Below are 144,179 nucleotides of genomic sequence, written 5' to 3' on the forward strand. Positions count from 1 at the left end.
ACAATAACAGCATCTGGATCCACTCAGCGTTCACAGGCGTATTAATCGATCCTGGAAGTGGGGTAAGTCTCCTTGAATCCCACTCTACTGAGTACGGGTTATACAGCACTAAGTCTCTATCTACCTTTTGAGTACAAATAGTTGGATAAGTGCATAATGCCTATGAGTCTGATAATATTACTGTGGTTTCTTTCGCTCTGGACCTGAATACAGTTAAAACTTTTATAAGGTAATGCAGTAATATGTTTCTCCTACATACTTGAAAGTTATGTGTAGTTGATTATGTGCTCATATTGCTTATTATACTAATGTATAACATGTGATTGACTGCTTGTGTGATTGCTGACTTTACTATAATTCTGTCAGTTTTTTTCTATCTATTCCGATCCTCAATGCTGGTGGATAGCAGGGTAGGGGCAGATTGTATGCCACTTTAACGAGTCTTAAAGTGATTACATTCACAAATTGTGTAGTACACTGTGTAAGTGTTGATTATTTATCATGTCTGCAAAGGTGAGGAAGATACATTCACACCAACACTCATATCATGTTTGTCTTGCAAAGCTGGGTTAACCTCTCATTATCTGTTCAGGATGGTTTGTGTGCAAATTATTTTAGCTTTCACCAAGGTCTCTTGAAAAGTACAAAACAGATACAGGTGCAAGTTGATCCCCCTTGGGCTATGTTTGCACAAACATTATCCAGTATAGCTGAGCGGATAATACCAACTTCTGTACCAGGCATAGGTTACACGATTAACCCTTACATGCAGCAGCCTCTCAAAAGAAACAGGTTGAAAAGCCAGTGGTAAGTAAATCTACATCACAGTCTACACATTTTAGATGAGGATTCATCAGAGGATGAAGGCTTATTAAGCTCTGGTTCTGCATACAAAGAGGAGGAGGTAGGTCTCAGCTCAGTGGACATAGCCGAGTTAATTGAGGCAATGAAAATCATTCTATCCTTAGAAGAATCAGCAGAGCCTGTGTTAAAATCCAAGGCACCTGTGTTTAAACATCCCAAAACAGTTAAGACAGTTTCCTGGGTCAGATCGGCTGACAGAAAGCATGGAAGAGGCTTGGGCTTCGCTCACTAAGAAGTTTAGAATTCCTAGAAAATGGAATTTCAATTATCCTCTTCCAGCTGGGGATTGTTTAAAGAGGGAAGTGGCCCCCAAAGTAGATACGCATGTTATTCAATTAGTGCGAAAATCTACATTACCTCTGCCTTCAACATCATTAAATGATGTCATGGACAGTAGAGTGGATGGTTTTTTTTAAAACCATTTTTTCCCTGTGTGGGGCAGTCATAAGACCAGCCATGGCTTCAGCTTGGATGGCAAAAGCATTGGCTGCCTGGGAAGATCTTTCAATGGCAACTAGAGAACAAAAATCCCATATGGCACATATAAAACAGGCTGCAATGTTCTTGGAAGCAGCAGCTTTGGATATGGGTACAATTGCCGCCGGGGCATCAGCTTCAACAGTAGCCGCACGCAGAGCAGTTTGGCTATGTACAAGGAAAGCGGGTTCAGAATCTAAAAAGGTTTTGTAGTCTTTACCTTTCTCTGGAGATATTCTTTTTGGTAATGAATTAACATATTTTGGAGGTAGAAGCAGACTCCAAGAAGGTAAAGTTTCCTTCCACATACAAATTCAAACCTAAAAGTTCCAGCTTTTTGGTCTCAAGGAAAAGCTAAAAAGGAAAAAGTGATGGCAGACAGTCCCAATACAAGAAGTCTGGTAAGACTAAAAAGCATTGTGGTACCAGAGGACCGGTTGGTAAAACAGAAAATAAGCCATCAGCCTGATGGAACGGGCCTCCACTCGGGAGATTTCGGGGGGGAGGGGTCAACTTCTTCAGTTTGCTCAGATCTGGCAGCAGTCTACAACAGATGCCTGGGTGCAGGAAGCGGTATTTCTCGGTTATGCTTTTGCCTTCAAGAAACACCCTCCTTGAAGGTTTTTCTTTTGTACCAGCCCGTCTCGGGTAGAGACAAAGACCAGGGCTTTGCAAGAGGCAGTTTTCTTAGTTGTCTTAGTGCGTCTACATTATTTTCGCTCAAAGGAACGGATCCTAATGTCGGTTCGAGACTCCCCAGTGCTCGACTTCCGGGATATGCAACTGCAGGTCTTCCAGGATCTAGCCCCGTCCACTATTCAGAAACGATGAGATCTCCAGCCCGTTACTAGGATACTACGGCAGCATCAAATATGGTACAGATGGGGATTTCCTTTTATGTTACAGATTACAGTGAACAATTCCACCCACTCCGTTAAAACTTTAGCTCAGGGTCAGGATTTGTTGGCTAAGCTAGATCTCCTCCCTGTACCATCGCCCGATAGCGAGACTGCCTCTTCCTCTGGTCCACGATGCCCTCGGATCCCACTGCCTGAATGGACAAGGGTGACCCGTCATCGCAATGACACTAATGACCCTCCCTGATCGTAGTAGACACTCTTGATTACAATAAGATAGTTCTCACTATTCTAGAGATGCGTCTCCTTCTCATATGTTCTTTGTTGACAGGTGGGGGCTACAGCCCCCGTCTTACTTCTTTCATTCAACTGTTATGGCTTTTGATATGGCTCACCGGGCTTTGATGTTTGTTATATGTTAAGCCTAGCGTTATGTTATTGTGCTGGGCTGGCTTTGCTTACCCCGATTTTCCCTTGTCTCCTTTTCTTTCCCCTATCTCCCCCCCCCCTTGCCCTTGTTCCTCTCCCTCTTTTCCCTTATTTCCCCCCCCCCCTTTTTTTTGTCCCCCCCCCCTTTTTTTTAAATTACGACACAGTACGTTTTTCTTTCTTTTGTGTGTGTTCTGGGTTATATAGCTGAATTTTCGGCTGTTGCCGACTTAACTATTGCGGTCCAGAAGGACCTGTTTTTTCTGCTCCCACTACCCCCCGTGCTCCCTCTATTTGTGATTTAGTATACAGGTTGAGTATCCCTTATCCAAAATGCTTGGGACCAGAGGTATTTTGGATATCGGATTTTTCCGTATTTTGGAATAATTGCATACTATAATGAGATATCATGGTGATGGGACCTAAATCTAAGCACAGAATGCATTTATGTTACATATACACCTTATACACACAGCCTGAAGGTCATTTTAGCCAATATTTTTTATAACTTTGTGCATTAAACAAAGTGTGTGTACATTCACACAATTCATTTATGTTTCATATACACCTTATACACACAGCCTGAAGGTCATTTAATACAATATTTTTAATAACTTTGTGTATTAAACAAAGTTTGTGTACATTGAGCCATCAAAAAACAAAGGTTTCACTATCTCACTCTCACTCAAAAAAGTCCGTATTTCGGAATATTCCGTATTTCGGAATATTTGGATATGGGATACTCAACCTGTATAATGTCTATTACTTGTGTAGCGGTCCTTGATTGGGACCCTATGTTTCAGGGTTTTTTCCCGTATGGGTTTTCTATCACTCTCTCTTTCTCTATATCTCTGCTCCTTGTTTCTTGCTGTCCCTTTGCTTTCTCTTTTTCTTTTCCTCCCCGGGATGGGTCTCCGTTGATCCTTTTCCATTCTTTGGTATCACATGGCACTTAAGTTGTTCTCTGTAAATGTTAACGGGCTTAATTCTCCCAAGAAACGTACAGTGATGTTGTCCGCCTGTAGGAGAGAAAAAGCTGACATAGTCTTCCTTCAGGAGACCCACTTCACTGGTACACACTCTCGACTTCAAGGTAAGCAGTTTGCACAAACCTTTTTTGCTTCTGCTGATTGTAAGAAAAGGGGGGTGGCTATACTGATTCATCGTAACATCCCATTTGTACATACCGCAACAATAGCTGACCCCGCAGGCAGGTACATTGTGGTAACTGGTACACTTCGTACAGAAACTCTAACACTTGTGTCTGTATATGCCCCGAATCAAGACCAGTCACGTTTTTTCCGCACGCTCTTTCAGCGTCTTAATAGAGTAGCGCAGGGCCACATCATTCTAGGTGGGGATTTTAATACTGTGATCGATCCCCTCTTAGATAAATCTAATCCTCCTAAAAATAAGAAAGAAGCATCCCCGACGGAGGCCTCTCTCACGTTAATTTCCTCCCTCGCACAGCTTAATCTGAGATACCTGGCGTCTTAAACACTCCACTGCTAGGGGTTATACCCACTTCTCTGCACCTCACCAAAATTATTCTCGGATCGATATGATCCAAGTGTCTCAATCACTCACGACCCTGATTTCTGATGCAGGTATAACTCCTTGCTCATGGACTGACCATGCCGGGGTCTATAGCCTCATAGAAATCTATAGAACCCCTAATAAGACACGTAAATAGCGTCTAGATGACACCCTTCTCTCACATCCCTCCACTCTTTTAGACACCAAATCAACTTTGGAATTTTTTTTCAAGGAAAATGCCTCCCCAGAAGTCTCTCCTAGTCTTGTTTGGGAAGCGCACAAAGCCACTATTCGTGGTCACTTCATGTCCAAGGCCTCCGCTATACGTAAGAAAGCAGCACAGGAAGTTTCCTCATTAGAATCAAAAATATCTGCGCTCTTAGCCCAACATAAAAATGCCCCGAGCGACTCCCTACGCTCCCAGATTGATAACCTCAGAGGTCAGTTAAATGCTCTTTTATCGCGACGCGCAGCTGCTATACTACAGAAGCTCCGTCAGAAATTCTATGATAAAGCGGCTAAAATTGATAGTCTCTTAGCCAACAAATTGAGAAGCAAACGAGCTACAGGAATGATAGAAAAACTACACTCCAATACATTGAATATGCCTACTTATGACCCAAAACTGATGGTAGAGGAATTTCTGGAGTTTTATAGCTCTTTATATAATCTTCCTGCCCCTCCTCTCTCCTCTGACGGTCCAGATGGTATATGCCCGTACCTATTAGACACCCCCCTGCCATGTCTGACAGAGCGACAGATCTCTCTTCTTAATGAGTCCATCTCGTTGGAAGAGACGGTTGCCGCTATCAAATCTATGCGATCGTCAGCCGCACCTGGCCCAGATGGCTTCACCGCTCAATATTACAAAACTTTCCACACAGAATTAGCCCCTTATCTTACCTCGCTTTTTAATAAAGTTTTGGAGGGGGCATCGTTTGCGCCGGCAACTGTGCATGCTGACATTATTGTGATCCCGAAACCGGAGAGAGACCCCACACAATGTTCCAATTATCGCCCGATCTCATTACTAAATGTTGATCTTAAGATCTACGCAAAAATTTTGGCCAACCGATTAGCTCCCCTGCTCACGCAACTGATACACCCAGACCAAGTAGGCTTTATTTCTGGCCGTCAAGCCTCCGATAATACCAGGAGAGCTATAGATCTGATATGTTCTATTCATAAACAAAAACTACCCTCATTGTTACTAGCACTGGATGCCGAGAAGGCTTTTGACAAGATATCTTGGTCCTTCAGCTTCTCGGTACTCCGAAAGATGGGCTTCTCTGGCAAATTTCTGGATGGTGTCTCGGCGCTTTATAGATCCCCGACTGCCACGGTTTCTGTCAATCGCCTCACCTCCACAGTTTTCGGAATCACTAATGGCACCAGACAGGGATGCCCGCTCTCCCCCCTACTATTTGCCATGGTTATGGAACCGCTGGCAGCAAGGATCCGAGCTAATACATATATAGCCGGAGTGCGGGTAGGCCCTTCTGAGCATAAAATTGCATTGTACGCAGACGACATCCTCTTGTCCCTTGGATCCCCGACTCACTCATTGCAGCCGCTCCTCTCTGAAATTGACCTCTACTCTAAGCACTCAGGTTATAAAATCAACGCGAGTAAAACCGAAGTGTTGAATTTTTACATTCCTGGCCCGGTTAAGCTCTCTTTAGAAAAATCCTTTCCATTTCAATGGCACAAACAAAAGATCAAATATTTAGGCATTTTCCTAACACATAGTCACCACCAACTATACCAGGCTAATTTCCCTAGACTTTTAGACTGCATTAAATCGGATTTGTCTTCTTGGTCTAGCCTTTTTATCTCTTGAATAGGCAGAGTGAATTCAGTGAAAATGAACGTGCTCCCTCGGATACTATACCTATTCCAAACTCTCCCGATATTTATCCCTCCATCTGCCTTTAAATTCTTACAGTTTCACACATCACAATTTATATGGGCAAATAAGCGTCCCCGAGTCCGACTGAAACTATTACAGCATCCCTCATGTAGTGGCGGTTTGGGCATCCCAGACTTTAAAAGATATTATTTAGCCACGCAGCTTTCGCATTGTGTGCAATGGTGTAATCCAGAGTCTCAGAGGGTCTGGGTATCTATAGAAGCTGCTGAATTAGGTCTCTCTACTCTTTATTTATTTATTAACAGTTTCTTATATAGCGCAGCATATTCCGTTGCGCTTTACAATTAGAACAACAGTAATAGAACAAAACTGGGTAAAAACAGACAGACAGAGGTAGGAAGGCCCTGCTCGCAAGCTTACAATCTATAGGGAAATAGGCATAGATACACAAGGATAGATGCTACCTATTGCATAATGGTCCACCAGATTGCTAGGTTCTTAATGGGTTGTATGATGATACCCCACAAAGTTATCCAAGTGTCAGGAGGGTGTGAGACTAAAGAAAGACAAGATATGTGATGTTATGAATACTCTACAGAGGATGTAATTAGATAGGGAAGTACTGAAGGTTATGTGGGTGGGTCTGGAATTTGATAGGCTTGTCTGAAGAGGTGAGTTTTCAGGGAACATTTAAAGGTTTGGAGACTAGAGGCGAGTCTTACTGTGCGTGGGAGGGCATTCCACAGAGTGGGTGAAGCCGGATAAAGTCCTGTAATTTTGAGTGTGAACAAGTAATGCGTGTGGATGAGAGACGTAGATCTTGTGCAGAGCGGAGAGGTCGAATAGGGAGATATTTTGAGATGAGTGAAGAGATGTATGTTGGTGCAGTTTGGTTAATAGCCTTGTATGTGAGTAAAAGTATTTTATATTTAATACGGTAGAATACCGGTAACCAATGGAGGGACTGACAGAGCGGATCTGCAGACGATGAACGTCTGGCAAGGAAGATTAGCCTCGCAGCTGCATTCAAAATGGATTGTGGTGGTGAGAGCCTATGTTTGGGAAGACCGGTCAGGAGACTATTACAATAATCAATGCGGGAGATGATGAGAGCATGGATTAGAGTTTTTGCTGTGTCTTGTGTAAGATAAGGGCGTATTTTGGATATGTTTCTTAGATGTATGTAACATGATCTTGAGACAGATTGAATGTGGGTAACAAAGGACAGTTCAGAGTCAAGAATGACACCTAGGCAGCGAGCTTGTGGGGTAGGGATGATTGCAGAGTTCTCAACAGTGATAGAGATATCAGGTTGGAAACTACTATTGGCCGGTGGAAATATAATTCTGTTTTGGAAATATTAAGTTTGAGGTGGCGAGATGTCATCCAAGATGAAATGGCAGAAAGGCATTCAGTGACACGGCCCAATACAGATGGTGACAAATCAGGGGAGGATAGGTAGATTTGAGTATCATCCGCATACAGATGGTACTGAAATCCGAAAGAGTTGATTAGTTTGCCAAGAGATGTGGTATAGATAGAGAAAAGCAGAGGACCTAGGACTGAGCCTTGCGGTACTCCAACTGAGAGAGGTAGCGAAGGAGAGGTGGAATCAGAGAAACGAACACTGAAGGAGCGATTAGATAGGTAGGATGAGAACCAAGAAAGGGCTGTGTCCTGAATACCTAGGGATTGTAGTGTTTGTATGAGAAGAGAGTGGTCAACAGTGTCAAAAGCAGCAGAGAGATCAAGGAGAATAAGTAGAGAGTAATGTCCTTTAGATTTAGCAGTGACCAAATCATTCACTACCTTAGTCAGTGCTGTCTCTGTGGAGTGTTGGGCACGAAATCCTGACTGAAGTGGGTCCAGTAGGCTGTGAGTTAAGAAAGTGTGTGAGGCGAGTGTAGGCAAGTCTCTCCAGTAGCTTGGAGGGGCATGGGAGCTGAGAGATGGGACGGTAGTTAGAGAGAGAGTTCGGGTCAGAGTTTTGTTTTTTCAGAATGGGAGTAATCACTGCATGCTTGTATAGAGAAGGAAAGATACCAGTAGACAGGGAGAGATTACAGATTTTCGTTAAGGTTGGGATGAGCACAGTAGACAGAGCTTTACTAATTTGTGAGGGTATAGAGTCAAGGGGAGAGGTATTAGAGTAGGCAGATGAAAAGAGTGCAGATACTTCATCTTCATTTCTAGGATCAAAGGAAGAGAAGGTGTTAGAGGGTTCAGGCAGGGAATTGAGCAGGTCACTTGCTGTGGAAGAGCATACCATTTCATTTCGGATCTTGTCAATCTTGTCCTTGAAATAGGAAGCAAGATCTTGCGCACTGACAGTGGCTGGTGGGTTAGGTGAGGGAGGGACAAGAAGTGATTTAAATGTATTAAAAAGTCGCTTGGGGTTAGAGGCTTGAGCAGAGATGAGAGATTGAAAATATGTTTGTTTGGCAGTGTCCAGAGCATTACGATAAGAGTGGTAGGTGGTCTTATATGTGAGAAAGTCACTTGAACTACGATATTTACGCCACTGGCGTTCAACTTTACGTGAGAGTTTTTGTAAGTGTCTAGTGTATTTAGAGTGCCACGGTTGGCATCTAAGTCTACGTGGAGTGTGATGGGTAGCTGGAGCCACTTCATCAAGTGCTGTTACTAGAGTTTGGTTAAGGTGTGACACAGCAGTCTCTGGAGAGGTGAATGTAGAAATTGGTGAGAGCAGTGGTTGCAGAGAGGTAGATAGTTGTTGAAAATTAATAGCGTTAATATTTCTGCGGGTAAGAGGTGTGCTTGTAGACTTTAGGGACATGGAGTTTGAAGTAATGGAGGAGAGCATGCATGTGATAAGGTTGTGATCTGAGAGAGGGAAAGGAGTGTTAGTGAGTTCAGAAACAGAGCATAGTCTGGTGAATACAAGATCAAGGCAGTGGCCCTCCTGATGAGTAGGGGAGTCAGAACATTGGGAGAGGCCAAGAGAGGAGGTTAGAGAGAGTAGTTTAGAGGCATGGGGAGATTGTGGACTGTCAATAGAGAGATTGAAATCACCCATAATGATGGGTCCCGAAACCCTGCCGCCCTAGAAATGTGGCCTCTCACCCCCTGGTGTCCCGCTCACTGACGGTTTGGGACTTTGCCAATAGGAAATACAGCTTGGCCCCGGCCCCCTCCCCCATCATCCCTATATTACACAACCCAGCATTTTCCCCTGGTACACACAAATCATTATTTGCCCCCTGGCAGGATAGAGGTATCTTATATCTGAATTATATCACCAAAGACATTAGTTTTCCTCAGTTTTCCCAGATTCAGGAAGGTATCGACATCCCATCCAAATATTTTTATCAATATTTACAACTAAGGCACTTTCATTCCGCAATGAGCCACGTCCTCTCTAGCAGACCCCTGACTACGTTCGAGGCAGTGTGTTTCAGACGTCATTCAACCAAAGGTTTTTTTTTGTGTAATCTGTTTTTATTCAAGAAGGTATAAGGATTACATCACATTCAAATACATTGGCAATAAAACATATAATTATGGTCAAGTACATTTTAGCCAAAGAAAACAGAGTGGTAGATCACTTCAGGCTCTAGGTGGCCGGTGTAGGTGCAAGCTTCAGTGTATTGTCTAATGGCTTCAAGGTAGTATCAACTTGCTGTTTGCCTGCACAGTGACTACAATCGTGATATCTTAGGTAAACATAATAAAATAGGTAGGAGAAGAGCGAAGTATGGAATAAGGATAGGAAAAAGAAGGGGGCAGAGAGTGACCAGGACTGGGGACCTTCGAACTGGGTAATAAATGTAATGCAGTCGTATTAATCGATCTGCTGCGAGGCTAGGTCATTTGGTAGCGTAAACGTAATCTGTGTAGTCTTTAGAGGACGTATATTCCATCCAGGGTAACCAGGTGGCCATGAACTCTGATAGTTTGTCTCTGGAGACCAGGAGGATGTTCTCCATGTTCATAAAATAGTTGATTCTAGTGAACCATAGTTTTCTTGTGGGCGGGTTTGGGGATCTCCATAGTGTGGGGATAACTGCCCGTGCTGCATTAGATAAGTGGCGGAGTAATGATGTCTTGTGTTGGGCCAGCGAAATTGAGGAGTGGGAGAGCAACCAGAAGGCTGGGTCGTTAGGGATAGGGATTTGGAGTGTATCTCGTGAGACAGAAATGACGTCAGCCCAGAAAGGACAGAGTAGGGGGCAGTCCCACCAGATGTGCATAAGGGTGCCGGTGGCGTTAAGACATCTCCAGCATCTGTCCGTCACTCCAGGGTACATGAAGTGGAGAAGGGAGGGGTGTCTGTACCATCTCATTATTAGTTTATATTGGGTTTCCCTAACTTGTATACACACTGAGCTTTTGTGTGATTTGAGGAATATCTTCTGCCATTCTGTATCTGTTAGTTGAATCCCAAGGTCCCTCTCCCAGGCCGCCTGGAAGGGTGTGGGTGTCTGAGCATCAGAGCTCTGTAGCAGTTTATAGAGCGTGGCGACAGTGTGCTTAGGGGTACACTTAGAAACGCAAAGCCTTTCAAACTGTGTTAGTTCCCGTGAGGCCAAGATATATCTGTGTTTAGAGTGCAGGAAGTGTCTAAGCTGTAGGTATTTCCAGAAGTCGTGTTGCGGGATTTCCCATTTTGATCGTATTTCTGAAAACTGCCTAACACCTGAGGGGATCGCCAGCTGACCTACCCTAAAGAGACCCTCTAGGGCCCAGTCTCTAAAGTGGGAAGGTGTTAAGCCTGGCAGAGAGTCGGGATTAGCTAGGAAAGAAGTCAGCGGGCCAAAAGCGGAAGATAGGAAGGGCCAGTTGCGCTTTTTTTTCTCAGAAGGAAAGTGTAGCAGTGATAGTTGGGTGAGGGGTTGGGAATCTGGGTAGGGAAGGGAGCCAGGGGAAGATCTCAGGGAATTGTTGTATATAAAGCCCCTCCAAAGCCACCCACTGCTTGGTGTCCCGACTCCTTGTCCAATCCAACACCCTATTAAGCAATATCGCCCAATAGTAGCCTCTGACATCAGGTAGTTGGAAGCCGCCCCTACGGGTGGGACGAATCATGGTGGATCGGCTAATCCTGGGCCGTCTCCGGGACCATATGAATTGTTGTATCAAGAGCCGTATTGACTTGAACCAGGAGTCTGGGATCTGTATGGGGAGGGCCTGTAGTTTGTAGAGAAGCTTAGGGAGAGTATCCATTTTCACCTCGTTCACCCTCCCCAGCCATGAGAGTGGTTTAAGACACCATCTACTATAGTCAGCTCTGAGAGTTCGGAGAAGGGGTGCAAAATTCAAGGTGAACAGGCGGGACAGGTAGCTTGGCAGCTGTGTTCCCAAATAGGATATGTGAGAGGAGTTCCAAGTGAAGGGAAAGGATCGTTTGAGTTTGGCCACAGTGTCGGGGGGCGTAGAGATGTTCAGGGCACAGGATTTGGACATGTTAATCTTAAAATTGGAGATAAGTCCAAAATGGGACAACTCTTGCATGAGATGAGGAAGGGAGGAGGTCGGATGGGTTATTGTAGCCAATAAGTCATCAGCAAACAGGGAGAGTTTGTGGTCTGTATCCCCAACCCTCAGGCCAGTGATGCCATCATTAGCTCTTATGGCTCTCGTGAGGGCTTCGATACAGAGGACAAAAAGTAAAGGGGATAATGGGCAACCCTGTCGTGTCCCGTTACTTATAAAGAAGGGATCAGATAAGAATTCGTTGACTCGGATTCGGGCTGTGGGGGATCTATAAAGTCCCATAATTTTACCAAGCGCCAGGGGGCCCAGTCCAATGTGCCCCAGTACAGACCTCATGAAGCCCCAGCTGACTCTGTCGAAAGCCTTCTCGGCGTCGGTAGATAGCAGCATGGTCGGGGGGCCGCCCTGAGATGCTATGTGGATGAGGTTCAGCACCTTAGTGGTATTGTCCTTAGCTTCTCCATTTGGGACAAACCCCACCTGGTCGCTATGGATTAGAGATGGTAGAAATGCATTTAGTCTGATTGCCATTAATTTTGCGAAAAGTTTGACATCGACATTTAGAAGAGATATGGGTCTATATCTGGAGCACATCGAGGGGTCCTTACCAGGCTTAGGCAAAATGGAAATATGGGCCCCCAGGGATTGGCCCGAGAAATGGGTATCTGCGGAGATAGAGTTAAAGGCCTGTAGAAGATAAGAGGAAACGAGTTCTTTGAATTGCTTATAGTAGGTGAGTGTGAAGCCGTCTGGCCCCGGACTCTTTCCAGAGGGTGTCGAGGACAGAGCGTATTCCAGCTCTTGTTGGGTGAAGCCTAGTTCCAGTGCTTCCCTATATGAGGGTGATAGGACGGGGTATGACACCTGTTCTAAATACATCTTCGCCTGTTGGAAGTCGTAGGGGGTGGCCGTGCCATCGGGTCGGTTTTCTAAATTGTAAAGAAGGGAGTAGTATTGTTTGAAGCACGCAGCGATTTCCGGGGTTTTAAATCGGAGAGCATCTCCGTGATCTTTTATATTGTTAATATACAAGGAGGAGCGTTGAGCTTTGAGTGCTTGGGCTAGGAGGCGGCCGGGTTTATTACCCCACTGGTAGTATTTGGAGTTGCATTTACGGACTGAAAGCTGAATATTATCAGTGAGGGTTTTCTTTAGTTGGGCACGTGTGTCAAGTAGTTCTAGATAGTCAGCCTCCGAAAGGGACGCTTTGTGCGAGGACTCGAGGTGGTGGAGTCGTCCCATCAGTTTGGTGATTAGTGCTGACCGCTGTTTCTTCATAAATGACCCCAACTGTATGAGTTTACCTCTTATGGTGCATTTATGTGCTTCCCACAAGATAATCTTGGAAACATCGTCGGTTTCATTTATGGAGAAGAATTCAGCCAGGGCCTTTTCTGTTTCACCTTTGCAATATTGGTCTTGGAGTAAAGACTCGTTGAGGCGCCAAGTCCATTGGCCTGGGGAAGCCTGGGGGGTTGAAAGGGTCATATATACCGGGGCATGATCAGACCAGGTTATCGAGCCTATGGAGGAGTCTATTAGTAAAGGAAGCTGTCTGTGACTCAAAAATATGTAGTCGAGGCGCGAGTATGTATTATGTGGGGGCGAGTAGAAGGAGTAGTCACGATCGGAGGGATGGAGAACCCTCCAAGAATCAGCCAGCTGAAGGTCATGGAATAGTCGTCTAACTTGTCGGTATTGACGTTGGGAGGTTCGGGGGGCTCCGGAAGATGAGTCTAGGGATGGATCCATGATCCAGTTCAGGTCTCCCCCCAAAACCACGACCCCCGAGAGGTGTGGTTCCATTTGGGCGAGAGCAGAGCGGAAAATGGGAGCTGGTCCTTGTTTGGGGCGTAAAGTGCGACAAATGTGTATGGGCACATACATATTTTACAGCTTACTATCAAAAGGCGGCCCGGGATCGGTCTATGGACTGAGACATCCGACAATTGGAGGGTCCTAGAAAATATTATCGCCACTCCTTTTGATTTAGTGTCTGGGTTGTTATTATAAAAGGCCTGGGGGTAACGGTGGTTTGTCAAGGGGGGGTTCCTGGCGGATATTTTAAAGTGTGACTCCTGGACTAGCGCAACGTCTACTCTATCAGCCCAGAGGGATCGCAAAAGGGATGATCTTTTCTCCGGCACATTAAGGCCTTTCGCGTTGATCGAAGCTACTTTAACTCTACCAGGGGATGCCATAAGTAAAATTGGTCGTGGGTGGAGGCTGTGGGCCCAGAACGGTCGAAGAGAGAAAAGAAGAAAGAATAGGAGAGAATGGAAAAGGGACAGGGTGTGAAAAGAAGACAACAATAACATTCAAAATACCCGCATGAAGGTTACCGGTCCATCTAAGGACTGGGAACCTAAGAGGCATAACAGCCAGAAGCGGGTGTGGGGCGGGTAAGGGAGTCACCGCCGGAGGCGGCCTAACTATGAGGAAAATGAGAGCAATAAACATTAAACATATATGATTTAAGCTATTTGTAAACTTGTAAACTAGAAACCTCGTTAACATGGAAAATTCTTCAGGTGGTTAAGTGTAGGAAATCTCGGGAACATATAGCAAGGGTTAACATGGCGAAACGTCTTGTGGTGTTACAGCTGTGGCGGGAAATGGTGTCACGCCATAACCCAAAGAATCATGTCCTGCTGCGCCAAATCGATCAGGTAACACGCGAGTCTCTGTCGGGATGAGATCCGCCGGGGTTTCCTCTCCCAGCCCTCCGCACCTCCGTCCAGGGTGCTCCTGTACGCAAGGGTTGGAAGGGTGGTAACTCCGGGGTGGGGAAATCCCAATTGCGTATGTCAAGTTTCGGTATGCCCAAACCAGTACAGAATTCCGGGAAGTCCGAGTATGAGTTGAGGATGTGGGTTTTCCCCGACAAGTAGACTTGGAGATTAAAGGGAAAACCCCAGCGGTACTTCAATTGGCGCTTGCGGAGTTCATCCGTTAGGGGCTTAAGGGCCTTCCGCTGTTGGATTGTGTGCCAGGACAAGTCTTGGTAAATCTGGATCGTCGAGCCGTTGAAATCAACTCCGTCAAGTTGGCGGACTTTACGCATGATTTCATCCTTTTGGGAGAAATAGTGTAATCTGCAGATTACGTCACGTGGTCTATCTGCAGAGAGACCTCTTGGTTTCAGGGCTCGATGGGCCCTATCGAAGGTAATGGCATCGTTGGGGTCGTTACCCAGGATCTCGTTGAAGATTCTCGTGAGCGCATCGATCAGGCCTGCCTGCGGGACATCCTCCGGTAGACCCCGCACACGGATGTTATTTCTCCTCCCTCTGTTGTCTAAATCTGATAACCGTGATTGGAGGGAGCGAATTTCCACGGACTGGGTGTCTAAGATGGTTGTCAGCGACTGCAGGAGCGTGTCGGAGGAGTCCTGATGATCCTCCAGGCTAGTCACCCGGTCGGAGATGTGGGAGATGTCCTGTCGCATTGCTGCCAGCTCCCGTCTCACTGTATCTTGTAGATCTTGCTTGGTGGGTAGGTTTTTCATATAAGCTAAGATATCTTGCAGATCCTTGCTTCCTGAGGGGCTATTGCGTGATGCGTCCGCACCTTGGGGGGATAGGAGAGGGATCTGTGGGGGGGTGGGGGGGCTCGTAGCAGGAGGGCTGTCAGCTGGGGTGGGTGGGGTGGGTTGCAGAAAAGACCTCATAGCGGATTGTGACATTTTTCCCCGCGGGGTTGATGTGTCGGTCTTCTTGGAAGGTCTCTTATTCCTGGTCATCACTCGATCAACAGCGGGAGATTTAGAATCCTTGAAGTCAAATCATCGAGGTGGAATTCAGTTGCGTAGCTCACATATGGATGCCGTCAGCGGAGTGGCTCCCTGTGGGTTGGCATTAGCAGTGCATTACTGTATCAGCAGCAACGGCAGCCGGGTGCAACACATGTCTGGCTGCACTTTATACTCAAAGAGATCTGGAGGCGTTCAATTAGCTTCCTTGTTATGAGTGTATATGTGCTTCTGTGATGTATTCTCCCGAGGCGGCCACCAGGGGGAGTTTTCAGTGTGGGTGATGTCCCAGGGACAGTGGCAGGATCCCTCTCAGAGCCTGCCGGGTGTAGCTGGTAATTAAGTCCCCGGCTTCAGATGAGGGGGTAGGCCGCAGCCTGCAGGGAGTTTTTAAGGCCCCCTCCCGGCTCCGCGGTTCTGACCCCTATGGCCCAGGTGGCACTCCCGTGTCAATGGGGTTTGAGGGGGTTGTGGGGTGGAGGGATCAGTCCCCGTGTGGGTGTTAATACACTCGTCGGTTCAGTTGCCCCGGGCAACCCAGGGGCCTCCCGGGACAGCGCGCCCCAGGACGGGGAGGAGGCCCGGGATCTATCAGACAAGGGGGCCGTGTGATATGAGCCCCGAGCAGCGGAGTGTGCAGTGCCGCGTTGAGGAGCCGCAGGAGGGAGGCGGCCGGCTCGCGAGTCGCGGGCGGCGCGTGGAGGGGAGCTGGTCCGTCGGTCACTGTTGGAGCTCCGGTGACGGAGCGAACTCACCCCTGGGAGCTGGTCCGGCTCCTCGATCTCCGGCCGGGGCACGAGGGTTTAAAGTGAGGCAGCCTGGATCGCCAGTCACCGTCCTGTAGCGGGGGTTCGCCGTCGGAGGGGTTGGTCCGGGTCTCCTCCAGCTCCAGGTCCCGGCTTCTGTCTGGAGAGAAGGCCGCAATCTGCAGGAGCGCTGAGAAGCACTCCCCGACTCCGCGGGTCTCCCCAGGCTCTAGTAGGTGGGTAGAGGAAGCAGCCGGGGTCCTCTCTGTCTATATAGGGAGCAGGATGAGGGGTAAGGGGGATCCCAGTGATATCACCTCAGGAGGAGCTGAGGTAGGACACAGCCATTTTCTGTACCAGCCAAGCCACGCCCCTCAACCAAAGGTTTAATTTCCCTCTTATATGCCACTCTCGATGGAGAACCACCCTCTCAACGTGATCCTCACGAGAGGGCATGGGAACTGGATCTAAGCTCGGCCTTAGATGATGAGGAATGGTTTGAGGCCTGGGGTAACGCTGCATCTAGCTCCATCTGCGTTAGAATCAAAGAGAACGTCTACAAATTATTATATAGATGGTATTATGTACCATCTCGCTTAAGCAGAATGTACCCGGATACATCGGATAGATGTTGGAGAGGATGTGGCGCAGAGGGCTCTTTCCTGCATATATGGTGGTCGTGCCCTAAAATTGTAAATGTTTGGAGATGTGATTAATCTTATTACTAATTTGTTAGATTCCTATTCCTTATGATCCTAAATACATTCTCCTCCCCTTAAACCTGCCAACGCTGACAAACCATCAAAATAAATTGCGTCATATAGTTTCTGCAATGACATGTCAATTGGCCGCAGACTGGAAAACCCTATTCCACCTTCCATGCAGTCTATAATCGCCCGCATAGGGTACGTTTACCGTATGGACTATATGACTAGTATCATTAATTGCTCCTCCAAGTCATTTGATAAAATATGGAGTCCTTGGCTGACTACACAACATGCCCCTTCACCTTTCAACTAATAATGCCCTGTGTTTTATTTGATGGAACCCTCCCCGGGACTCTACCCTACCATATTCTATCCTTCTGTATCTTCCTTTCTCTCTTCTCTTTCCCTTTTCATATCTTATTCTATACTATTTCTCAATATTAGTCGGTTGGACTTTCGGCCGACTGCTATTCTCTCTGTTTTATTATACCCGCTCTTTGGGTCAAAAATGGATCATTTTTTCTTGATTCTCTATATACGTACCAAATGTTAGGTTATGTTTGTAATGTATTATGCTATAATTGCCATCTGTTGGTTCCTGTTTGCTTTATATAATCCCATGAATAAAAATGATGTTTAAAAAAAATAATAATAATTATCTAATGAATTAATGTCATGTATGTGTATTATTTGAATGAAACTAAATAGACCGGTCATGTTTATTATTGAAGCAACCAGATTGATGTGTAGATTCATTTGATACTTGTTGTGAAGTTGTGGGACATTGCAGCGGATAGTTATGATTAAATGTATAAAAGCTAAAATCACTTTTGTTAGAACAATGGATGTTCCGAATAGGACAGTGGACAGGAAGCTCAGGCCAGCCCCTTTGGACGTCCCCAGGGCTGAGCCTGATCAGCATATACAAAGAGAATAGTGACTCATCATGAATCCCTCCGCCAGAAACTAGATAACACACTGATCACACAGGAAGGTAGTTCCTGTTTTGGTCTCAGAGTGGCTGTAAGGTCTGAGACGATGATGGACTTGCTGGCAGATCAGTTCCTGTTTTGGTCTCAGAGGAAGATGGAGTCCCAGCATTACATTACAGAGAGAGCGAGTGATATGGAAAGACAAATTTATATAACTTAAGGATAATGGTATTGTATCACTGACATGCAACTGCATGTAACTATGTAATTGTATGTTTTAACTGCTTACTGTGTGGAGTTGTAATCATGTAACTATAGGTATACTGTACTTTGTAATATATATTGAATCCATATCCTTTTTAATAACAAATATATACAACAATGAGCTTTGGAACTCAGATAATGTGTGGGTGTATTGTTTTCTCTTATGGGATACAGTGTTTTGCAATGTACAGCGCACTTTTATCGTATATGGTAATAAGATGCGCCTGCAATATATATTAGAGCAGGCATTTTAAATATTTGTGAGAAATCAATTTGGCATTCTTAGATGGGGGCTGGTCCGCGATATCACGTTCTTAATGATGCACTGTACATTATAAACGCGACGCTGTGGTCGATCAGCTTGTGATGGACGCATCATAAAAGCTGAGAAAATCATCATATCCGTGTGTATTGTTGTGTTATTAGTAAGACGCTGATATGAAATTTCAAGGGACAATGCGTTTCTCATAATATTTAAGATGCTAAAATGTATTTTTTATTGTTGCAAAACAAGGTTCAAATAAGTCATATTGTGTTTGATTCAGATTGGGTTGCTTATCTGTTAAGTAGGGTTAAAAGTACATTTAAAAGTTGCTGCATAGCCTTGATATAGTTTTTATTTTTACCTCAGGCCTAAAATAACTTCTGGTGCTTGTATGATGTGTGATTTCTTTGTGACAAAGGAAGCCGCATGGTCTGTCCTCCATTTTGGACTAACCACATGGCCTGTCCACCATTTTGTGTAACCCTCATGGATGTGGAAGGGGAGGAGCAGCGGCCATTTTGGGAAGGTCATTTTCTAAATGGCTGATTTTCACTGCTCAGAATAATCAGCTTTCCTTGGTCACATCAAACACCATTTATGAGTTACCAATGCATTTATTTAACCCATGCCATAGTCAATTACAAATAGTTTCAGCTGGGCCTAGTGAGAATTAATAGATGAATACTTGATGTAAGAATTACACACAGATATAAACAAAGTTTTTTTTTCTCTTTTTCCTTCCAAGACTTGCAGAATCTGCTTGCTATAAGATAGCCATTGAAATGTTAATTAACCTTTCCCACTACCCTCTTGAACAGGCATATGAACCTCTGTTGATATGCAAATTAGAAGCACTGAATGGGTAAGGTGTCTCATAGGAGACCAGTGAATGGTATACATATATATATTATTATAATTATAATTATGTGTGTGTTTATATCAGTGTATGTTCTGCAAGATAGCTATCCAATCTGAATCATATCATTTAAATTATTGATTATTGCTAGAGTCATTATAGATCTGTGTGAAATAGAATACATTTGTTGCTATACAGTTAAAACTAAAATAACAGTGTTTAAGGAAGTAAGTATAAAAACACAAAACGCAGGTCTGGCCCAGTCGTAATAGGGTTAACCGGAACAAGTGTGTGTTGTGTATAGTGGACAATAGTAGTTTTTATTGCTCACATTTTTAGAAGCTGTGTGATTTGTTTTATTGCGGACGCAGGGTTTTGTACACGTGTCTCGGACAAAGTAAAGGACTGCGCACGCAGCGTAAGGGACACGCACGGTCACTTGTTTGCGCAAAGTGCGAAGAATGTGGGCGCTAAGTACAAATTATACAATAGTGTCGTTTAGTTCAAAGGTGGGATAGTAGACATTTAATACAATAGCACATAACTATCAGATTTCAAAAGCAGGTTACTCTAAATTTAGTTTAAAAACTGTATTGCCTCTGGGGTAAAGCTGCCTATCTGAATGAATCCAAATTTTCTGTACAGAAAAAAACAAAGTGTACTTGAGCGAGCGAACGTAGGAGTGGAACTGAACCCCGGAAGTCGGGTCCCTTGGTACATCAAGTAAGAAGAGGCTTGGTGGCGTGAATTGACTGACTCGCGTTAATATAGATTGAAATACGCAAATCGTGAGGTGATTTGTAGAGGAGCGTGATAGTGCATTGTATTGCGAAGTATTGAAGTAAAAAGTTTTTTTTGGTATTACGCTCCGGACTGAGGGTCCCAGTTTGTACAACGACCCGTGGTTGTACGGCAGATAGGTAACAAGTACCTATATGCTGTGCGATTGGACCGCACATTTGTGGGTGCGACATATATAGCGCAACTGGATACCCCTTTACGAGCTTTTGCGTAAAATCGTGGTATCATTAGCGCTGTATAGAGCATACGCAAGTGTGATTTGTGTATAAGGTTATAGGGAGTTTTCGCTGGTCTCTCTCAGGAAAATCTCCAGCGGCAGATATTCACGGGAATAGGTAAGTCACTCCTAAACACTTCCAGTGAATAGAAACCAATTAGGGCCTCGCGGTGGTCACTATTGGAGTGAGTCGTGGTACTCAGTAGAGAAGGAGCGAGTGAAAGCGTTAGGTGTCTTTCACCGTCTATCTGCAGTGTGCATTGGGGTTTGCGTTTATTGGCAGAAAGTCAGCAATGGGATCCAACTGCACAAGCAGTGGGCGTTTAGAAACTAGGGTTCAGGTTGAGGTGCCGCGGCCCAGGGGGTCAGCGAGGTCTATTATGTGTGAAAAATATGGGTCACACACGGAGGCTTTTTGCAATGAATGGGTATGTATGACTGACAAAGATAGGGTACCATTTCCTAAAGTGAGCAGCTTTGAACCAGAGGTATTGCAGAACTTAAGGATAAGAATATGTCTGATAAAATCCCAAAAACAAAGGGTCAGACATACAAATTGTTTAAACCTGTGACAGCAAGAGGGGTTGGTGAGTTTGATCCTAAGGTATTGCAGGTGGTATGTCTAACCAAAGTCATATAAGACAAGAATGGAAATATAAGAACTGTTTGAACTTTTAGCAACAATAAATAAGTAGGAAGAAAAAAAAAAAAAAGAGAATGCAAGTACACCGCCATATGTAGATGTGGAAGCAGTTACGGCCAGCATACAAACTATAGAAAATAATAAAAATAATAAGATTTTACTTACCAGTAAATCTATTTCTCGTAGTCCGTAGTGGATGCTGGGGACTCCGTAAGGACCATGGGGAATAGACGGGCTCCGCAGGAGACATGGGCACTTTAAGAAAGAATTTACCTTCTGGTGTGCTCTGGCTCCTCCCTCTATGTCCCTCCTCCAGACCTCAGTTAGAGAAATTGTGCCCGGAAGAGCTGACAGTACAAGGAAAGGATTTTGATAATCCAGGGCAAGATACATACCAGCCACACCAATCACACCGTATAACTTGTGATAACCTTACCTAGTTAACAGTATGAACAACAACAGAGCATCAGTCCAACCCTGATGCAACTATAACATAACCCTTATTTAAGCAATAACTATATACAAGCATTGCAGAAGAAGTCCGCATTTGAGACGGGCACCCAGCATCCACTACGGACTACGAGAAATAGATTTACCGGTAAGTAAAATCTTATTTTCTCTAACGTCCTAGTGGATGCTGGGGACTCCGTAAGGACCATGGGGATTATACCAAAGCTCCCAACCGGGCGGGAGAGTGCGGATGACTCTGCAGCACCGATTGAGCAAACACAAGGTCCTCCTCAGCCAGGGTATCAAACTTGTAGAACTTTGCAAAAGTGTTTGAACCTGACCAAGTAGCCTCTCTGCAAAGCTGTAATGCCGAGACCCCTCGGGCAGCCGCCCAAGAAGAGCCCACCTTCCTTGTGGAATGGGCTTTAACTGATTTTGGCAGCGGCAATCCAGCCGCAGAATGAGCCTGCTGAATCGTGTTACAGATCCAGCGAGCAATAGTTTGCTTTGAAGCAGGCGCCCCAAGCTTGTTGGAAGCATACAGGATAAACAAAGATTCTGTTTTCCTGACCCTAGCCGTTCTGGCTACATAAACCTTCAAAGCCCTGACCACATCCAGTAACTAGATCCTCCAAGTCAGTAGTAGCCACAGGCACCACAATAGGTTGGTTTATATGAAAGGATGAAACCACTTTCAGCAGAAATTGTTGGTGGGTCTGCAATTCTGCTCTATCTGCATGGAAAACCAGATAGGGGCTTTTATGTGACAAAGCCGCCAATTCAGACACACGCCTAGCCGAAGCCAAGGCTAGTAACATGATCACCTTCCACGTGAGATATTTCAATTCCACCGTTTTGAGTGGTTCAAACCAGTGTGACTTAAGGAAACTCAAGACCACGTTAAGATCCCAAGGTGCCACTGGAGGCACAAAAGGGGGTTGAATATGCAGCACTCCCTTTACAAACGTCTGAACTTCAGGTAGAGAAGCCAGTTCTTTTTGAAAGAAAATGGATAGGGCCGAAATCTGGACCTTAATGGACCTCAATTTTAGACCCAAAGTCACTCCTGACTGTAGGAAGTGAAGGAAACGGCCCAGCTGGAATTCCTCCGTAGGGGCATTCCTGGCCTCACACCAAGCAACATATTTTCGCCATATACGGTGATAATGTTGAGCCGTCCCGTCCTTCCTAGCATTTATCAGCGTAGGAATGACCTCATCCGGAATGCCTTTTTCAGCTAGGATCCGGCGTTCAACCGCCATGCCGTCAAACGCAGCCGCGGTAAGTCTTGGAACAGACAGGGCCCCTGTAGCAACAAGTCCTATCTTAGAGGCAGAGGCCACGGGTCCTCTGTGAGCATTTCTTGCAGATCTGGATACCAAGTCCTTCTTGGCCAATCCGAAACAATGAGTATTGTTCTCACTCCTCTTTTTCTTATGATTCTCAGCACCTTGGGTATGAGAGGAAGAGGAGGAAATACATAGACCGACTGGAACGCAAGACGGTGTCACCAGTGCGTCCACAGCTATCGCCTGAGGGTCTCTTGACCTGGCGCAATACTTCTGTAGCTTTTTGTTGAGGCGGGATGCCATCATGTCCACCTGTGGCAGTTCCCACCGACTTGCAATCTGCGTGAAGACTTCTTGATGAAGTCCCCACTCTCCCGGGTGGAGGTCGTGCATGCTGAGGAAGTCTGCTTCCCAGTTGTCCACTCCCGGAATGAACACTGCTGACAGTGCGCTTACGTGATTCTCCGCCCAGCGAAGAATTCTGGTGGCCTCCACCATCGCCACCCTGCTCCTTGTGCCGCCTTGGCGGTTCACATGAGCCACTGCGGTGATGTTGTCTGACTGAATCAGAACCGGTTGGTCGCGAAGCAGAGACTCCGCTTGACGTAGGGCGTTGTATATGGCCCTTAATTCCAGGATGTTGATGTGAAGGCAAGTCTCCTGACTTGACCACAGACCCTGGAAATTTCTTCCCTGTGTGACTGCTCCCCACCCTCGAAGGCTTGCATCCGTGGTCAGCAGGACCCAGTCCTGAATGCCGAATCTGCGGCCCTCGAGAAGGTGAGCACTCTGCAGCCACCACAGGAGAGATACCCTGGTTCTGGGGGATAGGGTGATTAACCGATGCATCTGAAGATGTGATCCGGACCATTTGTCCAGGAAATCCCATTGAAAGGTCCTCGCATGGAACCTGCCGAAGGGAATGGCTTCATATGATGCCACCATCTTTCCAAGGAATCGCGTGCAGTGATGCACCGACACCTGTTTTGGTTTTAATAGGTTTCTGACCAGTGTCATGAGTTCCTGAGCCTTCTCTATCGGGAGATAAACCCTTTTCTGGTCTGTGTCCAGAATCATGCCCAGGAAAAGCAGACGAGTCGTAGGAATCAACTGCGACTTTGGAATATTTAGAATCCAGCCGTGTTGGCATAACACTTCCAGAGAGTGTGCTACACTGATCAGCAACTGCTCTCTTGACCTCGCTTTTATGAGGAGATCGTCCAAGTATGGGATAATTGTGACCCCTTGCTTCCGCAGGAGTACCATCATTTCCGCCATTACCTTGGTAAATATTCTCGGTGCCGTGGAGAGACCAAACGGCAACGTCTGAAATTGGTAATGACAATCCTGTACCACAAATCTGAGGTACGCCTGATGAGGTGGATAAATGGGGACATGAAGGTAAGCATCCTTTATGTCCAGAGACACCACAAAATCCCCCCCTTCCAGGCTTGCGATGACCGCTCTGAGCGATTCCATCTTGTACTTGAACCTTTTCAGGTATATGTTCAGGGATTTTAAATTAAATATGGGTCTGACCGAACCGTCCGGTTTCGGTACTACAAACATGGTCAAATAATAACCCCTTCCTTGTTGAAGGAGGGGAACCTTGACCACCACCTGTTGAAGATACAATTTGTGAATTGCAGCTAACACAATTTTCCTCTCGAGGGGGGAAGCTGGCAGGGCCGATTTGAGGTATCGGTGAGGAGGCATCTCTTCGAATTCCAGCTTGTATCCCTTAGACACAATATCTATTGCCCAGGGATCCAACTGGGAGTGAACCCACTTGTGGCTGAAATTTCGGAGACGCGCCCCCACCGGGCCTAGCTCCGCCTGTGGAGCCCCAGCGTCATGCGGTGGATTTAGTGGAAGCCGGGGAGGACATCTGTTCCTGGGAACTAGCTGCGTTGTGCAGCTTTCTTCCTCTGCCCCTGCCCCTGGCAAGAAAGGACGCACCTCGGACTTTCTTGCCTTTTTGTGATCGAAAGGACTGCATTTGGTAATACGGTGCTTTCTTAGGTTGTGAGGAAACCTATGGCAAAAAATTCGACTTTCCAGCAGTAGCTGTGGAGACCAGGTCCGAGAGACCCTCCCCAAACAATTCCTCACCCTTGTAAGGTAAAACCTCCATGTGCCTTTTTGAGTCGGCATCACCTGTCCATTGCCGAGTCCACAGGACCCTTCTGGCAGAAATCGACATAGCATTTATTCTAGAATCCAGTAGACTAATGTCTCTTTGAGCATCTCTCATATATAGGACAGCGTCTTTTATATGCCCCAGGGTCATTAATATAGTATCCTTGTCTAAGGTATCAAGTTCCTCAGACAGGGTGTCCGTCCATGCTGCTACAGCACTACACACCCAGGCCGACGCGATCGCTGGCCTCAGTAAGGTACCTGAATGTGTATAAATGGACTTCAGGGTACCCTCTTGCTTTCTATCCGCAGCATCTTTGAGGGTGGCCGTATCCTGTGACAGCAGGGCTACCCTCTTGGATAAGCGTGTTAAAGCTTTGTCCACCCTAGGGGAGGATTCCCAGCGTAACCTGTCCGTTGGCCGGAAAGGATACGCCATAAGCATCCGTTTGGAAATCTGCAGTTTTTTATCCGGAGATTCCCAAGCCTTTTCACATAACTCATTTAACTCGTGTGAAGGGGGAAAGGTCACCACCTGCCTTTTTTCCCCATACATATGAACCCTCTTGTCAGGGACTGGGGTTTCCTCTGTGATGTGCAACACATCCTTAATTGCTATAATCATATAACGGATGGATTTAGCCAATTTTGGCTGTAACTTTGCATCATCGTAATCGACACTGGAGTCAGAATCCACGTCGGTACCTGTGTCAACAATTTGGGATAGTGGGCGCTTCTGAGACCCTGACGGCCTCTGCGACATAGGATCAGGCACGGGCTGAGACCCTGACTGTCCTAAGGCTTCAGCTTTATCCAACCTTTTATGCAAGGAATTAACATTATCATTTAAAACCTTCCACATATCCATCCAATCAGGTGTCGGCGCCGTCGGCGGAGACACCACATTCATTTGCTCCCGCTCTGTTTCCACATTCGTCAAACATGTCGACACAAGCGTACCGACACACCACACTCACAGGGAATGCTCTTTTTGAAGACAGTTCCCCCACAAGGCCCTTTGGAGAGACAGAGAGAGAGTATGCCAGCACACACCCCAGCGCTATATAACCCAGGAATAACACCGTAACTTAATGTTAACCCAGTAGCCACTGTTTGTATTGATTTTTGCGCCTAATTATGTGCCCCCCCTCTCTTTTTCACCCTTGTCTACCGTGTATCTGCAGGGGAGAGCCTGGGGAGCTTCCTCTCAGAGGAGCTGTGGAGATAAATGGCGCTGGTGAGTGCTGAGGAAGAAGCCCCGCCCCCTCAGTGGCGGGCTTCTGTCCCGCTTCAATGTACAATTTTTGGCGGGGGCTCATACATATATACAGTGCCCAACTGTATATATGCTAACTTTTGCCAAAGAGGTCCTAATTGCTGCCCAGGGCGCCCCCCCCCCTGCGCCTTTACAGTGACCGGAGTATGTGAGGTGTGTGTGAGAGCAATGGCGCACAGCTGCAGTGCTGTGCGCTACCTCAGTGAAGACTGGAGTCTTCTGCCGCCGATTTTGAAGTCTTCTTGCTTCTTATGCTCACCCGGCTTCTGTCTTCCGGCTCTGCGAGGGGGACGGCGGCGCGGCTCTGGGATCGGACGACGAGGGTGAGATCCTGTGTACGATCCCTCTGGAGCTAATGGTGTCCAGTAGCCTAAGAAGCAGCACCTATCTTCAGAGAGTAGGGCTGCTTCTCTCCCCTCTGTCCCACGATGCAGGGAGTCTGTTGCCAGCAGAGCTTCCTGAAAATAAAAAACCTAACAAAATACTTTCTTACAGCGAGCTCAGGAGAGCTCACTGAACAGCACCCAGCTCGTCCGGGCACAGATTCAAACTGAGGTCTGGAGAAGGGACATAGAGGGAGGAGCCAGAGCACACCAGAAGGTAAATTCTTTCTTAAAGTGCCCATGTCTCCTGCGGAGCCCGTCTATTCCCCATGGTCCTTACGGAGTCCCCAGCATCCACTAGGACGTTAGAGAAATGACTGTAACCTATATATGTACTAATGAATGTTGAAGTTTTATTTAGGAGGAGGAGGTGATCTGATTGTTGTCAGCCATTTCTCATGCACCCAGAGGAGTATCCAACCGGTAAAAGAAGAGCAGTAGCCTGTGGGGGAAGTGGCTGAGACCAGTGGAAGAGGTAAGTATGGTATCATTCGTGTACATACATAGTAAAACCAAAAAAATCAAGAAAGTAACGTCAGAAATGGAGAAAAACCTGTCCGCACACTAGTATTTGCCAGTAGGAAAGCGGGCAGAGACAAGGTAACCCCAGGGTATTTCTTTCAGTTCCCATATAAGAAGTATTCATTCCTAATAATGCCCCTAGTAAAGATGAGCTTGGAAATGTTTGTTGGACCATGTACAGATCCTTAATACGGGATAAGAAGGATTGAATGAAATACTTTGCATGACCTAGAAGCTTGTTAAACTTTTTTTTGTTTTTGTCTCTTGCAGTAATAGAAAACTCTCCATCTGGATAAGACCACTGGTAAACACTAATTCGGCAAATGGGAGGTGGCTGTCTCTGTGCAAATGGACGGGCTCAATAAGGCATTGAGTGTCAGGGTGCAGACTTCTTTGCAAAATTGGAAAGGGGTCACAGTAGCTAATTTTAGATAGTGTGCTATTAAACATCACAAGAATAGTGCTAGGCGCAGAGAACAACAGGTGGAGAGGTTGAGGACGGTAAGTATACTGGCACATACAGGAAAGACCCATCAGTCTAAACCCCAGATCCCAAATGGTCAATAATATGTTACACTAGTAGGAAGGAAGGGCATTTTGCCAGAGATTGTAGGAGTAGTAGGACCAGGGCCGGTTCCGGGGCTTCTGGCGCCCCGGGCGGCATTAGGGGGCGTGGTTTCTTAAGGGGCGTGATCAGTTACGCCCCCTGTACTGTTGTAGGATGTGCGGTGCGCGATGATGTCATTACAGTGAAGGTCCTCTCCAGGAAGGGAAATTAGACGCGTAGCGTCTAGTTTCCCTTCACAGCGGGCAGCCCACGAAGGGAAACTAGACGATTAGCGTCTAGTTTCCCTTCACAACGGACAGCGGGCCGCGGCAGCGGGGGGCCCCACAGCAGCAGCTGATCTTGCCATAGTGCGATGCCCTCCGGATGGCGCCGACGCCCTCCGGAAGGCGGCGCCCCGGGCAAAAGTCCTGCTTGCCCGTGGCAAGATCCGCTACTGAGTAGGACACATAGTCAATATAGATCCCCTAGACAGAAAACACAAGCCAAATTATTAAACACATAGACGGGACCAAGGGACATATAGTAAGGAATAATAAGCCATATAGAAAACACAGATTCGGCTAATGGGAAGAACAAAATAAATGCAACATTACCCTTTGACAAAACTTGAAGACTAATGTCGCATTCTGCTGTTCTAGATGCATGTCCATCACAGGTAGAGGAAATTCTCTCACAGATACCGGGTTCCCTATGAATTTAGGATGGACAGGACACTGGATTGATGGCTGGGATAGTCCCAGTAGAGATTAGACACACAGAATTTTTTTTTAAGGGGAGTAGACCAAGTAGAGAATCACTTCCCCGTAGTGCCCAATCCAGTTGTCAAATTTTTATAAAATCTTCTCCACCTCTACAAACTCATCTGTCACCAACCTCTATTCTGTTTCTCTACAGTTTCCTCTTCATCTTTTGCGTTCACACAGGGTGGTACAATACATGGACCCAAGTACGGTTCAAACTCCACATGCCTAGGTCCTTCAGAGTTCTGCCCAAACCCAGTATATCTCAACAGCACGATGACACCAGTATTACTGCAGTGTGCCTTGTCATGAACAAAGAGTGGAGAATGGGAATACTGGTGAAGGGAAATCTTGTATAGACACTGATATGCCTGTTGGTGAATGGCAAACCTGACATTTAATTTTTTAATTTTCTTCTTCTTTCTCTCCTCTAGAGATGTTTCATTTTTTCTTTTCTTTTTTGAGTTATGCTCATGGTACTCTACATTGCAAACACACGATAGTTAAATTAAGATACAAAAATTTGTGTTCCCTGCAGGAAGAGGCAGTCTGGAGGACAAATGGGTATGGCCAGGAGTCCTCAGGACTGTGGGCAGGTGGACACGGTAAGCCAGTAGCCCCCAGAGCATACCTTCCAAGTCTAGCTGAGGTGGCACACGGTCTGACTCATCTAGGCAAAGAGGGTATGTGCAGGCTGATGAGAGTCTACTGGTGTGCGCCAGGATTCTATTCTCATGCAGGTAAAGAGAGCAATGACCTGTCTTGCTTGATTGAGGAAGAATATTGGTAAAGCAATACCAACAGAGCCATCCCATATCCCTCCTGCAGACGGATCTTTTCAGGAAATACATATCGACTTCGTACAGTTAACACCCTTTAGGAATTATTGTTATGTATTGGTGTGCACTGATGTTTTCTCAAACTGGGTAGAGGCATTTCCTGCCGCCACGGATGCTGCTGTGTTTACCGCAAAGAAAAATGGCGCAGAAATTTGGGTGTAGATAATGGTACCCCTAGAAGTAGGAGCAAAAGCTTGAAATTGTACTATTGTGATCATAGATACTGCCACTAGTATTATGTAGCTGCGGAACCACTCCCAGATCTTCACTTGACGAATCACCCTCTGCTAAATTTGTTTTTGTTTTGGTATTTGTGTCTTTTTTTTGGGGGTTGTTTTTGAAAGACAACCTCATGTCATGATTGATCCACACAATGATCAGAAATACACCAATAAGGTGACAGTACAGTACCTTGTGGAGATGAGCCAGCATTTGAGAAGTTGACAAAGAACTTGAAACTGTTGATTGCTGGTATGCCAAATGCTAACTGTCTTGATTGTGAACCAAGAGACTGTGTGATTGCGCTTACGCTCAGGTTGCCTAATAGACAGGTGGGAAGGACCATACCAAGATTTGTTGACAGCACTAAAGGTCGCCGAAAGAGAGACTTGGGTCCACTCGTCCCACTGCAAGAAGGTCGCTGACCCGGAGAGAACTCGTGACGAAGTAGTTTATTGCTCACATTCATCGAGTTTGTGTGTTCGAAGTGAACTGTGTGTTCAAAGAGCAAGGTGGAGAGCAAAGTGAACTGTGTGTCCAAAGAGCAAGGCAAAGAGAACCTCGTATCACCAGAGACTCTGTTCCGTGAAGACTGAGAGGCGGCACTGTTAGACACTACCTGAGCGTACTAAAAGATTGCAGAAAGACCAGTCATTGGAATTGATTTATGAACTAGAGTTGTTTTGTTCTATTTCTCTTCGCTGACAAACATTTTCTTTCAGGATATTCTATTTTTGCGAGGTTTTTTTTTTTGAGGAGTCGAGTGTGGGACTGGAACTGGTTCTGTAGGAAGGAGTGATCTCCTTATAGGATCCCAGGATTAGCCGATCAGTTTGTTAAAGTCAGAGAAAAATCAAAGGTCCAGTAGTTATGGAGTTCAGAGGTAATCAGGAACAGTCAGACAATGGCTACTCACACATTGCAGATAAAGAGCTCATTAATATATGTGGAAGAAAGGTTTGAGTGGCTCTCACCGAACTCCGAAGGTTTATGTTATTTAGGAAGGACACTACTTATAACCCTTGTTCTATGATTAAACAGACCTAGCATACGTTCCAGAAATGTAAACAATGTTCAGAAAATTATAGGAATATGTAGATCATGAAAATTTTATATGTCACTGTCACGATTTGTTTGTGTCTTCTTCACCTACCCAGCAGAACCTCAATTGAATCCAAACATCAGTGTACAAAGACGTAAGTACATGTATGTGTGAAATGTTCGTCGCAAATCAGACATTATAGGCCAAAGCACTGTCCCAGCATACTCTATAGGTTGAATGTTGTCCCACACCCAACCAGTGGTCCCGTGACCGCCGAGTGCATATAGAGGATGTCTCGTCCTCCTCCCAATCTTCCCCAAATATAGTCAAGCGTCTAATTTGCAAAATGCATACATACTTGTGTCTAGGTCACCGATTATGGTATGAAATATTTTTTTCTTATGTTAATAATTGATGGCAGTTATTGTTTACTGCCAAAGGGTGGACTGTCGAAGTAAAAAATATTACATAAAGAGAACATACAAACTACACACATTGTGAGTCGCTATACTTGCAAATACGCGGTGAGCACAGCCATATATGGTAACACACGCATTTACACGGACATGCCACAGAGATGGATTCGACACTTATCTCATACAGTACATAATTATAATAATATCAAGCACCAGACATCATGATGATTTAAAATTATCTAATGAATTAATGTCATGTATGTGTATTATTTGAACGAAACCAAATAGACCGGTCATGTTTATTATTGAAGCAACCAGATTGATGTGTAGATTAATTTGATACTTGTTGTGAAGTTGTGGGACATTGCAGCGGATAGTTATGATTAAATGTATAAAAGCTAAAATCACTTTTGTTAGAACAATGGATGTTCCGAATAGGACAGTGGACAGGAAGCTCAGGCCAGCCCCTTTGGACGTCCCCAGGGCTGAGCCTGATCAGCATATACAAAGAGAATAGTGACTCATCATGAACCCCTCCCCCAGAAACTAGATAACACACTAATCACACAGGAAGGTAGTTCCTGTTTTGGTCTCAGAGTGGCTGTAAGGTCTGAGACGATGATGGACTTGCTGGCAGATCAGTTCCTGTTTTGGTCTCAGAGGAAGATGGAGTCCCAGCATTACATTACAGAGAGTGATATGGAAAGACGAATTTATATAACTTAAGGATTATGGTATTGTATCGCTGGCATGTAACTGCATGTTTTAACTGCTTACTGTGTGAGTTGTAATCATGTAACTATAGGTATACTGTACTTTGTAATATATATTGAATCCATATCCTTTTTAATAACAAATATATACATCAATGAGCTTTGGAACTCAGATAATGTGTGGGTGCATGGTTTTCTCTTATGGGATACAGTGTTTTGCGATGTACAGCGCACTTTTATCATATATGGTAATAAGATGCACCTGGCGTCTGCAATATGCATTAGAGCGGGCATTTTAAATTTGTGAGAAATCAATTAGGCATTCTTAAGTCCTTATGGTGGAAGTAAGAAGGTCGTTAGCTTGGTGGCTACAGACATCCCATCTGGACAAAAAGAGACCCTTTTGGATATCAGATTGGGAAATTCTGACAACAGATGACAGTCTCTGGGGCTGGGGAGCAGTGTTAGGAAGGTTTTGTTTCCAGGGGCAATAGACCAAAGGAAGAAAATTGCCTGCCAATAAATATATTGGAACTTCAGGCCATATACATGGCACGGATTCAGGCAAAAGGACATCCTTCAGGGAAAACCAGTTCAGAACCGCTCGGATAACGCGACAGCAGTAGCATACCTGAACCATCAGGGAGGAACTTGCAGCCAAAAAGCTATGGAGGCGGCAAGTCGCACACTAAAGTGGGCATTACTTCATCATCCAGCCTTGTCCGCAGTGTTCATTCCGAGAGTCCTAAACTGGGAAGCAGATTTTCTCAGCTGCTACGCCATACAGGCAAGCGAATGGGCTCTACACCCGGAGGTCTTCCAGACTCTAGTCGACAAGTGGGGGTTGCCAGAGATAGATCTCATGGCGTCCCATCAGAACACCAAAGTTCTCGCATACAGGTCAAGAACAAAGAATCCCAGAACAATCTTTGTGGATGTTCTGTCGGTGAGATGGGACTTTCATTTGGCCTATGTGTTTCCTCCAATCACCTTATTACCCAGGGTGGCGAGAAAAATAAAGCAAGGAAAGGGTGCAGTGATACTAATAGCTCTGACTTGGCCCAGAAGACATTGGTACACAGATCTGCAGAGAATGTCAATGAATGCTCCATTCCTGCTCCCTCAACGTCCAGATCTACCGAAGCAGGGTCCTTGTTATCACAGACATCTGGATCAACTGTCTTTGACAGCGTGGCTCTTGAGACCTCTATCCTGAAGTCAAGAGGAGTCTAACAACAGGTAATTCAAACAATGCTCAGAGCAAGGAAACTTTCCTCAGCTCGAATTTATCACAGAATATGGCAAACCTATATTCATTGGTGCAGTGAATGGAAAACAGACCCTAGGTCTTTCAGAGATTCCAGGGTCTTAGCATTCCTTCAGGCAGGAATGTATAAATGTTTGAAGGTGGCTTCCTTGAGAGCGCAAGTGTCAGCATTGACTATGGTTCCAAAAGAAAAATTACCAACTTACAGGATGTGTGTACTTTTTTCCAGGGAATGCTGCACATTCAATCTCCTTTTGTTCCTCCTACAGTGCCTTGGGACTTAAGTTGTTCAAATGGGGCAACTTAAAGGGCCTATAGGACTAAACTTAACAAAGTGGATCTTACATGGTTTACAGCTAAAGTTCTCTTTCTACTGGCCATGGCATCAGTTAGAAGAGAGTCCGATTTAGGAGCATTGTTATGTCGTTCTCCATTTCTGATCTTTTATCCAGATAGAGCGGTTCTCTTAACTAAATCTGGGCATCTTCCCAAGGTGGTGTCTAAATTTCACCTTAATGGAAAAAAAATAAATAAAATTGTAGTCCCAGCTTTCCAGGAACCAGGTCTTTCAGCAGGAGATGCATCGCTGGACGTGATCCGTGCCTTAAAGGTCTACGTGGATCATACCAGTGCCATCTGAGATTCTCTACAGATTTCACAAGAGAAGATGGCCTGCTGATAAGCAGACACTGGCGAGGTGGCTTCAGATGATAATTTCAGAAGCATATTCTCACTCTGATCTCCTTGTTCTCTGCTCACTCTACTCATAAGGTAGGTTCATCATGGGCAGCACAACGTCATGCTTCAGCAGAACAGATATGTAAGGCAGCCACATGGTTTTCCATTAACATTCATTAGACATTATGCCATGGATACCTTTGCCTCTCAGGACACTGAAATCGTGCATAGGATTCTCCTGTCAGGAGCATCCCCACCACTAATTTGGTTTGGGAAATCCCAATGTTATCCTGCAGACCCTGCCGGAGAAATATACTTTATGGTAAGAACTTACCGTTGATAACGCTATTTCTCCTAAGTCCATAGGGATCCCACCCTGACGCACCTGATTTGAAGATCCTTTTACTCACTAACCTCTTCATTCTTGTACAGAAGGTTGTGCATGTGTGTTCTTCTCACTGGATTAGGGCTCTCTATGATGCTCCTGCCTTGAGCTTTGGGTAAACAACCAATTTGTCTGAGCCAGGAGGTGGGGATATATGGACGGGCTTGTTGCATGCTGGGAGGTCGAAAAAGCTATGACTGATTGGTGCAAAGCCACTGTCACTTCATCATATCCCAATGTTATCATGTGGACTTGGGAGAAATACTGTTATCAACAGTAAGTTCTTACCATAACGTACATTTCTTTACCAAAGCCTACCAGCTCTCGTCCAAGCAATCCCCATCAACCTGTAACACAGACTCCCCTCTCTTGTTCCCATGTCCACCCTCCCCACTACAGATTTCTTATTAGGACATTTGACTAGTGAATTAGGTGAACATAAAAATGTAACCCTCACATCCAAAATGGTACAAAAAAAATAAAAAAATAATTTTATATATATATATATATATATATAGTGTAAAATATATATATATATATATATATATATTTTGATAAAGCTAAATATTTATCGTATATAATACCCTTTATGAGGTCTAAGAACACTGTACGCTAACTACGTATGAAGTACCGCAAGGGTACGCACGTTGCGTAACGATCGCTTAGCCGTGGTCGAGACGCTCAAGCGTTACGTTCGCTCACGGCCAAGAGATCACTGGCAGGCACGCTATTGGCTGCCGACTACCGTAATGATATGCTATAGCGATGCGACCGCTCGAGACCACGAAGAGATCACCAGCGGCGCATACGCTCACAATGTAAAACCTTTATATCTAAACCATAAACAGTGTATTATGCAGTAAACCCTTTGTGTAGTGATATGGTGTAAATGCAACACAGTATAACCTTACTAGCTTAAAAGCAGTTTGGAGCGTCACCGACGCTCTGAGAATACTTAACTCTATAAGAAATACACAGATACCTGGGCTTAGGGTCCAACGCCTAATATATATATATTTTGAATGATATACTTGCAAAAGAATTAATACAAATACAAATCATACACTACAATATAGCATAGACTAACTAACCAGGTAACTACACAGTAAATACAATACAATTAAGTTTAAGAGAAAAATGAGAGAAAGGGAAGAGAGAGAGAGATATGGCCCATAATAACGAGAGAAACAGTATGATTACGGAGAAAAACTTACGCACAAAGGAAACGATCGCATGCGCCTCTGGACATCCAGCTCCCGATTTTCAGCAATGATAACCGTTGAAGAGTAAGAGCTGGATGTGATCGGCCTTTCTATTTATGCCCCACACACAATGCAATTCAATGGTCCCTACAATCTCATTGTTCATTGGACACAGGAATTCGGCTTCGCATTATAACAAAAGGTCATAGGTTGATTCATACAGGTGGGCTGTGACTATTTCCAACAGCTCAGGTGGGAGGGAAACTGGGTTTCCCGCCGCATGGGTAATAAAGTGCAAATAAAGTAAATGTTCATAAACTTCTTATGTCCATAACTATTCGCACGAGCGATTGATCTGCTTCAAACTAATACCGGAATATTTCTAATTAAATATTCTTCCGATGGATACTAAACACCACTGTATTACTCCTGTCTGACCCTTCGTATCAAACAAAGAGGGATTTCTCTGTTCATGAACATTCTATATTAACCAAACTTTCAGAATCTATCAAAGGGACCATGATCTACAAAATACATTATATAGTGAAAATATGTAACGATTGAGTCGCACGCTACGATCACAAACTCTACCGTAAATACGCATACCGTGCGCCTGCGGGTGCCCGCGACTGTGAGTATGCGCACGTACGGGAGAGCGTACGCATGCGCAGCATGGACCTGTGTGAGGTGCAAATATGGTAGTGTGCATAGAGATATTTTTCTGACTTTGACAATATATATATATATATATATATATATATATATATATATATATATATATATATATATATATATATATATATATATATATATACACATACATACATACATACATACATACATACATACACACACACACACACACCTCAAAAAAATAAAATAAAGGGAACACAAACACAATGTAACTCCAAGTCAATCACACTTCTGTGAAATCAAACTGTCCACTTAGGAAGCAACACTGATTGACAATTTCACATGCTGTTGTGCAAATGGAATAGACAACAGGTGGAAATTATAGGCAATTAGCAAGACACCCCCAATAAAGGAGTTGTTCTGCAGGTGGTGACCACAGACCACTTCTCAGCTCCTATGCTTTCTGGCTGATGTTTTGGTCACTTTTGAAAGCTGGCGGTGCTTTCACTCTAGTGGTAGCATGAGACGGAGTCTACAACCCACACAAGTGGCTCAGGTAGTGCAGCTCATCCAGGATGGCACATCAATGCGAGCTGTGGCAAGAAGGTTTGCTGTGTCTGTCAGCGTAGTGTCCAGAGCATGGAGGCGCTAGCAGGAGACAGGCCAGTACATCAGGAGAAGTGGAGGAGGCCAACAACCCAGCAGCAGGACCACTACCTCCGCGTTTGTGCAAGGAGGAACAGGAGGAGCACTGCCAAAGCCCTGCAAAATGACCTCCAGCAAGCTACAAATGTGCATGTGTCTACTCAAACGATCAGAAACAGACTCCATGAGGGCCCGACATTCACAAGTGGGGGTTGTGCTTACAGCCCAACACCGTGCAGGACGTTTGGCATTTGCCAGAGAACACCAAATTCGCCACTGGCACCCTGTGCTCTTCACAGATGAAAGCAGGTTCTCACTGGAGCACATGTGACAGACGTGACAGAGTCTGGAGACACCAAGGAGAACGTTCTGCTGCCTGCAATATCCTCCAGCATGACCGGTTTGGCAGTGGGTCAGTAATGGTGTGGGGTGGCATTTCTTTGGGGGGCCGCACAGCCCTCCATGTACTCGCCAGAGGTAGCCTGACTGCCATTAGGTACCGAGATGAGATTCTCAGACCCCTTATGAGACCATATGCTGGTGCGGTTGGCCCTGGGCTCCTCCTAATGCAAGACAATGCTAGACCTCATGTGGCTGGAGTGTGTCAGCAGTTCCTGCAAGACGAAGGTATTGATGCTATGGACTGGCCCGCCCGTTTCCCAGCCCTAATCCAATTGAGCACATCTGGGACATCATGTCTAGCTCCATCCACCAACACCACAGATTGTCCAGGATTTTGTGGTTAACACATTCAGCTATGTAAAGAACAAAGTATTTAATAAGAATATTTCATTCATTCAGATCTCAGGTTATTTTAGTGTTCCCTTTATTTTTTTGAGAATATATATTATAATATATAAGATTTTAAACCTACCGGTAAATCTTTTTTTCCTAATCCGTAGAGGATGCTGGGTGCCCGTCCCAGTGCGGACATATTTCTGCAAAGCTTGTATATAGTTGTTGCTTACATAAGGGTTATGTTACAGTTAAGATCAGTCTTTGGCTGATACTGTTCTTTGTTCATACTGTCAACTGGGTACATGTATTCCAGGTTATATGGTATGATTGGTGTGGGCTGGTATGAATCTTGCCCTTAGATTAACAGAATCCTTTCCTCGTATTGTCCATCTCCTTTGGGCACAGTTGTTCAACTGAGGTCTGGAGGAGGGGCATAGAGGGAGGAGCCAGTGCACACCCATACTAAAAGTTCTTTATAGTGCCCATGTCTCCTGCAGAACCCGTCTATACCCCATGGTCCTTACGGAGTCCCCAGCATCCTCTACGGACTAGGAAAAAAAAAGATTTACTGGTAGGTTTAAAATCTTATATATTATAATATATATATTCTCAAAAAAAATAAAGGGAACACTAAAATAACCTGAGATCTGAATGAATGAAATATTCTTATTAAATACTTTTTTCTTTACATAGCTGAATGTGTTGACCACAAAATCCTGGACAAAGTATTTAATAAGAATATTTCATTCATTCAGATCTCAGGTTATTTTAGTGTTCCCTTTATTTTTTTGAGAATACATATTATAATATATAAATATATTATTTTGATTTTAAACCTACCGGTAAATCTTTTTTTTCCTAGTCCGTAGAGGATGCTGGGGACTCCGTAAGAACCATGGGGTATAGACGGGCTCTGCAGGAGACATGGGCACTATAAAGAACTTTTAGTATGGGTGTGCACTGGCTCCTCCCTCTATGCCCCTCCTCCAGACCTCAGTTAGAGAACTGTGCCCAGAGGAGATGGACAATACGAGGAATAGATTCTGTTAATCTAAGGGCAAGATTCATACCAGCCCACACCAATCATACCATATAACCTGGAATACACGTACCCAGTTAACAGTATGAACAAAGAACCGTATCACCCAAAGACTGATCTTAACTGTAACATAACCCTTATGGAAGCAACAACTATATACAAGCTTTGCAGAAATATGTCCGCACTGGGACGGGCACCCAGCATCCTCTACGGATTAGGAGAAAAAGATTAACCGGTAGGTTTAAAATCTTATTTTCTCTTACGTCCTAGAGGATGCTGGGGACTCCGTAAGGACCATGGGGTTTATACCAAAGCTCCAAACCGGGCGGGAGAGAGTGTGGATGACTCTGCAGCACCGATTGAGCAAACGCGAGGTCCTCATCAGCCAGGGTATCAAACTTGTAGAATTTTGCAAAAGTGTTTAAACCCGACCAAGTAGCTGCTCAGCGTAACTGCAACGCCGAGACGCCTCGGGCAGCCGCCCAAGAAGAGCCCACCTTCCTAGTGGAATGAGCCTTTACCGAATTTGGAAACAGCAATCCAGCTGTAGAATAAGCCTGCTGAATTGTGTTACAGATCCAGCGAGCAATAGTCTGCTTCGAAGCAGACGCGCCAATCTTGTTGGCTGCATACAGGACAAACGGAGCCTCCGTTTTCCTAATCCTAGCTGTTCTGGCTACATAAATCTTTAATGCCCTGACTACATCCAGGGACTTGGAGTCCTCCAAGTCACTTGTAACTACAGGCACGACGATAGGTTGGTTCATATGAAATGAAGACACCACCTTAGGCAAAAACTGAGGACGAGTCCTCAATTCCGCTCTATCCACATGAAAAATCAAGTAGGGGCTCTTGTGAGACAAGGCCGCCAATTCTGACACCCGCCTTGCCGAAGCCAAGGCAAATAACATAACCACCTTCCAGGTGAGAAATTTCAATTCAACCGTTTGAAGGGGTTCAAACCAGAGCGATATAAGGAACTGTAACACCACGTCCAGGTCCCATGGTGCCACAAAAGGAGGCTGTATGTGCAGCACTCCCTTCACGAAAGTTTGGACTTCTGGGAGAGAAGCCAATTCCTTCTGAAAGTATACAGATAGGGCCGAAATCTGTACCTTAATGGAGCCTAACTTCAGGCCCATATCCACTCCTGTCTGTAGGAAGTGGAGAAAACGGCCCAGATGAAAATCTTCCGTAGAAGGATTCTTGGTTTCACACCAAGAGACATACTTCCTCCAGATACGTACGGTGATAATGTTTCGCCATCACCTCCTTCCTAGCCTTTATTAGAGTAGGTATGACCTCCTCCGGAATACCTTTCCCAGCTAGGATATGGCGTTCAACCGCCATGCCGTCAAACGTAACCGCTGTAAGTCTTGGAACATGCAGGGCCCCTGCTGCAACAGGTCCTCCCTAAGAGGAAGAGGCCAAGGATCGTCTGTGAGCATGACCTGAAGATCTGAGTACCAGGCCCTTCGAGGCCAATCTGGAACAATGAGTATTGTCTGTACTCTTTTTTTTGTCTTATGATCCTCAAAACCTTTGCGATGAGAGGAAGAGGAGGAAACACATAGACCGACTGAAACATCCATGGTGTTACCAGGGAGTCTACTGCTATTGCCCGAGGGTCCCGGGACCTGGCACAATACCTCCGAAGCTTCTTGTTGAGGCGTGACGCCATCATGTCTATTTGAGGAATTCCCCAGAGACCCGTTGTCTCTGCAAAGACTTCTTGATGAAGCCCCCACTCTCCTGGATGGAGATCGTGTCTGCTGAGGAAGTCCGCTTCCCAGTTGTCCACTCCCGGAATGAAGACTGCTGACAGAGCGCTTACGTGATCTTCCGCCCAGCGAAGAATCCTGGTGGCTTTCGCCATCGCGACTCTGCTCCTTGTCCCGCCTTGGCGGTTCACATGAGCCACGGCTGTGACATTGTCTGATTGAATCAGAACCGGTAGGTCTCGAAGAAGACTCTCCGCTTGTCGAAGGCCGTTGTATATGGCCCTTAATTCCAGCATGTTGATGTGCAGACAAGACTCCTGGCTTGACCATAGTCCCTGAAAATTTCTTCCTTGGGCGACTGCTCCCCATCCTCGGAGGCTCGCGTCCATGGTTACCAGAACCCAGTCCTGAATCCCGAACCTGCGACCCTCTAGAACAGAGGTTCCCAAACTCGGTCCTCGGGGGCACACAGTGCATGTTTTGCAGGTCTCCTCACAGAATCGCAAGTGAAATAATTAGCTCCACCTGTGGACCTTTTAAAATGTGTCAGTGAGTAATTAATACACCTGTGCACCTGCTGGGTTACCTGCAAAACATGCACTGTGTATGCCCCCGAGGACAGAGTTTGAGAACCTCTGCTCTAGAAGGTGAGCACTTTGCAGCCACCATAGGAGAGACACCCCCTGGCCCTGGGGGACAGTGTTATTTTCTGATGTATTAGTAGATGGGACCCGGACCACTTGTCCAGAAGGTCCCACTGAAACGTCCTCGCATGAAACCTGCCGAAGGGAATGGCCTCGTAGGAGGCCACCATTTTCCCCAGAACTCGAGTGCATTGATGAACCGACACTCTTTTTGGCTTTAGCAGGTCTCGGACCATGTTCTGGAGGTCCTGGGCTTTTTCAAACGGGAGAAAAACCTTCTTTCGTTCCGTGTCCAGTATCATGCCTAGGAACGATAGTCGAGTTGTTGGAACCAATTGCGACTTTGGCAGATTTAGAATCCAACCATGCTGTTGGAGCACTCTCAGGGAGAGCGACACGTTCTTCAACAATTGATATCGCCTTTATCAGGAGATCGTCCAAGTATGGGATAATTGTGACTCCCTGCCTGCGCAGGATCACCATCATTTCCGCCATTACCTTGGTGAAAATCCTCGGGGCCGTTGAAAGCCCAAACGGCAACGTCTGATAATGACAATCCTGTACAGCGAATCTCAGGTACTCCTGATGAGAGGGATGTATGGGGACATGAAGGTAAAGCATCCTTTATGTCTACCGACACCATAAAATCCCCCCCTTCCAGGCTGGATATTACAGCTCGGAGCGATTCCATCTTGAATTTGAATCTTTTCAAGTACAGGTTTAGGGATTTTAGATTTAAAATTGGTCTGACCGAACCATCCGGTTTCGGGACCACAAACAGGGTTGAATATCATCCTTTTCCCTGTTGGACCAGGGGAACCCTGACAATCACTTGCTGTTGACATAGCGTTTGAATTGCCGTTAACACTACTTCCCTCTCTGGGGAAGAAGCTGGTAAGGCAGACTTGAAAAACCGGCGTGGGGGCACCTCCTCGAATTCCAGCTTGTAGCCGTGGGAAACAATATCCATCGCCCAAGGATCTACATCTGACCGAACCCAGACTTGGCTGAAGAGTCGAAGGCGTGCCCCCACCGGTGCGGACTCCCGTATGGGAGCCCCATTGTCATGCTGTGGACTTAGTAGAAGCCGGGGAGGACTTCTGCTCCTGGGAACCAGCCGAAGCAGGTGTTCTTTTTCCTCTACCCTTACCTCTGACAAGGAAGGAGGAGCCCCGACCTCTTCTGGACTTTTGCGACCGAAAGGACTGCATCTGATACTGTGGCGTTTTCTTATGCTGTTGGGGAACAAAAGGTAAATTTACCCGCTGTACCTGTGGAAACCAGGTCCGCGAGACTGTCCCCAAACACGTCACCCTTGTAAGATAAAACCTCCATATGCTTTTTTTTTTTTTTTTTTTTTGAGTCCGCATCACCCATCCATTGTCGGGTCCATAAGGATCGTCTTGCAGAAATAGCCATGGCATTGGCTCTGGAACCCAGCAATCCAATGTCTCTTTGAGAGTCTCTCATATATAAGACTGCGTCCTTAATATGGGCTAAAGTTAACAAAATGGTATCCCTATCTAGGGTATCAAGGTCAGCGGACAGGGTATCTGTCCAAGCTGCAACTGCGCTACATACCCATGCCGATGCAATTGCCGGTCTGAGCAAGGTACCAATGTGTGTATAAATAGACTTTAATGTAGTCTCCTGCCTGCGGTCCGCAGGATCCTTGAGGGCCGCCATATCAGGAGACCGCAGCGCCACCTTCTTGGACAGGCGTGTTAAAGCCTTGTCCACGCTGGGAGAGGATTCCCAACGTACCCTGTCCTGCGTAGGGAAAGGGTATGCCATAAGAACCCTTTTGGGAATCTGCAGTTTCTTATCTGGAGTTTCCCAAGCTTTTTAAAATAACTTGTTAAGTTCATGAGATGGGGAAAAGGTTACTACTTACTTCTTTCCCTTAAACATGTGTACCCTCGTGTCGGGAACAGAGGGTTCATCAGTGATATGCAAAACATCCTTTATTGCAATAATCATACACTGAATACTTTTTGTCACCCAAGGGTGCAATCTTGCTTCGTCATAGTCGACACTGGAGTCAGAGTCCGTGTCTACTATTTGTGACAAGGGACGTTTCTGAGACCCCGAAGGGCTCTGTGAGTCGGTCCAATTCGTGGATTGACCCCCTGTTGTCTCCCTGGACTCTGCTTTGTCCAGTCTCTTATGTAAGGATGCTACACTTGCATTTAACATATGCCACGTATCCATCCTTGAGTCGGCACCACCGACGGGGACTCAGCACTCATTTGCTCCACCTCCTCCTTGGACGAGCCTTCCGCTTCAAACATGCCGACACGCACGTACCGACACCCCACATACACACCGGGATATAACTATAAGGGGACAAATCCCCAACCAGGCCCTTTGGAGACACACACCCAGCGCCAAACTGACACTGGAATAAACCCAGCTAGCGCTTTTATGTTATACTAATGATTTCCCCACTCACTGCGCCAATAATTGTGCCCCTCCTCTTTTTCAGCCCTCTGATCCGTGTTCAGCAGGGGAGAGTCCGAGGAGCCAGCAGCTCTGCAGCTTCTGTGGAGAAAATGGCGCTGGTTAGTGCTGAGGGATCAAGCTCCGCCCCCTCCAGCGGCAGGCTTCGGTCCCACTCTGATTTACAAAAAATGGCAGGGGTTTATCTATTTACTGCCTCCGCAGCCTAATATTCCATCTTTGAGGTTTATTGCTGCCCAGGGCACCCCCCCCTGCGCCTGCTCTGTGTGTGTTGTGTGGGAGCAATGGCGCGCAGCATTACCACTGCGCGCTTACCTCAGTGAAGATCTGAAGTCTTCTGCCGCCTTGAAGTCTTCTTTTCTTCTAATACTCACCCGGCTTCTATCTTCCAGCTCTGCGAGGAGGACGGCGGCACGGCTCCGGGACGAACTGCAGGGTGAGACCTGCGTTCCGACTCCCTCTGGAGCTAATGGTGTCCAGTAGCCTAAGAAGCAGAGCCTATCATTTAAGTAGGTCTGCTTCTCTCTCCTCAGTCCCACGATGCAGGGAGCCTGTTGCTAGCAGTGCTCCCTGAAAATAAAAAACCGAACAAAATTCTTTGAAACAGAGAAACTCAGGAGAGCTCCTCTGTAATGCACCCTATCTCCTCTGGGCACAAGATCTAACTGAGGTCTGGAGGAGGGGCATAGAGGGAGGAGCCAGTGCACACCCATACTAAAAGTTCTTTATAGTGCCCATGTCTCCTGCGGAGCCTGTCTATACCCCATGGTCCTTACGAAGTCCCCAGCATCCTCTAGGACGTAAGAGAAAAAAAAAAAAAATTTTTTTTTTATATATATATATATATATATATATATATATATATATATATATATATATATATATATATATATATATATATATATATATAAATAAAACAGTTGAGTCTCTCCCCCTTTCAAAATCGTCAGCACCATCACAACTTTCCTTTTAACAGCAGGGACAGCCACCAGGTACACAGAGAAGATGGGGGTGATGCTTGATTTACACTTCCACTGCAGCCGCTGGGTGGGGGTGGGAGAGGGGGTTCTCCTGTGCTGAATGATAACCAGCATGGCAAACACTGGGGGAGGGCACAAGAAGGCAGAGGAACCTTTCAGTCCCACGAGAGCAGCGGAGGGAAGTTTTTCTCTGCAGCTGCAAACAGTGTGTATCTGACCGGTCGCATCTTGGTCAGATATAGCACTTTCTGGTGTGGGCGCATCTGATGCAACCATGCCAGGCAAGTGGTTAAGATAGATTTTACAAGTGATGAACAGATATAATGCAACACTTGAGATCATATCTTGCATAAAAAGCGGTCAGTACTCTGCATCATTACCGCCTCTGATAAAATCTCATTCTGATAGCGAGAAACAAGACTAGGAAGGTGCTGCATATTTATCCACAATAGGCAGTGTGTTTAGTCAATCCTTAGATATTGACTATAGCTGGCTATTTCATCCATCATCAATTGCTGCCCTGGATGTGTGTGTGATGGTAAGGTGTTTTCCGTAACACCTACTTGGCAATAGCACTAGGTTGACTCTGCATCTCATTATCTCCAAGATCAGGAGATCATGGGTAATTGAGGCAAACACGAGTCTATGCCTATGTAGGTGTAGTTTGGATGAAACAAGTGTGATGCATAGGAGGCAGATAAAGTGCACAAATTTATTTCTGGAAATAATTCTCAGGTCATCTTCTGTGGTAAATAAATCAGTATATCTATCTATAGATATCTATATCTCTACACACACCACTGCATCATTACATAAATCAAAGTAGCATACCTGACTCTTGGGAAGGTTATAAGCTCAAACAAACAGAGCCCCTTCTCTCTTTCATAAAAGTCTTCTTTCTACACCTCCTTCAAGCTAGTCTGTACCTGTTCTGTTTATGTATTTCTGACTGTCCAATACTGCAGAGTTGTGTTACCCTACAAAATGAAGGTGGATTATAGATGACCACTGGCATCAAGGTTTGGTGGGAACATATACACAATTTTTTTTTTACATTTCCCACATCTGAAACTCAATAATCAGAAGCTTTGCAATTATAGAATGAACAAAAAGTCAAGATATTGGAGCCAACTTTGATCTTTGTCTTGAATGTGACACTAGTGAATCACAGGCATTGAGGGATTAGCTGGGTTCTCTCATTAGGATCGGGTCACAATATAGGCATAGTAAGACATGCCTTTCTTATCCCCCAGATCATGAAATGTCACAGATGGACCTACTCCAGCTTGTTCCAAAAATGGGAGTCTAGCATCCGGATCTTCATCTGTCAGCTGAATCAGTTTACCCCCTTCCTGCAGGACACGCAGGGCTTCCTGTAGCAGTCTTCGAGCTTGCTCTTTTCCTGAGCGCAAGAGAGCATCAGAGGTACCTTTATCCAGTACAAGAGACACGCTACCGGAGGGAAAGGCATGCAGATCAGTAACATCACCTTCAACGTATTCCAGACGAGACTCGCTGTGTTTGGGAGTAAGAGGTTCTCTTTCCATGAGGCTATTTCTCATAGCAAGAATCGCAGGGGTTGAACGATCTATGCAGGTTATCAGCAATGGGATGTGAGAGTCCTGAAATAGGCCCACTCCAACATCTGAGGTGCCACAACCCACATCCAGCACATGTAGCGGTGGTCCTGTATACTTCTCAGGCACCATTTCATGGTTAAGCGACAGCAGAAAGTGCTTCAGATCTTTATAACCACAGAACCAGTCAAAGTGTGAGGAACCATTGCTGGAGTAAATGTTATCCCAAGTCATGCGATCACCCATATTGTGCCGAAGAGACTCTGTAAAATAATCACATGTGACACAAGAATAAGGGATTTGATTGTTGTACATTAAGAAACATCACTTTTATATGTCAATATTCTGGTCAAACATATGGTATAATTACTGACCCAATTAACACATTAAATAGTTCATGCATAATTTATAAACCAAAATCCTTAGTAACATACCATGTTATAAGAAAAAACAACACACCAGTACAGATAACTTTATGTATACTATGGGATACAATAGGTTAGTGCTATTGTAAAGAAAAAGTGATGCAATACAGATGTCTTCATACTTAAGTTGCACCAAATAGTCCCTCAGCATGCCGGGGTACTCAGCCGTGCAGCATCTTAGTTCAAAATGTGCATTTTATTAGCATAAATACAACTGGAAGCGAGAACACTAGATTGCGCTGATATATTTGATGTTCAATATTTGTATACAAAAGTGCTACAATGCACCAGCCACAGCTCTCATGCCAAGGTCATCTGTGCTTCATCTATGACTATGGGGGTCATTCAGAGTTGCTCTCACTAGCTAGTTTTAGCAGCCATGCAAATGCTATGCCACCGCCCACTGGGGAGTGTATTTTAGCTTAGCAGAAGTGCGAACGCTTGTGCAGCCGAGCTCTGCAAAAACGGTTTGTGTAGTTTCAGAGTAGGTCTGAACCTACTCAGCACTTGATCACTTCAGCCTATTAGTGTCCGGATTTGACGTCATACACCCGCCCAGCCACACCTGCGTTTTTTGCAAACACTCCCTGAAAATGGTCATTTGACACCCAGGAACACCCCTTTCCTGTCAATTTTCTTGTGGCCGCCAGTGCGAAGGAAAAGTTCGCTAGAACCTGAGCACAACCACAAAGCTTTGTACCCATACATCATGCGTGTGCATTGCGCAGCAATGCCGTTTTCACCAGATTGCTGCGAAAATCGACAGCGAGCAACTCTGAATGACCCCCTATGTTTAAAATGAATCATGTGCGATGGCTTAAAAAAACAAAAACAAAAAAAAACCCACACAACAACACTTGATGAAACCCTTTTGGGGGTATTCAGTTGTTTGTTAGATAGGAAAGACACCCAACTGACTTTTCCGACAGGAAAAGACAGACACCCGACTTTTCAAACAAATTTAATTCCCCCCTTCGAGTGCTTAAATATGTACAGCAGTATTGTAGAATGCCACATTATCAGGATTGCTAAGGGAAGAATTTAGCATGCTGGTTTTTGCCTCATGATTTCCAAGGTAGATAGCAACATAACATATATTTCAGGTTTATTATAAGAAAATAGTAGTCCATATTTAGTTAGGACCTTAGGAACTAATGAGTCTTTTGTAACACCATAAAATGGTGTTCATTTGGCTGCACTGCAGTAATGTTATGCTCCCCAAATTATGCGGACCCATATTGCCAACACATGCCCTTTACCGCCATTGTGTTTAGGAATTCACCTTAAGACCAGGGGGTAAATTTACTAAGATGTGAGTTCTATTTAAGATGGGATGTTACCCATAGCAACCAATCAGCTTCTACTTCTCATTTATCTAGCACCTTCTAGAAGATAATACCTGGAATCTGATTGGTTGCTATGGGCAACATTCCATCTTAAATAGAATGCCCATCTTAGTAAATTAACCCCCAAGGTTGACCTAATGTAAAGACTGGCATAAAGACTGGGGCCAGAAATGGGCCTATTACCCATCTCATGTGCAGTGTGGAGAAGTGTTACAAACCAACAGGGAAGGTAAATTTAAAAAAAAAAAAAAAAAACCACAAACACACATCGTGACCCCTGGGTTAGGGCTTGGGCTAATATATGCTCTTAGGGTAGGTTCAGATTTAACATTAGGACAGAGTCAGGATTATAATAAATCAAAACCAGAAGAGATATTTAGTGCTAAGATTATATACAAAACCATGAAGAATTCTCAACACAAAAAAACTAATTGTATAAGCCAAATAGAATAAAATCAGCTTAGACATCTGTCTAGCACTTATACACTGGGGGTGGGATGCATCAAGGCATTGAAATATAAGTTGCCCAAAGCAACTAAATCAGCACCGTTCATTTACCCAGCATTCTTTGAGAAAATACTCCAATCTGCTTTAAACTGTACATTTCAAAGTAGCCACTTTATCACTCACCAAGGCTTGATACATCTCCCCCTACAGCTAAAATGGTTAGTGTGACACTAGGAGAAGACCCTATAGACAGTATTCAATTATTTTACCCCCTTCCACACACCTTAATTTTCTGCTGACAGGTGTGGTATAATCGTTTCAGGGACCAACCATTTACACAGCTAAACCTGATTACTATGGGTGCGATAACCAGGATCACTTTAGCAAGGACTGGGCGTGATATATCAATTGAATTCTCTCCCTCCCATTAAAATCACCTCCCCTATATTGAGGAGGTCGCCCCTCATGCTGCCAAAACAAAGGCCGATCCGCCAAGGCATGGACTCCACAGGACCTATAAAAGGGGTCCTGTGGTAACTTGCATGAAGATGTTAGCAGCAAATCCTTCATGTCCTGTAAGTTACAACGTTGGCCATAATTAGCACAAACTTATTTCTCCTTTGTCCTAGAGGATGCTGGGGACTCCTAAAGGACCATGGAGTATAGACGGGATCCACAGGAGACATGGGCACACTAAGACTTTAAATGGGTGTGAACTGGCTCCTCCCTCTATGCCCATCCTCCAGACCTCAGTTAGATTCTGTGCCCAGAGAGACTGGACACACACTAGGGGAGCTCTACAGAGTTTCTCTAGAAAAGACTTTGTTAGGTTTATTGTTTTCAGGGAGCACTGCTGGCAACAGGCTCCCTGCTTCGTGGGACTGAGGGGAGAGAAGCAGACCTACTTCTGAGTTAAAGGCTCTGCTTCTTAGGCTACTGGACACCATTAGCTCCAGAGGGTCTGAGCACTTGGTATAGCCTAGCTGCTCGTTCCCGGAGCCGCGCCGTCGTCCCCCTCACAGAGCCAGAAGAGAGAAGCCGGGTGAGGAACCGAAGCAAAGAAGACTTCAGTGAAGGCGGCAGAAAACATCAGTCTTGGAGGTACCGCGCCATTGCTTCCGCTCACAAACGGCACTACACGGGTGCAGGGGCACCAATAAAACCTCTTTTTGTGATCTGGCAAAGGAGGTATACAGTGCCCAGGCACTGTATACAGACCCCCGCCAGTTTAAAAATAAGCGGGACTCAAGCGCGCCATTTAGGGGGCAGGGCTTCATCTTTCCAGGCCATCTTCTCTCTCTTCACAGCAAGCTGCAGAGACACTGGTCCTGGCTCTCCACTTCTGTCACAAGTAACAGGGTACGAAAACAGGGGGGGGGGGGGGGGGGGGGGGAGGAAAGCACGGCATAATTGGAGAATATTTATTATTAAAAAAAATACATACACCAAAAAAGTGCTGCAAGGTCTGGGGCACTGTATATTCCTTCAGACCTGGTGAGGTGCTGGGTGTGAGCTGGCAAACTCCCTCTGTCTTTCTGAAGGGCCTTACTGTGGGTCTGTTCCCTATAGCCCACTGTGATAGTGGGCGTCGGTACACGTGTATCGACATGTCTGAGGCTGAATGCTCTTGCCAAGAGGCTGGTGTGGGGGCAGAACAGAATGTGGGAGTGACTGTCGGCGCCGCCGACTGGGTAGATATGTGGAGTGTCCTAAATGCATAAGAGATTAGACAAATCTGAATCTCAGAACCAAAAACATGGAGACAATCCATGGAAGATTTTTTTGTCACAAACTCAGACCCCCTCAGGGTCAAAAAAACGTTAGTTTACCCAGATACCGACACAGATTCGGACTCCAGTGTCGACTATGGTGATGCCAGGTTGAATCCTAAACTGGCTAAGAGCATTCAGTACATGATTGTGGCAATAAAAAGTAGTGTTACATATCACGGAAGACCCTGCTGTTCCCGAGACAAGGGTCTGTATGTTTAAAGGAAAGAAACCTCCAGTAACATTTCCTCCCTCTCATGAAATGAATACTCTTTTTGAAAAGGCTTGGGAAATTTGACAAAAAGTTGCCGATTCCCAAGAGAATTATTATGGCATATCCGTTTCCCTCTGAGGATAGGAAAAAGTGGGAGTCGAACCCCCGATGTGGACATGGCTCTAGCGCGGCTGTCCAAGAAGGTGGCGCTTCCGTTCCCCGACACGGCGGCCCTAAGGGATCCTGCGGATCGTAAGCAGGAAACTAGTTTGAAATCTATTTATGTCACTACAGGTACACTGCTCAGACCTGCAGTGGCATCAGCGAGTAGTGCTATTGAAAAGTGGGCAGATAACTTATTATCTGACTTGGACACCCTGGTTAGGGATAGCGTTCTTTTGACGCTGGGTCATATCAGGGACGCTGCAGTCTAAGGGAAGCTGCGAGAGATATTGGCCTCTTGGGATCAAGGGCCAATGCCATGGCAATCTCAGCTAGGAGAGCATTATGGACTCATCAATGGAATGGTGATACTGACTCTAAGAGGGCTATGGAGGCACTGCCGTATAAGGGTAGTGTTTTGTTTGGTGAGGGGCTCGCGGACTTGGTATCTACAGCTACCGCGGGTAAAAGTAATCTTTTCTACCTTTTGTCCCTCCACAGCAAAAGAAAACGCCTCCGTATCAGATGCAGTCCTTTCGGTCTAGTAAATTCACGGAAAAAGGATTGGTAGAGTCTGCACAGGATCACTCAATTTGAGTGTTTGATATGAGAGAATATCATTAAAGCAAAAGCTCTAATATAAACCAACATCCGGCCAATATACAAAACAAATAATTAGTATTAGGCGCTGGGTTTGGTGGTGCTCCCAGAGATAGTTCAATAAACTTAATGGACAAAAAAGGAATGGTTCCCGTATAGTACCGGAGCCAAGAAGAAAAAGAAAGACCGTCTTTTCTGGGGCACGCTTTTATTGTAAATGGAATGATGAGTTCTATTTAAAATATAACTTATTTTCAACCTTCCTAAAATATTGGATATGAGGCAAAGAAAGGGAGGGGAAAAGGAAAATTTCTAATATTATAATCATAATAATTTGATTATCAGAATAATTCACATGATATAATAACGATATAATATCGGTTTGGCTTAATGGCTCTATGAGCGAAAATATGTGGGTGTCTCCAATAATAAAAATTATGTATATTGGTATGAGGTTTTCTTCCTGAAAAATTGTAACAATATATATTGGTAAGAATATAATAGGAAAGAAAATCCTCAATTTAATATAATATGTGCCAGGCTCAACTCAAATTCCTGACAATATCAGGAATCTGCAAAAGGGGAAAAGGTGGAGGATAGTGTTTCCAGGTCCTGTGTCCTGGGTTTGGATAAAAATACCTGCAGTACCTGGTATTCCCTGGTGGTCTCCCAACCAGGTACTGACCTGGCCCACAGTGCTTGGCTTCCAAGATCAGACGAGGTTGGGCATACTCAGTATGGTTTGACCGCAGGTAAATATATCCCACACCTGATGACACCAGGAACTCTGTATCCTAGATCCTGAGAGGATTGTCTCTGGTATTCTCCCACACTTGAAAAAATTGTGTGAGGTCTACTGGGTCTTGGCTTCAAAATACGAACTGTTGAGGTGCCACCTCTTTTGCATGGTAAGTCTTGAATCCCATATGATGATGGCTAATGGTCCTATAGAAACCAAAGCAGTCACAGGTTCTGATGTCAAAATTGTCAAGTGGGGCTTCCCAGGTTAGTGGAAGTCCTGATGACGGTGTGGCCCTGCTGTGAATTGGATGGGTAAAGATTGGTTAGGAGTGACAGAAAGCGAATGAGAGAAAAGGAAGAAAAAAAAAGGGGGGGGGGGGGGGGATCAGTTTGGGGTGACACCACTTCTGCTTTTTAAACATCTGCCTAGGCATCGAATGAAAAAAAATGAGGGTGGTGTGGAACGAAACGGATACCGAAGAAAGAGGGACACTTCTACTGTCCTGTTTTTTTAACAAGGTGGTGCTCTGTTAACAGATTGCATTGCAGAGCCCCCCAAATTTTTGAACAGAATGAGAGGGTGTCCCAGAAAACGGTTATGATTTGAAAAAGTTGCTGCAAAAGACTATTGATATTAATCTATAGTGAATCACATATGTTGTGTATGGTACTGTAATGATACCCTCTGATGAGTCATGTGTAATAAATAATGATTGAAAAAAAAAAAAACACGGTATGCAACTTATTTCAAATATATGATGTATCCAAAAAGAGTCCCCTATATGAAATCAATAACAAATAGATGCCGACTTATTGATAGTGAAAACAGGACCCTAGAGCTGCTTTGATATTAAGGATATATAGGTCTCCTCAGTTGTTAATGTAATTGACAGAAAAATATATATATGCCTCTTGATGGATGTTGGTATATGCATATGATCCTGATAGTTCATACATGAGGCTGTCAAAAAGTGAAGAAAAACAATGAAGAAAAAACAAACAAAACCAATAGTCCGGGAAACTCGAAAATGGTGTTGCTTCAAAGAAAACCCAGAGACCTACTGTTACATGGAGGGGTAGAGTACGCTCACAGGTCGCTGGACGCAGCCTCTAAGTGTCCGTGGAGAAAGGAGAGCCTGGCAAGGAGACGCCGGTGTCCGCCGACCGGAAGTTCGGAGCACCGGACCGGAAGTGACGTACGTTTCGCTCGGTGGAGCTTGTTCACTGAGTGCCTGTGTCATCAGGTGTGGGATATATTTACCTGCGGTCAAACCATACCGAGTATGCCCAACCTCGTCTGATCTTGGAAGCCAAGCACTGTGGGCCAGGTCAGTACCTGGTTGGGAGACCACCAGGAAATACCGGGTACTGCAGGTATTTTTATCCAAACCCAGGACACAGGACCTGGAAACACTATCCTCCACCTTTTCCCCTTTTTTTGCAGATTCCTGATATTGGTCAGGAATTTGAGTTGAGCCTGGCACATATTATATTAATTTGAGGATTTTCTTTCCTATTATATTCTTACCAATATATATTGTTACAATCTCAGGAAGAAAACCTCATACAAATATACATAATTTTTATTATTGGAGACCCCCACATATTTTCGCTCATAGAGCCATACCGATATATCATGTGAATTATTCTGATAATATTATAATAATCTAATTAAAAATTATTATGAAATTTTCCTTTTCCCCTCCCTTTCTTTGCCTCATATCCAATATTTTAGGAAGGTTGACAATAAGAGTTATATTTTAAATAGAACTCATCATTCCATTTACAATAAAAGCGTGCCCCAGAAAAGACAGTCTTTTTCTTCTTGGCTCCGGTACTATACGGGAACCATTCCTTTTTTGTCCATTAGGTCTAGTAAATTCAAAAGAGGTCGAGGGTCCTCCTTCTTGCTGCTAAAGGTAAGGAAAGGGGAAAAAGATCACCAGCTGTGGCAAGCTCCCAGAAGCAGAAGTCCTCCGCATGATGCTGGGGCTCCGCTGCGGGAGTCTACACCGGTGGGGGCACATCTTCAGCTCTTCAGTCGGGTCTGGGCTCACTCAGGCCTGGATCCTTGGGTGCTGGAAATTGTGGCCCAAGGATACAAACTGGAGTTTGAAGACGTGCCCCCCCACCGATTTTTCAAATCAACCTTGCCAGCTTCTCTTCCGGAAAAAGAAGTGGTGTGCGCTACAATACAAAAGCTGTGTCAACAGCAAGTCATTGTCACGGTACCCCCGTCACATCGGGGTGAAGGGTTTTATTCAAGCCTGTTTGTAGTCCCGAAGCCTGATGGCTCGGTCAGACCGATTCTGAACTTAAAATCTCTCAATCTATATTTGAAAATATTCAAATTCAAAATGGAAAAAGACCAAAGTAATGGCGGAAATGATGGTGCTCCTGTGCAAGCAGGGTGTCACAATTATCCCGTACTCGGACGATCTCCTGATAAAGGCGAGGTCAAAAGGAGCAGTTACCAAAAAACGGTGCGCTCTCCCTGACAGTTCTGCAGCAACATGGTTGGCTAATAAAGTTGATTCAGACAATGCAGCTGTCGTTCTTGGGCATGATTCTGGACATGGAACTACAGAGAATTTTTCTCCCGATGGAAAAAGCTCTGGAAAATAAGAATTTACTTACCGATAATTCTATTTCTCGGAGTCCGTAGTGGATGCTGGGGTTCCTGAAAGGACCATGGGGAATAGCGGCTCCGCAGGAGACAGGGCACAAAAGTAAAGCTTTTACAGGTCAGGTGGTGTGTACTGGCTCCTCCCCCTATGACCCTCCTCCAGACTCCAGTTAGGTACTGTGCCCGGACGAGCGTACACAATAAGGGAGGATTTTGAATCCCGGGTAAGACTCATACCAGCCACACCAATCACACCGTACAACTTGTGATCTAAACCCAGTTAACAGTATGATAACAGAGGAGCCTCTGAAAGATGGCTTCCTAAACAATAACCCGAATTAGTTAACAATAACTATGTACAAGTATTGCAGATAATCCGCACTTGGGATGGGCGCCCAGCATCCACTACGGACTCCGAGAAATAGAATTATCGGTAAGTAAATTCTTATTTTCTCTATCGTCCTAAGTGGATGCTGGGGTTCCTGAAAGGACCATGGGGATTATACCAAAGCTCCCAAACGGGCGGGAGAGTGCGGATGACTCTGCAGCACCGAATGAGAGAACTCCAGGTCCTCCTTTGCCAGGGTATCAAATTTGTAAAAATTTACAAACGTGTTCTCCCCTGACCACGTAGCTGCTCGGCAGAGTAGTAATGCCGAGACCCCTCGGGCAGCCGCCCAAGATGAGCCCACCTTCCTTGCGGAATGGGCCTTAACAGATTTAGGCTGTGGCAGGCCTGCCACAGAATGTACAAGTTGAATTTTGTTACAAATCCAACGAGCAATCGACTGCTTAGAAGCAGGTGCACCCAACTTGTTGGGTGCATACAGTATAAACAGCGAGTCAGATTTTCTGACTCCAGCCGTCCTTTAAATGTATATTTTTAAGGCTCTGACAATGTCCAACAACTTGGAGTCCTTCAAGTCGTCTGTAGCCGCAGGCACTACAATAGGCTGGTTCAGGTGAAACGCTGATACCACCTTAGGGAGAAAATGCGGACGCGTCCGCAGCTCTGCCCTATGTCGAATGGAAAATTAAATAAGGGCTTTTATAAAACAAAGCCGCCAGTTCAGATACTCTCCCGGCCGAAGCCAGGGCCAGTAACATAGTCACTTTCCATGTGAGATATTTCAAATCCACCTTCTTTAGTGGTTCAAACCAATTTGATTTGAGGAAATCTAAAACTACATTTAGATCCCACGGTGCCACCTTAGGCACCACAGGAGGCTGTATATGCAGTACTCCTTTGATAAAAATCTGGACCTCAGGGACTGAGGCCAATTCTTTTTGGAAGAATATTGATAGGGCCGAAATTTGAACCTTAATAGATCCCAATTTGAGACCCATAGACAATCCTGATTGCAGGAAATGTAGGAAAACGACCCAGTTGAAATTCCTCCATCGGAGCACTCCGCTGCTCGCACCACGCAACATTTTCGCCAAATACGGCGATAATGCTTCGCGGTGACTTCCTTCCTTGCCTTTATCAAGGTAGGAATGACTTCTTCTGGAATGCCTTTTCCTTTTAGGATCTGGCATTCAAACGCCATGCCGTCAAACGCAGCCGCGGTAAGTCTTGAAAAAGACAAGTACCCTGCTGAAGCAGGTCCCTTCTCAGAAGTAGAGGCCACGGATCGTCCGTGACCATCTCTTGAAGTTCCGGGTACCAAGTCCTTCTTGGCCAATCCGGAGCCACTAGTCTTACTCCACTTTGCCGTATAATCCTCAATACCTTTGGTATGAGAGGCAGAGGAGGAAACACATATACCGACTGGTACACCCAAGGTGTTACCAGCGCGTCCACAGCTATTGCCTGAGGGTCTCTTGACCTGGCGCAATACCTGTCCAGTGTTTTGTTGAGGCGAGACGCCATCATGTCCACCATTGGTTTTACCCAACGGTTTAATAGCATGTGGAAAACTTCTGGATGAAGTCTCCACTCTCCCGGGTGAAGGTCGTGTCTGCTGAGGAAGTCTGCTTCCCAGTTGTCCACGCCCGGGATGAATACTGCTGACAGTGCTATCACGTGATTCTCCGCCCAGCGAAGGATCCTGGCAGCTTCTGCCATTGCCCTCCTGCTTCTTGTGCCGCCCTGTCTGTTTACATGGGCGACTGCCGTGATGTTGTCCGACTGGATCAACACCGGTCTTCCTTGAAGCAGAGGTTCCGCCTGGCTTAGAGCATTGTAGATTGCTCTTAGTTCCAGAATGCTTATGTGAAGAGACTTTTTCAGGCTCGACCACACTCCCTGGAAATTTCTTCCCTGTGTGACTGCTCCCCAGCCTCTCTGGCTGGCACCCGTGGTCACCAGGATCCAATCCTGCATGCCGAATCTGCGGCCCTCCAATAGATGAGCCTCCTGCAACCACCACAGAAGGGATACCCTTGTCCTCGGCGACAGGGTTATCCGCAGGTGCATCTGAAGATGCGACCCTGACCATTTGTCCAACAGATCCCTTTGCATGGAATCTGCCGAAAGGGATTGCTTCGTAAGAAGCTACCATTTTTTCCCAGGACTCTTGTGCATTGATGTACAGACACCTTTCCTGGTTTTAGGAGGTTCCTGACCAGGTCAGATAACTCCTTGGCTTTTTCTTCGGGAAGAAAAACCTTTTCTGAACTGTGTCCAGAATCATCCCCAGGAACAGCAGACGAGTTGTCGGCATTAATTGGGATTTTGGAATATTCAGAATCCATCCGTGCTGCTTTAGCACCTCTCGAGATAGTGCTAAACCCATCTCTAGCTGTTCTCTGGACCTTGCCCTTATTAGGAGATCGTCCAAGTATGGGATAATTAATACGCCTTTTCTTCGAAGAAGAAATATTATCTCGGCCATTACCTTTGTAAAGACCCGAGGTGCCGTGGACAAACCAAACGGCAGCGTCTGAAACTGATAGTGACAGTTTTGTACAACGAACCTGAGGTACCCCTGGTGTGAGGGGTAATTGGAACGTGGAGATACGCATCCTTGATGTCCAAGGATACCATAAAGTCCCCTTCTTCCAGGTTCGCTATCACTGCTCTGAGTGACTCCATCTTGAACTTGAACTTCTTTATGTACAGGTTCAAGGACTTCAGATTTAGAATAGGCCTTACCGAGCCATCCGGCTTCGGTACCACAAAAAGAGTGGAATAATACCCCTTCCCTTGTTGTAGAAGAGGTACCTTGACTATCACCTGCTGAGAATACAGCTTGTGAATGGCTTCCAAAACCGTCTCCCTTTCTGAGGGGGACGTTGGTAAAGCAGACTTCAGGAAACGGCGAGGTGGCTCTGTCTCTAATTTCAACCTGTACCCCTGAGATATTATCTGCAGGATCCAGGGATTTACCTGCGAGTGAGCCCACTGCGCGCTGTAATTCTTGAGACGACCGCCTACCGCCCCCGAGTCCGCTTGCGAAGCCCCAGCGTCATGCTGAGGCTTTTGTAGAAGCCGGGGAGGGCTTCTGTTCCTGGGAAGGAGCTGCCTGTTGCTGTCTCTTCCCTCGTCCTCTGCCTCGTGGCAGATATGAATAGCCCTTTGCTCTCTTATTTTTAAAGGAACGAAAAGGCTGCGGTTGAAAGGTCGGTGCCTTTTTCTGTTGGGGAGTGACTTGAGGTAGAAAGGTGGATTTCCCGGCCGTAGCCGTGGCCACCAAATCCGATAGACCGACCCCAAATAACTCCTCTACGCATCGCCTGTCCACTGTCGTGTCCATAAAGCTCTTCTGGCCGAAATGGACATAGCACTTACCCGTGATGCCAGTGTGCAGATATCTCTCTGTGCATCACGCATATAAAGAAATGCATCCTTTATTTGTTCTAACGACAGTAAAATATTGTCCCTGTCCAGGGTATCAATATTTTCGATCAGGGACTCTGACCAAACTACCCCAGCACTGCACATCCAGGCAGTCGCAATAGCTGGTCGTAGTATAACACCTGCATGTGTGTATATACCTTTTTGGATATTTTCCATCCTCCTATCTGATGGATCTTTAAGTGCGGCCGTCTCAGGAGAGGGTAACGCCACTTGTTTTGATAAGCGTGTCAGCGCTTTGTCCACCCTAGGAGGTGTTTCCCAGCGCTCCCTAACCTCTGGCGGGAAAGGGTATAAAGCCAATAACTTCTTTGAAATTAGCAGTTTTTTATCGGGGCACCCCACGCTTCATCACACACGTCATTTAATTCTTCTGATTCGGTAAAAACTACTGGTAGTTTTTTCACACCCCACATAATACCCTGTTTAGTGGTACCTGTAGTATCAGCTAAATGTAACATCTCCTTTATTGCCAAAATCATATAACGTGTGGCCCTTTTGGAAAATACGGTTGATTCGTCACCTTCACTACCGGAATCAGTGCCTGTGTCTGGGTCTGTGTCGACCGACTGAGGCAAGGGGCGTTTTACAGCCCCTGACGGTGTTTGAGGCGCCTGGACAGGCACTAAGTGAGTGTCCGGCCGCCTCATGTCGGCAAACGACTGCTTAAGCGAGTTGACGCTATCCCGTAATTCCACAAATAAAGGCATCCATTCTGGTGTCGACCCCCTAGAAGGTGACATCCTCATATTTGGCAATTGCTCCGCCTCCACACCAATAACGTCCTCATACATGTCGACACACACGTACCGACACACAGCAGACACACAGGGAATGCTCTATACGAAGACAGGACCCACTAGCCCTTTGGGGAGACAGAGGGAGAGTCTGCCAGCACACACCAAAAAGCGCTATATATGACAGGGATAGCCTTATGATTAAGTGCTCCCTTATAGCTGCTTTTATATTAATATATTGCCATTTATTTTGCCCCCCCTCTCTGTTATACCCTGTTTCTGTAGTGCAGTGCAGGGGAGAGACCTGGGAGCCTTCCTGACCAGCGGAGCTGTGACAGAAAATGGCGCCGTGTGCTGAGGAGATAGGCCCCGCCCCTTTTCCGGCGGGCTCGTCTCCCGCTATTTAGTACATTTAGGCAGGGGTAAATATCTCCATATAGCCTCTGGGGCTATATGTGAGGTATTTTTAGCCTTTTTAAAGGTTTACATTTGCCTCCCAGGGCGCCCCCCCCCAGCGCCCTGCACCCTCAGTGACTGCCGTGTGAAGTGTGCTGAGAGGAAAATGGCGCACAGCTGCAGTGCTGTGCGCTACCTTAAGAAGACTGCAGGAGTCTTCAGCCGCCGATTCTGGACCTCTTCTTGCTTCAGCATCTGTGAGGGGGCCGGCGGCGTGGCTCCGGTGACCATCCAGGCTGTACCTGTGATCGTCCCTCTGGAGCTTCATGTCCAGTAGCCAAGAAGCCAATCCATCCTGCACGCAGGTGAGTTCACTTCTTCTCCCCTCTGTCCCTCGTTGCAGTGATCCTGTTGCCAGCAGGAATCACTGTAAAATAAAAAACCTAAGCTAAACTCTCTAAGCAGCTCTTTATGAGAGCCACCTAGAATTGCACCCTTCTCGGCCGGGCACAAAAATCTAACTGGAGTCTGGAGGAGGGTCATAGGGGGAGGAGCCAGTACACACCACCTGACCTGTAAAAGCTTTACTTTTGTGCCCTGTCTCCTGCGGAGCCGCTATTCCCCATGGTCCTTTCAGGAACCCCAGCATCCACTTAGGACGATAGAGAAATACAGAACATGGTCAAGGGGATTCTGTAACCGGCAAGGGTGTCGATTCATCAATGCACTCGGGTGCTGGGGAAGATGGTGGCGGCCTACGAGGCCATCCCGTTTGGCAGGCTCCATGCCAAGGTTTTTCAGTGAGACCTGTTGGACAAGTGGTCCGGGCCTCACCTACACATGTACCGGAAGATAAGCCTCTCTCCCAGGGCCAGGATTTCCCTCCTGTGGTGGCTCCAAAGTTCTCACCTTCTAGAGGGACCAGGTTCGGGATCCAGGATTGGATCCTGGTGACCACGGATGCAAGTCTCCAATGTTGGGGAGCAGTCACACAGGGACAAAATTTCCAGGGAAAATGGTCAAGCCAGGAGGCTTGTCTGCACATAAAAACATTCTGGAATTAAGGGCCATCTACAACGGCCTTCTACAAGCAGAACATCTTCGCGGCCTGCCCATCCTGATTCAGTCCAACATAACCGCAGTGGCGCACAAACCGCCAGGGCGGAACAAGGAGCAGAACGGCGATGGCCACAAAAAAAGTTCTTCGCTGGGCGGAAAAAAAAACAAAAAAAAAAACAGGCAAGTGCTCTGTCGGCGGTCTTCACTCCAGGCGTAAACAACTGGGAAGCAGACACAATCTCCATCCAGGAGAGTGGGGTCTTCATCAAGAGGTCTTTCCAGAAGCAACAAGTCGTTCGGGAATTCCTCAACTAGACATGATGGCGTCTCGCCTCAACAAGAAACTTCAGACATACTGTTCCAGGTCGAGGGACCCTCAAGCAGTAGCAGTGGACGCCCTAGTGACACTGTGGGTGTATCAATCAGTCTATGTATTCCCTCCACTTCTACTCATCCCAAAGGCGATACGGATCATAAGAAAAACAAGGGTTCAGGTGATATTCGTTCCAGATTGGCCACGGAGGGCCTGGTATCCGGATCTTCAGGAATTACTCATAGAAGATCCCTGGCCTCTTCCTCTACGAGAGGCTCTGTTACAGCAAGGGCCGTGCGTGTTCCAAGACTTACCGCGGTTGCGTTTGACGGTGTGGCGGTTGAACGCAAAATCCTAGTGCGAAAGGGTATTCCCGGTGAGGTCATCCCCACTCTGCTGAAAGCTAGGAAGTAGGTAACGGCGAAGCATTACCACCGTATTTGGAGAAAATGCATTTGTGTGAATCCAAGAAGGCTCCTACGGAAGAATTTCAGCTGGGTCGGTTTCTCCATATTTTACAAGCAGGTGTGGATGCGGACCTGAAGTTAGGCTCCATTAAAGTGCAGATTTCGTCCGTATCAATTTTCTTTCAAAGGGAATTGGCCTCGCTTCCAGAAGTACAGACTTTTGTGAAAGGCGTACTGCACATCCAACCTCCATTTGTGCCCCCAGTGGCACCTTAACGTTGTGTTACAGTTCCTTAAATCACATTGTAAAGGTTTAAACCAAACGGCTGAGTTGAAATTTCTCACTTGGAAAGTGGTCATGCTGTTGGCCTTGGCGTCCGCAAGGCAGGTGTGGGAATTGGCGGCTTTGTCTCACAAAAGCCCCTATTTGATTTTCCACAGGGATAGAGCGGAGTTGAGAACTCGTCAAGAATTTTTACCCAAGATGGTTTCTTCGTTTCACATGAACAAACCTTGGCTGATTCAAAGTCTCTTGATGTGGTCAGAGCTTTGAAAATATATGTTGCCAGAACGGCTCGTATTAGGAAAACAGAGGCTCGGTTTGTCCTGTATGCTTCCAACAAGATTGGGGCCCCTGCTTCTAAGCAGACTATTGCACGCTGGATCTGTAATGCGATTCGGCATGCTCATTCTACGGCTGAATTGCAGTTACCAAAATCCGTAAAAGCCCATTCTACCAGGAAGGTGGGCTCATCTTGGGGGGCTGCCCGAAGTGTCTCGGCGCTACAACTTTGCCCAGCAGCTACTTGGTTGGGGTCAAACACTTTTGCAAAATTCTACAAGTTTAATACCCTGGCTGATGAGGACCTCATGTTTGGTCAATCGGTGCTGCAGAGTCATCCCCACTCTCCCACCCGCTCTGGAGCTTTGGTATAAACCCCATGGTCCTTTTGGAGTCCCCAGCATCCTCTAGGACAAAGGAGAAAACAGGTATTAAAACCCTACCGGTAAATCCTTTTCTCTTAGTTCGTAGAGGATGCTGGGCGCCCGTCCCAGTGTGGACTATCTGCAGTACTTGTTCATGGTTATTGCTTTTGCTACATAAAGATTGTGTTTTAGTTCGATCAGCCTGTTGCTGATTTTTTGGTTCATGCTGTTATCTGGTTTTAGTTAAATGTCATGTTGTCCGGTGTGTTGTGGTGTGAGCTGGTATGCATCTCACCCTTGGTTAACAAAAATCCTTTTCCTCGAAATGTCTGTCTCCCTGGGCACAGTTCCTATAACTGAGATCTGGAGGAGGGGCATAGAGGGAGGAGCCAGTTCACACCCATTTAAAGTCTTAAAGGGATCCGCAGGAGACATGGGCATGTCTATACCCCATGGTCTTTTTGGAGTCCCCAGCATCCTCTACAGCCTAAGAAAAGGATTTACCGGTAGGTATTAAAATCCTATTTTTTCCAGCACATCCCACAGATGCTCAGATTCATGTGGCTGTTACTCCGATTATACCATCTAAAATTGTTAAGGATGTTCCGAGGAACAGGACAGAGCACTGACTTGCCATCCGGGATACATATGCTTTCATCACCCCACATTTGTCACAAGAGGTTTGATGAACAGGCGCTTATGAAATTCTATGAAATGCGCGTTGGCGGTTCACAGCATATGTAGCATGTGCCTATATGACCTTTGTGTGGTGTTAACCAGTTCATTTAATACACCGTGATACATCGGGGAGCACGTGATAGAGGAATATGAGCAGCAGGTTATATATGGCCTGCATCCACCTTATGTAGCCAGTACAGTGCTAGCTAGGTACAAATATTTGGAATATTTCAATGACGCTTTAAATCAAGGGGGGGGGGGGGGGGGGGGGGGGAAGAGACAAAAACAATTAATCCTTAATCATATAGTAAACGGATACTCTGCTACAGATTTATAAGCACATGGGCATGAGAGCACAGTGCACCATGTTTAAATTAGCTATACATTGTATCCAAACCTGCTGAAAGATACAAAATATGCAACAGCTAGAACCTGGTATTTCTTAATTTACACTCCCAATATAGTGGCTAATGCTACTCAAGATTAATTACACATTGGATTCAATATAAGCAACAGAAACTAATTTAGTATATTATATTCATCATTGTATTTCCCTCCAGTGCCATTTATGTGATCTGCCTCATTAAATAAGAGGCCAAACGATGAAATGTTTAGAATCATTGAATTAGAATATCATGTTGATGTGTAATATTTTTTTCATAAATGTCATACTGTCTATGAGAACCATATATTATAACAAGGATTTCATGAACCAAGACACTATACTCCCTCTTTTAATACATAAATCTATATTAAACAGACAAGTGTATGTACATCTCTCATAAAACTCAGTTGTATATAACAAGAGTGATGTCCAATGGGATATACACAATACACATCAATAGTCTGACTTTATATACTGCCAACATAGTGCAAGTCCTCCACTGTGGGAGAGTCCAGGACACTCCAAACTGGAAAATAAGTTACCTGTAATATACTAATTATGGAGTGCCCATAATTGTGCCAGTAACCTTTAATTCTCAAATTACAGACAGCTACCTGCTATAGTACTGCCAGATTTAGGACCAACTCAGGGACTCTTATAATTACTAAATCCCTTGAGGCAGTTTAGCCGATATACACTGCTCAAAAAAATAAAGGTAACACTAAAATAAACATCCTAGATCTGAATGAAATATTCTTATTAAATTCTTTGTTCTTTACATAGTTTAAAGTGCAGACAACAAAATCACACAAAAATCAATGGAAATCAAATTTATTAACCCATGGAGGTCTGGATTTGGAGTCACACTCAAAATTAAAGTGGAAAAACACACTACAGGCTGATCCAACTTTGATGTAATGTCCTTAAAACAAGTCACAATGAGGCTCAGTAGTGTGTGTGTGGCCTCCACGTGCCTGTATGACCTCCCTACAACGCCTGGCCATGCTCCTGATGAGGTGGCGGAAGGTCTCCTGAGGGATCTCCTCCCAGACCTGGACTAAAGCATCCGCCAACTCCTGGACAGTCTGTGGTGCAACGTGGCGTTGGTGGATGGAGCGAGACATGATGTCCCAGATGTGCTCAATTGGATTCAGGTCTGGGGAACGGGCAGCCCAGTCCATAGCATCAATGTCTTTGTCTTGCAGGGACTGCTGACACTCCAGCCACATGAGGTCTAGCATTGTCTTGCATTAGGAGGAACCCAGGGCCAACTGCACCAGCATATGGTCTCACAAGGGGTCTGAGGATCTCATCTCGGTACCGAATGGCAGTCAGGCTACCTCTGGCGAGCACATGGAGGGCTGTGCAGCCCCCCAAAGAAATGCCACCAACCACACCATTACTGACCCACTGCCAAACCAGTCATGCTGGAGGATGTTGCAGGCAGCAGAACGTTCTCCTTGGCGTCTCCAGACTCTGTCACATGTGCTCAGTGAGAACCTGCTTTCATCTGTGAAGAGCACAGGGTGCCAGTGGTGAATTTGCCAATCTTGGTGTTCTCTGGCAAATGCCAAACGTCCTGCACGGTGTTGGGCTGTAAGCACAACCCCCACCTGTGGACGTCGGGCCCTCAAACCACCCTCCTCATGGAGTCTGTTTCTGATCATTTGAGTAGACACATGCACATTTGTGGCTTGCTGGAGGTCATTTTGCAGGGCTCTGGCAGTGCTCCTCCTGTTCCTCCTTGCACATAGGCGGAGGTAGCGGTCCTGCTGCTGGGTTGTTGCCCTCCTCCACGTCTCCTGATGTACTGGCCTGTCTCCTGGTAGCGCCTCCATGCTCTGGACACTACGCTGACAGACACCGCAAACCTTCTTGCCACAGCTCGCATTAATGTGCCATCCTGGATGAGCTGCACTACCTGAGCCACTTGTGTGGGTTGTAGACTCCGTCTCATGCTACCACTAGAGTGAAAGCACCGCCAGCTTTCAAAAGTGACCAAAACATCAGCCAGAAAGCATAGGAGCTGAGAAGTGGTCTGTGGTCACCACCTGCAGAACAACTCCTTTATTGGGGGTGTCTTGCTAATTGCCTATAATTTCCACCTGTTGTCTATTCCATTTGCACAACAGCATTTGAAATTAATTATCAATCAATGTTGCTTTCTAAATTGTCAGTTTGATTTCACAGAAGTGTGATTGACTTGGAGTTACATTGTGATGTTTAAGTGTTCCCTTTATTTTTTTGAGCAGTGTATTTGCTTACATATACTTTGACTACCCTAGCCAGCAGTGAATGATTCTGGGACACACCTGAAATTGGGATGTAATATCACACTAAAAAATAACTCATAACTTACACAATTACCTGGATATCATCTATGTTGGGAGACAATAGTTATTAAGTGATAGCTATGATCCAACATAAAAAAAATAATAATAAGATTTTAAACCTACCGGTAAATCTTTTTCTCGTAGTCCGTAGAGGATGCTGGGGACTCCGTAAGGACCATGGGGATAGACAGGCTCCGCAGGAGACATGGGCACTGAAAGACTTTAGTTCTGGGTGTGCACTGGCTCCTCCCTCTACGCCCCTCCTCCAGACCTCAGTTAGAGAAACTGTGCCCAGAGGAGACGGACAGTACGAGGAAAGGATTTTGTGTTAATCCAGGGCAAGATTCATACCAGCCACACCAATCACACCGTATAACTTGTGATAAACTACCCAGTTAACAGTATGAAAAAACAACATATCAGTGCAGGACCAATGCAACTATAACTTTTATTAAACAATAACTATATACAAGTATTGCAGAAGTAGTCCGCACTTGGGACGGGCACCCAGCATCCTTTACGGACTACGAGAAAAAGATTTACCGGTAGGTTTAAAATCTTATTTTCTCTAACGTCCTAGAGGATGCTGGGGACTCCGTAAGGACCATGGGGATTATACCAAAGCTCCCAAACGGGCAGGAGAGTGCGGATGACTCTGCAGCACCGATTGAGCAAACAGGAGGTCCTCCTCAGCCAGGGTATCAAACTTATAGAATTTTGCAAAAGTGTTTGAACCCGACCAAGTAGCAGCTCGACACAGCTGTAGTGCAGAGACCCCTCGGGCAGCCGCCCAAGAAGAGCCCACCTTCCTCGTGGAATGGGCCTTTACCGATTTCGGTAACGGCAATCTAGCTGTAGAATGCGCTTGCTGAATCGTTACAAATCCAGCGAGCAATAGTCTGCTTTGAAGCAGGGGCACCAATCTTGTTGGTTGCATACAGGACAAAGAGCGCCTCAGTTTTCCTGACTCTAGCCGTCCTGGCCATGTAAATTTTCAAAGCCCTGACCACATCAAGTAACTCGGAATCCTCCAAGTCACGCGTAGCCACAGGCACCACAATAGGTTGGTTCATATGAAAAGATGAGACCACTTTTGGTAGGAATTGAGGACGGGTCCGTAATTCCGCTCTATCCACATGGAATACCAAATATGGTCTTATGTGACAAAGCCGCTAATTCCGACACTCGCCTAGCCGAAGCCAAGGCTAATAACATGACCACCTTCCACGTGAGATATTTTAACTCCGTTTTAAGTGGTTCAAACCAGTGTGATTTTAGAAACTTACCACGTTAAGGTCCCAAGGTGCCACCGGAGGCACAAAAGGAGGCTGAATATGCAGCACTCCTTTTACAAAAGTCAGAACTTCTGGAAGAGAAGCCAATTCCTTTTGAAAGAAAATGGATAAGGCCGAAATCTGGCCCTTAAGAGCCTAATTTTAGGCCCAAATTTACTCCAGTTTGTAGGAAGTGAAGGCAACGGCCCAGATGGAATTCTTCCGTAGGAGCATTCCTGACTTCACACCAAGAAGCATACTTTCGCCATATACGGTGATAATGTTTAGCTGTCACATCCTTCCTAGCCTTTATCAGAGTAGGGGTGACCTCAACCGGAATGCTTTTTTCTGCTAGGAGCCGGCGTTCAACCGCCATGCCGTCAAACGCAGCCACGGTAAGTCTTGGAACAGACAGGGCCCCTGCCGCAACAAGTACTGTCTTAGAGGAAGAGGCCACGGATCTTCTTTGAGCATTTCCTGCAGATCTGGATACCAGGTCCTCCGTGGCCAATCTGGAACAATGAGGATTGTTCTCACTCCTCTTTGTCTTATTATCCTCAACACCTTGGGTATGAGGGGGAAGAGGAGGAAATACATAGACCTACCGGAACACCCACGGTGTCACTAGGGCGTCTACAGCTACTGCCTGAGGGTCTCTTGACCTTGCGCAATACCTCTGTAGCTTTTTGTTGAGGCGGGACGCCATCATGTCTATTTGTGGCAGTCCCACCGACCTGTAATCTGTGCGAAGACTTCCTGATGTAGTCCCCACTCTCCCGGACGCAGATCGTGCCTGCTGAGGAAGTCTGCTTCCCAGTTGTCCACTCCCGGAATGAACACTGCTGACAGTGCGCTTAAGTGATTCTCCGCCCAGCGAATAATTCTGGTGGCTTCTGCCATCGCCACTCTGCTCCTTGTGCCGCCTTGGCGGTTTACATGAGCCACTGCGGTGACGTTGTCTGACTGGATCAGAACCGGTTGGTTGCGAAGTAATGTCTCTGCTTGACGTAGGGCGTTGTATATGGCCCTTAGTTCCAGGATGTTGATGTGAAGACAAGTCTCTTGACTTGACCAAAGACCTTGGAAATTTCTTCCCTGTGTGACTGCTACCCAACCTCGGAGGCTCGCGTTCGTGGTCACCAGGATCCAGCCCTGAATGCTGAATCTGCGGCCCTCGAGAAGGTGAGCACTCTGCAGCCACCACAGGAGTGATACCCTGGCCCTGGGGGACAGGGTGATCAACTGATGCATCTGTAAATGTGACCCGGACCACTTGTCCAGTAGGTCCCATTGGAAAGTCCTCGCATGGAACCTGCCGAAGGGAATGGCCTTGTATGATGCCACCATTTTTCCCATGACTCGAGTGCAGTGATGCACCGACACCCGTTTTGGTTTCAATAGGTTCCTGACAAGAGTCATGAGTTCCTGGGCCTTTTCTATCGGGAGATAAACCCTCTTCTGGTCCGTGTCCAGAATCTTGCCCAAGAAAGACAGACGAATCGTAGGAACCAACTGCGACTTCGGGATATTGAGAATCCAGCCGTGTTGCAAGTGATACGCTGTTCAGCAACTGCTCTCTTGATCTCGCTTTTATGAGGAGATTGTCCAAGTACGGGATAATTGTGACACCCTGCTTGCGCAGGAGCACCATCATTTCCGCCATTACCTTGGTGAAAATTCTCGGGGCCGTGGAGAGACCAAACGGCAACGTTTGAAATTGGTAATGACAGTCCTGTACCGCAAATCTGTGATACGCTTGATGAGGTGGATAAATGGGGACATGAAGGTATGCATCCTTTATGTCCAGGGACACCATAAAAAAAACCCCTTCCAGGCTTGCAATGACCGCTCTTAGCAATTCCATCTTCAACTTGAACCTTTTCAAGTATAGGTTCAGGGATTTCAAATTTAATATGGGTCTGACCGAACCGTCTGGTTTCGGGACTACAAACATGGTCGAGTAATATCTCTTTCCTTGTTGGAGGGGAACCTTGACCACCTGTTGAGGATACAATTTTTGTATTGCATATAACACTATCTCCCTTTCCTGGGGAGAAGTTGGTAGGGCCGATTTGAAAAATCGGCGAGGAGGTACTTCTTCGAATTCCAGCTTGTAACCCTGAGAGACAATTTCCACTGCCCAGGGATCCACCTGGGAGTGAACCCAGATGTGGCTGAAACTCCGAAGACGTGCCCTCACTGGGCCGGACTCCGCCAGTGGAGCCCCAGCGTCAAGCCGTAGATTTTGTAGAGGCCGGGGAGGACTTCTGTTCCTGGGAACTAGCTGTGTTGTGCATCTTTTTTCCTCTGCCCCTACCTCTGGCAAGAAAGGACGCACCTCGCACTTTGTTTCTTTGTGACCGAAAGGACTGCATTTGATAATGCGGAGCTTTCTTATGCTGTTAGGGAACATAAGGTAAAAGAATTGATTTTCCAGCTGTCGCTGTGGAGACTAGGTCCGAGAGACCTTCCCCAAACAATTCCTCACCCCTGTAAGGTAAAACCTCCATATGCCTTTTTGAGTCGGCATCACCTGTCCATTGCCGTGTCCATAGGACTCTTCTGGCAGAAATCGACATAGCGTTTATTCTAGAACCCAGTAGATTAATGTCTCTTTGAGCATCTCTCATATATAGGACAGCATCTCTTATATGCCCCTGGGTCAATAAAATAGTATCCTTATCTAGGGTATCCATCCCCTCAGATAAGGTATCCGTCCATGCCGCTACAGCACTACACACCCAGGCCGACGCAATAGCCGGTCTGAACAAGGTACCTGAATGTGTATAAATGGACTTCAGGGTAATCTCCTGTTTGCGGTCAGCAGAATCTTTGAGGGTAGCTGTATCCTGGGACGGGAGGGCTACCTTCTTGGATAAGCGTGTTAATGCTTTGTCCACCCTAGGGGAGGATTCCCATCGTAACTTATCTGTTGATGGGAAAGGATACGCCATAAGAATCCTTTTGGAAATCTGCAGTTTTTTATCTGGAGATTCCCAAGCTTTTTCACATAACTCGTTAAGCTCGTGTGAGGGGGGAAGTTACCTCAGGCTTCTTTCCCTTGTACATATGTACCCTCTTGTCAGGGACAGGGGGTTCCTCTGATGTGCAAAACATCTTTTATTGCCATAATCATATATCGAATGGATTTTGCCAATTTTGGCTGTAACTTTGCATCATCGTAATCAACACTGGAGTCAGAATCCGTGTCAGTATCTGTCAATCTGGGATAGTGGGCGCTTATGAGACCCCGACGGTCCCTGCGACATAGGATCAGGCATGGGTTGAGACCCTGACTGTGCCAAAGCTTCAGCCTTGTCTAATCTTTTGTGCAATGAGTTTACACTAGCATTTAAAACATTCCACATATCCATCCAGTCAGGTGTCGGCGGAGACACCACATTCATTTGCTCCCGCTCCTCTCTAACATAGCCTTCCGCCTCAGACATGTCAACACACGCGTACCGACACCACACACACAGGGAATGCTCTGTCTGAAGACAGTTACCCCACAAGGCCCTTTGGAGAGACAGAGAGAGAGAGTATGCCAGCACACACCCCAGCGCTATATAACCCAGGAATAACACCGTAACTTAATGTTCGCCCAGTAGCTCTGCTGTATGTAATTTGCGCCGAATTATGTGTCCCCCCCCCTCTTTTCAACCCTCTTGTCTACCGTGGTATAAGCAGGGGAAAGTCCGGGGCGCTTCCTCTCAGCGGTGCTGTGGAGAAAAGAAATGGCGCTGTGCGTGCTGAGGGAGAAGCCCCGCCCCCTCGGCGGCGGGCTTCTGTCCTGCTTAAACTGTAAAATTGGCGGGCGCTCATACATATATACAGTGCCCAGGTGTGTGTGTGTATAATTATTATATATATATATATATATATATATATATTTTGCCAAAAAGGTTTATACTGCTGCCCAGGGCGCCCCCCCCCCTGCGCCCTTACAGTGACCGGAGCATGTGAGGTGTATGGGAGCAATGGTGCACAGCTGCAGTGCTGTGCGTTACCTCAGTGAAAATCATGAAGTCTTCTTTTCTTCTCATACTCACCCGGCTTTTATCTACCGGCTCTGCGAGTGGGACGGCGGCGCGGCTCTGGGACGGATGGCGAGGGTGAGATCCTGTGTACCAAAACCTCTGGAGCTAATGGTGTCCAGTAGCCTAAGAAGCAGGACCTTGCAACTCAGAGTAGGGCTGCTTCTCTCCCCTCAGTCCCTCGATGCAGGGAGTGTTGCCAGCAGTGCTCCCTGAAAATAAAAAAAAAACCTAACAAAATACTTTGGGTGCTTTTCAGGAGCTCTCCTGAGCTTTCTGACAGTCTCCACTGGGCACAGTATCAAACTGAGGTCTGGAGGAGGGGCATAGAGGGAGGTGCCAGTGCACACCCAGAACTAAAGTCTTTCTTAAAGTGCCCATGTCTCCTGCGGAGCCCGTCTATCCCCATGGTCCTTACGGAGTCCCCAGCATCCTCTAGGACGTTAGAGAAATTGATATGTATAAGAGGGGGAGTTTATGCCTACACAGTATAAGCAGAAGGAACATACAGATCTTACCATAAAATAACTTGAATACATAAGAGACAAAAAGGTGTATTGAGAACAGAGGCACGTTTATTACACAAAGGTCATAATATAGATAAGTACATAACGATTAGGAAGTTTAATACCTCAAACAAACAAATACAATTAGCAAACTGAGTACACACACGACTATTTTAATTCACAAGTTATGTCTTATGTGTTGTCTAATACACTGTTTTTAAAGTGTATGAAATATTTCAGTGGGCATTTTATGATGATTGAAAAGTTATTTTTTTTTATAGTACTTACCTTTATGCTACTTATCTTTTCTCTGTGCACCACTGAAAGACCAATTCTTTTCTTTCCTCTTTTGGATAATTTGTATCTATACTGACAACAATACTACTTGTGGGTGGCAGCACCCACAACTACGATTTGATTGAATGCGATTTAATCTGGGAGTAATTCTAACGAAATACGAGGATAACACTAGTGCAGTAGTCCTCTTCCCTGTCCCCTTGAATATTACTACAGTAGATTGCAAGCTCCACTGGGGCAGGTATTGATGCGATTGGCCAAATATTCTCTATAAAGAGCTGCAGAATATGTGCGCGCTATATAAATAACTGGTAATGTGCAAAAACACACATTTTCACCCCTTTAGAAAAACAGGAGGGCCATTGCCCATAGTAGGTTGCTCTTTAGCCATTTCTGTGTAGAAGAGTGCCTGTTATTTGGTATGTGTACAGTATAGTGAAAATAGTATGCATATTACATTCAACATACATATCATACATGCACTCTTCAGTTTTGTTATATTATAGATACGATTAGTTATAATTTGGGTAAATAAAACCCTAGGAGAGTTTAGGAACCCGTGTCATAACTCATGTGGAATAGAAAACTAACAGTTTTACAGGGCTGAAATAAGCACTTCCAAGCTCAAATAATAGGAAACCCTACAGTAATATGTTCTGGTGCGTATGGGGGACACTATTAATGTCAGCCTACATGTGCAGCGTCATAACCAGAATCATCCAACACATGACAAGATTCCAAGACTTATGGGCCCTACACACTTGGCGATAATACTGAAAGATATGAACGAGATACCGTTCATAACTAAGTGTGGAGGCACCAGCGATGAACAATGCGCGGCCCCGCGCTCGTTCATCGCTGGTGCACCGTTGCTTGTGCATGCAAATATGGATGATCTTGACCATATTTGCCTGCACTGCTATGGAGCCAGGTGGCGTGAAGAAACACACCCCCCCCCTCTATATATGTCACCTGATGGCCATATCCACCATCGGGCAGCTCGGCAGCGGATAGCAAAGTGTGTAGGGCCCATAAATGGTACATGTACATTTTGGTTGCACTTTTATCAACAGTGACAGAAACATTAGATGCTGACCACCACTATGCTGCTCGAGACATTATTCACTAATTCAATTAGCAGCAAAGCTCAGCACACCAATATAACACAGGTTATCCCTTAAGAAAACTTAATTTGCTTGCACCCAATGCAGGTACAAGCAAGGCTTTCCTCCAGTGTGTATAGCCACCACAGTGTATAGCCACAAACGCTCAGATCAAAGATTCAGGGAGCTATACCAACCTCCTCTCCTCGTAGTGCCAGCATTTCTCCCACATGTATGTATCAGACACCGACGCAGAGGAGAAAATAGGAAGCGGTGAGGCCTGAGCATCAGGAAGGGAGTGGCTGCTGCCCTGCAAGTTAGAGGTACAAATTACTTTGAAATCCAAGTCAGATCTGTTAACAGTAATGCAAAATTCTACAATTGATGTAATCCCCAAAGCTAACATTATGGGGGAGAGTGTTCACCGAAACCCACAGCCCCGGCCCAAAATAACCTGGCAGGAGCTATTCAATTGCTTGTGTCAACGGTCATGAATATCACAGGTACCCATTATTTTTGAAAACACCCTCCTGAGGTGGCAAGCAGAAGTCTACCTAAAGTCAGGCTTTTGGTGGGTGCCCGGTACTTTAGACTGGTTTAGCTGCTTTATGCATGGTACAACAGCCAAAAGTATTTGGAGCCTGTGGCACTCAAGGCTATTGGCAAAAACTATTGAATCTTCCCCATATATTCAATGTTCTTCACAATTGTAGTTCATCAATGCGGTAAGAATCAATGTTTAAACCATTATGGTCTCCAGGGAAACCCTGCCGATATCTGTACCTTTTATGTGAATAGAGGGGTGTTCTTCAGTATGCCGTCGGTCGGGCTCCCGGCGACCAGCATACCAGCGCAGGGAGCCCGACAGCTGGCATACCGACACTTATTCTCCCTCGTGGGGGTCCACGACCCCCCTGGATGGAGAATAATATAGTATGGCGCGCGTGGCGAGCGCAGCGAGCCCGCAAGGGGCTCATTTGCGCTCGCCACACTGTCTGTAAGCCGGCGGTCAGGCACCCGGCGCCGGTATGCTGGTCGCCGGGAGCCCGACCACCGGCATATCGTAGTGAACCCGAATAGAGCTAGACCCATACATAGTCCATCTTATTGGGAGACCCTTCCTGTGATCTGTACATGAGCTGCCAAGCACTGCATCTTGAAACATAGTTGCACTGACAAAGCTGCCTTTTCCCGGGGCCTATTTATCAAATATCTGCAGAATACTCAAACAACTAGTATGGGGGAGGATACCTGCAAACATTAAAGTATCCTCTGAGTGTACCATGGAGGGAGATATCTGCTGGGATCCCTCCATTTCCAACAAAACTCAGACTTCTATGGGGGTCTGCAGCGCTGTCCAATACTAAGCGAAGCCCAGTTATATCACCATCTCTAGCCTACAGTAGGACTATGGGCTACTAATTCACATTTTTGTTTTTCCACTTTACAGAGCGGGAGCTTTCCATTACCCCCGGCGACCCCTGCGCATTAGCTGGGAGCATTGTGATAACGTTATGCCATCACCCTCCTTTCAGTTCTGCACCAGAACAGACAAGAAAAGTAAATAGGTAAATCAAACCCAGCCACTATACCAGGACTAGAGAATATACCCGGGCCGACTTCAGCACAAGTTATTCAGTGTGCATATATCATGTCAAAGCAAAAAGAAATTAAGTATCTATTTTGTTCAGCCATTTTTTTATTTTTAAGCCACCATACAACTTCATTGTAAATCTTTATAGGATATTTGATTTCAACACTAAACGGATCAAACTACTAGTTTAGGATTTATTCATAAGTTTACACTTCAGCAATAAATGACACTTTAAGTAATCTGAAATGTGTGCATTGTGCCTTGTAACCACTGCAGAAGTACACCCATTTAATAATCATTTGCAGTGTGATCTGGCCAGGAAATTAGCACCCACAACCGCATCACAATATTGACAGAATGCATCAGTGTACACGCAGGGACAAGGGCTCCTGAAGGTGTTGGAATCTGCCCCAGTGTACAGACCATGCATGTGTGGCAGCTAGAGAGGATTCCGACCCTCAGTGATTTCTGTGAATTGTAACTCATAGGCTACAGCCATCTACAGATGGAGTTAGCTGCAGGGGCCAGACTGATTCACATTCTGGAGCTGGGTAATTCAGACAGCGGGTGTGCATCACATCACTCAGAAACATAAGCTGCCATCAGAAGTGAAGGGGGGGGGGGGGGGGGCAAAAAACAGTCATCGCAGATATTTACGGTGGCCCCTCCATCATACATTTAAATACATTCTGTATTTTGCAGACTACACAAGTAAAATGCATCGCTGCATATGGGGCAGCCTCCACCGATGTAAGTACAAGGACTGCTTAACCACAAGTAAGCCTTTCAGCTAGAACATGGAGTCAATCGTTACCACACAACATTGTTCAAGCACCTGCAGGAATCCAGCTTCAGGGAACACCTACTGTATTGGCATGCCTGCATTTTAAAATGTCACAAGGAACCATTTTCTACATTTTTGGCTGTGATTGTTCTATTTGGTAGCCACCTATTTCTCATACGTCCTAGAGGATGCTGGGGTCACCATAAGAACCATGGGGTATAGATGGGATCTGCAGGAGACATGGGCACTTTAAGACTTTGAAAGGGGTGTGAACTGGCTCCTCCCTCTATGCCCCTCCTCCAGACTCCAGTTTAGAATTGTGCCCAGTGAGACTGGATGCACTCTGAGGAGCTCGGAGTTTCTCGGAAAAGACTTGTTAGGTTTTTTATTTTCAGGGAGAACTGCTGGCAACAGTCTCCCTGCTTCGTGGGACTTGGGGAGAGAAGTATGACCTAATTCTAGCAAGTTTAAAGGCTCTGCTGACACCATTAGCTCCTGAGGGTTTGATCGCTAGGTACGCCTAGATGCTCGCTCCCAGAGCCGGCCGTCACCCCCTTACAGAGCCAGAAGTCAAAAGACAGGCGAGTAGAAGCAGCAAAGAAGACTTCAGTGACAGCATTATGAGGTACCGCACAGTGATCGCACGCTGCACGCCATGCTCCCACACACAGCAGCACTACAGGGTGCAGGGGGGCCCCCTGGGCAGCATATAAGCCTCTAAATAGACTGGCAAGAGGGGACATAGGTGCAGAAGCACTGTCCTAACCCCGCCAGTATAAATATTTAGTTAAAAAAAAGCAGGACTGAAGCGTGCCATTGCGGGGGCAGAGCTTAGTCTTCCTCTGGTCCTTCCTCACACTGCTGCATAAGTATCAGGGTGAAAGGGGGGAGCACACAGTAATTTTGGTGCAATATATAGTTATTATAAAAGCACTGCAGGTCTGGGGCATGGTTTAGTGTTTCAGAACAGTTGGTGAAGCGCTGGGTTGTGAGCTGGCAAACTCCCTCTGTGTCTGACAGACTTTACTGTGGGTCTGTCCACTATATGCCCATTGTGTCTGAGTATTGAGTACACGTGTGTCGGCATGTCTGAGGCGGAGTGCTCTTCCAAGGAGGAGACTGTTAGGGACACAGACGACTGCGGGAGTGACCCTGTCGGCACCGCCGACTCCTGATTGGGTAAATGTGTTGAATGCTAATGTGGCTCTTAATAATAAGAGATTGGATAAATCAGAGTCTCAGAACCAGGCATGGAATAAATCTGTGGAGGATGTGTTGTTGCAAGTCCAGACCCCTTCGGGGTCACAAAAGTGATAGTTTGACCAGTTGGCAGACATGGATACAGACACGGACTCTGACTCGTGTTGACTATAGTGATGCCAGATTAGATCCGAAATTGGCAAAGAACATTCGGTACATGATTATGGCGATAAAAGATGTATTACATATATCGGAGGACCCTACTGTTCTTGACAAAAGGGTCTGTATGTATAAGGGAAAGAAGCCTGGGGTAATGTTTCCTCCCTCTCATGAACTGAACACTATTTGAAAAGTTTTGGGAAAGTCCTGACAAAGTTTCAGATTCCCAAAAGGATTCCGGTGGCATACCAGTTTCCCTCTGGGGATAGGGAAAAGTGGGAGTCACCCCCTATTGTGGACAAAGCTCTTTCACGGCTGTCCAAAAAGGTGGCTCTTCCGTTCCCTGACACGGCAGCCCTTAAGGATCCTGCGGATCGTAGGCAGGAAAATACACTGAAATCCATTTATGTCACCACAGGTACGCTGCTCAGGCCAGCCATTGCATCTGCGTGGGTGAGTAGTGCTATTGAGAAGTGGGCAGATTACTTGTCATCTGATATAGATACCCTAGATAGGGATAACATTCTCTTGACACTAGGTCATATCAGGGATGCTGCAGCATACCTAAAAAGGAAGCTGCGAGGGATATTGGCCTTTTGGGATCAAAGGCCAATGCCATGGCGGTCTCAGCTAGGAGAGCACTGTGGATTCATCAATGGAATGCTGATGCTGACTAAGAAAAATATGGAGTCTCTACCATACAAAGGTAGTGTCTTGTTTGGTGACGGCCTTGCCGATTTGGTGTCTACGGCTACGTCATCATTTTTACCTTATGTTCCTGCACAACAGAAGAAAACGCCCCACTATCAGATGCACTCCTTTCGGCCCAATAAATACAGGAAAGGCCGAGGTTCTTCCTTTCTTGCTACTAGAGGAAGGGGAAAGGGTAAAAGATCTCCGGCCGTGGCAGGTTCCCAGGAACAGAAGTCCTCCCCGGCTTCTGCCAAATCCACCGCATGACGCTGGGACTCCTCTGCGGGAGTCCACACCGGTGGGGGCACGTCTCAAACTCTTCAGTCAATTCTAAATTCGTTCGGACCTGGACCCATGGGTTGTAGAAATAGTGTCCCAGGGGTACAAACTAGAGTTTCAAGCCGTTCCCCCTTGCAGATTTTTCAAATCGGCCTTACCAGCTTCTCTTTCGGAAAGGGAGGTAGTATGCGATGCAATACTAAAGCTGTGTCAAAATCAGGTCATTATCAGGGTTCCCCCGTCACAACAGGGAGAAGACTTTTATTCGAGCCTGTTCGTGGCCCCGAAGCCGGATGGCTCAGTCAGACCAATCCTGAACATGAAATCCCTCAATTTCTACCTAAGAAAATTCAAATTCAAGATGGAATCTCTCCGGGCAGTCATCTCCAGTCTGGAGGAAGGGGATTTTATGGTGTCGGTAGGCATAAAGGATGCCTATCTACATGTTCCCATTTATCCTCCACATCAGGCTTACCTGAGGTTTGCAGTTCAGGATTGTAATAACCAATTTCAGACTTTGCAGTTTGGTCTGTCCACGGCTCCGAGGGTTTTCACCAAAGTCATGGCGGAAATGATGGTTTTCCTGCACAAGCAAGGAGTCACAATTATCCCGTACTTGGACGATCTCCCGATAAAGGAGAGATCCAGGGACCAGCTACTGCAGAACGTTACGCTTTCCCCGACGGTTCTGCAACAACATGGTTGGCTCCTAAACTTGCCGAAATCAGTTGGTGCCGACGACGCGGCTGTCTCACAAGAGCCCTTATTTGATCTTCCATGAAAATAGATCAGAGTTGAGGACTCGTCAACAATTTCTGCCGAAGGTGGTTTCATCGTTCCACATGAACCAACCTATTGTGGTGCCTGTGGCTACTGACGCCTTAGTGGAGTCGAAGTCTCTCAATGTGGTCAGAGCTTTAAAAATCTATGTCGCCAGGACGGCTCAGCTTAGGAAAACTGAGGCTCTGTTCGTCCTGTATGATCCCAACAAGATTGCGGCTCATTTCCAAGCAGACTATTGCACGCTGGATCTGTGCTACGATTCAGCAGGCTCATTCTGCAGCTGGATTGCCATTACCGAAATCGGTGAAGGCCCATTCTACCAGAAAGGTTGGTGCGTCCTGGGCGGCTGCCCGGGGGGTCTCAGTGTTACAACTTTGCCAAGTAGCTACTTGGTCGGGTTCAAACACTTTTGCAAAGTTTTACAAGTTTGATACCCTGGCCGATGACGACCTCAAGTTTGGTCAATCGGTGCTGCAGAGTCATCCGCACTCTCCCGCCCGTTCTAGAGCTTTGGTGTAACCCCATGGTTCTTATGGTGACCCCAGCATCCTCTAGGACGTATGAGAAAATAGGATTTTAATACCTACCAGTAAATCCTTTTCGCTTAGTCCGTAGAGGATGCTGGGCGCCCGTCCCAGTGCGTACTGTATCTGCAGTTATTAGTTCTAGTTACACACAGGTTGTGTTTCGTTAATAATCAGCCGGTTGCTGACATTGTTCATGCTGTTGAATAGAGTTCCGTTGAATGCCATGTTGTACGGCATGTTTGAGGTGTGAGCTGGTATGCGTCTCACCTTAGTTTAAAAATAATTCCTTTCCTCGAAATGTCCATCTCCCTGAGCACAGTTCCTATAACTCAGGCATGTCCAAACTACGGCCCTCCAGCTGTTGAGAAACTACATATCCCAGCATGCCCTGACACAGTTTTGCTGTCAGAGAATGCTAAAGCTGTGTCAGGGCATGCTGGGATGTGTAGTTTCTCAACAGCTGGAGGGCCGCAGTTTGGACATGCCTGCTATAACTGGAGTCAGGAGGAGGGGCATAGAGGGAGGAGCCAGTTCACACCCCTTGAAAAGTCTTAAAGTGCCCACGTCTCCTGTGGATCCTGTCTATACCCCATGGTTCTTATGGTGACCCCAGCTTCCTCTACGGACTAAGAGAAAAGGATTTACCGGCAGGTATTAAAAGCCTATTATTTCAGTATCATTTACCAATCATTATGATCTTACTTTCATTTAAGCTCACTCAAGAAGGTCTTACCAAAAATAAAGTTCACCCCTAAACAGATTAGTGTAAATACACTTTACAAACCAGCATTAACTGTATAATAGACACCCTAAAAACAGTTCCAGCCTTCTATATTTAGAATGCAAGTTCTCACAAGCAGGGTCTTCTCCTCATGTGCTTTTTCGTCTTACTTAAACCATATTCTCAATACTCCCTTTGATGGCACCAAATCATTCGGTTTTCTGCCACCTGATACTTCAGTGCTGTTTATATACCCTGTACTTGTCCTATGTTGTATTGAACTGTAAGGAAGATTATACAGACCTACATTTTAAAGAGGTTATGAACACTTATGTTCTGACATGTCCAAAACCAGACTGTCGATGACTTGTTCTCTCACCTCATTGAGCACCTGAAACATAAGATTTTGATGAGAATGAAACACAGTATCATTACAGCAGCCATACTATGGGCAGAATACAATTATGTGCAAACAGCTAACACATGGTGCCATTGCAATGGCATGTGCCTGCTGCTACCAGCATCCATGCTCTCTCCCCCCCCCCCCGTGCCGAACTCTCATCTTTGCTTGCAGCCCATCATGCGACATCCCCTCAGAGCTACATAGACATGCAGCACTACATATGTGTCAGACCGTAACGTGTTGAACACAACTCACCATAAAACTTGTGCCAGTTATGGAGGATAGATCCAGCCCAGGTCAGAGCTGGCATCGAAGACATAGCACCAGGTATAATATACCTCCATAGATAACAGCCAACACTCTGTATGCCACAAAATGGAGGACTAATGAATCATCTGTGTGCTACCAGTACCCAGACAACGCACCAGCCAGACCACTCCCACTGATAGCATGCAGAACACAAGCACCAGTTATTGTACATGGTGTATTGGTGTACATGGCGACAAGTTATTTACTACTGCTTTTGTACTTTGGCCTTGAAAATTGCATGCATGTTGGGTGTGCAATATGCTTCCAGATGCACAAGTCGTATTATATTTACAAATAAAGTGAACCTTACATTTGCAAAGTATTCACCAGATTAACCTTTGCAAAGTTGCATGTGCTCAAACCACTGGGTGAAGCAGCAGGACAAAGTCCTAAGCAGGCATGTCTTCTACACGCTGGATCAAGTTCTCCACTTCAGCTTCCAGTGACTCAAAACAAACCACACATCTTGCACTTGATTTGTGGGAACACCATAAAAAGGGGTCTAGGTCTGGACTGTATGGTGGATGACCAAGCTCCTTGGTACATTTACATACCATATTATACACCACCTTCCTGGACTTGAAGACAGGGGCATAGTCATGATGGAGAAGAGCACAAGTTGCTGGACAGTGCCTGGAAATTGCTTCCAGCACCTGTGGAAGGCATTGGTTGGCATACCAGTCCCCAGTGACAGTGCGCTGCTGTACAAGTGGTATGGTGGCTTCATGACCAGTCTTGGCCACAAAAACAGCCACCATCTTCTTAGCCACTCTGCACTCACATCTGAACTTCTTTGGTGGTGCACTTCCACCTGCTTCCTTCCCAAAACCAACATTTAGTCAAAACTCTCCTGCTGCAGACCACTTTAGTCGTAGAGGATCATGGCTCTCCAGTAGCCTTGGTTGCAATCCATGACGAGTTAAAAAGCCAACTTCAGTGTGCAGTGCTGCTTATAAACAGTTCTGTTCCTTGAAGTGTCACAAGAAATTTAGCCAGAATACAGTTCACAACCAGATTGTGTGTACTCTACCTATGCACTGTACACTCAAAAACATTGCACACCGCACATATATTCAGGGTATTTTAAAGTTTTGTTCTACTGTCATCATGCTTAGGATTTGCCACAAACAGAACACAGCCACTTTTATTGCAGCCAGAGAATGGTAAGTATGTTTGTACAAGGTTAGCACAATATCTTGTCCCAGCGATTGAGGATAGAACCAGCCCAGGTCACAGCTGGCACCGAAGACATAGCACCGGGTATAATCTACCTCCGTACATATCACACAAGGATACAGCCAACATCCTGTGTGCCAAGAAATAGAGGACTAATACGCATCACCTGTAAACTACCTGCACCCAGACCTAAACTGACTTATATTGCTGCACGTAAACCTGTCTGGTGTTACCCCCATCCCGCGCCCCTGCAGTAACCATAAGGGTGGGTAAGGTCTGTAGTACTCACCACCTGTAGTGTATAGGATCAGCAGCAGCCTACAGGGCGACCGCCACTAATACACAACGCTGCTGCTGCTGCTGCTGCTTACAGGCTGCTTCTCCACGCCCATCTACTAGCCACTCCGCCGTACTCAGAGTATGCGCCGGATGTGTCTGAGACGCTAATTAAACAGGCCGCCAGTATATACCCCTCTATAGACACGCCCCCAGACCTCAGCATTCTCCTGACAAATGATTGGCCAATTTAATAGACACTTCAGAGCGAGGCTTGAAAGTGGAACGCAGAACGCGGGGAAGGCGGAAGCTGCTCGTATACTACGGACGCATGTGATTGCAGCATGGCTCCTGGAGGAAAGATTAACCGGCCAAAAACGGTGACTGGGAGACATAGAGTTGGCACATATGGGGAGGGTGACATCTACAGATAAGCACCGAATTTATCCATGACCTTGTATGGAGAACTAATCATAAACATGACCAAGTCAGTGATTACGTTGAACGAAAAATGTGTGCTGGTCCCCGTAGGCTTACCATTATATGGCATACCTCCCAACATGACCCTCTCCAGGAGGGACACAATGCTCTGCTTCTGGACTTTTCTCTTAATGTATGATTGCCGGCATCTGCGTTGAACAGGTTAATGGATAAGAAAGGAGTTTCACCACAGGTGAGGGCAATCATAAATTAAGAGGGAAGTCCAGGAGCAGAGCATTGTATCCCTCCTGGAGAGGGTCATGTTGGGAGGTATGATATGGCCCCCATTTATCAACAGAGTTTACTTTGTGGAAACTCGTTTTCCTGCTAATTAGGGTCGTGTTCTATTTATGAATGCTTGATAGCGCTATCATATTAGCGTCAACCCATTGATGTATGTAGGTGTATATTTATCAATGAGCACTATTTCTGTAATAGCACCCGCCTACCTTAATCAGATTTGTCTCCTAATCCTAGCTGTTAAAACACAGCTGCGGCGGTGTTTATGCAGCGCTGCCCCCAGCTGCCAGGTTTCTATGGAAACCGAGGGGTGGAGAAGAGGCAGCACAGCTCCGCCTCTTCGTCATGCAGCCCTGACATGACCGCGGCGTCCGGAAATCACTACTGCACATGTGCCGGGAATATGCATAGAATGGCACATGCTCAGTAGTTGGGGACGCCGGAGAAAAAGAGCATTCGTCAGCGCTGTTTGGCCTTGAAAAACAGCGCTGACTGATGTTTTTACGCTACCGCTCGCCAGCGACCGCTTCAATGCTGAATACAAGTAAAAAAAAAGAGCGGCGAGCGATAACATTACTTAGCTTAAGAAAACGTTTTTGTTGTTAAATGGGGACCTGTCCCTTTAAACTGGAATGTTTATGGGTTACACAGGTTCTGTGTCTGATTAATACCCCTTTTCACACTGCCAAAACCCGTTTCTTTTGTGCACTGTGAAAGGAGCCAGGGGAAATATTAGTCAGGTTCACTCTGTAATTTCGTTGGATTTTTGTGGATAGTAGGAAAACGATACATTTCTGTAAACGTTATTGTATAAGCAATCAGAAAAACAATGTTTCCATTTGCCTTGATACATACATACATACATACATACATGGCTGCCATCTTGGAATTTACTAAATGGATGCCGGAAACAAAGTTTTCGTCTATAACTCGGCTTCTAACTAACATAGAAATTTGATTTTCAGAGCTGAACTCCCATTTTCAGGGCCAAAGAATCAAATGGTACCAAAGTAGATAAAGTAGATTCGACCACAAACCTATTAGACTGATATTTTCCGTATTATTCAATGTTCTATAAGCGATCATACATGAACATTGCACTAAGGAAGTGACCATTAAGTTCCGAAACACCATTCATGACAGAAATGGGTTTATTTTTGTATTATTATACATATATATTTTGTATAATTAATTTTGTAACCAATTTCAATGCAATAATACACAGGTTCTCAAACTCAGTCCTCAGGACCCCACACAGTGCATGTTGTGCAGGTCTCCTCACAGAATCGCAAGTGAAATAATTAGCTCCACCTGTGGACCTTTTTAAAATGTGTCAGTGAGTAATTAATACACCTGTGCACCTGCTGAGTTATCTGCAAAACATGCACTGTGTGGGGTCCTGAGGACCGAGTTTGAGAACCTATGCAATAATACAAAGAGTCTTTACATATTGTCGCCATCTTCCTCATCATCACTTTTATAGTTATTCTGTATGTCTTCATCATTCTGACACTCACTGCCGCACTGACAAAGGTCGGTGCAGGATAAGTTATTTGTTTTGCAAGAACATGTGGCAGAAGAACATTCTGTTTTGTATTTGCAGCTAACCATCTCAATGATGGCCTTTGGAGCTGGAAGGGCAACTGTCATGGTTGGTTTCAGCTGGCCATTGGACTGCTTGTGGTAGCCATTCTGCAGTGGGTCCAACTGAAGATCCTTCAGAGCAATGCTGGCCTGTCCCCACAATCTGGCTTGGATATGGACTCTCGGGACATGCTGTCTCAGAACTTGAAGAGCAGGAGGTAGCTTGTTACTTTCCACCATATGCTTACAGAAGAGATGCCATCGTAGTTCAGGGATTGTCTTGATGTGGATGGCTTTGGGGGAGTAGGCTGCACAGACAAATCTAGCCAGAGTGACCAACATAGTTTCCGTCACTTCTATCTCTGTTGAAAGCATCTGCAGAGAGCGTATTACATCTCTATACCTGCCTTCATGTAGAGTTGCAGCCAGGTTGCTTTGCCTGTACGAGAGAACCTTCCAGTGGTGTCAGCGCCAGTGAACGCATGGAATGCTGGCAAAGCCTTTGCTCTTTCTGCCCCTATGGCTCCATCTCCATAACCCTAGAGGCCATGGAAATGGATGTGTCTTCAGCAGGAGGTCATAGTTTGCTATGACTAACACTAGGTCATCTGTGTCTGGGGAGAAGAAAACCATCCGTGCATCTGTTGGGTTTCGCTGTGATGCCAGGATAGCTTGGTAGATCAACATTGTGTCTGCTTCTTTGTGATTGTTATCCAGGAAAAGCAAGTCTTTATTGCAACTGGTATGCCCTGACGAAGATGTGATGACCAGTTTGTTTGATGCACTGTTGTACCATAGAGTCTTTGTAGCAAGGTAGTTGGTCAGTTCAGCCTTTTGTCTTTTTATGTGAAAGGAACCTGGACATTGTGATGTGTTTTATGTTTGTGTCATCTGTGACTTTATATGACTTTATATTGGATTGGTGCTCTTCCTTGCCTTCTTTTATCCCTAGTAGCACCCTTCAGAGGGTCTTCCTTGTTTGTGTCAAACACAAGTATGATTTCATCAAAATCTCGTGTGAGCGACATCAGCCTGTCGTTGAAGAATTCACTGAGATCTTTGACTGTCACTATGGTTGTAGGTTTCTTGACCATTTTCTGCAGAAGAACCATTCCATCTACCAGGGCTATCTTGAGGCTTGTAGCATCTGCTGTGGTGTCCATCCCACCCTCTTGCTGCTGATCTTCCTGTGGAGTTCCTACTACTACTGTACGTCCAGCACACGCTGGTAGGATTTTATCTGTGGATGTAGCACCAACTGTTCATTGTCAGAACCAAACTGGCAGAGTATACACTGCTTCCAGTTGATAAACTCCTGAGCTGGACACGTAGCTCCTTCAGCAGCTTGTGGTTTGTCACTCATTTTTAAAGCCTACAACACAGAAAACAGAACAAGAAAAACATTACAATATAATATAATACAACAACTGCTGTATACTACAATATGTAAACTACAATATGTGGGGTCATTCCGAGTTGTTCGCTCGTTGCTGATTTTCGCAACGGAGCGAGTAAGTAAAAAATGTGCATGCGCATGGTACGCAGTGTGCATGCGCTAAGTATTTTAGCTCAAGACTTAGTAGATTTACTCACGTCCGACCGAAGAATTTCCATCGTTGAAGTGATCGGAGTGTGATTGACAGGAAGTGGGTGTTTCTGGGCGAAAACTGGCCGTTTTCTGGGGGTGTGCGGAAAAACGCAGGCGTGCCAGGATAAAACACGGGAGTGTCTGGAGAAACGGGGGAGTGGCTGGCCGAACGCAGGGCGTGTTTGTGACGTCAAACCAGGAACGAAACGGGCTGAGCTGATCGCAGTGTAGGAGTAAGTCTGGAGCTACTCAGAAACTGCTAAGAATTTTCTATTCGCAATTCTGCTAATCTTTCGTTCGCAATTCTGCTAAGCTAAGATACACTCCCAGAGGGCGGCGGCCTAGCGTGTGCAATGCTGCTAAAATCTGCTAGCGACCGAACAACTCTGAATGACCCCCATAATACAAGAACTGCTGTAACAATTGTCTCAACACATTTGCAACATCTGCAACTAGGAGCATTTAATTCTATGGCCCTGAAAATGGTAGTTCAGCTATGAAAATCAAATTTCTATGTTGGTTTGAAGCCGAGTTATAGACGAAAATTTGTTTCCGGCAGCCTTTTGTAAATTCCAAGATGGCGGCCATGTATATATCAAGGCAAATGGAAACATTGTTTTTCTGATTGCTTATACAATAACGTTTACAGAAATGTATTGTTTTCTGACTCTCCACAAAAATCCAACAACAGTTCAAATTCATACACCGTGAACCTGACTATCCCAGGTCGAGCAACCTGTCTTTTCAACCCCTGTTTAAAGCCTAGTATAAAGAGAAAAATGTACAGCGCTAGAATCTGGATATAGAACAATATATATTTTTTATTCTGTAACTTTAAAAGATCTAGTTGCAACTAGCAAATGACATATAAAATAGTGGATAAAAATCAATCTAAATGTAGACAGAAAAAGGGCAAACACAGCACAGTGAAATATTTGGTATATTACCACATAAGGAAGCCACACACAGTCTCCTATTTGTAATCCTTGGAAGAAATGCCACAGTCCAGGGGATATAGATACCGCTTGTTGTAAATTGTTTAGTCCATATGGAGTAAGATGGAATGACCTTTGGTTGCTTTTGGACAGTTGCAGTCCTGTTGGTAAGCTCTAAAGGAGCCTGCTATCACAGATACCACATCCATCCTGGAATACGCCTAGAAGTCCGCCTACGATCTCTAACGGGGAACTTGTTGTCATCCAAGAAAGGAGTACAAGACCAAGCTCATATACAGGACTGCAACTGTCCAAAAGCTACCAAAGGTCATTCCATCTTACTCCATATGGACTAAACAATTTACAACAAGCGGTATCTAGGGCCCTCATTCCGAGTTGTTCGCTCGGTATTTTTCATCGCATCGCAGTGAAAATCCGCTTAGTACGCATGCGCAATGTTCGCACTGCGACTGCGCCAAGTAACTTTACTATGAAGAAAGTATTTTTACTCACGGCTTTTTCTTCGCTCCGGCGATCGTAATGTGATTGACAGGAAATGGGTGTTACTGGGCGGAAACACGGCGTTTCAGGGGCGTGTGGCTGAAAACGCTACCGTTTCCGGAAAAAACGCAGGAGTGGCCGGAGAAACGGTGGGAGTGCCTGGGCGAACGCTGGGTGTGTTTGTGACGTCAACCAGGAACGACAAGCACTGAACTGATCGCACAGGCAGAGTAAGTCTGGAGCTACTCAGAAACTGCTAAGTAGTTAGTAATCGCAATATTGCGAATACATCGGTCGCAATTTTAAGAAGCTAAGATTCACTCCCAGTAGGCGGCGGCTTAGCGTGTGTAACTCTGCTAAATTCGCCTTGCGACCGATCAACTCGGAATGAGGGCCTATATCCCCTGGACTGTGGCATTTCTTCCAAGGATTACAAATAGGATACTGTGTGTGGCTTCCTTATGTGGTAATATACCAAATATTTCACTGTGCTGTGTTTGCCCTTTTTCTGTCTACATTTAGATTGATTTTTATCCACTATTTTATATGTCATTTGCTAGTTGCAACTAGATCTTTTAAAGTTACTGAATAAAAAATATATATTGTTCTATATCCAGTTTCTAGCGCTGTACATTTTTCTCTTTATACTTTTTTCTTAGGGACTAACTATCCCTTTAACAGCAGCTCTAGGTCAAACACCTTATTTTCAAGCGCCGGGCCTCTTTACTTTGGTAAATCTTCCTGTTTAAAGCCTGGCTAAACACGGGTTGTATCCGGATTGCTGTGTGGCGTGAATGGGTTGCCAGGTTGATGTTACCTGTTCACACTATAGGAGCAGCTGGCACTTGTAGAGCATCTGATCCCAAAGAGCTGTTTCTGCATGTGACGCATCAACACAGCAATATGCCATGTCAGGGACCGCCAGTCTGAATGGGGTCTCAAGCAGGTTGCAACTGGGAAGGACCAGCGTAGAAGTCCTGGTGTGACCCACGTTAGCGATGTGAACTCCGTATTAACCAGGTAAAATGCAGGCGTGAAGTTAGCCAGCCACAGCACCTGAGCGTCCCAGTTTAAAGGGATAGTATGGTAAGTCTAGTCCCAGGGACCCCTCACTTTTGAAGCTTGCAGTTCTACTCCACCATTTCTGAGTGTCATCACATATTATAGGGGTGAGGGCAGGCAGCAGTACAGATAGGATAAAACCCACTCAGTTACCCACTAGCATCGCCATTGGATTCACAAAATCAACTGGTGTAAAAAGAGCACCTATATCAACAATTTATCAAACAAATCACAGTTTTCCTATAATAAAATGTGTAAAAGATGTTATTTTAGGTTTTTATCTGATGAGTGAAAAAGCTCCAGGTGGAAATTAAGTAAAGACATAACCAAACAATGCTGGCCATACATCAGAAAGATATCATTCCAACCAGTATCCCTGGGTCTTCCCTTGCACATTACAACTCTACCCACCCGCACTGCAAGCAGCACCCACCTCTTCCTGACTGCTCTGTGGCCCAGCCTCACCCACCTCTCCTTCTTCTGGCACCTGGACGGTAATACACAGCTGGTATGGTAGGCTAGTGGTTAGAGAGGAGTTTACTTGATGCCTGGGTCCTGAGTTTAAACCCACCTGGATCTAAACCCAGGTTTAAAATATACTTGACATTTTTTTATTTATGTAAATATTTATAGTTCTAGAAGTATTTTTTTTTTTTTTTTAATAGTTTAAACACAATGAAAAAAGATTATTTTTTTGGTCATATTAGTTTAAGTACAGGATTTTGCCCACAAAAAGAATCTTCCGAAACCTTATGCCTCATTTGGAATTACCGTTACCATTACCATGCCCCTTGCGATATTCAAATTAAAAAAATGGTCACAGTTGTGATTTTGTGTTTTTGTGTGGAAAGGAATGCAGGATTAGGGGTAGTGTAGTGCAGTGTTTGAGGCACAGGTGCATGGGAAGTGGTAGTGTAGTGTGTGCAGGTCCATGGCTAGAAGTAGTTTAGTGTAGTGTGTGAGCAGTAGTACCTGTGCCAGGTCTTTGGAAGCCTCGCTGTCTTCTGAGAAGAGATCTTTGGGAAGCGGAAGAGGAAGATTGGGAAGACTGCATTGCAGAAGATAATTATCGACTAACTAAGCTAATTGGACATTTCCAAGGTATCTAAAGGGTTCCAAAGCAAGTCCTGACAATGTTTCTTGTAAAATTTGGATTTTGGGAAAAAATGGACTTGCTCTGGAGGTGCTCCAAAGAAACATATTGACAACGGCATATAAAAAGAAGACTGTACTTTAGCTCCTGGGTGCAACATCAGTAGCAGGTGTCATGGGAGCCGTGTGTGTCTATCCATCTGCCATTCTGTTCCATTGCAGCAGCCTGCCAGGCAGTGAGCTTGCCTGGTCCCCCGCTGCCCATACCCACCGCTCAGCCCGGGAAGGTCCTGGGTACTGACTCCTGGATGGCAACAAGGGGGTGAGGGGGGGGGGGGACACTCTCTACCCCCTTAGTGGGCTAAATTTACATTTGAACACTTTACTTCCTCATGCCAAAGCAGACAAGGGCCGTATTTAGGGGGTCATTCTGAGTTGATCGCTAGCTGCCGTTGTTCGCTGCGTAGCGATCATTGAAAAAAACGGCTAATCTGCGCATGCATATGCACTGCAATGCGCATGTGCATCGTACGGGCACGAAGTCCTTTGTGGTTTTGCACTGGTTCTAGCGACGATTCCAATCGCACAGCCGAACGCAAGGAGATTGACAGGAAGAGGGCGTTTCTGGGTGTCAACTGACCGTTTTCTGGGAGTGTTTGGAAAAACGCAGGCGTGGCCGGGCGTTTGCTGGGCAGGTATCTGACGTCATTACCGTGTCGCTCGTCTCGGCAATCATCGCACAGGATAAGTAACTACAGGGCTGGTCTTGTTTTGCACAAAATGTGTTTGCAGGCGCACTGCTGCACAGGCATTCGCACTCCTGCAAAGCGAAAATACACTCCCCCGTTGGCGGCGACTATGCGTTTGCATGGCTGCTAAACAAGCGATCAACTCGTAATGACCCCCTTAATTCTTTTTTTGATTACAATGGATGCAGGAATGGCATGAGGGGAAAGATTGTAATAGTTTAATGTAGGGTTATAATACAGAAGTAGGTAGACTGTCCGCCTATTTCTGTGACATCCCACGTTGGAGAGTAGTTGGTTAGGTGTGTGGAGTACCAGTTTAGTGGGACAGACAAGTTGGAGGAAAGTTGTTCTGGTGTGTGGACAGCTTATGGTTCCCTTTCACTGTCCATCTCACAGCAACCCCTGGCCCCTTTAATAACCACCTCTCTGCTTCCATTGGCCCCACAGGGAAAAAAAATCAACAAACGTATTGGCCCCCACAGAACAGAAACCACACAATAATTGCCCTGCCCAGAATCTGTAGGGGCAGGAGTGGGGAGTGACAAGGTGAGAGACTCTGTGGGGACTCCTCCCCAGCCCCTTCAATATCGCCTCTCCTCTCTTCAATAACCACTTCACCACACTTCTTCATCCCCTCCCCCCTCACAATTCAGTAATCACCTCACAGCACGCTCCTCCTGCTGACCCTGCCAGCAGGCTTATTTCCTTTCCTTTGGTCTGGTCTCCCATTTTGGGCCGGCACTTGTCATGACATCTTGACTGTGGCATTCTCCCCTGTAGTGGCACACGGCGGCCTGCCCTGACTTGACAAAATGTCATGATCGCGCATACGCACCTACCAAAACTGAGAACAGCTCAGAGAGGATGTGCATGGAGGGTAAATATTGGCTGCTTTTGCCTGTAGCCCACAACAAATACTGAGCTTCTGCAAGTTAGATTTGAGTGTGGACACGACCCTCTCATATCTGAAGCTCTTTGCACATTTTAAATCGGCCCCACCTGCAGTGAGACAAGGCTTTACCAAAGTGCACTTACTTGCTCTTTCTTGCTTTACTCCCAATTCAGAGTCAGGTCCTTTATATTCAAAACTGCTGTCACAAAGCTGGATCACAGCAACAAGTTATTACAGGCCCCGATTGTGTGTTCATTTCATTGTACGCTTGTGAGCAGGGCTCTCTTAGCTCTTTGTCTGTCCTTTAGGGTATGGGTCTTTAGGTCGACAAGACTTAGGTCGACTGCTGTTGGTCGACATGGCCATTAGGCCGACATGAACAAGGTCAACATGGAAAATGGTCGACATGAGATTTTATACTTTTTTTTAATGTTATTTTCTTCGTAAATTGACGGGGAACCCCAATTAGTGCACCGTGTCCACTTGCATGGATCTCTTCGCTCGCCATGCTTCGGACAAGGTGCCTCGCTCCGCTACCGCTGCACTCGGCACAGGTTACCGTTCCCAATTGTAGTCCACGTGGATCGTAAAGTGTGAAAAAGTAAAAAAAAAAATGTGAAAAACTCATGTCGACCTTTTTCCATGGCGACCTAATGACTGTCGATTTAAGTCTTGTTGACCTGATGACTGTAAGCCGTCCTTTATTACCCAGACTTGTCTTATTAATGTTTTTACTATTCTTATTTAAATTATTTAGTTCCTGCTGTAGTAATCTGAAATATTTGTTGTTACCTCAGGACTTGCAAAAAAATCTCTTTAAACGCCGCCGTGTGATTAGTCGGGAGAAACGCAAGAAACACAAAATAACTGGCGCCATCGTGGACAAAGGATTAATAACTATTCATCACCTGAAGAAGAGAAGGTAAGTAAATTAATTGCTTTAAGGTATGTGGTCAGGGGGCTTTGGTTTTCGCCCAGGATATTGCACAGGGTTAGCTCAGGGTGCTTGCAAAAGACAGGTAAAGCGTCACATTCTGCCTTCTGTTACAGGGTGGGTTGCTATTTTGTGCCTTCTGTCTGAGCAGATACGTTACATCACTGAAAGTGCAATTTTCTCATTGTTCTATTCTTATTAATGAATTTTATCTGGCATTTCTCATGACTATGAAGTCAGAAATACATGTTCCTTTTATTAGTCTTTCTGCAGCTGCTAATATAGGGGCCACGTAATCATTATTATTGTTAGTGTTGTTATTATTATTCTTATTAATTTTTATTTATATACTGTAGCCCCTATATTTTAGAAAGCTTTTTTTTACAGAGAATCTATCATTATTTACATCAGTCCCTGCCACAGTGAAGCTTACAGTCTATGGACCTAATTCAGACCTGATCGCTTCTGTTTGTTTTCGCACAGCAGCCGATCAGTTCTGAACTGCGCATGCGCCGGCTCCTGCCAGACAGCCGACGGCCGTCTCAGCCCGGCGGTCGCTTGGTGGGAGGGGACAGGCCGGCAGCATTTGGCCGACATTTTAGGGGCGCAGTCCGGGCAACGCAGGCGTGCCCGGACCGTGTGGGAGGCGGGCTGCGGCGGCTGCGTGACGTCGCACGCAGCCGCTGCGACCCGGACAGGAGCTGCGCTGTTAGGGAGCTACTCGTCAAGTACAAAAACATCGCCGCTGTGCAATGCTTATGTACTTGTGCGGTGTGGCAGAGCCAGACATGCAGGGCGGACTAGCCCTGTGCTGGGCGTCTCCCCGCATGTCTGAGTAATTGATCGTAGCCGTGCAAAATTTTGCACGGCTACGATCAACTCTGAACTTGGCCCTATATTCACTGCCAATAGGTGACAGCCTACCAGTATGTTTTGGAGTGTGGGAAAAAAATCTGAGCATCTGCAGAAAACCCAGAAACATCCATACAGCTACATGTCTGGAATCAAGCCCATGATCCCAATGCTGACCACTGTTCCACCACATTTGCATGACTGCTGCATTATTACATATAGTTATGTATGATGCCAGTTGGCTTGTGCAGGAGTTCCTGCAGTTGGTTATTAGAAACTGTGCTGCCACCGTTTAAAGTAGAAACTAGATGTCCTACATTAAAATGCATAATGTAAAATAATATTGTATTATAATTTGCAAGGTTAAAAAAAACCAAAACACATTCTTGAAGGAGCCTGTAGCTGGAGCGAGTCAGAGGAAGATACAGCAAGCTCAGAGAGGATCATTCAGATGTGGCTGGAGTTGCTATCACTGATGTTTCCTTGGAAGCAGCAGCGTTAGTGCTGTATGGTAATGCAGCAGGAGGCTGTACTACAAGCAGACGCCTCCTGCTGCAGTAGTGATCCCAGCTGCAGGCTAGGATGCACCATCTATCTCTCTCCCATCATCGGACGGCTTCTAACACCTATTGTGCCACGCAAGTTGCCCGTCGCAGGGGCCAGGAAATCTCCATCCTACAATGGAGATCCCTAGTCTCTTCCCTCCCCCTAAACGTCAGCAGCATGCCTCCGTTTTTACAAACTAGGCCGTTGCCACCCCCCAGATAGCAGCAGACTATCAATCACGGAAAGGCTGCTGCCATCCTGCTTCCAACTTCGCAGAACCCGTTCATGCACACTTTACGACATCGCAGGACCCATTTGTGCATGCGCACAGTACCGAACATCACTACTTTGCGGTATGCACTGCATTAGTGGCTGGACCTGAATGAGGGACAGAGTTTTCCAAACTACGCCACTACCGTTTTAGTTTTAAGAATATCCTTGCTTTAGTCCATAAGAAAGACTGAGGACTTAATTGTCACCTATGCTCAAGCATGGATATCCTTAAAACCTGGACTGTATTGGTGAAGTTTGGGAAACTGCCCTAGCTACTGGAGCAGACCAATTCCTTTCTAACCCCATAAATCAGGGTTTCCCAATCTCGGTCCTCAAGGCACACTAAAAGGTACTGTGACAAGAACACTGGAATAGTGTTTGAGGGCAGGTATGTTTGTCCCAGGTTCTTGTCTTACGTGTATTAGAAAAATGAAAACTTCTAGGAAAATGTTTTGTTTTGTCAGAACCTTTTCAGTTTATTGGAAAAGCTGGATAAGGGCCCTGAAAGAAAGATAGGGCAAGTTCCAGACGTTGGGCCCAGTTCGGGTCTTTGGCCTTACAGAGGGCTAATCGGGGTTTCAGCTGTGTAAGTGGGTTATAGGGCTGCTAGCCTGATTAGTGTGTGCAGACTGCCTGGGAAGACTGCAGGATCTCTGTGAGAGAAATACACTTCCTTACACAAGTGAGCCATACAGTGTTGACTGGAAAACTGTGTTTTTTTTTGTTTAGAGACAGTTAGTTAGTTAGTGCCGGACAGGCAAGGTATTTTCTTTTGATGTTTGTTTTCTGTTTAATAAAACTGGTTGTGGCCAGTTGCACCATAAAAACTGCACTTGTATGACTTCTCAGCTGCTGCCATCTACCCCAAGAAACGGGGTCCGGTTCCCCTACATTGTTACAACTTGGTGGGGAATGCGAGCATTCCGTTCTGCGCATAAGTGAAAGCAGCAGCTTTATGAGGCCTGCATAAAACGGTGGTTTATGCAGATACAGCCCAGTGTGAAGTTGCTGAGACTCACCCCTGAGGGTTTGATGTATGTCCTGGGTGAAAGCAGCTATAAAGCCGCCTGAAAAATCTGTTGACATGGAGGAATTGCTTAAAGCCCTGCTGCAAGCTACAGCGGCTCAGCAGGAGGCCATCAGAAAGCAGCAAGTGGCAATGGGGGGAAAATTGGAGACTACAGCGAGAGGCCTTAACAGAAGTGGTGCAGAGCCTTGCAGCCCGGATTGGAGATGTGGCCGTCAGTGCTCCGACCAGCTCTAGTTCTTTTTTTTTTTTTTTGCAAATAGATTTTATTGAAATTTCAAATGAACGAAAACAGGAAGTTGCAGAGACATTTGAATAGCTTCTAAGATTGTCAGAGGTACATCATCCGGAGAAACTTAACACCGTGTATAATAAAAGCAATGGAAAATAACTGTAGAGGGGGATGTCCTCTTTCCACTAACGTATCATAATTCCAGATAAAGAAAAGTATATAGAGCATAAAGGAGTAAGAACCATAAACGTTTCATGAATTACAACTTCTTGATGCAAAAGGGAGAGAGTAGAAGTAGGAAAGGGTAGAGGAGTAACGAGATACAAAGAGAAAAATAGAAGGGTAAGGGGTAGTATTACTCTCAGTGTAGAGGGGGAGAAAGAGAGGTAGCTTAGGGAGATAAGGTTTAGGAAGGGGGGGGGGGGGAGGTTCTCTCTTCCTATCCCAAGGGGCTTAAAGCATGATTAATTACATATGGCAACTGGAGGTAAAAGGGGGGGGTTTCTCTTAAAAAGAAGATTTGTAATGGGTTGTCTCCTTGTACTCCAGCCATGGGCTCCAGGTAGCTATAAAGGAGGTGTTTTTCATTTCTAGAGACAAAATGAGATCTTCCATTGCCATATAATGGTCTAATCGGGCGGACCATTCTTTCATAGTGGGGGGCACTGTTGATTTCCAGTGGACTGGGATCACTGCCTTAGAGGCACTCAGAATATGGCGAAGTAGTGATTTCTTGAGGTGAAATCTAGATGTACGCGTGAGATTTAATAACCAAAAGCTAGGGCAAAAGGGTAAGTCCTCACCGAGGATAATGCTAGCTGTCTCCACCACCTTGCGCCAGAACGGTTGCAAGAGAGAGCATTCCCACCATATATGTAGTGGGGTGCCTACTGCTGTCTCGCATCTCCAGCACGTGTTGGGTACTCCAGGATAGATTTTTGCGAGGATATTTGGGCATCTATACCATCTTGTAAGAACTTTGTAGTGAGTCTCCAAGACTAGCACATTGGTAGTTAATGAGAAGGTATTTTTATAGATACCTTCCCAATCGTCTGTGGCCACCAGACCCCCTAGGTCTAATTCCCAATCCCTGACAAATTTCGGCTGGGAAGAAAATCTATAATTCAAGATCCACTTGTAAAACGTGGAAAGAGTGTGTCTAGGGTATGTGTGGGAGAGGCACATCTGTTCAAATAAAGTTAGTGCCCGTGTACCCTTTCCAGAAGAGCAAAAAGTCTGTAGGTAATGTTTAATTTGGAGATATCTCCAGATTTCTTTATTGGGTAGGTTCCATTTAGTTTGCAGTTCGGGAAAGGGTATTATACCAGATGAATCTAGCATCTGATTAGTTCTCCGGATGCCCTTTTCTTGCCATGCATGAAACGACAAGGAGTGGCATCCAGGGGGAAACTCAGGGTTCCCAAACAGTGGTGAGAGTGGGGAGGGATGTGTTGAAATATGTGGGAGAGAGCGTAGGAGCCGCCAACACAAAAAGATGGGACTAGCCAGTGGGTGCGTTACCTGGGGGACTTTAGAAAGCCAGAGGGAGTTCAAGCTAAGAGAGGGAAGAGAGGCCAGTTCAATATCTACCCATTGTTTCCTGTGGAGTTCACTACTCCATTCCATGGCTCTCGTAAGGAGTACTGCATGGTAATAGGATAAAAAGTGAGGAAGTTGGAGACCTCCTTGATGTTTCCGTCTAAAGAGGATCTCATGCTTAAATCGGGGTTTTCGCCCCGCCCAAATGTAGTCTCTGATCTTTCGTTGTAGTAAGAGGAACCATGATCGAGGAATAGTAACAGGCAGAGTTTGTAGTAGGTAAAGAATTCTGGGCAAAATATTCATTTTGATTACTGCTATTCTCCCTATCCATGAAATTTTTTTCCCGCCCCATTTGGAGAGATCAGAGTGGAGTTTTGATAACAGCTCTAGTTCTATACGGGCCAGTCACTTCCAGCAGAAAATGACAGAGGCTGATGATGTGGAAGCCTACCTGACCACGTTTGAAAGGACTGCCGAGCGTGAGAACTGGCCAAAAGCACAGTGGACCAGTCTGCTGGCACCTTTTCTGTCAGGTGAGCCCCAAAAAGCGTACTTTGATTTAAGCCCTGCTGAGGCTCGGGACTACGATAAACTAAAGACTGAGATCCTGACCCGCCTGGGAGTCACGCTGTCAGTACGAGCACAACAGGTGCACCGTTGGGTGTACACCATGGAGAAGCCTCCTCGCTCCCAGATGCACGACCTTATTCAGCTAACAAAAAAATGGTTACAGCCAGAGACATTAACTGGTCCCCAGATGGTTGAAAGAGTCGTCATGGACCGCTATTTGAGATCTTTGCCTATGGTCCTGCGCAAGTGGGTGAGCCATGGAAACCCGGATACTGCTGACCAATTAGTGGACATGGTAGAGAGGTATTTGGCAGCAGAGGAACTACTGATGACCACCCAGCAACCCATAGATCCTCGACAGCGCCCTTCAGTAAAGACTGGTAAGACTGTTCCATGGGAAAACGTTGCTGGGCGGTTAAGAGAACGCAAGGCAGGAGAGACTGTAAACACTGGCCCTGGAGACAGGCCAATGGGGCTAGAACGGTCAATGCTGCCCAAACGGGTTGATAATCGTGTGGTTAAATGTTTTAGGTGTGGTATGCCAGGTCATGTTCTTGCCAGTTGCCCAGTCACGCAAGAACCCATGCAATGTGATGCTGCCTTTGAATGTCGCAGAATGTCTTTCTTTGCTAGGTTAGCCTGTACTGTGGTACCTTCACCTGAGCTGGAAAAACAAATGTGTGATGTGTTCTTAGAGGGTAACCGGGTAGAAGCCTTGCTAGATTCAGGAAGTTTAGTTACCCTCGTGAAAGCTGGGTTAGTGAACCCCTTAAAGGTCCAGCAAATACCTATTGGGGTAACTTGCATACATGGGGATACCCAACATTATGTCACTGCTGAAGTGAATATAGAAACTTGTTGTGGGTCAGCAATGGTTAAAGTAGGACTGGTCCCCACCTTGGTGCATGAGGCCACAATAGGGAGAGATTTTCCTCATTTTTGGAAACTGTGGGAATCACGGTTATCAACAGATGTGAGAAGTAAAGAGCCAGTTGATAATACCGGTGATTTTATGGATGTACGTGTGTCTTCTGAACTTTCTGACCCTTTGCCTTTTGCTAGTTTGGCTGGGGAAGTGACAGATGGGGAGTCCAGTGAGGACCCTCTTGCTGGGAACAGAGACATAGTAGAACTGAAAGCGTGCCTGACTTGGAGGTAAAGAAGGATCTGTTTGCATCTGAACAGTTAAAGGATCCTACCTTGATAAAGGCTAGAGAGAATGTTAAGATTGTTAATGGGGAGGGACTTCCGGTTCCGGCATGAGAGCGTGAGCAGCGTCTCTCATCAGCTCCGCAACTCGCCCCAGCTTTAACAATATTAAAGCTGTCTACCTCACGAACCCACCGGTCAAGGTCCCCGCGCCGCACGAAGGTCACTATGGACAAATACCTGGCCGCGTCTCCAGCTCCGAAAACACCAGCCCCGTCACAGCAGCTGCGTCAGGAGAAACGCCGTGGAGAACACAATATGGCGCCGGGTGCAGACTCAGCTCCGGGGACGCCAGCGTCTAAGAAGGTAATTCCAGACCTTTTCTCTGAGACCTCGGCAGGTGGAGATGGGAATACTGGCTCAGGTATATTTACCTCAACTTACGCTGACATGATAGCCGCTATACAAGCAACTGTTGAACCCCTTTTAAATAAGGCTGTGACAGATATTACTTCCCAGCTTCAACATCTTAACAGGAGAGTGTCTGATACTGAAAGCCATATAAGTGTTGCTAGAGATGACATAGACACTTTACAGAAAGAAGTTCGTACTTTAGCGATTGATAATACACGCCTCTCTGAGAAGCTGGACAATATAGAAAACAGAACGAGGAGAAATAACTTAAGAATCATTGGTCTCCCTGAATCACTGGTTGGAGCTTCTCTTGCACATTTTGTGAGAAATACGCTCCCTAAGATGCTACATATTGAAGCCGCATGTGCTGATCTTATTATCGAACGAGTACATAGAATTGGTGGTGCAGCAAAACCTCCCCCGAATCGTCCGAGAGCAGTCATTTTTAAGACTTTAAATTATTTGCATAAGCAAGAGATATGGAAAGCAGCGCGAAAAGTTAAGTCACTGGACTGGGAGGGCCATTCCCTAAGATTGTTTCAGGACTTTTCGGTGGAGCTATCTAAGCTGAGGAAATCTTTTTCACCAGTGTGTTCTGCTTTAATTAAAGATCAACGCAAGTTCTTCATGATGTTTCCAGCAAGGTTGCGGATTTTTACCGATTCGGGACATTTAGACTTTACTAATGCAGCGGATGCGGCAGCCTTTTTAAAGGAGGAAGTCGATGGAAAACGTAATTCTGACATTACCGATGGGTGACTTTGTCCTATAAGTGTTAGCCTCTGGATCTTTAAATATGTCTGTTTTCTAGTTTTATTTTCGTATTTTTACTATAGCCATAAAGATGTGGTGACAGTTTTGTCTGGATGACATTTTGTACCATAATTAAGCTGGGGTGAAAGGAGGGGCTGAGTCGGATTTTTCTTAGTTTATTGGTATGTTTTTTCTGGATTTCCCTATGTCTGGAGCCCTGGAGGTATGGACTGGGGATCTTAGCTGGAAGTCCTATTTGCAAATGTTGTTATTCTGCTCAAGTTGTTTTATTACCGACAAGATCCGGTCTGTTTGTGTGATGTTTTGTGTGTGTTCCCTATTGTTCTTCCCTTATTCTCCCCCTCTATTTCTTCTCTGTCTGACTTCACGATTCGAAACTATATTTAATCATATATATCCAAAAGGTATTAATGTCAGATAAAATTGGATCGTTAAACATTCGTGGTATCCATACACCAGCTAAACGTCGGAAATTATTGACGTATCTCAATAAATTGTCTGTGGATATTATCTGCCTACAAGAAACACACTTGCTGGCCCCTGAAGTCAAAAAATTACAAATGTTAAATTGGGTCTTACTGGGATCATCATCCTATACCACAAAATCAAGTGGAGTGGCAATTCTTGCTAAACGCTCTCTTGATCTTCAAGTTGCCTCTGTGGATAGTGATTTAGATGGTCGCTATGTCATAGTGAAAATAGTAGTTGCAGGTAATAGTTATAATATTTGCAGTATTTATGCCCCTATGCCGTATAAAAAATCTTTTATGAGACAAATACTAGCCAAGCTTCATACTTATGATCCATCTACATTGATAATTTGTGGAGATTTTAATTTAATCACGTCCTTTTTGGATTGCTCCCCTCCTCCGAAATCTTTATTGCGACTTCCTAAGTTAGGTATTGAATTCTTTACTAAATCACTGAATTTAATAGACTCCTGGCGAGTACTCAATCCCATAGAGAGGGAGTATTCTTGTCTTTCCATGACTCACAACACATGGTCACGTATTGATTATATTTTTGTTGCTAACTCCCTATTTCCTAAAGTTGAATTGGCAACTATTGAGCCCCCGGTTTTATCAGATCATGGTTTAATTTGTATAGTTCTACGCATAAACAAATTTAATAATACTAACCCAATGTGGAAGTTCCCGGTTTATTTGATTAAATCGAAATTATTTAAAGACAATCTACTGCAAAAATGGAAGGATTATGTTTCTCATAATGAGGAATATGCAAAGGATAATCCCTCAATTTTTTGGCAGACAGCCAAAGTAGTTTTAAGAGGTGATCTCATACAGTATCACTCCCAAATGTCAAAAATGAGAAAGGATTTATATATCAGTATTCAATCTCAACTCTCTAATGCATTTCAACTATTTAAGCAATCCTCTTCCCCTCTTACTAAGACTCAATATATTAATGCCCAAATACATTTTAATGAATTCCTTCAAATAAGCGGAGATAAATATTTGTTTAATGTAAATTCTAGGTTCTACAGATTTGGTAATAAGACTGGAAAACTTCTTACCAATCTTCTACAAGGCTCTAGACATAAAACAGTAGTACACCCTTTAAAAACTTCGGATGGTTCTCTTACTACGTCTGATCAGCAAATAGCGAGTATTTTGAAGACCTTCTATGAAAATTTATATTCTTCTCCTTTAGACAATAATGATTCTAAATCTACTTCCTCTTCATTTTGGGACTCCCTTCCTTTACCTCAGCTTTCTACATAGTAACATAGTAACATAGTATCTGAGGTTGAAAAAAGACAATTGTCCATCGAGTTCAACCTATTTGTGGTGTCCTCTGCATGATGATTTGACTAAATAGTAACTATAATGTATGACTATGCACCATACCCCTGGATATCCTTATCCAATAGGAATTTATCTAACCCATTCTTAAAGGTGTTGACAGATTCCGCCATTACAACTCCCTCGGGCAGGGAATTCCAAACACGTATTGTCCTTACCGTGAAAAAGCCTTTACGCCGTATTGTGCGGAATCTCCTCTCCTCTAACCTGAGCGAGTGTCCACGAGTCCTCTGTGTTGATCAACGAGTCCTCTGTGTTGATCTAATTCCTATTCACAAACTCTGATAGCCCCGATTACCCCTGAAGAAGTATCTAAAGTTATTAGACAGTTGAAAGTAGCAAAGGCTCCGGGCCCAGACGGCTTTTCTACCGAATTTTACCATTTGATGAGTCCGCTTATAGATAAACCGTTAGCAGATTGCTTTAATCATATTATCACAAGTGGTGAACTCCCTTTACATTTTTCTGATGCGATTATTAAGGTCTTACCTAAAGAAGGGCGAGATTTAAATATACCAGGGTCATATAGACCTATATCGCTCCTAAATAATGATTATAAGATATTTACAAAAATACTAGCTGAACGCTTAAAACCTATTCTGCCATTACTGATCCATAAAGATCAGACAGGATTCATTACAGGACGCCACTCAGTGGTGAATGTAAGAAGGGTCTTAGCTGCGATTCAACACGTATGTTCTAATGCTTTTTCTTCATCTTCTACTCCGATTGTAGTCACATTAGATGCGGAAAAAGCATTTGACTTAGTATTATGGCCCCATTTATTTAGAACCTTATCTAATTTTGGTTTCCCCCCCCCCCCCCCCAATTTATTACTATTCTTCGCACTATATACTCTAATCCTAAATCTCAGGTAGCTTGTAACGGTATTCTATCCTCTTCCTTTTTATTAAGTAGAGGAACTAGACAAGGCTGTCCCTTGTCCCCTCTCCTTTTCGCTATTGCGATTGAACCTTTAGCGGTTGCTATTCGAGAGTCATCGATGATTGAAGGTATCAAAATTAATTCAGCAGAATTAAAGATTGGACTATTTGCAGATGATGCCCTTCTTTTCCTTTCAAATCCTTTTAGTTCTTTACCAGCTTTGTTTAATTTGATTCTTTTAGTAAAATATCGGGATATAAAATTAATATAACGAAATCAGAAGTACTCCTTTTAGGGAACACAATTCTGACTTTTTGAAATTTATAAACATCCCGTTAGCTCTTGCCCCCTCACGCATTAAATATTTAGGAATACAGATTTGCTCCGATCTCTCCCAGATGTATTTGGCCAATTTTACTTCAGTAATAGCCAAAATAGCATTGAAGCTTGAGTCATGGAAAGATTTGCCGCTCTCTCTCTTGGGAAGATTGGCGGTTGTCCAATCTATTTTATTTCCAAAATTGTTTTACTGTATGCAACAAATTCCAATAGCTTTATCTGCTTCAGATATTAAGAAATTGGATACTATATTTTCCAAATTTATCTGGCAAGGTAAACGACCACGGATTTCTAGGGCAAAAATGATTGTACATAAACGGAAAGGAGGTTTGGGTTATCCTGATGTGCCAGCTTATTCACTTTCCATCTTTTTCAGATATATTAATGCTTGGATTTTAAACAAATCTGAATATGTAGATTTTGATTTTAGAATCCGCTATATTTTACCCATATGCCCCGGGAGCGCTATTACAATCTAAATTATCACTAATCCCTCAATGGATTAAGACTCATATTCTTTTTGAAGATACCTATAAAGCATGGCTAGCCATAAATAATACTTAAAACTAACCCTTATGTGACCCAATTTATATCATTGTGGGGAAACCCCTCATTCCCTCCAACTTTGACTAATTCAAGATTTACAGTGTGGAAGAAGAAAGGGCTAGATTTGTCATATAATATTTTTGACCCAGGAGGCTCGATTTCTACATTTTCTGATATCTGTCTTACTTATTCTATTCCACAAAATCATATGTTCATGTACTTCCAAACACGTCATTTTTTGACTTCTATTAAAGCATCAAAACCTTTTATACCCAAAACGGGTGTTCATGTATCACAAGTAAAATCTGTTGATATGTTGCTCACTTTTCTTTTGAATAAAAGTTACAAAGTTAAATATTTATACCAATTAATAATGGGTGATACTGAACACGTGCAATGGGATAATTTGCTGCAGAAATGGAAAGCAGATATTCCTTCCTTTTCGGATATCCCAGAATTGACAGAACTAGCGGGTATTTCTCTGAAAGTTCTCTCTTCTGCATATTTGCAAGAGGTTTATGGCCCTCATTCCGAGTTGTTCGCTCGGTATTTTTCATCGCATCGCAGTGAAAATCCGCTTAGTACGCATGCGCAATGTTCGCACTGCGACTGCGCCAAGTAACTTTACTATGATGAAAGTATTTTTACTCACGGCTTTTTCTTCGCTCCGGCGATCGTAATGTGATTGACAGGAAATGGGTGTTACTGGGCGGAAACACGGCGTTTCAGGGGCGTGTGGCTGAAAACGCTACCGTTTCCGGAAAAAACGCAGGAATGGCCGGGGAAACGGTGGGAGTGCCTGGGCGAACGCTGGGTGTGTTTGTGACGTCAACCAGGAACGACAAGCACTGAAATGATCGCACAGGCAGAGTAAGTCTGGAGCTACTCAGAAACTGCTAAGTAGTTAGTAATCGCAATATTGCGAATACATCGGTCGCAATTTTAAGAAGCTAAGATTCACTCCCAGTAGGCGGCGGCTTAGCGTGTGTAACTCTGCTAAATTCGCCTTGCGACCGATCAACTCGGAATGAGGGCCTATATACGGATACTACATAGAGCATATATTACTCCGCACCAAAGGAGGCATATGGTAAAGGAAGAACAGGGTAATTGTATTAAATGTGGAACTGCAATTGCAAATTTTATTCATTGTACATGGGATTGCTATAAGTTGAGACATTTTTGGTGTAAGATAATGTTTTCTAAATTCAGTGTTTGACCTCCAGCTGAGACCGGATCCGAAAGCCTGTCTAGGACTTAGTTTCTCCGCCTGGTATTTAGGACATAATAAAAAAACATATTTTACCTCTTCTCATTACTATTCTTGCTATAAGTAAGAAATGTATACTGCTTCATTGGACTAAAAAGTCAGCCCCTACAGTTGTAGAGGTTAAACGTAAATTGACAAATATTTTATATTATGAAAAGAAATATGCATGTTTAAATGTGGGTGTGAATATACAAAAGTTTTACTTCAAATGGGCTCCATTTATAAATACTCTGGATCCGAAGACTCAAACACAAATTTATAGAATCTTTGGTGATTTCCCTCTTTAAGATCGGTGTAACTGCAACATAGGATCCAGTCCCCCTTTTTGAAGGTTTAATTGGATAGGAACACAATTACATAGTGGTTCTTATTTCGATTTAGTTGTTCTTGGTATTTGAAAGATTTTGAATCGTGTAGTATGGTCTATTATCTATTTTCTTTCTCTTTTCTATTTCTATCTTCTTCTATTTTTTCTTATTTCTTCTATTCTACATTCTTTCCCTCCCTCCCTCCCAGGTATTTCAATTTGTGTTTAAGGACTATACTTAGTCAATAAGTTTTGATTACTTCAAGGCTATGTCTCGAAAATTTTTAGATAAGTGATTAAGGATGAAAATAGTGCCATTATTTGTAGTTATGTATCTATAATCTCAACATAATGATAATTCCTGTTATTATTGACATGCATTTAATGTTAAGCATTGTAACAAACTTATTATTATGATCTTGCATTATATCGTCCATTTTTTTTTTTTTTTTTTTAAAAGATGCCTGTTCTAATTGTCGTCTGTTTTAAACTCTTATGTTTTGTATATTGAAAAATCTCAATTAAAAAAAAAAAAAAAAGATTGTTAATGGGGAACCTGTGGTACCAGGTGACAGGGTTATGTATCCCCACATGGCCATCTGTAATGAGCTCTTGTACCACATTGTCAAAAAGGGTGAGGATGTGGTGGAACAGCTGGTAGTTCCCCAGCCTTATCGGAGAACGGTACTAGATTTAGCTCATAGTCACGTTACAGCAGGACATTTAGGGTCAGAAAAAAACACTGAAAGAGTTTTACAAAGGTTCTTTTGGCCAGGGGTTTATAAAGAAGTGTCTAAATATTGTTCTTCCTGTGCTGAATGCCAGTATCATGCCCCTAGACCCCATTTCAGGAGCCCACTAGTTCCCATGCCTATTACAGAGGTCCCGTTTGACAGAATAGCCATGGATCTCGTGGGGCCCTTGTTAAAGTCCGCTCGGGGCCATCAGTATATCCTGGTAATTATGGACTATGCCACTCGATATCCTGAGGCTATCCCTTTACGCACTATCACAACCAAGGCGATAGCTAGGGAGCTGGTGCAGGTTTTTAGTAGAGTGGGAATACCAAAAGAAATTTTGACTGACCAAGGTACTCCATTCATGTCAAGGATCATGAAAGAATTGTGCAAATTATTTAAGGTAACTCACCTCAGGACGTCCATCTACCATCCCCAAACTGATGGGTTGGTGGAAAGGTTCAATAAAACATTAAAAAGTATGTTAAAAAAGGTTGTTGATAGAGATGTTGCCCTACTTGTTAATGGCCATCAGAGAAGTTCCTCAGTCCTCTACGGGGTTTTCTCCATTTGATTTGTTGTATGGTAGACACCCCAGAGGGCTGTTGGACATTGCCAAAGAGACGTGGGAAGGACAGCCCACTCCTTATAGAAGCGTTATTGAACATGTAACACAAATGCAGGATAGGATTGCAGCCGTGGTACCTATTGTCAGAGAGCACATGGAACAGGCCCAAAGTTCTCAACAGAGGGTATATAACCGGAGTGCCAAGATACGGGAATTTGCTCCCGGAGATAGAGTTCTTGTTTTGGTACCCACTGTGGAAAGCAAGTTCCTAGTTAAATGGCAGGGTCCATTTGAGATTAGGGAAAAAGTGAATGAGGTTAATTACAAAGTATACCAACCGGGAAAGAGAAAACCCGAACAAATCTACCATGTTAACTTAATCAAACCCTGGAAAGATAGGTTGTCTCTGTCAGCGGAGCCTTGCCCTTCGGTGTCTTTACCTCGGTTGCTTCCCGCAGTAAAGGTGTCAGTCATTATCAGCTGATCAGAACAATCAAGTTAAAGAATTTCTCATGCAAAATAGGGAGATATTTTCAGAGCTGCCTGGCCAAACGACCATAATAAAACATGACATTGTCACAGAACCAGGGGTCAGGGTCCATTTAAAGCCATATAAGATTCCTGAAGCTCAGCGAGAAGCTGTTTCTAAAGAAGTTAAAACCATGTTAGAACTTGGAGTCATATAGGAATCTAACAGTGAGTGGTCCAGTCCCATAATTCTCATCCCGAAGCCAGATGGTAGCATACGCTTCTGTAATGACTTTCGTAAGTTAAATGAGGTGTCCAAATTTGACGCATACCCCATGCCCCGTGTGGATGAGCTTCTAGAAAGGCTTGGAACAGCCAGGTTTCTCACCACGTTATACCTGACCAAAGGGTACTGGCAAATACCTTTAACTGATAGCGCAAAAGAAAAAAAGGCCTTTTCGGTTCCAGAGGGGCTATACCAGTATAAGATGTTACCCTTTGGGTTGCATGGGGCTCCAGCAACCTTCCAACGGGCGATGGATAAAATTTTGAGGCCCCATAGAAAATATGCAGCTGCCTATTTGGATGATGTGGTAATTCACAGTACAGACTGGGGGTCCCATTTGGTTAAAGTACAAGCAGTACTGGACTCAATCAGAGAGGCAGGGTTAACTGCTAACCCAAAGAAGTGCTGCCTCGCAATGGAGGAGGTCAAATACTTGGGCTTCACCATAGGCAGAGGTCTGATTAGGCCCCAATTGAATAAAATTGATGCTATTCAAAACTGGCCTCGTCCAGTGAATAAAAAACAGGTAAGGGCTTTTTTGGGAATAACTGGGTACTATAGACTGTTTATTCCCAATTTTGCGACCACAGCAGTGCCGTTGTCAGACCTTACCAAAGGGAAGCAGCAAATATGGTGAAATGGAACCCTGATGCAGAAAAAGCGTTCCAAACATTAAAAGTGGCTTTGTGTTCACAACCGGTATTGATAACCCCAGATTTTTCGAAAGAATTTGTTGTACAGACAGATGCCTCAGAGGTAGGGATAGGGGCTGTGTTGTCCCAAACCAGAGATGGGGACGAACACCCTATCATTTATTTGAGTAGGAAACTCAATGAGCATGAAAAAAGGTATGCCATTGTGGAAAAGGAGGCTTTGGCCATTAAGTGGGCACTAGATACCTTGAGATATTACCTCTTGGGTTGACAATTCAGACTAGTGACAGATCACGCCCCTTTAAAATGAATGTATGTAAATAGAGGCCAGAATGCTCGGGTAATTAGATGGTTTCTAGCATTGCAGGATTTTAAGTTTACTGTTGAACATAGACCGGGTACACAATTGGCCAACGCAGATGCATTGTCCCGCATCTTCTATTTGGGGGCTACAAGTGTTCCGGCCCCTAGGTCGAAACAGGGGAGGTGGATATGTGACAAGAACACTGGAATAGTGTTTGAGGGCAGGTATGTTTGTCCCAGGTTCTTGTCTTACATGTATTAGAAAAACGAAAACTTCTAGGAAAATGTTTTGTTTTGTCAGAACCTTTTTCAGTTTATTGGAAAAGCTGGATAAGGGCCCTGAAAGAAAGATAGGGCAAGTTCCAGACGTTGGGCCCAGTTCGGGTCTTTGGCCTTACAGAGGGCTAATCAGGGTTTCAGCTGTGTAAGTGGGTTATAGGGCTGCTAGCCTGATTAGTGTGTGCAGACTGCCTGGGAAGACTGCAGGATCTCTGTGAGAGAAATACACTTCCTTACACAAGTGAGCCATACAGTGTTGACTGGAAAACTCTGTGTTTTTGTTTAGAGACAGTTAGGAACGTCTCGTGTTTAGTTAGTGCCGGACAGGCAAGGTATTTTCTTTTGATGTTTGTTTTGTTTTCTGTTTAATAAAACTGGTTGTGGCCAGTTTCACCATAAAAACTGGACTTGTATGACTTCTCAGCTGCTGCCATATACCCCAAGAAACGGGGTCCGGTTCCCCTACAGTGTTACAGTACATACACACGGTGAGATTTTGGCTCTGTTCGATTTTGACTATGTGATATTTACTGTGTGCTTGCCATATTGACTATGTGTGCTTGCGATATTGGCTGTGTTCGATTTTGACTATGTGATATTTACTGTGTGCTTGCCATATTGACTATGTGTGCTTGCGATATTGGCTATGTTTGATTTTGACTGTGTCAATTTTAACTATACTTTAGTACTAGATAGTCAAAATTAAGTGGCCTGCACAGTCTATCTAACCTAGCGATACCGACCCTGCGGGAGTGTGCATTGGGATTGAATTGGTATCGCAAGGTGGCTAACACTATATAGTCAAAATCGCAAGGATATATCTCACCGTGTGTATACAACTTAACACTCCAGGTTTTAGTTATAAACAGGCTTCAGCACAGATGATACAAATTAAGTCACCTGTGCTCAAAGAATGGCTATCCTTAAAAATAAAGCAGCCAGTATTTACCCTGCGCAGAAACAATATAACCCACACAAACCTAACTCTCTCTGCACATGTTATATCTTATCCCCCCTGCGCAGTGCACATGGTTTTGCCCAATAGCTAACAAATTTGCTGCTGCGATTAGTTCTGAATTAGGCCCTTGGACTGTTATGGTGTTCACACACTGTGCGATTATCGGGTGCAATTTTATCTTTTTAGTTCAAATTGCACCGTATTTATTTTCCATTGTGATGTAACGCTCGCTTCTGCGTAGTCAATATTGCAAGGCAAAATAGTATGTGTAATCGGGTATATTTGTACTACATCGCATACATTACGTATTGTAGTATAGTCAAAATTGGGTGTAGTTCAAATCGCATGTAGTTCCATTCGCATACCACTTAGTCAAAATCACATAGCACACATTGTTTAGGCTCAAATCGCACCTAACACAGATATCACCGTGTGTGGGCAGCATTAGTGTGCTTTGATGACCGTGGTTTGGGAACCCCTGCCATAAATGGTAATTTATGTAATCTCCTTTTAAATGCATGATGAAACTTACTAAGCAGTGCTTTTTCTAAGCCATTGTAGTGTCAGATGCCTCATAAGAAGATTTAATAATATTCAACACGAACATGTAGGCACGTTTGATATTATTGGCCGTGGATTTCAAAAAGATCGACTACTAAATTTTGTGGCATATATAGAATGGTCATTTTTGCCTCCATCCTTCACTTTACTCCCAAATAATTGTTTTCAAACTACTTTTTTTGGCTATTTTTTATGGGTGTTTTTTTCTTCCTTTTATTGGTCTTTGATATAATGACCCTTTACAATTAAATCTTCTATTGTTTCTGTCTTTCATTTCTAGTTCCAGTGCAAGAGCAAATATCACACTTTCTGGGAAAAAGAAGAGAAAACTGGTGAAGCAGCTCCAGCATATCCAAAAAGAAAAGGATCAAATGGACGGTACTGCAAGTGCTGGGACATAAAATTTGAGAATTTTTATATTCTACTTAATCTAAAAGATATGTTATCCCCTGCATTTAGAACCGTGTACCTACCTTTCCCCTGCCTTATCGCTCAATAACTCTTTGGTACTCTTCTCTTTCCATTCATTACATAACAAATATCAATTGTTCAGCCATGTTTATCTAGCTTTTTCTTTATCAGTCCTATAGTGTTTGTTTGTTTGTTTGTTTGTTTGTTTGTCACTTCAAACATAGGTAAGTGGCTCTAGCTGTTGACTATCCAGCAGAATAAGTGGGGATCTAATGGTTAATTGAACCTTTTCTTAAATGTATTTTTTCTTTCATAGTGGCACCTAGAGTACAACCCAAAAAAACTTCTGTCGCTGCTATGGAAGTTGAAAGCAACACCATAAAAAGAAAATCCAAGAAAACTCCGAAGGATGTGGAGATGGAGGAGGTGATGACCGAGACTGGCATCGGGGGCGACTCTGTTATCCCGGAGTCAAATTGATGCTGGAAAAAATGAATGCAGATGTTAACATTGAAGATGCAACGTGGTTCTACCCCATCTCGTGAACAATTTAATCGTAGTGTAGTACAATTGGAAACAAAGAGAGTGTTATTGGTGTTTATCTGATGCGGTCAGGTTACCTACCACTTCTAAAAGTGCCTTATTCTCTCTTCAATAAATGTTGTAGACAGCAGCCTCTTCCTTATGATTTTGGGTCCATATGATCTTGTGTTTCTTATACGCCACACAGTCTCCATGAACTGGCTGGTATACACAATCCTTGTTGATGTGTACTAACTACATAGAAGGTTCCTTCCAACTGGCATCTGTACATAATGCATGGTCCGCACAGAAACTGCAGGAGCGGCAGTAGCTGCTATCTCAATAGTTGCTTGCCTTATAAATGGACTGTTAGCACTGTGTTAATGTTAAATGTTTGTTTTAAAATGTGGGGATTTTTTTTTATTTCTTTGCTAAAAAAAAAACTAATTCTGATGAATAGTATGTATGCATTGTATTAATGTAATCCAGTATCAAGGAGAATTTACTTTGTACCCTGCATGTAGAAATAAATCCTGACACTTTTACTTTGACCACAATTTACTGATGAGACTGCAAGGCTTTACATTATGCACAGCGCTATAGGGTATTTTTAGAATAGTATACATTTCAATAAATCTGTATGCTGAAATTATAAAGATATTTGCAGCTTATTTGTAGACTTTTTATTCTTACAAAGAATGGGCTTACATAGCTGACGCTCCTTAGTAAAAGCAGGTGTCCGTGCATAGATTCCCCGCCAGCTGCTCAGTCCCTGTGTTTCATGCGTCCGATCTATATTAATACAATTGCTGTAGAGGGCAACACGTTATGCTCTTCCTCTTCCTACAGATATACATTAAGGATTTGATGCCTTGTGTTTAAGTATCAATCTGTGTAAGGTATATATCCATTACAGGTTGATTCTCCCACATCCAAAATACTTGGGACCAGAAGTGTGTTGGATATCTAATTTTCCATAGTTTGGATCATGTGCATACCATAATGAGATATTTTGGGGTTAGGACCCAAGTCCAAACACACAATGGGGTATATTTACTAAGGTCCCGATTTTGACCGAGATGCCGTTTTTTTCTTCAAAGTGTCATCTCGGTAATTTACTAAGCAAAAATCACGGCAGTGATGAGGGCATTCGTAATATTTTGGAAGTCCTTGGAAAAAAATCACGAATCAATACACCATCGGTCAAATACGCCTGCAATTTGGTAGAAATCGGTCATTTACTAAAAAGTGCAAAACACAAACACTGCCGACAATAGCCAAACACTGCCGTGCTAAAATACAAATCGTGAAAAAGTGCTAAAAAAAAACAGACCTGCTTTTTTATCCCGTGTTTGTATAGGCATGCAGGGATCCATGAGATCCGTGCATGTTTATCAGTGGGAAGGGGTGGGAAATGTTATAATTTTTCAAAAAAAAAATGCGTGGGGTCCCCCCTCCTAAACCAAACCAGCCTCTGGCTCTTTGAGCCGGCCCTGGTTGCAAAAATATGGGGGGAAAATTGACAGGGGTTCCCCCATATTTAAGCAACCAGCACCGGGCTCTGAGCTGGACAGATAATGCCGCAGCCGGGGGGGTCACTTTTATACAGTGCCTTGCGGCCGTGGCATCAAATATCCAACTAGTCACCCCTGGCCGGGGTACCCTGGGGGAGTGGGGACCCCTTCAATCAAGGGGTCCCCCCCCCCCAGCCACCCAAGGGCCAGGGGTGAAGCCAGAGGCTGTCCCCCCCCCCCCCCCCCCCATCCAATGGGCTGCGGATGGGGGGCTGATAGCCTTTGTTGAAAGTAATGAATATTGTTTTTAGTAGCAGTACTACAAGTCCCAGCAAGCCTCCCCCGCAAGCTGGTACTTGGAGAACCACAAGTACCAGCATGCGGCGGAAAACCGGGCCCGCTGGTACCTGTAGTACTACTACTAAAAAAAAATACCCCAATAAAGACAATACACACACACCTTGAAAGTATAACTTTAATACATACATACACACCACCATATACACATACTTACCTTATGTTCACACGAGGGTCGGTCCTCTTCTCCAGTAGAATCCATGGTGTACCTGTTGAAAAAATCCTACTCACCAAATCCAGTGTAGAGGGCTCCTTGGATAATCCATTTGTAATCCACGTACTTGTAAAAATAAAAAAACGGGACACCCGACCACGAACTGAAAGGGGCCCCATGTTTTCACATGGGACCCTTTTCCCCGAATGCCAGAAACCCCCTCTGACTGATGTCTAAGTGGGTTTCTTCAGCCAATCAGGGAGCGCCACGTTGTGGCACCCTCCTGATCGGCTCTGTGCTCCTGTACTGTCTGACAGGCGGCACACGGCAGTGTTACAATGTAGCGCCTATGCGCTCCATTGTAACCAATGGTGGGAACTTTCAGGTCAGCGGTTGACCGAAAGTGACCTCACCGCTGACCTGAAAGTTCCCACCATTGGTTACAATGGAGCGCATAGGCGCTACATTGTAACACTGCCGTGTGCCGCCTGTCAGACAGTACAGGAGCACAGAGCCGATCAGGAGGGTGCCACAACGTGGCGCTCCCTGATTGGCTGAAGAAACCCACTTAGACATCAGTCAGAGGGGGTTTCTGGCATTCGGGGAAAGGGGTCCCATGTGAAAACATGGGGCCCCTTTCAGTTCGTGGTCGGGTGTCCCGTTTTTTTATTTTTACAAGTACGTGGATTACAAATGGATTATCCGAGGAGCCCTCTACACTGGATTTGGTGAGTAGGATTTTTTCAACAGGTACACCATGGATTCTACTGGAGAAGAGGACCGACCCTCGTGTGAACATAAGGTAAGTATGTGTATATGGTGGTGTGTATGTATGTATTAAAGTTATACTTTCAAGGTGTGTGTGTGTGTATTGTCTTTATTGGGGTATTTTTTTAGTAGTAGTACTACAGGTACCAGCGGGCCCGGTTTTCCGCCGCATGCTGGTACTTGTGGTTCTCCAAGTACCAGCTTGCGGGGGAGGCTTGCTGGGACTTGTAGTACTGCTACTAAAAACAATATTCATTACTTTCAACAAAAGCTATCAGCCCCCCATCCGCAGCCCATTGGATGGGGGGGGACAGCCTCGGGCTTCACCCCTGGCCCTTGGGTGGCTGGGGGGGGGACCCCTTGATTGAAGGGGTCCCCACTCCCCCAGGGTACCCCGGCAAGGGGTGACTAGTTGGATATTTGATGCCACGGCCGCAAGGCACTGTATAAAAGTGACCCCCGGCTGTGGCATTATCTGTCCAGCTAGTGGAGCCCGGTGCTGGTTTCAAAAATACGGGGGACCCCTACGCTTTTTGTCCCCCGTATTTTTGGAACCAGGACCAGGCGCAGAGCCCGGTTTGCTGGTTGCTTAAATATGGGGGAACCCCTGTCAATTTTTCCCCATATTTTTGCAACCAGGGCCGGCTCAAAGAGCCCGAGGCTGGTTTGGTTTAGGAGGGGGGACCCCACGCAATTTTTTTTTAAGTTTAAACATTTTTTTTTTTTTTATTTTTTTTAACAAGGTGCATAATGAAGCCCTGCACGGATCTCTCAGATCCGGCCGAGATTCATTGTATTAAAGTCGGCAGTGTTTTACAAGTCACTCACGTAAAACACTGCCTAAAAAAATGAATGACATCTACATCAGAAAAACCGAAAATGCAGAATACGGCAGCTTAGTAAATTAGTCGTAATCAATTCAAAAAGTTGCATATTTACACTTTCGATGTCATTCGTGATTGAACTTTGACCACAAACGGGAAAATACAATTCTTAGTAAATTTACCCCAATGTATTTATGTTTCCTATACAACATATACACACAGCCTGATGGTCATTTTATACAATATTTGTAATAATTGTGTGTATGAAGCAAAGTTTGTATACATTGAACCTTCAGAAAGCAAAGGTGTCACTATCTCAGGCGCTCTGAAAATATTCCATATTTCAGATATAGGAGACTGACCCTTTATAGATAGTATCTTATATAAACGCCTTTAACAGAATTCTAATAACCTAGATTAAAGTTAAAGATAACTAGTTAACACCAAGATGGCTGCATCACCTTTTGCATGCTCCTGATCATCTCCATAAAACAGCTGAAATTCACCACAACTGAACTATAAATCATCGTAAATATCCAAGGACTTACCTTTAACTTGTTCTACTCTACGCGGACATCTCATCAAAACCAACGGATTGCATTCCTGCGCTGAGATACACACTAGATTGAAACCTCTGCAACTCTCCACTTAGAAGTCCTTCAGTTTGGAATCTACTGAGCTCTGCATTGGACATCCCAGACAAGGTACTGTGAACTACAACCTACTGTATATTTGGCTCCATCCAGCGTCTCACTTAGACATCATTCACCTCTGTTCTCTGAGCAAAAATAACTGACTTCTTGCATTAATGAACTAATATACAGTATATTCAGGCTCTGAATCACTGAAGGGTCACTGCTCACTTCAATTTGCAAGAGCCATTCCAAAGGACACATGTTATCACTACCCCCCACAAGAAATGTACTTCAAAGGCCTCTCACACTGAGATCTTTCACACCTACACAACAGGAATTGGATTCTAACACCTCTCCACAAGTCTGCTTTTGACTAAATCAGCAACAGAAAAAGCAGTTATTTTATTTACAGTATCACTTGTTTCAAATATACCCATTGTATTAAGGAGCAGCAATAGGTTACAGCAACAACGATTATAGCGATTACAGTCTAAGATGGCGCCGCAGATGGCTGCCTCGGAGCTACGCAGCTCAGCCAAAATACCTGTTTCCCCTTGTTTTTCCTTGCCCTTGTCTACCCCACCGGTGACCAAATACAGCAGGGAAGCCCTCCTAAGTTGGAGCGCTCCCGAGGTGCTTACCACACGTTCGGGCCCGTCGGCGGGCGGCCCTTGCAGCCCTCGCTGCCCTTGCTGCCCTGTGTGGCAAGGATGCAGACGTGGAGACCGAAGTGGATGACCGAGCGGCCGCGCCCCCCCGCAGCCCAGGTGGCGACTGGCGAGTGGATCACAGGCCCCGGAATGATGGAGGCCCTCATGTCGGCCCTAGTAGAAGGACCTGGACTCAGAGGAGAGGCTGTCGCGCAGGCGCCCTAGTGAGGTGGCGGCGGCGAGGGCACCGGTCTGCACTTCCCGCGATCCTGCTTTCGAATGTGCGCTCACTGGCGAACAAGTTCGACGAATTGTCCCTCCTTCTGGGCAGCGCAGGGTCAGGCATTACAGGGTCATCCGTCCTCTGCTTTACGGAGACGTGGCTGGACGACCATATTGCGGACAACCCGATGTCTCTGCCGGGCTTCAGTCTCTTCAGGGCCGATCGCTCCAAGGTTCTCTCAGGAAAAACGAAGGGTGGTGGCATCTGCTTCTACATCAACGACGGATGGTGCACCAATGTCACGATCATAGGCAAATCATGCAGCCCTCACCTGGAGATGCTGAGTATCAACTGCAACCCCTTCTATTCCCCCCGGGAATTTGCCTCAATTGTCCTTGTGGGAGTGTACATCCCCCCCCTCGCCTGCGCGAACGAAGCCCTGCACCACCTGGCCGTATGTATATCCGACATAGAACAAAAACACCCAGACTCTCTGCTTATAGTACTGGGTGACTTCAACAGAACTAACCTGAGCAAGGAGTTACCTAAGTACAAACAACAAGTCACGTGTCCCACTAGAGAAGGGCGCACCCTTGATCACTGCTATACTACCCTCAAATCTGCCTTCCGGTCTATCCCGCGTGCTGCACTCGGCCTATCTGACCACTGCCTCGTCCATCTACTCCCTACCTATACACAGAAGCTGAGAGCAGTTAAGCCTGTCGTTAAGACTGTTAAGAAATGGACCAATGAGGCCAAGATGAAGCTCCAGGCCTGCTTTGACTGCACGGAATGGGGGGTCTTTGAAGCCTCGGCAACCAACCTGAATGACTTGACAGACACTGTCACATCCTACATCAGCTACTGTGAGGACATGTGTGTACCTACCAAGACTTACCGCATTTACAACAACAACAAGCCCTGGTTCAATGCCCAGCTCAGGCAACTTCGTCGAGCCAAAGAGGAGGCCTATAGCAGCGGTGACAGAGCACTATACAACCGTACTAGGAACTCTCTGACTAAAGGAATCAGGCTAGCAAAAAAGCGGTTCTCGGACAAGCTGACAAACGATCTCTCCACCAATGACCCCGTATCTGTATGGAAAGGAATGCAATCCATAACCAACTATAGGAAAACATCAAAGTCCACCGCCATGCACCAAGACCTTGCAGATGAACTGAACCACTTTTATTGCAGGTTCGCAAAAGAAGTCCCCTGCAACCCAAACAATCACCTCTACGATGCCCCGAACACCGACGGCCAACCCCAGGCACTGCAAGTCACCCAAGAAGAGGTGGAGGCATTGTTCAAAAGGGCCAAAACCAGGAAAGCTCCGGGTCCTGACGGAGTGTCACCATCTTCCCTAAGAGCATGTGCGGGTCAGATCGCCCCCATATTCACCAAGATCTTCAATAAATCGCTGGAGCTACAGAAAGTCCCTTCCTGCCTCAAAAGGTCTACTATAGTCCCGGTCCCCAAGAAACCCACTATCACGAACCTGAACGACTACAGGCCGATAGCACTGACGTCTGTGGTCATGAAAACGTTTGTGCGTCTGGTTTTGAATCACCTGAAAACTGTGACTGGCCCCCAACTGGACCCCCTGCAGTTCGCCTATCGCTCAAATCGGTGTGTCGAGGATGCAGTCAACCTGGGCCTGCACTACATTCTACAGCACCTAGACATTCCCGGTACCTACGCGAGGGTCCTGTTTGTCGATTTCAGCTCGGCCTTCAATACAATCGTCCCCAGCATCCTCCACCCCAAATTACTTCGCCTAGGGGTCCCAGAAGCTACCTGTTCCTGGATAATAGACTTCCTGACAGATAGGACACAGGTGGTGAAAGCGGGGGAATTCACCTCTCAAGCGCGGTCCATTAGTACAGGGGCCCCTCAGGGCTGTGTCCTCTCGCCCCTGCTCTTCTCCCTGTACACAAATGACTGTACCTCAGAGGCGCAATCAGTAAGGATCATCAAATTCGCCGATGACACCACCGTCATCGGCCTCATCAAGGATGGGGACGAATCGGCCTATAGACGGGAAGTAGACCGGCTGGCCCAGTGGTGCATCCACAACAACCTCGAGCTCAACCCCCTCAAAACTGTCGAGATGATAGTGGACTTCAGGAAGAAGTCATCTAGTGCACCTCCGCTAACGATTGCTGACAGTGTGGTATCGCTAGTGGACTCCTTCAAGTTTCTAGGGACCACAATCTCCCGGGACCTTAAATGGGGGTCCAACGCTGACGCTACTGTTGGGAAAGCGCAGCAGAGGTTGTTCTTTCTCAGGCAACTAAGGAAGTTCAACATCCCACAGAAGCTTCTGCTACTCTTCTACTCCGCGATTGTGGAGTCGGTACTGTGCTCCTCGATACTCGTATGGTACAGCTCCGCCAGCGCGAGGGACAGATGCAGGCTCCAAAAGGTGGTCAGAACCGCAGAGAAGATCATCGGGGCCGACCTTCCCTCAGTCCAGGACCTGTACTTGTCCAGAGCTAAAAAGCGGGCAATGAAGATAGTAAAAGACCAGCTACACCCTGGCCACAGCATGTTTAACTTGCTTCCTTCAGGCAGGCGTTACAGGGCCGTCCCCGCCAGGTCCGCCAGAAGCCTCAAAAGTTTCTTTCCCCAAGCGGTCCGCCTGCTGAACTCCTGAATATTGACTGACTAGACGTACATGTAACTCACTTGTGTTCCTACCGTATACCCTATCTGTGTGACTTTGCTTACCCCCCCACCTGCTTATCTGTTACCTACTTGGCTGTTGTAAAGCAAACCGAAGACAAATTCCTAGTATACGCAAGTATACCTGGCCAATAAACCTGATTCTGATAATAAAGTTCTGATTCTGATAAAGGTATCTGTATAAGCTGTGACTTGTGTTAAGTTTGATTAACTTTCAGGAAAGAAAAGCAATACCTTAAATGCACAAATGTTCAGGCCACTGCGACCGCTAAGAGTGTGTGTGTGTGTAAAACCCCTATGAAATGCGTACACGTTGCGTAAGCACGCCGACACGCTGTAAGCACAAAGTTGCTACACATGCGGCAGAATACACTTTATAACCCCTAACAGGAAAGGAAATGCAACACCAATTGTATATGTAATGTTGAGGTCCAACCCAGCAACAAATATTTACTTAAAAGGGGGTACAACAGAAATACAATCACATAAGAGAAAAGGCTACAATCAATGGATACATACGTTTGATCGCCTGCACCACCCGATTTCGGTCCTCAGTCAATCTGGATAGATGACCTTCAGAGAATGTGTATGACCGGCCAGGAGGCTTGGCTTTTATACAATAGTCCAAAGTGTGAAACAAAGGAAACTGTAATCTCTTCATCCATAGGTCACAGGATTGGTCATTTACAGTACATGAGGGGTCATAGGTGGGTTTGAATAGGTGGGCGATGTCTGGTCCAGGTACACTTGCAGATGTCCTCCACTGGGTTCCCGCCGAATATCAAGAGTACAGTAAATAGTGTGATATTAATATTGCTACTTTCTGTAAACTGCCATCGGAATATTGCCCTTGAAATACTGTACAGCTGTATACAAGACACCACCTCCTAACCTAATTCTGTCCCCTCATATCCTGTAAAGTTGAATCCCTCTGTTGTTATAACTCCAAAGCAAATGTAACTTGCTGGTGTGGTGCGTGTAGGCTATGTGTAAATTATGTACTATGTGGATTAAATATGAGATATGTCTTTGTGGCTTTTCCATGCGAATGCGTATGCTACCGTATTTACTCATACCACGCGTTAATACGCAGGACCTCGTGAGCCAATATACATAACGTGCGGGTATGCGCACGCACGGCAGAACAAGCACCCGCACGGAGGCCACTCTTGTGTGGTGTTTGCACGTGATGCATGTGGCTATAATATTTTTGACTTTGACACTTGATAACGTGCATATGCATAAAACCTCTTAACTGACGACTGGCTTCCAGAACTCTAGGGGGTAAGCTTACTAAGGTGGGAGTTTTTTTTTAAGAACTGGTGATGTTGCCTATAGCAACCAATGAGATTCTATCTATTATCTTCTAGAAGCAGCTAGACATGTTAAGTAGAATCTGATTGGTTGCTATAAACAACATCAGCAGTTCTAAAAATACTCCCATCTTAGTAAATTTACAAGTACATGTACATTGACCGTTACAGGGAGTGTGTGCAGGACCTTTTATGTGTATATGTAGACTGGGTATATAAATGTGATTTGCAAAGTATAGGAAAGGGTGCGGCGTATTTTGATGTATTGCAGCCTCACGACAAGAGGAATATGATGAAACTCGTGTGAATTAATGCTTTCCCATGTGTGAAACATGTAGGCACATACTGAAATACAACGCAACCGGCCACAGATCCGAAGGATTTCCATGCAGCTAATTCTGCTAAGTCTGATTGCGTTTATGCCAAAGCATAGCAAGATACGGCTAGTAAATGCATTGCCCTTTTAAATATCTGTTATGAACACGATTAGAATCGCTGGGTACCATTCACATGGTAATGCCCGGCTATCCCATAAGCATAACAAACAATACTTTGTAAAACCACCCTGCTGTCTAAGCAACAATGTAACAACTTTACAACCAGCAGAGATATCCCAGCAAATTATAGTTGATGATAGGGGCGTAACCGGGACCACAAAGCAAAAGAACCCACCTGTTGCACATTACTCAGTGCGGGGTGGACGCTCACCTCCTGAGCCCTATAGGCAGCTAATCCTTACTCAGCAGTGTGCTTTTGCTGTCCCGGCCAGCTCTGTGTCTCCTCACTGATGCTGGTAGGACACGTCGCCGTGGTCCGGGGATGTCCCAGCAGGCTCATCACAGCCACACCTCCTCCCAGCATTAGTGAGGACAGATGGAGCCAGCTGCGACAGCATATGTGCCTGCAGCAGCACACTGCTAAGTAAGGAAAAGCTGCCCAAGGGCTTAGGGGGTGAGCACCCGCCCCGCACTGAGTAGACTCAGTATGGTACGGTGAAACTAAGTGCTGGGAGAGGACTGGGCTCTGGAGGCGGCCCGGCCCTCGTAGCAGCTGCACCCCCGGCACCTACTATATAGCTACATCTATGGTTGATGGCATTTAACAAGATTAACATGGTATACGTTTCTTTCATAGGTACCAAATGAGCCATTGGTACTGACTGTTTGGTTTCCCATTATGTATTAACATGGCTTTTAAACTCTGTTAAAAAGAATTGATGACTATTTGCCATTCGTCAGGCCTATGCTGGAACACTAGTTCATCCATCAGACCATTTACATCTTTGCAGCTGGCAAAGGGAACCTGGCATTTCACAGTAACATACAAGGTTTTCATGTCATTTTCTACACGGGCATCCTTGTGTCTTTAGCAAGCAAATTGCTTTGGATCAACCTGGATCCTAATATTTTGGACTGTTTATTAGTAAGTTGCAAATCCCTCTGTAGTACCCCTTTCACACAGAAAATGAAATTACCGGGTCAAGAAGTTCTTCTCGATAATTTGCCGAAAAACACGGGTCCTTTTTCTGTGTGAAAGGGTCAGTCTCGGTTGACATTCCCGGGACTTTGACCTGGTTTGACCATTTCACACAGACAAAATAACTGTTTTAATCCACAAATTACCGGGTAGAAATTCTTGACCCAGTAATTTGCTTCTCTGTGTGAAAGTGGGGTCAGGCAAAGACTGTCAAAACGACCGGCACTGAAATGCAGGGTATTTGCCGGGATTTCTGTCTGAAAAGTGTATAAGGGAGGGAATTATTACCCATCACATTTTGTATGTGATACATTCCACCACTTATCAGGTGCATAGCGGCAGTAATAATGCTGGTATGCACCTAGAATTGCTACTAAAATTGCAGAGGACAGATCATCCAAAAAGAGATATCATTTACGATGACAGGACTTCCTATCATCATTTAGGGAGTCCTTCTACGCATGCCCCGGCTGATGTGTTCCATAGGGGATACTGGGAGGGTTCCTATAGGCTCACATAGGCTTCTATAGATGGCATTTCCTAATGGGTCGAAGCTCTGGAAAGTATTGCATTCCAGAGCCTGGTACATAGAGATGTGTCCTCATACATCTAGCACGGGGCTGGCCAAACCAGTGCTCGAGATCTACCAACAGTTCATGTTTTCCAGGCCTCCTGGAGATCTGTAGATTTGTCAGGAATGAATGCAACATTTCCTAATTAGTAATGACTACACTTGTGCACTAGCTAGGTGGTCTGGAAAATGTGAACCGTTGGTAGATCTCGAGGACCGGTTTGGCCAGCCCTGATCTAGCCTCTATATGCCATGCAGCGGGAGATGCCATAGCGTGAGTGAGCTGACAGGTCTCATGCAACTCCTAGCGTCAGGCATCTTTTTTTGCTGAAAATGCATCCAAGTCACAATGTGACTAGGATGCACCAGGAGACTGTGCTGATTAGTTTGAAATGCGGCACTTATATCTGTGTGCAACAGTCTGTGGGGCTTACACGCAGCCGCTCCTATGTAAAAAATGGCGTCAGCCCTCCTGCATATGCAGCCTAGCTGCAGCTGCAGGGGGGCATCCCTAATTTCTGCATGATCGATGTGACCGCAATTGTTTTACGATCGCATCGCTGGGCCTGCTTATTAGCGCCCTGCGATGGGAGGCTCCCAGTATGCTACTGTGAATGCCAAATTGCTTTCTCACAAATATTTAAAATGCCCGCTCTAATATATATTGTAAACGCCTACACCTCTTATTACCATGTGCCATGAATGTGCGCTATATATCGCAAAACACTGCATCCCATGAGAGAAAACAATACACCCACACATTATCTGAGTTCCAAAGCTCATTGATGTATATATTTGTTATTAAAAGGATATGTATTCAATATATATTACAATGTACAGTATACCTATAATTACATGATTACAACTCACACAGTAAGCAGTTAAAACATACAGTTACAGGCCAGCATATACATCACCATATCTTTCTCATATAAAAGTCTCTCCATATCACTCTCTCTCTCTCTGTAAAATCATGCAGGAACTCCATCATCGTCTGAGACAGAACAGGAACTGACTCCTGTGTGATCAGCCATGTGTTATCTAGTTTGGGGGAGGGAACTTACTCATTCATGATGAGTCACTAGTCTCTTTGTATATGCTAATCAGGTTCAGCCTTGAAGACATCCAAAGGGCTGGCCTGAGCTTCCTGTCCACTACGTGTTTGGAATATCTATTGTTCTAATAAAAGTGATTTTAGCTTTTATACATTTAATCATAATTATTTGTTGCAATGTCCTACAACTTAATAACAAGTATCAAATGAATCTACACATTAATCTGCTTGCTTTAATACCAAATATGACAGGTGTATCTGGTTTCGTTCAAATAATACACATACATGACATTACTTCATTATATAATTTTAAATCATCATGATGTCTGGCGCTTGATATTATTATAATTATGTACTGTATGAAATAAGTGTAGAATCCATCTCTGTGGCATTTCCGTGTAAATGCGTGTTACCATATATTGCTGTGCTCACTGCGCGTATTTGCAAGTATAGCGACTCATAATGTGTGTAGTTTGTATGTTCTTTTTATGTAATATTTTTGACTTCGACAGTCCACCCTTTGGCAGCAAACAATAACTGCCATCAATTATTAACATAAGAAAAAAAATATTTCATACAATAATCGGTGACCTAGACACAAGTATGTATGCATTTCGCAAATCAGACACTTGACTATATTTGGGGAAGACAGGGAGGAGGACGACGAGACATCCTCTATATGCACTCTGCGGTCACGGGACCACTGGTTGGGTGTGGGACAACTTTCAACCTATAGAGTATGCTGGGACAGTGCTTTGGCCTATAATGTCTGATTTGCACGAACATTTCACACATACATGTACCTACGTCTGTACACTGATGTTTGGATTCGATTGAGGTTCTGCTGGGTAGATGAAGAAGACACAAACAAATCGTGACAGTGACATATAACCTTTTCATGATCTACATATTCCTATCATTTTCTGAACATTGTTTCCATTTCTGGAACGTATGCTAGGTCTGTTTAATCATTGAACAAGGGTTATAAGTAGTGTCCTTCCTAAATAACATAAACCTTCGGAGTTCGGGGAGAGCCACTCATAAACCTTTCTTCCACATATATGAATGAGCTCTTTATCTGCAATGTGTGAATAGCCATTGTCTGATTGTTCCTGATTACCTCCGAACTCCATAACTACTAGACCTTTGATTTTTCTCTGATTTTAACAAACTGATCAGCTAATCCTGGGATCCTACAAGGAAATCACTCCTTCCTCCAGAACCAGTTCCAGTCCCACACTCGACTCCTCATAAAAACCTTGCAAAAATAGAATATCCTGAAAAAAAATATTTGTCTGCGGGAAAGAGAGAAAAGAGAAATAGAACAAAACAACTCTTGTTCATAACAAATCAATTACAATGACTGGTCTTTCTGCAATCCTTTAGTACGCTCAGGTAGTGTTCAACAGTGCCGCCTCTCAGTCTTCACGGAACAGAGTCTCTGGTGCTACTTTTGCGATCTCACTCCATTTACGAGTTCCTTCCGGACTACCGACTTTCCTGCAATGGGAATCGTGGACCCAAGTCTCTCTCTCGGCTACTTTCACTGGGATAGTGCTGTCAACAAAACTTGGTATGGTCCTTCCCACCTGTCTATTAGGCAACCTGAGCGTAAGAACAATCACACAGTCTCTTGGTTCACAATCAAGACAGTTAGTATTTGGCATACCAGCAATCTACAGTTTCAAGTTCTTTTGTCAAGTTCTCAAATGCTGGCTCATCTCAATAAGGTACTGTACTGTCACCTCATTGGTGTATTTCTGATCATTGTGCGGATCAATCATGACATGAGGTTGTCTTCCAAAAACAACCCAAAAAGACACAAATACCAAAACAAAAACAAATTTCGAAGAGGGTGATTCGTTGAGTGAAGATCTGGGAGTGGTTCCGAAGCTACATAATACTAGTGGCAGTATTTATGATCACAATAGTACAATTTCAAGCTTTGCTCCTACTTCTAGGGGTACCATTATCTACACACAAATTTCTGCGCAATTTTTCTTTGCGGTAAACACAGCAGCATCCGTGGCGGCAGGAAATGCCTCTACCCAGTTTGAGAAAACATCAGTGCACACCAATACATAACAATAATTCCTAAAGGGTGTTAACTGTACGAAGTCGATTTGTATTTCCTGAAAAGATCCGTCTGCAGGAGGGATATGTGATGGCTCTGTTGGTATTGCTTTACCAATATTTTTCCTCAAGCAAGCAAGACAGGTCATTGCTCTCTTACCTGCATGAGAATAGAATCCTGGCGCACACCAGTAGGCTCTCATCAGCCTGCACCTACCCTCTTTGCCTAGATGAGTCAGACCGTGTGCCACCTCAGCTAGACTTGGAAGGTATGCTCTGGGGGCTACTGGCTTACCATGTCCACCTGTCCACAGTCCTGAGGACTCCTGGCCATACCCCTTTGTCCTCCAGACTGCCTTTTCCTGTAGGGACCACACATTTTTGTATCTTAATTTAACTATCGTGTGTTTGCAATGTAGAGTACCATGAGCATAACTCAAAAAAAGAAAAAAAGAAACATCTCTAGAGGAGAGAAAGAAGAAGAAAATGAAAAAGAAAATGTCAGGTTTGCCATTCGCCAACAGGCATATCAGTGTCTATACAAAATTTCCCTTCACCAGTATTCCCATTCTCCACCCTTTGTGCATGACAAGGCACACTGCAGTAATACTGGTGTTATCGTGCTGTTGAGATATACTGGGTTCGGGCATAACTCTGAAGGACCTAGGCATGTGGAGTTTGAACTGTAATTGGGTCCATGTATTGTACCACCCTGTGTGAACGCAAAAGATGAAGAGGAAAACTGTAGAGAAACAGAATAGAGGTTGGTGACAGATGAGTTTGTAGAGGTGAAGATTTTATAAAAATTAGACAACTGGATTGGGCACTACGGGGAAGTGATTCTCTACTTGGTCTACTCCCCTTAAAAAAATTTCTGTGTTTGTCGTATCGCTATTGGGACTATCCCAGCCATCAATCCAGTGTTCTGTCCATGCTAAGTTCATAGAGAACCCGGTATCTGTGAGATAATTTCCTCTACCTGTGATGGACATGCATCTAGAACAGTAGAATGCGACATTAGTCTTCGTGGGTGTCTAACATACTTTGTACTTCCTGAGCGGGAGCACAGTATATGTATATCATATCTAACAAAATTAAGTTAATCAGGGGCCATTTCTGCTAGGAAAAAGAAGCAAAAGTTTAGAGGCCCCATCTTAACCCCAGCAAGTTTTGTCAAAGGGTAATGTTGCATTTATTTTGTTATTCCCATTAGCCGAATCTGTGTTTTCTATATGGCTTATGATTCCTTACTATATGTCCCTTGGTCCCATCTATGTGTTTAATAATGTGGCTTGTGTTTTCTGTCTAGGGGATCTATATTCACTATATGTCCTACTACTCCTACAATCTCTGGCAAAATGCCCTTCCTTCCTACAAGTGTAACATATTATTGACCATTAGGGATCTGGGGTTTGGACTGATGGGTCTTTCCTGTATGTGCCAGTATACTTACCGTCCGCAACCTCTACACCTGTTGTTCTCTGTGCCTAACACTATTCTTGTGATGTTCAATAGCACACTATCTAAGATTAGCTACTGTGACCCCTTTCCAATTTTGCAAAGATGTCTGCACCCTGACACTCAATGCCTTATTGAGCCCGTCCATTTGCACAGAGACAGCCACCTCCCATTTGCCGAAGTAGTGTTTACCAGTGGTCTTATCTAGATGGAGAGTTTTCTATTACTGCAAGAGACAAAAACAAAAAAAAAGTTTAACAAGCTTCTAGGTCATGCGAAGTATTCATTCAATCCTTCTCATCCTGTATTAAGGGTCTGTTTATGGTCCAACAAACATTTCCGAGCTCATCTTGACTAGGGGCATTACTAGGAATTTATATTATAACTTATATGGTAACTGAAAGAAATGCCCGGGGGTTACCTTGTCTCTGTCCACTTTCCTACTGGCAAATACTAACGTGCGGACAGGTTTTTCTCCATTTCTGATGTTACTTTCTTGATTTTTTTTTTTTTACTATATATGTACACGAATGGTACCATACTTACCTGTTCCACTGGTCTCAGCCACATCCCCCACAGGCTACTGCTCTTCTTTTACCGGTTGGATACTCCTCTGGGTACATGAGAAATGGCTGAAAACAATCAGGTCACCTTCTCCTCCTAAATAAAACTTCAACATTCATTAGTACATATATAGGTTACAGTCATATTTTTCATATTTTTATTATTTTCTATAGTTTGTATGCTGGCCGTAACTGCTTCCACATCTACATATGGCGGTGTACTTGCATTCTCTTTTTCTCTATCGTCCTAGTGGATGCTGGGGTTCCTGAAAGGACCATGGGGAATAGCGGCTCTGCAGGAGACAGGGCACAAAAGTAAAGCTTTCCGATCAGGTGGTGTGCACTGGCTCCTCTCCCTATGACCCTCCTCCAAGCCAGTTAGATTTTTGTGCCCGGCCGAGAAGGGTGCAATCTAGGTGGCTCTCCTAAAGAGCTGCTTAGAAAAGTTTAGCTTAGGTTTTTTATTTTACAGTGAGTCCTGCTGGCAACAGGATCACTGCAACGAGGGACTTAGGGGAGAAGAAGTGAACTCACCTGCGTGCAGGATGGATTGGCTTCTTGGCTACTGGACATCAGCTCCAGAGGGACGATCACAGGTACAGCCTGGATGGTCACCGGAGCCTTGCCGCCGGCCCCCTTGCAGATGCTGAAGTAAGAAGAGGTCCAGAATCGGCGGCAGAAGACTCCTCAGTCTTCTAAAGGTAGCGCACAGCACTGCAGCTGTGCGCCATTTTCCTCTCAGCACACTTCACACGGCAGTCACTGAGGGTGCAGGGCGCTGGGAGGGGGGCGCCCTGGGAGGCAAATGAATACCTATTTTGGCTAAAAATACCTCACATATAGCCTCCGGAGGCTATATGGAGATATTTAACCCCTGCCAGAATCCGTTAAGAGCGGGAGACGAGGCCGCCGAAAAAGGGGCGGGGCCTATCTCCTCAGCACACAGCGCCATTTTCCCTCACAGAAAGGCTGGAGGGAAGGCTCCCAGGCTCTCCCCTGCACTGCACTACAGAAACAGGGTTAAAACAGAGAGGGGGGGCACTAAATTGGCGTTAGAAATATATAAAAAAGATGCTATAAGGGAAAACACTTATATAAGGTTGTCCCTATATGATTATAGCGTTTTTGGTGTGTGCTGGTAAACTCTCCCTCTGTCTCTCCAAAGGGCTAGTGGGTCCTGTCCTCTATCAGAGCATTCCCTGTGTGTGTGCTGTGTGTCGGTACGTGTGTGTCGACATGTATGAGGACGATGTTGGTGAGGAGGCGGAGCAATTGCCTGTAATGGTGATGTCACTCTCTAGGGAGTCGACACCGGAATGGATGGCTTATTTAGGAAATTACGTGATAATGTCAACACGCTGCAAGGTCGGTTGACGACATGAGACGGCCGACAAACAATTAGTACCGGTCCAGACGTCTCAAAAACACCGTCAGGGGTTTTAAAACGCCCGTTTACTTTAGTCGGTCGACACAGACACAGACAGGGACACTGAATCCAGTGTCGACGGTGAATAAACAAACGTATTCCTTATTAGGGCCACACGTTAAAGGCAATGAAGGAGGTGTTACATATTTCTGATACTACAAGTACCACAAAAGAGGGTATTATGTGGGATGTGAAAAAACTACCGTAGTTTTTCCTGAATCAGATAAATTAAATAAAGTGTGTGATGATGCGTGGGTTCCCCCCGATAGAAAATTATGGGCGGTATACCCTTTCCCGCCAGAAGTTAGGGCGCGTTGGGAAACACCCCTTAGGGTGGATAAGGCGCTCACACGCTTATCAAAACAAGTGGCGGTACCGTCTATAGATAGGGCCGTCCTCAAGGACCAGCTGACAGGAGGCTGGAAAATATCATAAAAAGTATATACACACATACTGGTGTTATACTGCGACCAGCGATCGCCTCAGCCTGGATGTGCAGAGCTGGGGTGGCTTGGTCGGATTCCCTGACTAAAAATATTGATACCCTTGACAGGGACAGTATTTTATTGACTATAGAGCATTTAAAGGATGCATTTCTATATATGCGAGATGCACAGAGGGATATTTGCACTCTGGCATCAAGAGTAAATGCGATGTCCATATCTGCCAGAAGATGTTATGGACACGACAGTGGTCAGGTGATGCAGATTCCAAACGGCACAAAGGTGTATTGCCGTATAAAGGAAGAGGAGTTATTTGGGGTCGGTCCATCGGACCTGGTGGCCACGGCAACTGCTGGAAAATCCGCCGTTTTTACCCTAAGTCACATCTCTGCAGAAAAAGACACCGTCTTTTCAGCCTCAGTCCTTTCGTCCCTATAAGATCATATCTGCCCAGGGATAGAGGAAAGGGAAGAAGACTGCAGCAGGCAGCCCATTCCCAGGAACAGAAGCGTTCCACCGCTTCTGACAAGTTCTCAGCATGGCGCTGAGAGCGTACAGGACCCCTGGATCCTACAAGTAGTATCCCAGGGGTACAGATTGGAATGTCGAGACGTTTCCCCTTCGCAGGCTCCTGAAGTCTGCTTTACCAAGGTCTCCCTCCGACAAGGAGGCAGTATGGGAAAAAATTCACAAGCTGTATTCCCAGCAGGTGATAATTAAATTACCCCTCCTACTACAAGAAAAGGGGTATTATTCCACACTATATTGTGGTACTGAAGCCAGAAGGCTAGGTGAGACTTATTCTAAAAAAATTTTTGAACACTTACAAAGGTTCAAATCAAGATGGAGTCACTCAGAGCAGTGATAACGAACCAGGAAGAAGGGGACTATATAGTGTCCCGGGACATCAGGGATGCTTACCTCTATGTCCCAAATTTGCCCTTCTCACTAAGGGTACCTCAGGTTCGTGGTGCAGAACTGTCACTATCAGTTTCAGACGCTGCCGTTTGGATTGTCCACGGCACCCCGGGTCTTTACCAAGGTAATGGCCGAAATGATGATTCTTCTTCGAAGAAAAGGCGTCTTAATTATCCCTTACTTGGACGATCTCCTGATAAGGGCATAGTCCAGGGAACAGTTGGAGGTCGGAGTAGCACTATCTCGGATACTGCTACAACAGCACGGGTGGATTCTAAATATTCCAAAATCGCAGCTGATCCCGACGACACGTCTGCTGTGCCTAGGGATGATTCTGGACACAGTCCAGAAAAAGGTGTTTCTCCCGGAAGAGAAAGCCAGGGAGTTATCCGAGCTAGTCAGGAACCTCCTAAAAACAGTGCATCATTGCACAAGGGTCCTGGTAAAAATGGTGGCTTCCTACGAAGCAATTCCATTCGGCAGATTTCACGCAAGAACTTTTCAGTGGGATCTGCTGGACAAATGGTCCGGATCGCATCTTCAGATGCATCAGCGGATAACCCTATATCCAAGGACAAGGGTGTCTCTCCTGTGGTGGTTATAGAGTGCTCATCTTCTAGAGGGCCGCAGATTCGGCATTCAGGATTGGATGCTGGTGACCACGGAGCCCAGCCCGAGAGGCTGGGGAGCAGTCACACAAGGAAAAAATTTCCAGGGAGTGTGATCAAGTCTGGAGACTTTTCTCCACATAAATATACTGGAGCTAAGGGTAAATTTATAATGCTCTAAGCTTAGCAAGACCTCTGCTTCAAGGTCAGCCGGTATTGATCCAGTGGGAAAAACATCACGGCAGTCGCCCACGTAAACAGACAGGGCGACACAAGAAGCAGGAGGGCAATGGCAAAAACTGCAAGGACTTTTCGCTGGGCGGAAAATCATGTGATAGCACTGTCAGCAGTGTTTCATCCCGGGAATGGAAACTGGGAAGCAGACTTCCTCAGCAGGCACGACCTCCACCCGGGAGAGTGGAAACTTCATCGGGAAGTTTTTTCCACATGATTGTAAACCATTGGGAAATACCAAAGGTGGACATGATGGCGTCCCGTCTGAACATAAAACGGGACAGGTATTGCGCCAGGTCAAGAGACCCTCAGGCAATAGCTGTGGACGTTCTGGTAACACCGTGGGTGTACCAGTCGGTGTATGTGTTCCCTCCTCTGCTTCTCATACCTAAGGTGCTGAGAATTATAAGACGTAGAGGAGTAAGAACTATACTCATGGCTCCGGATTGGCCAAGAAGGACTTGGTACCCGGAACTTCAAGAGATGCTTACAGAGGTCTTATGGCCTCTGCCGCTAAGAAGGGACTTGCTTCAGCAAGTACCATGTCTGTTCCAAGACTTACCGCAGCTGCGTTTGTCGGCATGGCGGTGGAAAGCCGGATCCTAAGGGAAAAAGGCATTCCGGAAGAGGTCATTCCTACCCTGGTCAAAGCCAGAAAGGAGGTGACCGCACAACATTATCACCACATGTGGCGAAAATATGTTGCGTGGTGTGAGGCCAGGAAGGCCCCACAAAGAAATTTCAACTCGGTCGTTTCCTGCAAACAGGAGTGTCTATGGGCCTCAAATTGGGGTCCATTAAGGTTCAAATTTCGGCCCTGTCGATTTTCTTCCAGAAAGAATTGGCTTCAGTTCCTGAAGTCCAGAAGTTTGTCAAGGGAGTATTGCATATACAACCCCCTTTTGTGCCTCCAGTGGCACTGTGGGATCTCAACGTAGTTCTGGGATTCCTCAAATCACATTGGTTTAAAACCAGTCAAATCTGTGGATTTGAAGCATCTCACATGAAAAGTGACCATGCTCTTGGCCCTGGCCTGGACCAGGCGAGTGTCAAATTGGTGTTTTTTTTTTTTCTCAAAAAAGCCCATATCTGTTTGTCCATTCGGACAGGGCAGAGCTGCGGACTCGTCCCCAGTTCTCTCCCTAAGGTGGTGTCAGTGTTTCACCTGAACCAGCTTATTGTGGTGCCTTGCACCTACTAGGGACTTGGAGGACTCCAAGTTGCTAGATGTTGTCAGGGCCCTGAAAATATGTTCCAGGACGGCTGGAGTCAGGAAAACTGACTTGCTGTTATCCTGTATGCACCCAACAAACTGGGTGCTCTTGCTTCTAAGCAGACTATTGCTAGTTGGATGGGTAATACAATTCAGCTTGCACATTCTGTGGCAGGCCTGCCACAGCCAAAATATATAAATGCCCATTCCACAAGGAAGGTGGGCTCATCTTGGGCGGCTGCCCGAGGGGTCTCGGCTTTACAACTTTGCCGAGCAGCTACTTGGTCAGGGGCAAACACGTTTGCTAAATTCTACAAATTTGATACCCTGGCTAAGGAGGACCGGGAGTTCTCTCATTCGGTGCTGCAGAGTCATCCGCACTCTCCCGCCCGTTTGGGAGCTTTGGTATAATCCCCATGGTCCTTTCAGGAACCCCAGCATCCACTAGGACGATAGAGAAAATAAGAATTTACTTACCGATAATTCTATTTCTCGGAGTCCGTAGTGGATGCTGGGCGCCCATCCCAAGTGCGGATTATCTGCAATACTTGTACATAGTTACAAAAATCGGGTTATTATTGTTGTGAGCCATCTTTTCAGAGGCTCCGCTGTTATCATACTGTTAACTGGGTTTAGATCACAAGTTGTACGGTGTGATTGGTGTGGCTGGTATGAGTCTTACCCGGGATTCAAAATTCCTCCCTTATTGTGTACGCTCGTCCGGGCACAGTACCTAACTGGCTTGGAGGAGGGTCATAGGGGGAGGAGCCAGTGCACACCACCTGATCGGAAAGCTTTACTTTTGTGCCCTGTCTCCTGCGGAGCCGCTATTCCCCATGGTCCTTTCAGGAACCCCAGCATCCACTACGGACTCCGAGAAATAGAATTATCGGTAAGTAAATTCTTATTTTTTTCTTCCTACTTGTTTATTGTTGCTACAAGTTCAAACAGTTCTTATATTTTCATTCTTGTCTTATATGACTTTGGTTAGACATACCACCTGCAATACCTTAGGATCAAACTCACCAACCCCTCTTGCTGCCACAGGTTTAAACACTTTGTATGTCTGACCCTTTGTTTTCTGGATTTTATCAGACATATCCTTATCCTTAAGTTCTGCAATACCTCTGGTTCAAAGCTGCCCACCTTAGGGAATGGTACCCTATCTTTGTCAGTCATACGTACCCATTCATTGCAAAAAGCCTCCGTGTGTGAACCATATTTTTCACACATAAACCTTGCTGACCCTCTTTGTCGCAATTCTGACCTTTTCGGTCCCATTTCTTCAGCCTGAACCCTAGCTACCAAACGCCCACTGCTTGTGCAATTGGATCCCATCTGACTTTTTGCCAATAAACGCAATCCCCAATGCACACCGCAGATAGATGGTGAAAGACACCTAGCGCTTTCACTCGCTCCTTCTCCGCTGAGTACCACGACTCACTCCAATAGTGAACACCGCGTACCCAGTGAGGCCCTATTAGTTTCTATTTACTGGAAGTGTTAGGAGTGACTTACCTTTTCCAGTAAATATGTGCCGCTGGAGATTTTCATGAGAGAGACCAGCGAAAACTCCCTATACACTTATACACAAATCACGTTTGCGTATGCTCTATACAGCGCTAATAATACCGCGATTTTACACAAAAGCTCGTAAAAGGGGTATCAAGTTGCGCTATATATCGCTCCCACAAACGTGCGGTCCAATCGCACAGCGTATAGGTACTTGTTACCTATCTGCCATACGACCACGGGTCGATGTACAAACTGCGACCCTCAGCTCGGAGCGTAACAAAAAACCTTTCTACTTCAATACTACACAATGCACAATTCCCTATTACGCTCCCCTGCAAATCTCACGATTTGCGTATTTCAATCTATATTAACGTGAGTCAGCCGCCTCACGCCACCAAGCCTCCACTTACTTGGTGTACCACGGGACCCAATTTCTGGGGTTTAAATCCACTCACTCCTACGTTCGCTCACTCAAATACACTTTGTTTTTTCTGTACAGAAAATTTCAATTCATTCAGATAGGCAGCTTTACCGCAGAGGCAATACAGTTTAAACAAAAGTTTTATACTTATCTGCTTTAGAAACCGGGTAGTTTTGTGCTATTGTTGCATGGCTACTGTCCCACCTTTGAACTAAATGACACTATTGTGTAATTTGTACTTAGCGCCCGTACTCTTACGCACTTTGCGTAAACACGCGACCGTGCGTGTCTCTTACGCTGCGTGCTCAGTCCTGTACTTTGTCCGAGACACGTTTACAAAACCCTGCGTCCGCAATAAAACAAATCACACAGCTCTATAAATGTGAACCATACTAATTACTATTGCCCACTAGACACAACTTGTTCTGTATAAACTTTTATGCAGACCTGCGTTTGTGTCTTTACACTTACTTCCTTAAAATACTGTTATTTCAAATGTACCTATATAGCAACAAATGTATCCTATTTCACACAGATCTATAATGACTCTAGCAATAATCAATAATTTAAATGATATGATTCAGATTGGATAGCTATCTTGCAGAACATACACTGATATAAATATACACATAATTATAATAATATTATATATATGTACCATTCACTGGTCTCCTATGAAACACCTTACCTCTTATTTGCATATCAAAGCTATTTGGTTTTCACTGCTAAGAAAAAGCAGTTACACAGGTTAATTTGCATTTCAGTGGCTATCCTCCCTGTAATCAGATTGTACAAGTCTTGGAAGGAAAAAAAACAAAACCAACTCTTTCTTTCCTTTTTCTATCTGTATGCAACCCCCTCACTTGATGTAAAGTAATTACGCACAGACAAGAAGGACAGGGAAAAAAAACTTATCTCACCATTTACTCTCACTAGGCCCAACTGAAACTATTTGTAATTGACATGGCATGGGTTAAATAAATGCATTGGTAACTCATAAATTGTGCTTGATGTGACCAAGGAAACTGATTATTCTGAGCAGACTGAAAATCAGTTATTTAGAAAACGAACTTCCTAAAATGGCCACTGCTCCTCCCCCTTCCACATCCATGAGGTTTACACAAAATGGTGGACAGGCCATGTGGTTAGTCCAAAATGGAGGACAGACCATGCGGCTTCCTTTGTCACAAAGAAATCACACATTATACAGGCACCAGAAGTTATTTTAGGCCTGAGTTAAAAAAAAAAAAAACTATATCAAGGCTATGCAGCAACTTTTAAATGTACTTTTAAACCTACTTAACAGATAAACAATCCAATCTGAATCAAACACAATATGACTTATTTGAACTTTGTTTTGCAACAATAAAAATACATTTTAGCATCTTAAATATTATGATAAACGCATTGTCCCTATAATTTTCATATCATTGGCTTACTGATAACACAACAGAACACACGGATATGATTTTCTCAGCGTCAGGATGCGTCAATCACAAGCTGATTGACCAAAGCGTCGCGTTTATAATGTACAGTGCATCATTAAGACCATGATATCCCGGATGAGCCCCCATCTGTGAATGCCAAATTGCTTTCTCACAAATATTTAAAATGCCCGCTCTAATATATATTGTAAACGCCTACACCTCTTATTACCATGTGCCATGAATGTGCGCTATATATCGCAAAACACTGCATCCCATAAGAGAAAACAATACACCCACACATTATCTGAGTTCCAAACCTCATTGATGTATATATTTGTTATTAAAAGGATATGTTTTCAATATATATTACAATGTACAGTATACCTATAATTACATGATTACAACTCACACAGTAAGCAGTTAAAACATACAGTTACATTTACAGATACAGGCCAGCATATACATCACTATATCTTTCTCGTATAAAAGTCTCTCCATATCACTCTCTCTCTCTCTCTGTAAAATCATGCAGAACAGGAACTGACTCCTGTGTGATCAGCCATGTGTTATCTAGTTTGGGGGAGGGAACTTATTCATGATGAGTCACTAGTCTCTTTGTATATCTAATCAGGATCAGCCTTGAAGACATCCAAAGGGCTGGCCTGAGCTTCCTGTCCACTACCTGTTTGGAATATCTATTGTTCTAATAAAAGTGATTTTAGCTTTTATACATTTAATCATAATTATTTGTTGCAATGTCCTACAACTTAATAACAAGTATCAAATGAATCTACACATTAATCTGCTTGCTTTAATACCAAATATGACAGGTGTATCTGGTTTCGTTCAAATAATACACATACATGACATTACTTCATTATATAATTTTAAATCATCATGATGTCTGGCGCTTGATATTATTATAATTATGTACTGTATGAAATAAGTGTCGAATCCATCTCTGTGGCATGTCCGTGTAAATGCGTGTGTTACCATATATTGCTGTGCTCGCTGCGCGTATTTGCAAGTATAGCGACTCATAATGTGTGTAGTTTGTGTGTTCTTTTTATGTAATATTTTTGACTTCGACACTACAGACGGGATTGCAGTTTCTGCTGGGGTGACACATGCTGCATTCTGTTTATTTTCCCAATGCTCACCTAGTTCACATAAGGGTCAGTTATTTCCTAACCAAGGTCCTGATGCAGAGATGAACACTTTTGCAACAGCCAATGTGTCTTTGTACGTAGCAGATGTGCAATAATATGCAAAGGCCGCAAGAGGTTGCACGATTTGGGGCACTGCTAGCGACATCGCAACTCCATATCTGCACATGCACAGATCCAAAATCATAGGATATTTACATAAACATCAGGTTTGCATACATCTACGAATTAGTTCCCAATGGGCAAAACAAAGGAAAACCAAATGAGAGGCATAACTGAGTTTAGCATCATCACACAACTTTTATAACTTTAGCCAGAACAAGAGTGTAACAGTGGTGTCCATTGTCCACCAATGGCCTGAGAAAAGCATCTCCCATCCAATGCTGGTATCTTTGCAGAAAAAAAACCTGTAGTGAAGACCAGGTGGCAGCTATATTGAGGCGCTATACTGCGCAGTCCAAGAGCCACTCACCGATCTGCCGTCGCATTTTTGGAAACAGGCTGTCCTGCTCCAAACTAAAGCTAGTTACACACCTAAAAGATAGCAGGAACAATCCACATTTTTCCTCTAACAGTTGAAACCAACCACAGAACATACGATTTCCTGTATACACACTACAAAATGATTGATCCTATATGAATGATACATTTCCTTAAATATCGAGGTGATGTTTTACACGTATATTGTCACACGATGTCTGTAAATACTGCATTTGCTGCAGGACCAACGAATGTGTGCAGCACTTCTAATGTCAGATATAAATATACACATTTTATATGATATATATACTTTATATATAGATATATATAGTTGTGGCAGCCGGCACTCTCTCCAATCAAGATTAATACCTAGGTGCCTCCTGTAATGGTCTCCCGACCGTATGTATTGAGCAAAGGCAGCAGGACTGCCAGGATTTCAATTCAAGTCAAACTGGACACAGCGGCCACAGGTTTAAATTTCAACGTTTCGATGTTTTAATATCGTTATCAGGATAAAGACACAAAAGAACAATGAACACTTAAATAACCACTCACCCCACCTCGTGCAGCCGGGTCATCGTCGCGGGCGCCGGGTCCAATGACGGTGTCAGACTTGGTTTTGTCTGTGTCCCCGGAGGGGGCGCTAGTGGGTCAGTGGAGGTGGATGGGAGAAAACGAGGAGGCTGGATTATGTTTCTGCGCATGAGCGCAATGATATTTATTATACAGATGATTCACAAACGGCAGCAGAAAATAACAGTAGAAATGCAAATGTCAATTGTACAGCGTAATGGCTGAAAGTCTATGGTAACAGAATGAATGGTGACTGATGAAATAATAACCGGTAGTGATGATAACAGATGAGTGATAATTTGGCAGAGAATATTCTGGTATGGGAACCAGAGCAGATTAAAACATGGAACCAGCAGAGATGGTGTTGTAAGGCAAACCTGGTAGCAGAGGCAGGAGTCTGACTCACAGTGCAGGTGATGAGGCACTGGCAGCAAGCAAGCTGTATCACAGGTGGAGAGATGGAACACACCTGGAGTCAGTCTCTACTGCTAGGCTGAAGCACACAGAGATGGTGGTGAGTGTGAAGCCTGTAGATGGAAGCAGGTATTGCTGGGGCTTGTAGTTCCACGGAGCTGTGAGAAGTAACCAGGAGTACAGAGTCTCAGGTAGAAAGCCAGGAACACGGAACAGCAGGTAGGTATCCAGGTACACGGAGGAAACAGGAACCAGATCCTTACACATGAGTCGCAGGAGTGACACAAAGTTCAGGATGCCTGCAGACTGATCCTGCAGCTTCATATATACCCCTTGTTAAACAGTCATTGGTGGAGTGAGGAAAAGTGGGTGCGGCCAAGCACCGGATTGGCCGCCGTATGCTGACTGCTGGAGGCTGTCATGGCGGCGCCCATGCCGCGGCCTAGCGGGAACGCGGCGTGCTACACGCCCGCTATCACAGGAGCGCTCCCAGGCCCAGGATGGCGTCTGATGGCAGAGACGCGGATGACAGATGAACGCAGGGACCCAGGACGGAGTCCGCAGCGGCGGACAGATGTCAGCTTGGTGAGTCGATTCCTGACAGTACCCCCCCCTTTAAGGGTGGGCACCGAACACCCACGTGGCTTGGAAGGATGAGTGTTATGGAAGACACGGACCAACCTTGGAGCATGGACATCCAACGAATTCACCCAACTTCTCTCCTCTGGGCCATAACCGGACCAATCGACAAGGTATTGAAGACGTCCATACCGGCAACGGGAATCCAGAATCTTGCCAATCTCGAACTCCACGCCCCGCTGAGTTCGAACTTTGGGGCCAACTGGAAGAGCTCTTTGGAAATGATTCAGGACTAAAGGTCTGAGGAGAGAAACATGAAAAGCATTAGGTATTCGCAGAGAAGGTGGTAACTTCAGCTTGTAGGCCACAGGGTTGATGACTCTTTCGACAGGGAAGGGGCCAATGAAACGTGGTGCAAATTTCATAGACGGGACCCTAAGACGGAGGTTCCGGGTAGACAGCCAAACCTTGTCCCCAGGTTTCAGGCTAGGAACTGCGCGTCTTTTGCGATCAGCAAAGTATTTATACCGGCTGGAGGCCTTTTTGAGAGAAATGTGAATCTTCCTCCAGATTGAAGAAAACTGACTCAGGGCAGTAGTGGCAGCAGGAACATCCATGTGAGGGAGTTCTTGGAAGTCTGGAACACGGGGATGTTGCCCATATACTGCAAAGAATGGAGTTGTCTCAGTAGCAGTGTGGTAGCGGAAGTTGTGGGCAAACTCGACCCATGGGAGCAGATCAAACCAGTCATCCTGAGAAGATGAAACATACAGTCTTAAAAATGTCTCTAGTTCTTGATTTACCCTCTCTGTCTGCCCATTCGTCTGAGGGTGGTAAGATGACGAGAACTTCAGTTTAACCTGCATGGCAGAACAGAGAGCCCTCCAAAACCTCGCTACAAACTGTACACCTCGGTCGGATATTATTTCTGAGGGTAGACCATGTAAGCGGAAAATCTCCCGTAGGAAGATTTGGGCGAGTTTTGGGGCAGAAGGGAGACCCTGGAGAGGAACAAAATGGGCCATCTTGGTAAATCTATCCACTACAACCCAGATGGTATTGTATCCTTGAGAAGGAGGAAGGTCGGAGATAAAGTCCATGGACAGGTGTGACCAAGGGCGACTAGGAATAGACAATGGTTGTAACTGACCTGCTGGAGACTGACGAGGAGTCTTGTGCTGCACACACTTTGGACAGGATGCTACGAAATCCTTGATGTCAGCTTTCATCTTTGGCCACCAGTATGTCTCAGAGAGGAACTTGAAGGTTTTCAGGACACCGGGATGACCAGTGAACTTGGATTGATGGGCCCAAGACAGCAACTTGGGACGGAGTTCTGGGGAAACAAAAGTCTTACCAGGAGGAGGAGCTGGGGAGACTTGAGATGCAGCAAATACCACTGGACTCAGGATGGAATGTGGAACTGAGTCAGGCGTTTCCTCTTCGGATTCCATAGATCGGGATAAGGCGTCAGCTTTAACATTCTGCGAACCTGGGCGGAAATGAAGCTTAAAGTTAAAACGTGAGAAAAACATAGCCCACCTGGACTGGCGAGGATTAAGGCACTGGGCTGCCTTTAAATATAGCAGATTTTTATGATCCGTGTAGATGTTGAACGGATGTTTGGCCCCTTCCAGGAGATACCTCCATTCCTCGAGGGCCAGCTTAATCGCCAGTAGTTCTTGATCTCCAATGGAGTAGTTAGCTTCTGCAGGGAGGAATTTACGAGAATAAAATCCACAGGGGTGGATTTTCCCATCGGTTCCCTTCTGGGAGAGAACAGCTCCAACTCCAACTGTAGAGGCATCCACCTCCAACTCAAACGGTCTGTTTACATCTGGCTGGGACAGAACTGGAGCAGACATAAAGGCCAGCTTGATCTTCTGGAAGGCCGCTAAAGCCTCTTCTGACCAGTTGGAATGGTCTGCCCCTTTCCGAGTTAAGTTGGTAATAGGAGCGATGATAGTGGAGAATCCCCGAATAAATTTCCTATAGTAGTTGGCAAATCCCAGGAACCGCTGAATAGACTTGAGAGAATTTGGAATGGACCAATTGGCAATGGCTTCCAACTTTGTCGGGTCCATCTGGAGATCCGATCCGGAAATTATATAACCCAGGAAGGGTATAGAGGAAACTTCAAAGGTACACTTGGATAGTTTACCGTAGAGCCGGTTCTCACGAAGACGTCGGAGGACTTCACGGACTTGTAGACGATGAGAGGGAAGATCTTGGGAGAAGATGAGGATATCATCCAGATAAACAACGAGGTATTTATACAGAACGTCACGGAAGATTTCGTTCACAAAGTGTTGGAACACTGCTGGGGCATTACTCAACCCGAATGGCATTACCAGGTACTCGTAATGACCATCTCGAGTGTTAAAAGCTGTCTTCCATTCGTCACCACTCCGGATTCTGATGAGGTTGTAGGCACCGCGGAGATCTAGCTTGGTGAAGATGCGGGCTCCTTTAACTCTGTCAAATAATTCGGTAATGAGTGGTAATGGATAACTATTTTTAATGGTAATGTCATTGAGACCCCGGTAGTCAATGCATGGACGCAGTCCTCCATCCTTCTTTTTAACAAAGAAGAAGCCTGCACCAGCGGGTGATGATGAAGGACGGATGAATCCCTTCTGTAAATTTTCCCGGATGTAGTCGCTCATCGCTTCAGTTTCAGGAACAGATAACGGGTAGGTACGCCCCCTAGGTGGCTTCTTGCCAGGAAGGAGATCGATGGGACAATCCCATTCTCTATGGGGCGGCAGGACATCCGCGGCCTTTTCACTGAAGACATCAGAGAAATCTTGATAAGCCGCAGGAAGACTTGACTGGGTTTTTACTTCAGTAGACTTGATTGGACAAACTTGGGCTAAACAGGACTGATGGCAATGTGAACCCCATGAAGTAAGTTGTAACGTTGACCAGTCAAACTGTGGATTGTGTAGCTGGAGCCAGGGCATGCCCAAAACGATCTCCTGGGTGGCTTGAGGAATGACTAAGAACTTTATTAATTCTGAGTGTAGGAACCCAACTCCCAAAACCACTGGTGCAGTTTGGTGAGAAATATTCCCCTTGGAGATTCGGCTACCATCCACGGCGGTAATGTAGACTGGGTAAGAAAGTTCACATACAGGCAAGCAAAATTTATTTACCGCAGCTTGGGTGATGAAATTACCTGCGGCTCCACAGTCCACTAATGCTGATGCAGACTGAAGCCCCACTGAAGTCTCTAAAGTCACAGGAAGGATAAGGTCTTGATTAGAAGGAGCTTGTCTAGAAGATCCCAACTTGACTCCTCCTTTACAAGTCAGGATCTGGCGTTTCCCGAACGCACTGTGCAGGAATTAATCTGGTGACCTGCAGCCGCACAATAAAGACAAAGTCTCTCACGAAGTCTTCTTGACCGCTCCTCAAAAGTTAGGCGGGACCTATTTATTTGCATAGGCTCATCAGAAGGTGGAGACTGGAACTGTACGGAAGGTATCATCCTTGATCTGCGTGGCTCACTCCGAGCACGTTCATTGTTGCGTTCGCGGATGCGAGAGTCCAACTTGATGCACAGGGAAATTAAATCAGACAATTGTACAGGAAGATCGCGGGTTGCCAGTTCGTCCTTGATCCGATCAGAGAGTCCATGCCAGAAAGCTGCTACCAGGGCTTGATTGTTCCACTGAATCTCTGCAGCCAACGTCTGGAACTGGATGACGTATTGTCCCATACTACGGGTTCCTTGACGAAGTTGGATTAGGTCTGCAGAAGCTGATGTTGCACGACCAGGCTCGTCAAAGATCCGTCTGAAGGTTGACACGAATTCTGTATAGTTGTAAATCAGAGGGTCGGCACGTTCCCACAGAGGAGACACCCAACTCAAAGCAGATCCAGAAAGTAGAGAGATGATGTAGGCAACCTTGGATCTTGACGTGGGGAAATTATGTGACAACAATTCAAACTGGATTTCACATTGGTTGAGAAACCCGCGACATAACTTTGGGTTGCCATCATACTTGCTTGGCACGGGCAGGTGCAGACGTGACACTGGAGCTGATGCAGCCGGCATAGAGGAACTCACAGTACTGGCAGGTGCTGGAGTAACAGGAACTGTAGAAGTGTGTACACTAGGCAGGGATTGCTGTAGTGTATCTATCCGGGAGGACATCCCTTGCAGGAACTGGAACATTTGCTGCTGCGCAGCCTCTTGACCATCCAGACGGGAGACCAGATTTTGCAAGGCCTCTGACCCCACACTCCGTCCACCATCCGAGTCCATCGATCCTGAACTTACTGTCAGACTTGGTTTTGTCTGTGTCCCCGGAGGGGGCGCTAGTGGGTCAGTGGAGGTGGATGGGAGAAAACGAGGAGGCTGGATTATGTTTCTGCGCATGAGCGCAATGATATTTATTATACAGATGATTCACAAACGGCAGCAGAAAATAACAGTAGAAATGCAAATGTCAATTGTACAGCGTAATGGCTGAAAGTCTATGGTAACAGAATGAATGGTGACTGATGAAATAATAACCGGTAGTGATGATAACAGATGAGTGATAATTTGGCAGAGAATATTCTGGTATGGGAACCAGAGCAGATTAAAACATGGAACCAGCAGAGATGGTGTTGTAAGGCAAACCTGGTAGCAGAGGCAGGAGTCTGACTCACAGTGCAGGTGATGAGGCACTGGCAGCAAGCAAGCTGTATCACAGGTGGAGAGATGGAACACACCTGGAGTCAGTCTCTACTGCTAGGCTGAAGCACACAGAGATGGTGGTGAGTGTGAAGCCTGTAGATGGAAGCAGGTATTGCTGGGGCTTGTAGTTCCACGGAGCTGTGAGAAGTAACCAGGAGTACAGAGTCTCAGGTAGAAAGCCAGGAACACGGAACAGCAGGTAGGTATCCAGGTACACGGAGGAAACAGGAACCAGATCCTTACACATGAGTCGCAGGAGTGACACAAAGTTCAGGATGCCTGCAGACTGATCCTGCAGCTTCATATATACCCCTTGATAAACAGTCATTGGTGGAGTGAGGAAAAGTGGGTGCGGCCAAGCACCGGATTGGCCGCCGTATGCTGACTGCTGGAGGCTGTCATGGCGGCGCCCATGCCGCGGCCTAGCGGGAACGCGGCGTGCTACACGCCCGCTATCACAGGAGCGCTCCCAGGCCCAGGATGGCGTCTGATGGCAGAGACGCGGATGACAGATGAACGCAGGGACCCAGGACGGAGTCCGCAGCGGCGGACAGATGTCAGCTTGGTGAGTCGATTCCTGACAGACGGCACCAGACGGCGTCGCGCACTTCCTGTCCGCCCGGCAGCTCGGACTGTAACCTAGCAACCAATTAACAAAACAGAAAAATTGCGTGAACACACTGGGCATCAGAAAAGCGTAAACCTACCTAAGGGACAGATGTCAAAAGCTATATGGCAGACAGTAAAAGATAAATCTAGATCAATACATGTTGAATACAAAATCATAAACACAGAATTCTTTCATAATAGAACAATTAATTAAAAGTCAGAGATTAATTAAGCATAGTCTGGACATAACCACACATATATTAGCAAATCAGCATTAGGGCCTGCATAGTCACAACCCAGAGGTCGAAAAGGACAATCACAAAAAACAATTGAGGGGGAGATGCTCATTAAGGCCTTTGGGGGCCAAGGTGTTCAACCGATGTATCCATCTTGCCTCCCTCTGTAGGAGAGCTTTCCCTCGATCTCCACCTTTTAATCGTTTAGGTTCTGCATCAATAATTTTATATCTCAAAGTGGCCAAACTGTGGTTCAACAATTTGAAGTGTCTAGCCACAGGTTGATTCGAGGCATCCTTTCCACCCTCTAAGGCATGTCGGATGGATGACCTGTGGAGCGCCATCCGCTCCTTAAACTGTCTTGTGGTCTTCCCTACATAGAGAAGACCACAAGGACAGCGAATAATGTATACCACAAAGGTGCTACTACATGTCAGCACCTGTCGAATGGCTATCTTCTCTCCTGAATGTGGATGGGAGAAAAAGCTGCCAGACTCTAGGTATCCGCAAGTAGTGCAACCCGTGCAGCGGTAACATCCAGCTTTTCTTGTCAGAAAGGTAGTGGGAATACTGGTTTTTCTCTCAGAAATATAATTTTTCACAAGCCAGTCCTTCACATTGTGATTCCTAGTATAACTAGCCATAACCTTGGTCTTACTCAACATCGACAGATCCGGATCCAAGGTAACCACTGGCCATAAGTTCTTGACGGACTTTGAGATTGCAGAACTGGCAGTGCTGTACTGTTGGACAAATGGCATGACATCCTTGGTATGTTTCTTGACAGCAGCTAAAGGAGCTAGGGTATCTGTCCGAGGAATTGCTAGCACCTTGTTCTTAGCTGAAATAAGATTCTCATAATTATATCCTCTCGCTACAAATTGCCTGATCATGATGTCAATTTCCTTGATAGTTTCAGTAAGATCATCTGAGATACGGTGGATCCTCAGGAACTGAGAAAAAGGCAATCCCCTCTTCGTAGGGACAGAATGTTGGCTGCTGTAATGAAGAATCGTATTCCTGTCCGTATCTTTCTTATACAGAGCTGTACTGATTTTCCCATTAAGCAAGGACATTTTTACATCCAAATAGTTGACTTGCTGTGTGCTCATCTGGTAGGTAAATTTGATGGTACTATCGGTGGAATTGGCATTGGTCATCAGTTCCAAGAATTCAACTTCAGTGCCCGTCCATACTAATAGCAGGTCGTCGATGTAACGCATGTAAAATGGTATTTTATTCGCAATGCTCTGATCACTGAAGAACACTTGTTTTTCCACCTCAAACATATAACTGTTAGCGAATGCCGGGGCCACACAGGACCCCATGGCGCAGCCTTGTTGCTGTACAAACCAGCGTGCATCAAAAAGGAAATAATTCCTTTTTAGAGTCAACTCTAACAACTTGATAAAGAAATTAAGATCAGGACCTGAATATAACGAGCTAGTGGCCAGAAGACAAAACACTGCCTCTACCCCCCCAGAATGGGGGATGTTAGTGTACAGACTAACAATATCCAATGTACACAAGAATGCACCTTTCGGTAATGTCGACAAATTTTGAAGTAATAGGATAAGTGTGGTTGTAAGAAGTAGAGATGTATCTGCACACACACAATTAATTGAATAAGAATATGGAACATAAGTTCCACGAGGAACCCCTATACTTTACTGGTAATTACCATTCCTTATGGGGGTGCTACCAACTACAGCTATGATATATGTAGACAAGGAAAAAAAAGGAAAAGACTGTACTATTGGTGCACACACTGAGGAGTGAATTAATTATCACTTCCCCTTTAAAACTTAACTTTTATTATTATTATCATAAAAATTATGTGA

General features: G+C 45.2%; 2 protein-coding genes, 2 non-coding genes and 1 pseudogene across 6 annotated transcripts; 1 reads left to right on the forward strand and 4 right to left on the reverse strand.

The window, feature by feature from the left end:
• Positions 1 to 44,355: 44,355 nt before the first annotated feature.
• On the reverse strand, positions 44,356 to 80,895 carry CSKMT (citrate synthase lysine methyltransferase). Of its 3 annotated transcripts, none has more exons than XM_063945043.1 (4): positions 80,733 to 80,895; positions 78,863 to 78,946; positions 72,013 to 72,125; positions 44,356 to 45,497 (listed from the first exon to the last, which is right to left on the reverse strand). In XM_063945043.1, coding segments are annotated over exons 2-4 (756 nt in total). In that variant the 5' UTR covers positions 78,865 to 78,946; positions 80,733 to 80,895; the 3' UTR covers positions 44,356 to 44,856. The 3 variants fall into 3 exon arrangements, with proteins under 3 accessions (XP_063801113.1, XP_063801114.1, XP_063801115.1); XM_063945044.1 differs by having other exon boundaries at positions 78,859 to 78,946; XM_063945045.1 differs by lacking the exon at positions 78,863 to 78,946.
• LOC134971270 (5S ribosomal RNA) lies at positions 50,834 to 50,951 on the reverse strand (annotated as a pseudogene).
• Positions 79,220 to 79,340, reverse strand: LOC134971116 (small nucleolar RNA SNORA57). The gene has a single exon (XR_010190243.1). It is a non-coding gene; the product is annotated as a small nucleolar RNA SNORA57 (small nucleolar RNA).
• LOC134971115 (small nucleolar RNA SNORA57) lies at positions 80,462 to 80,594 on the reverse strand. The gene has a single exon (XR_010190242.1). It is a non-coding gene; the product is annotated as a small nucleolar RNA SNORA57 (small nucleolar RNA).
• An 83-nt stretch (positions 80,896 to 80,978) lies between the features above and the next one.
• C11H11orf98 (chromosome 11 C11orf98 homolog) lies at positions 80,979 to 109,742 on the forward strand. Its single transcript, XM_063945046.1, has 4 exons — positions 80,979 to 81,099; positions 90,640 to 90,764; positions 108,419 to 108,516; positions 108,866 to 109,742. The coding sequence occupies exons 1-4, from the start codon at positions 81,064 to 81,066 to the stop codon at positions 109,027 to 109,029; spliced, it is 423 nt and encodes a 140-aa protein (XP_063801116.1). The 5' UTR covers positions 80,979 to 81,063; the 3' UTR covers positions 109,030 to 109,742.
• The last annotated feature ends 34,437 nt before the right edge of the window (positions 109,743 to 144,179 follow it).

The sequence above is a fragment of the Pseudophryne corroboree genome, chromosome 11 (genome assembly GCF_028390025.1).
Source record: "Pseudophryne corroboree isolate aPseCor3 chromosome 11, aPseCor3.hap2, whole genome shotgun sequence".
Classification (NCBI taxonomy): domain Eukaryota; kingdom Metazoa; phylum Chordata; class Amphibia; order Anura; family Myobatrachidae; genus Pseudophryne; species Pseudophryne corroboree.

Excerpts from the sequence above, each read along its gene's own strand:
- C11H11orf98 (XM_063945046.1), top strand. The coding sequence starts at position 81,064 with ATGGCTCCTGGAGGAAAGATTAACCGGCCAAAAACG. Across the intron at positions 81,100-90,639 it reads AGATTAACCGGCCAAAAACG|GACTTGCAAAAAAATCTCTT; the intron begins GTGACTGGGAGA and ends TTGTTACCTCAG. Across the intron at positions 108,517-108,865 it reads AGAAAAGGATCAAATGGACG|TGGCACCTAGAGTACAACCC; the intron begins GTACTGCAAGTG and ends TTTCTTTCATAG.
- CSKMT (XM_063945043.1), bottom strand. Across the intron at positions 45,498-72,012 it reads TGGCACTACGAGGAGAGGAG|AGTCTCTTCGGCACAATATG; the intron begins GTTGGTATAGCT and ends ATTATTTTACAG.